Source organism: Rana temporaria, chromosome 4, assembly GCF_905171775.1.
Source record: "Rana temporaria chromosome 4, aRanTem1.1, whole genome shotgun sequence".
NCBI classification, from domain to species: Eukaryota; Metazoa; Chordata; class Amphibia; order Anura; family Ranidae; genus Rana; species Rana temporaria.
The window spans coordinates 385,230,452-385,374,630 of record NC_053492.1 but is presented as its reverse complement, the minus strand read 5'-3'; the positions used below and the strand labels follow the sequence as shown (position 1 = coordinate 385,374,630).

General features: G+C 43.2%; 4 protein-coding genes across 4 annotated transcripts; 1 reads left to right on the top strand and 3 right to left on the bottom strand.

Annotated features, from left to right (window-relative positions):
• Positions 1 to 4,300: 4,300 nt before the first annotated feature.
• LOC120937676 lies at positions 4,301 to 14,088 on the bottom strand. The gene is made up of 2 exons (XM_040351082.1): positions 9,134 to 14,088; positions 4,301 to 4,747 (listed from the first exon to the last, which is right to left on the bottom strand). Exons 1-2 carry the CDS (start codon positions 13,871 to 13,873, stop codon positions 4,556 to 4,558), a joined length of 4,932 nt encoding a protein of 1,643 aa, XP_040207016.1. The 5' UTR covers positions 13,874 to 14,088; the 3' UTR covers positions 4,301 to 4,555.
• Positions 14,089 to 32,197: 18,109 nt separating this feature from the next.
• TTL (tubulin tyrosine ligase) lies at positions 32,198 to 64,577 on the bottom strand. The gene is made up of 7 exons (XM_040351081.1): positions 64,190 to 64,577; positions 53,497 to 53,575; positions 50,327 to 50,568; positions 44,997 to 45,132; positions 43,265 to 43,534; positions 41,255 to 41,398; positions 32,198 to 33,759 (listed from the first exon to the last, which is right to left on the bottom strand). The coding sequence occupies exons 1-7, from the start codon at positions 64,344 to 64,346 to the stop codon at positions 33,645 to 33,647; spliced, it is 1,143 nt and encodes a 380-aa protein (XP_040207015.1). The 5' UTR covers positions 64,347 to 64,577; the 3' UTR covers positions 32,198 to 33,644.
• Positions 64,578 to 80,103: 15,526 nt separating this feature from the next.
• On the bottom strand, positions 80,104 to 89,945 carry LOC120937674 (N-acetylneuraminic acid phosphatase). The gene is made up of 3 exons (XM_040351079.1): positions 89,641 to 89,945; positions 85,984 to 86,108; positions 80,104 to 80,896 (listed from the first exon to the last, which is right to left on the bottom strand). The coding sequence occupies exons 2-3, from the start codon at positions 86,071 to 86,073 to the stop codon at positions 80,261 to 80,263; spliced, it is 726 nt and encodes a 241-aa protein (XP_040207013.1). The 5' UTR covers positions 86,074 to 86,108; positions 89,641 to 89,945; the 3' UTR covers positions 80,104 to 80,260.
• Positions 89,946 to 89,968: 23 nt separating this feature from the next.
• Positions 89,969 to 137,690, top strand: POLR1B (RNA polymerase I subunit B). The gene is made up of 15 exons (XM_040351078.1): positions 89,969 to 90,246; positions 91,778 to 91,945; positions 95,442 to 95,588; positions 95,965 to 96,097; positions 100,388 to 100,524; positions 104,323 to 104,546; positions 106,448 to 106,619; positions 110,884 to 111,055; positions 111,574 to 111,855; positions 113,617 to 113,750; positions 116,746 to 116,916; positions 120,041 to 120,197; positions 132,861 to 133,057; positions 134,259 to 134,512; positions 136,519 to 137,690. Exons 1-15 carry the CDS (start codon positions 90,070 to 90,072, stop codon positions 137,399 to 137,401), a joined length of 3,408 nt encoding a protein of 1,135 aa, XP_040207012.1. The 5' UTR covers positions 89,969 to 90,069; the 3' UTR covers positions 137,402 to 137,690.
• The last annotated feature ends 6,489 nt before the right edge of the window (positions 137,691 to 144,179 follow it).

Here is a 144,179-nt window from a genome sequence, read left to right as displayed (position 1 = left end):
CTCTGCAGAATAATCATCACAGCCCGTAGCAGCCTTCACACTGTTGATCAAAATAAAACAAAAAAACATTATAAATAAATTAACAAAGTCGTTATTATGAAATTATTATTTCTCTCTCCATACCATGATATATCACTGTATTCAGCAGTTTCAGCTCCTGATCAGTCACAAGCACTCCCATTCTGACAAATCTAAAGATGGTCCCATGCTGAGTTTTGCTTTTGAAAGGCTGGGCAGCTTATATATACAGTATATATAGGTGAGTCACACTTGTAGTTCCAAACAATCAAATCGGACTTACAAATCAAGCAGGCGCCATACTTACTGCTTCCATATAATCAATCATGAGATGTGGAGTCCAGATATAGTAAATGCTCACTTTACTTAAATATCCAAGTGCAGAAATGTACATATCACATTACAGCAATGCAATACGTTTTAAGCCTACACCCTTTTGGCTTGAACAGGGTGAGAAGAAAAATCCAAATCAAATCAATATTTGGTGTGTTCCCCCTTTGCCTTTAAAACAGCATAAATTCTTCTAGGTACACTTGCACACACTTATTTAAGGAAATAGCAGGTAGGTTGTTCCAAATACCTTGAAAAACTAACCACAATTCTTCTGTAGATTTAGGCTCCCTCAGATCCTTCATCCTTTCAGTACAGTCTCTTCTTCTCTTCAATCCAGTCTCTTAATTTAATCTCAGACATACTGAATTATCAGGGCTCTGTGGGGGCCAAACCATCACTTCAATGGCTTCCTGTTCTTCTTCACACTGAAGACAGTTCTTAATGACATTGGCTGTGTGTTTGGGGTCATTGTTCTTCTGCAGAATAAATCTGAAGCCAATTGCACGCCTCCCTAATGGTATGGCATGATGGGTAAGTATCTGCCTGTATTTCTCGGCATTGATCCTGTCCAAATCTCCAACTCTGTTTGCAGAAATGCACCCTCAAACTTGCAAGCAACCTCTACCATGCTTTACTGTTGCCTGCAGACACTTATTATTGTACCACTATCCAGCCCTTCGGCAAACAGATTTGAAGCAGCCTACATCCACAGAAGATCTGTGGTTAGTTCTCCAAGATGTTTGGAACAACTTACCTGCCAAGTTCCTTCAAAAACTGTGTGCAAGCATACCTAGGAAGATTGATGCTGGTTTAAAACCAAAGGGTAGTCACACCAAATATTGATTTGATTTAGATTTTTCATCTGATCGCTCATTTTGCATTTTGAAAATTGCTAAAAAAATAAACAATTAAAATGTATATTGTTGAGAGCAATCTTACGTTATAGCATTTTTTCACACCTGCCTAAAACATTTGCACAGTACTATGTACATATACAATATATATAAATATATATATATATATATATATATATATATATATACATACAGTACAGACCAAAAGTTTGGACACACCTTCTCATTCAAAGAGTTTTCTTTATTTTCATGACTATGAAAATTGTAGATTCACACTGAAGGCATTAAAACTATGAATTAACACATGTGGAATTATACATAACAAAAAGGTGTGAAACAACTGAAAATATATTTTATATTCTAGGTTCTTCAAAGTAGCTACCTTTTGCAGCAGACACATCTCTAGAACTGTTAAGAGTAGACTGTGCGAATCAGGCCTTCATGGTAGAATATCTGCTAGGAAACCACTGCTAAAGAAAGGCAACAAGCAGAAGAGACTTGTTTGGGCTAAAGAACACAAGGAATGGACATTAGACCAGTGGAAATCTGTGCTTTGGTCTGATGAGTCCAAACTTGAGATCTTTGGTTCCAACCCCCGTGTCTTTGTGCGACGCAGAAAAGGTGAACGGATGGACTCTACATGCCTGGTTCCCACCGTGAAGCATGGAGGAGGTGGTGTGATGGTGTGGGGGTGCTTTGCTGGTGACACTGTTAGGGATTTAATCAAAATTGAAGGCATACTGAACCAGCATGGCTACCACAGCATCTTGCAGCGGCATGCTATTCCATCCGGTTTGCGATTAGTTGGACCATCATTTATTTTTCAACACGACATTGACCCCAAACACACCTCCAGGCTGTGTAAGGGCTATTTGACCAAGAAGGAGAGTGATGGTGTGCTGCGCCAGGTGACTACCTCTTGAAGCTCATCAAGAGAATGCCAAGAGTGTGCCAAGCAGTAATCAAAGCAAAAGGTGGCTACTTTGAATAACCTAGAATATGAAATATATTTTCAGTTGTTTCACACGTTTTTGTTATGTATAATTCCACATGTGTTAATTCATAGTTTTGATGCCTTCAGTGTGAATCTACAATTTTCATAGTCATGAAAATAAAGAAAACTCTTTGAATGAGAAGGTATGTCCAAACTTTTGGTCTGTACTGTATATATATATATATATATATATATATATATATATATATATATATATACACACACACACACACACACACACACACATACATATATATATATATATATATATATATATATATTTTTTTTTTTTTTTGCAGCTGGGCAGTTTATCACAATGAAATTTTGCTTTGGCAGTTGACAGTACCCAGTGGAGGAATAGTACATTTACTACAAGTGTTGCCATAGTTCAAATACAGCTGCAAGGAAGAGAATGGAGGAGTAAATTCACTCTAGACAATAACAACACGTTGGTACTTTACCTGGAAACAATGCTGAGTTGGTTGCTAATAGTTTGTATCTGTTCCATACCACACAGGAGATCAGATGTATTCCTCTCATCCATACAGTTTTTAGCCATTATTCCAACAAACTTTACAAAGGTCTGACCAAGTGTAGCTATGGATTTAGCAGAGGCAATGAACTGTTCTGGGGTCTACATTGAAAAATAATTACAGCCAATGTGTAGGTCTTAAATATTGAATAGAAAAGTGGTTTGGAAGAAGCACTGCAGGATTTATAACACTTCATGCGCAAAAGAAGGAAAAAGAAATGACATGCTTCAGCTGCACTGAAATAGAAGTCTTGTCATTGGCTTATTCAAATTTTATATAGGACTATATATTGGCTTTTTTTTTGGATGGTGGTACTCTTTATGGCTAGTAACAATGTTTTTTGGGGAACCTGTTTGTTTGTGGTTGGGGAGGACTCTGGATACCAGACCCAGTCTTGATACGTGAACCCCCCAAATTGAGAGTAGGTCTGACGCCATCTTGGATTAGGGCTGGCCTTTAGATTTACCTTCGACTATGTAGTGCAAGGGCCTGCCTGATTGCATACAAATTGAAAGTGTTTAGGTTTGACCTTATATTATATAGTTTTGGTAAATCTAAAGAAAATTGTACAATAAGATTCTATAATGTATGACAAGCCTAAGTCTTCCCCCTGAGGATAGGGTTCAGTGTCCGTAGGGAGGAGATTAAAATCAGTTTGGAGAGAAGTCAGGACCTTCTGCTAGTATTTAGTTTTTTTCAGATATAAAGGAACTGACCTAAAGGTGAGTACAGGGACTTTAATAATGATATCAGATTATACACTTTGGTAGACATGACAGGTCATGTTAGGAGATGTTAAAGAGTAAAGAATTTAGGTCCCTTTCACACTGGAGCGGTTTGCAGGGGGGGCTTTCACACTGGAGAGGTGCACTAGGACCGTTCCAAAAGTCCTGCTAGCCGCATCTTTGAAGCGGTGAAGGAGTGGTATGTTTACCGCTCCTCCACCGTTTCTTCCCATTGAAAGCATTGGGAAACCGCGGCTCTGCAGAGGCGCATTGCCGGCGGCATTAACCCTTTTTCGGCTGCTAAAACCGCACCGCTAGCAGCCGAATACCACCGCAATTTCGACAGTAAAGCGCCACTAAAAATAGCAACGCTTTACCGCCACCGCACCTCCCGCCCCAGTGTGAAAGGGGCCTTATAGAAGAGCATCACCAATATCAATTGTATAAATTTCACATGCAGTTCAAACATATTTCCAGATTTAAGAATTGTATATTAAGAGATTATAATAGTGATATATTTTTACTAATTATTTTATAGCTATATAAGAACCCGTTGTCTCTTTGTATCCCAGTGACTGTCCTAACCCACACTGATTAGAACATATACAATTCTTACTCCAAAGATAGTAGCAGTGCCGACATTCCAAAGAGTTTTTGTCACATTTCAAATACCTTCATCAGCACAATGCTAGTCATACAGTATATTTTCTATTAATAAAGTTTTTGCAATAAAAAAAAAAACACTTATTCACATGACCTGACTCTCAGATGAACGTCTAACCCATAGTGACTACTCCATAGAATCCCTAATACACTCTGTTTACAGGTTTGATGTCTGACCTCCCCATTTCTCCTCTCTTAGGGAAGTGAAAAGAGTTTTAATAGATCCCATCATGAAAAATAAAAATAAGTGCACCAGTTACACGTGAACTAGTAGGGTGAAGGTGGGAGGGTAAGGCTATGTAGTACAAAACTATACATGGTGGATGGTATAAAACAAACACTGTAAGCCATACTTTTGCAAGAGAAATTAAAAAAAAGTATCAAGCAAAAGTTATTTAAAAAGTGACAAATTCTCTTTCCAATGCCAAAGAGTTCTCAGATGGATACCTGTATTGGTCCTTTCCTATTTAGGTACTGTACCATGTAAGACATTTGTGCTGCCATTTCCTTGGTGATTTTTACAATTGTGTTACTCTCACCCTCCCATGTCTCCACTTCTGCAGCTAGAACACATGTCGTCATTTTGCGAGGATGCCAACCAATGTCTTCCAATGATGTATGGCTTGCCTAAAGACATACAAAATTAAAAAATAACAGTAGATTATTTATTAAAGGACTGGTTTATAAAAACTACACATACTTTAGTCTAAATTAGCCCACTCCCCCAACCAGGGGTTTTCTTATCCATTTTTGATGACAGCTGCCTCCTGCATTGTTTACAGCTTCAATGTAGAAAACAGCCAATAGGAATAAAGGCACAGGTCTCTTTGAAACTCGGCTGCCTGCAAAGCTTAGATAAATGATACCTCCAGATTCCACTATGAACCAATATACTTATGAGATAAAATAAAGTAAAAATGTTCCTACTCTACATGTCCTTAATATGTAAATAAGTCCCCCCCCCCCCCAGCAATCATGACAAATATGGATATTATTAATGTATTTTCACTGAAGGACATAAATTAAAGAGAGTTATGTGAATTCCAGCATCTCAGGGATTCCTTCCTGATCCCCCAAGAGGCCACTGGATATTTCCTGGATCAACTTATAAATGTTAGTTTACAGGTGGGTACATGAAGGGTTAATGCGCTGACCATGCAGAACGGCTATATAACCTACGATGCCACGCCGTGAGGTCAAGCCCTCAGAGGAAGTCGTAATGACGAAACGTCAGGGCGTGACCTTACGGCATTAGGAACGACACTGTGCGTTCCATATGCTTTCCGTTAAAGGAAGTACTGTAGTGTGATGTTTGTAGCGGTGGACAAGACCAGTATACACACACTGCCTTATCGGTGCTACGGTTGGCGCGACTTTTTGAAAGTGTATGCTGAATACATTTTATGGTTCTAGTGAACTTATGGATATTACCAAGGACTTTTAAATAAAAAGGAGAAACGGGATTACACTATTATGAGTCTTTCTTCCCTTTTAACCTGAGGATAGTGGGAGAGTGTTTTTGGGATTGAGTACATACAGGATGTGGAGGACGAATGGATGAACCAGTTTGTCAGTGCCTGATAAACTCAACCTTTTGGTGAGTACAAACCCCAAAGGGGTGTGTGACACACGGTGGGAGCAAGTTGCAGTGGAGAGCACATCGCATTCTAGAAGCACCTGTGGGTTTACCTGGACTCTGACACACCTTCTATCCTTCACATACTCCTCTTATGAACTATTTTAAGAAAGATTGGTCATGGTAGAGGAGTGACAATTAGCGCTGCTTTAGTAACTTACAAGACTCACTTAAAGGACTTGTTGTTTTACTATTTTGGTTTTATAAATGTTAGTATCCAGTTATATTATGTATATTTAGGAAAGAATCCAGGCCTTTTTTAAAGTAATCTACTGAGCTGGACAGAACCACCTCTGGAGGGAGTCTAGTCCACATTTTCACAGCTCTTACTGTGAAGAAACCCTTACATATTTGGAGATTACATTTATTTTCCTCCAGAAGTAAAGAGTGCCCCATTGTCCTCTGTGATGACCTTAAAGTGAATAACTTAACATCAAGTTTACTATATGGACCACATGTATTTATACATGTTGATCATATCCCCCATTAATCTCCTCTTCTCCAAAGAGAATAAATTCAGTTCCTCTAATCTTTTCTCATAGCTGAGCTCCTTCGTGCCTCTCATCAGTTTGATTGCCTTTCTCTGCACTTTCTCCAGTTCCCCAATATCCTTTTTGCGAAGTGGTGCCCAAAACTAAACTGCATATTCCAGATGAGGTCTTACTAATAATTTGTACAGTATATGCACGTAAAGCAAATGTCCATCCAAACAAGACAAGATGAAAATGTATATTTAATTAAAAGATAAAAAAAAAGCTTTTCCTACAATATTCACTCTAAAGAAATCCTCAGCTATACAAATTTTTCTGACTTTTAGGCCGGGTACACACGAACAAACATGTATGGTGAAAGCGGTCCGTCGGACCGTTTTCACCATACATGTCTGCCAGAGGGCTTCTGTACGATGGTTGTACACACCATCGTACAGAAGTCCGCGCGTAAACAATACGCGGGGCGTGTCTGCGGTGTCGCCGCGACAATGACGCAGCGACGTGGCCGGCCCGCCTTTAAAATGCTTCCACGCATGCGTCGAAGTCATTCGACGCATGCGAGGGACGGCGGGCGCCTGGACATGTACGGTAGGTCTGTACTGACGACCGTACATGTCCGAGCGGGCAGGATTCCAGCGGACTGTTTTAAAACAAGTCCAGGAATATTTGTCCGCTGGGAAAAGGCCCGGCGGGCAAATGTTTGCTGGAATTCGGCCCGCTCGCGCCCACACACGACCAAACATGTCTGCTGAAACTGGCCTGCGGACCAGTTTCAGCAGACATGTTTGGTCGTGAGTACGGGGCCTAAGGGTTGATTTGCTAAAGGCAAATGAAATGAATGAGGTAAGTTGATGTCTATCATCTAATTGTGTGCAAGCAAAAATAATATTTTTTTTTTCATTGCATGTGACTGGATATTTTTCTAACACAGAATTTTCACCACATTTAGTAAGCTAAGGGAAAAATGCCTTGCAAAGTGAACAGCCCCTCGCAAAACAAAGCCTATTTGCCTTTAGTAAATCAATTTCTTAATGTTGTCAATCTGATAGCCATCATCATTCAACCTATTTCCTCTGTGCCCAGGCCATCCTGGACCCACCCTAAACTGTGACTGAAGAGAAGGTTGAAGCAACACAGTGATGAGCTCATCTCTTGGTCACTCCGCTTTCTCTTCCTATCAGCATGATTCTTTTCAGCAAATGAGCAGATTGGCTCCCTGTGCGTCTACTTCCTTTCACTCCCAACCCTGCTGTACAGAAACTATAAGAGGACAATGCCAGATAAAATGTAGGTTCGTACACTGCTTGCATTAAAAAAAAAAAAATTATGCATTAATGATTATACAACTGCAATAATTAGTATTTTATACCTGCATAGAGTTCAGCTTTTAAACTTTAATTAATTTGCCTTCTACAATCAGATCACATGAATCTACCAGTTCTTTGTCATAACATGCAGCCTAGGACAAGTGATTGCTGCAGATGCTGTAGTGGGTAACATGGCTTGACACTGGGAGAGGATTTCGTCCGCTGAAAGCTCAATACAGTAAAACCTTGGTTTGAGAGTAACTTGGTTTGCAAGACAAGCTAAATTTTAAAATAAATTTTGACTTGATATACAAAAAATGTCTTGATATAAGAGTAGCGTCATGTCACAACTGAGTATAAAATAGAAGAGGGGCACCTCTGAGTGTAGCACTATGGTTACATTTAATGAAGGTACAACATTTAGAAACTCACATGGTTGATGATTAAAGCAGGCACATCGAAGTATGCAGGCATCCAGGGTAAAGCTATCCACATTCTCCTCACCGCCATTGATGTCGTCCCTTCCACGAGCGGTTCAAGCCTCACTTTCAGATCGCTCAACTGGAGGGGAGTCTTCCCATTCATGATTGCAGACTGATAGTGATGAGAGCCGGCGGTGAGGAGGATGGTCTATGTGGATTGCTTTACCCCGGATGCCTGCATACTTAGACGTGCCTTTTTTAATCATCAACAATGTGAGTTGCTAAATGTTGTACCTTCATTAAATGTAACCATATTGCTACACTTAGAGGCGCCTATCTTCTCTTTTATACTCTGTAGCTCCTGCTGGATTTTGCTTCTAATCCCCTTGGGGAGGCTGTCATTTGTGGATGGACATTTTATGGTTACACAACTTATCACATTGCTATAATCTTTTTATATGGACTATAAACTGAAAGACCTCTGAACAAATGGTTGTGGAACAAATCATTTGAGTTTCCATTATTTCTTATGGGAAAATTCGCTTTGGATTATAAGCATGCTTCCGGGAACGAATTATGCTCACAATCCAAGGTTTTACTATTCATGACACTAACACCATGCCATCAATCAACCTCAATAGGCAGAGAGAAGCAGAGAGTTCTGTTGCAGATGGACAATTCCACCTCCAGTGTTCCCTTTGAGTCATTGTAGTATCAGAAGTGCCAGAATTGAAGCACTTTTGATGCAGTGACTGTTGCAACCAAAAGGAATAGTTACTGAGATCTAGGCTGATGTTTAGTGCCTGATATATGAAAAATTCTAACTGCACAGCAACAACTCAAAATGTAACTAATGTTGTAAAATCCTAAAGACCTGTTCCAAAATAAGCTCTTAGCCTGTCAGTGTTACAATTCTGTAGCATCATGTTTGACATGATGCTACAGAATTGATCTGACATCACCAAATCATAGGGAAGGTGGAAACAAATATTCAGCTTATTTCTCATTTGTCTACAAATGTAAAATGAGAAACAAGCTGAATTGATAAGTCAATTGAAATCTGATGTGCATTGAATTATGTGCTTTGCACACAGGCATTACATTTGGCACTGCCTTAATAAATTTGCTTATTTATGTAACCCAAGTAACAATTCTACCTTTTGACGTTCCATAATCACAGATGTCTTCCTTAGATGTTCAGCAGGCGCCAGCAGTAGCTTAGACTTGATTAAACTTTCAGCTTTTGATACTTTTAGTTCTTTATTTAGTGTGTCCTGTGATACTGTAATTGGTGTCATGTGCGTTTGTTGAGTGGTATATTGCCGGTTTGTTGTTTTTGTTTTTCTAAGAGATATTGGGGAATATATTTTCCCACAGGGTGACTCTTTAAAACATTTCTCATTGTGTTCTTCTACAGTATCTACATCCGTTTTCGGACATATTGATACCTGAATGCTTGTTTCCTTCTGCTTGTTCTGCAATTCCTCATGAATCGTTTCAGCGTGTCCTCTATAAAGCACAGTATGAGTTTTTCTGCTCTTTATACTACTCGTTGCTATTTTTGTTTGTATCCCAATAAAGTCTGAAGGACCTTTTAGATTCTTTTGTTCCTGACTTTTTGTTTCCTTTTGCCCGTCAGAAAGTAATAATTGTTGTTGTTCGTGATTCTTTAAACCCTGTTCAACTTTTTCCGTCTGGTTTCCAGGAGTTAATTTATGTGTTCTTTGTTTTAAAGAATCCTGAATATTCACTTGTTTTGGAACATTAGAGCATTCTGAAAGTGCTTTCTGATTCCTTGACCCCTGTTTGATTTCCTCATGCCCTCTATAGACCACTACTTGCATTTTAAGTGGTAGCCCAGTACTATGTGAAGGTCCTTTTTGATCAAATGATCCCTGATTGGACGTATCTATTTGTATTGTGGTGTTTTCAGATTTAGCTCCATGGTTGCTCGGTTCTTCATTAGTTGCTTCCATTTGTATGCTTTTGCTTTCTATACACGTTCTTTGATTTCTTGATTCGTGATTGGATGCGTCTTTTTGTATTGTGATATTTTCAGCATTAGCTCCCTGATTGCTTGATTCCTGATTTGATGATTCTTTCTGTGTTTTTTTGCTTTCAGTAAGTGTTATTTGATTTCTTGATTCATGATTGGACACGTCTATTTGTATTGCTGTGTTTTCAGCATAAACTCCTTGATTGTTTGATTCCTGATTTGTTCCTTGCTTTTGTATTGTTTCACTTTCTGCAAGTGTTTTTTGATTTCTGTATTCCTGATTGAAAGTGTGTTTCCACATTCCAGCACTTTTGGTATATGCCCTCTGAATCTTTGAATGGAGATGAATTCCTTCCTTCTGTACTTCATCAGGCATTGTCTGCCTTTTTATTCTTTTTGATTCTTTTCTGGTTATTTTCTTCAGCACACCTTGTCGTGTCATTATAGCCTGTTCAGATGTTTTATTGTTTACTTTAGATTCCATCTGAGTGGTCATTTCCAAATGTTCTCTATTAATTTTACATGCACTAACCTTTTTTTCACACTTTACATTGGTTGCTTGTTGTAAGGTCACACTAAATATCTTAGATTGTTCTTGTATAAAAGGCTTATCATATTTGGCTTGAGTTACTGTTTCTTGTTCAGAGTTGGATGCTTCTATCATTTTTCTAACAGTGCTCTTTGGGTCCTTATTTAATTTCATCCACTCTCCCTTTACATCTGTACTTTGTTGTTTACATTTTATTTCATTTTCTAAATTACTTTTATTACCGTCGTTAATTTTACTGTTGTCATTGCCACAGGATGCACTTTGCTCATAAATAGCATTACTGCTATGTTCATTAGACTCATCTTGTTCTCTATGACTTGAATATTTTTGCTCAATTTCTTTGCCTGTCCTAGGTGACTTCATATTTTTAGTCACTGTTTGTATTGATGTATCTGATTTGAAATTCTCAAGGACAGTGGGAATGATAGCATTTTGATTATCTAACTCGTCGCACATTTCTAAGCATTCTTTGATAAATATTAAGGTTACTGCATCTATCTCTGCATCACATTGAAGGTGTGAAATTAACTGGTCTGCTTTTGCTAACCAGTTCAAAGACATGGCGTTAACCATGAACATTTCCCAGTTGTTGTGATTGTCTATAAGTAACCTTAATCTAGCTACTAAATCCCCTGTAAGGAAAAAAAGATGGTCAACGAAAAATGCAACGTCGTTTTTCTTTTCTAAGCAAAGATCCATGCTGAGTCTGTCTTTTATTAATGTTATATTACCAACTAACAATTTAGCTTTGTTTTCAAAAGTCTCTCTTATTAAAGATTTGTCTGTGGTTTTAACTAAGACTAAATTTACCATTCTTTGAAGTAAATTATGCTTTCCGTCATACGTGATTTTTAGGTGGTGCATAAGCAATTTTGCCTTAAACATAAGGTGCTTTTGGAGGAGCATGCACTCTATGTTAAGGAACATTTTTGGCTTGGTAGCACATTTAGGTTCACTAAGTTCATCCCTCATTTTCAGAACTGACTCTGTCAGGGCATCCATCTCTTTCTTGAGAAGTTCAACGTTTTTTTGATCTTTGTTTTCTGTAAGCATCGAACCCGAGAGAGCAGATGCTTCCTGTAGCCATAAAGAGGCTTCACATAAAAGAATAAGACTTTTGCACTCAGAAAGATTCAGTTCTGCTATATCCATTGATTCAGAAATGAATAAATTATCAATGCCAATGTAGTCATCTACACATTTTGATAAGTGTTGAACAGCAACTGACCACTGTATACAAATATCTTCCAGTTTTTGAGTATCAGGTTTTATTTTAAAGCATAGTACTTTTGTGAGTAATTGATTTGCAAGAGCCTGGCACTTAGAGAACTTGACATGAATTTTGATGAGAGATTCTTGTTTTTCAGAAAATGTGGGAAAATCCAGACCATCGTGGCCACTAAGTAAATGTTCACTTAAAGACTGGACAATCAATGATAAGTGCTGCATAATTCCATTAAATATCTGGATATTGGTGCTGGCATTCAACTGAGTTGGGGTGCAAAACAATTGGTGAGAAAAGCTATACCAGTAACTTGCAAAGGACACAAGGTGAGTTTTAATCTCTTCAATAAAATGTGAAAGTAAAACTGCTGTTTGAGTAAGTCTGCCCATGCAAACTGAGTCTGTGTCTCCTTCCTTAGTTAGGTGAGCAAGACTTAATATTAGAGATTCAACTTCTTTATACCTATGTATGTCCTTTTCAGATATATTGGCCTGTGGAAGGCACTCTTTGATTTCTTCAAGATAAATGCTTGCAATTTCAATAAGGGTAGAACTGTGCACATTAATCTCCTTCAAGTTTAGCTGATTTACTGCTGATAGAAGATCACCTACAAGTGGTTGAAGGTTTGAAATTTGCTTTGTCTTTCCAGTATTTACAATACTATTTACACATTCTCTTGATATAGTGGGTAAAGGCAGAGGTTTGCTCAGATATCCTTCATATGATAAGCACTTGGTAGGCTCTTGTGAGATTTCATAATGCCCCTCTTTTACTTGATCAAATTCATTTAAATCAATTTTAATAGGTTTATGACCTACTGGAACAGCTTCTGTTCGTAAAGGACTAAGAAGGTCCGGATGATTGCATCCACTAACACCTTCTTTAACACTGTTTATACATTCAAACAACCTTTTCATTTTCTCCAAGAAAGACGTTTGCTTTACCACACAGGAAATAGATTCAACACAATTCATTATAGCTTCCCTTGTTTCAATTACGGATCTTTCCAGTTGTCTGACTAGAACTCTTAGGCCATTCCTGAAAATGGGGTCCTTACTTTGGTCAACATGTCTATTAATAACTTGACACAAACGTTCAGCCAGATCGCATAGGTCAGCACCATGATGCTGAAAGATTTCAGGCTCCTGACTTCTAAGGAGCTTCTCACAGTGTTGCCTGTTAACTTCAATCTCTTTAATAGATAGGTCCAAAAATTGGTGCACAGTAAGCATGCTGTCAAAACTGATCATAAGGCTTTCTGTAGCCTGGATCCATTTCTGATAAATGTACTGTGCCTTTTCAAACATTCTAGTTTCATAGCATGGGTTATTGTCTATAATGAACTCAACAACTTCATCCCTCACTCTGCACAAGAAATCTACTGAGTTTTGTATTTCTTCTACATTTCTTTCTTGAGAACAAAGAGCCAGCACAAGACTAGATATTTTCAGTAGATGTTCTGCATGATTTTGAAATGCTTGAAGAAGCTGTAAAGATTTAGAGGCAATGAGACTTTGTGTGTATAGAGTTGTTTTTTTATTGTTCTTCAGAGCAGTCTTCAGCAACCTCTTTAGTGGATCCTTAACAGTAAAAGCATCTAAGATTTGATAGAATATAATAGAAACCAGGAGTTGGCTTAGATCGCTAAGTTCGACTTTCATAGATGCACATTGTTGTTGTAGTTGACAATGTATGTTTCCAATACCTGAACTTTCCTGTAATTCACTGAGATAGTCACAAAGCTTCTTCCTCTTTTCCAGGAGATGCTGGCAGTGCTTGACCAGCCGCAGCTTTATATTTGGTCTTGAACAATCAGCTACATACATGGAGAAGAACACAACAGCTCCCACGAGTAAGTCCAGATCACTGCAGTTGATCTCGTTCAAATTTGAAGTGGATAAAAGTTTTTGCAATCTGCTCATATCTTGAGAAAATGAGCCTTGCCTTTTGTTTAGTTCTTGTTTGGCTGGTCCATTTTTTAGCAAACATTTTAATTCCTGTAATGTTTTTGAAGCAAGATCAAAAATATACAATTTCGAAGCAATCATTTGCTCATTATGTGGATGTTTTATGTTGCTCTGAGTTGCTGTGTACAACATTGGAACACATTTCCTGAAGGTTTGCATCGTTTCTGATAAATGGTGCTGGTGTAAGGTATCCTTGATGTCTATAATTCTCCTCTCTATCAAACTGTTCACTAAGAGAAGAGCTTCTGAAAATTCGCAGAAGTGAGTTAGGAGGTGTGGTATGCTTTCTGCTTTGTGTAAATAATGTAAGCATTCAAGGAGCCAGTTTACGGCTTCATTAATCTTTCTCACTCCAGCATCATCTTCTAATTGAAGTATCTGTTAAAGAACATATTAATCACACATTATTTAAATAGCTTTTGCAGTGGGATGGAAAGCTTGTATTGCATAAGAATTTAAAGGTGAACTCCAGGAAGATTTAAAAACACAAATAAACACAGCTCTGTATTCATTAATACATCATTACATGTATTTTTAATGAAACCTCTGTAAGTAGATACACAAGGTTACACAAAATTCCGACCGTCAAAAACGCAGTGACATACAACACTACAATGAGCCGAGAAAAATGAAGTTCAATGATTCCAAGCATGCTTCAAATTGATTCCGAGCATGCATGTTTCTTTGCGAGTCGGAATTGCACAGACGATCGGAATTGCACCAGAGCATTCGAACGGACCGAACGTCCACGCGAACATTTAGAACCCCATTGACGTCTATGGGACTCGAACGTTCGAATTCATAAGTGCTAATTTTAAAGCCTAATATGCAAGTTATTGTCTTAAAACGTCTTTGAGAACCCGGGTCTTGCCCCAGGGAACATGTATCAATGGAAAAAAGTTTTAAAAACAGTCGTTTTTTCAGGAGCAGTGATTTTAATGATGCTTAAATAAAAAAAAAAGAAAATGAAAAATTCCTTTAAATATTGTACCTTCTGGGTGTCTATAGTATGCCTGTGAAATTGTCTTTGAGAACCTGGGTCTTGCCCCAGGGAACATGTATCAATGGAAAAAAAGTTTTAAAAACGGTCGTTTTTTCAGGAGCAGTGATTTTAATGATGCTTAAATAAAAAAATTAAAAAAAAAAAATGAAAAATTCCTTTAAATATTGTACCTGCTGGGTGTCTATAGTATGCCTGTGAAAATGTCTTTGAGAACCGGGGTCTTGCCTCAGGGAACATGTATCAATGGAAAAATGTTTTTAAAAATGGTCGTTTTTTTCAGGACTGAAAAAACGACCGTTTTTAAAACTTTTTTTCCATTGAAACATGTTCCCTCAGGCAAGACCCGGGTTCTCAAAGACGTTTTCACAGGCATACTATAGACACCCAACAGGTACAATATTTAAAGGAATTTTTCATTTTTTTTATTTTATTTAAGCATCATTAAAATCACTGCTCCTGAATCTTTAGGTGCAAACTACAGAGCACACGGCCAGTACACACCAAGTAGCTTTAGGTGCAAACTACAGAGGACACAGGCAATAAACCACGTAAGAATACTGCAGCTAGCACAATCACCTGCCTGCCAGTAAATTAGGAAGAACTGATCTAGCTAAACTATACAGTGTATAAATATATGTAAAACACCTGGGATGTATATATATCCTCTACACACTGTAACATTAACTGACTAGCCTGCCTGCCTGCTCTATCTACCTGCAAAAAATGACACTCTCTCTGTCCTCTCAACCACCGCAACACACTACACAAGGCCGACCTGCAGGCGGCCTTTTATATTGTGGGGCGTGTACTAAACCCCCTGAGCCATAATTGGCCAAAGCCACCCTGGCTTTGGCCAATTATGGCTCTACGTTTTGTGCAAGCTGTGATTGGCCAAGCATGTGGGTCATAGTGCATGCTTGGCCAATCATCAGCCAGCGATGCCGCAGTGAATTATGGTCTGTGAAACTTAACTCGAATTTGGGGCGAACGACTCGTTTTGTTCGTATTTTGATGAACGATACGATGTTCGAGTCGAACATGACTTTGACTCGAATACGAAGCTCATCCCTACTCTCCATGCATACATGATTATTCTTCGTGGAACAATGTAAAAAGCTATTTTCTCACCTTCAGAGTTCCTGTTAAGATGTTTTGTGCTGCAGAGATTAGGTCTTCCTGGTGCTTTCGACCAGTAGGTTGAATACAGAGTTTCTGCACTGACAGCAGGATGGATTTTCCAGTTATCAGAAGGTTGTTTGCAGTTTGCTCCATTTCCTTTCTTAGAATACCATCATCACACTCCTCACCCAATCTGTGCAGGGAAGAAACATAGTATTATTCTCTAAAAAGCAAAAACTGGATTTACCATTTTTTTTTCTTTGGGGAATGTTTCTAAAGTGGTGTAAGTAACATTAAAAGCACATTCGCTGCACATTTGGCTTTGTAAAGTCATATTCCTTAGGAAAATTTATCTGCATGTTCATTGCATCAATCACCAAAATTCACCAAGATCTGTCCATCAATAGGAAATATCACCTAGAGTACTATTTAAAACTACAGTACTAGTTATTTACGACATTACTGGGTAAAGACTGTGCTGCAGCAGTTGAACGGAGCAAATACAGTACAGTATGTGCTGCAGGATAGGTTGGTATTAAAGCAAACTCACTACTTTGCCCTGCATATGTAAAGCACATGTTTGCTTTAACATTAAAGGGCTCATTTAGGGTTTGAGTAAGAGTAAATATTCAGAAAACAAAGGAAGGTACCTTATTCTATCAGAATGCATTTTTTTTGCATCAGGTAGCTGCACTATCCTTTTCTTAAACAGGCATATGCATCAAATACTGTGTGAAAGAAGGTCTTATAGGCTGCTTTACCTTTATTTAATCATTTCAGCGCAGGAGTGTTTTCTGAATGCTGTGGGCCTGTGTGCAAGAACATAAGTTGGGCCCCACTGTGGACCTGCAACAAGCTAAGAGCCATGTCACACTGACATCTACACGCCTTATATCAGAATCCCCCACTAAGTTCAGAGTCCCCCTTTAGATCAGGAGTCCCCCCTTGGATCAAGAGTTCTACTTTAGATGAGTCCCCTTTTACATCAGGGTTTCACCTTTAAATCAGAGTCCCTCTTACCTTGTAGGATGGAGCCAGGAGCCAGGAAGCGGGAGCCAGGAGGCAGAGCATCTCCTCACAAAGTAAGTTCCATCCTGCAGTGTGTGTTGGGGAAGCATGTAGGCAGGTGTAATTCAGCCTCCCTACATAGGTGGCACTGTTTGGTAGCTGCCGTGCAGAGATTGGCCGTGGTTAAGGGGAACCCATGTTCCTCTGAGACTTTCCTTAGGTCTGGTTGACCTCTGCAGGTCAACTAGCGCCCTGGTTGACCTCTGCAGCCATCTTAAGGGTGGGCAGTGCTAATAAATACGGTAGCACTGTCCCCCTTCAGTTGACACGCATTTGTGAAGTGGTTAGGCTTGGTGGGAACCTGTGCTAAAGACTGCAGTTTAAGAATCGGAAAGCGCAGACAGCCCCTGCTGACAAGAATCTTCAATTTGTGTAGTTTGTGAGAGCACAGTGGGCCTCATACCTCTTAGGAGCCCTGCTCACATTGAGGATATGCCAATGTTTGAAGACTTAAAATGTAAAAATATATTTTTTTAATTCTTAGGCTAATATGAAATTGTGCAAATGAAGCTTTCATATTTATGACTTTTAGCCTAGGTCCCACTAAGGTTTATGCACAATTCTTGTACTTGGTATTCATTGTGTTTTTTCTGCTTTGTGGCTACAGACCACACATTTTCATTGTATTGTATGTACTTAACTATACCTTTTTTTTCTTAAATGATTTTTGATACCAATAAATATTTACATATACTTGACTTTTGTACATTCCTTGAGCCTTAAAAGTCCCAATCCTCATAGGGGATTATCTTATTTATTAGGGATGTGGTCTTTTTAAGCAGATTCGCATAACCTAGTTTTTCTTATGAAATATAAACAGTATAACATATAAACCATAGATATTAGTAAACTTTACCTTATTGAAGTGTTAGCAAAGTTCTCTGTAGCTTTGGATAATTCTTCTGCCATCTGTTCTAAATCAAAACTTACTCCGGTATATTTGCTGCCATCACACTCCAAAGCAATAACCAAGTGGCAGAGCTGTACCGCCATTGGAGAAATTATCCTGTCTACCGTTTTGGTTATAAATAATGAAGTAATATCACAGTATGATGTGAAATCCATTGAGTCCTGAATAGTAATAAAGAAATAAAATGTCTCTAAATTTACCAAACAAAACTTGGCTACTTTTAACTGAAGCATGCAGTAATTAAAGTGTGCCTAATGCTAAACCATTTTTCTAACTGACTTTCATTGAGGAGGTCCTCTTCTACTTCCAGTCCCAGAGATGCAGTAGATAGTAAGAGGAGGTCTCGCCAAAGCAAGTAGATATCCCCTCCTTATTGTCATCTGGACACATTTCCCTAATGGAGGATTTTCCCTCAATTCCTGTTCCTGTGATAATTAAAACATGTATAAGTTGGTGGTCACCAGCACCAATAGTGAGAGTAAATCTCTCCAGCAGTGACACAATCAGAAATAAAAACCTGACAGAGGTTTTAACCCTTCCCCAGTTATAGCTTTACACAAAAAAACAAAAACTAATGCTGGCCATACACTCCACGAAAAATCGTCCGAACGAACTTTCAAAAAACGAAAGTTCGTTCGTGAGCGCAAACGATAGTGCCACCATGTAATGACCGATAAATCGTTCAGTGGACATAAAAAAAAAAAATGTTGTTTTTATTTTACATATACCTAGTGCAGAAAGTTCGGACGGGAAACTCATTAACCTTCCGATTTATCGTTCGTTCGGCAGAAAATTTCCAAACTTGTCCTTCGTTTTTTGGGCTGAAAAACATCCAAACGATTATCGATTTTGTGCCCATTAACTGGCCGAAAAACGAAAGATCTTTCTTAACGACAGAATGTCGGCCGAATTTTCGTATAGTGTATGGCCAGCATAAGACAGCTTTGTGTGCTGTATAGTAAAGTAGTATACTTTGAGAGAAGGTTAGAGTAAAGCTCACCAGACATGAGGATCCTTGGCATGTTGGATGTTATCCAAATTACTAATGCATATATAGCCAGGTGCTTGGCTAGAGACAGAAAGCAATTTAGGACACTGCGCTACAGTGCTTTCTGTGTCTCCCAAAGGACTTCAGCTGAATGGGTTAACATTACCATGCCTCCATTCACCAGGGGGAGCTGACAAGCAGAAGGAGCTCAGGAGACTTGATGCATGGCAGCATTAAATCATGAGAAATGAAGTTCGGGAAATAAACTTTGCTATGATAGTTAATGTACTATTGGACTCCAGTTGCTTGAATGGCTGAGCCACGATGACATCACACATCCATGGCACACAGCTTTGAAGGAATGGCACGGGTATGCCGTTCCTTCAGCGTGCACGCGCCAGTGACGTCCCCGGCTGCTGCTCACTAGAATATCTCCTAAACGGTGCACGTTTAGGAGATATTCATTTTATCTACAGGAAAGCTTTATTGTAAGCTTACCTGTAGGTAAAAATAAAATAAAGTGTTAATAAACTCTCATCTCCTCTTCTTAAGAGAGAATTCATTTAATCTTTCCTCAAAGCTGAACTCCTCCACTTGCTTCCCTCCGGATGACTATATACGACTATATATAAGCAGCTAGCTACCATAACCCCGATATCCTCTTCAAAAGCCAGTGGTTCTCTTTCAGATAAAAGTGGTCTCTGCGGCGGATTCACTTTTATCGGCGCCCCCCTTCCGCCGCACTCAGATGCCCTCCACCGCTTACCATGGCCGTCAGTAGCGGCGAAGGCCTGTCCCTAGTCTGACATGGAGACGAGTGAGGAGAAGATGGCCCCCACCCGTCTCCAAGTCATTGCAGGGTGGAAGCGACATCAAAACTTTACTTCCGCCCATAGCTCTTAGGCTTAATTTCATTGGACGTTTTTACAGCCACTTTTTTTAGCATTTTTTACAGCTTAAAAACGCCTGTCCATGTTTTTTTTTTTAACTGGAGCTCAAAAACGGCGCGGTAGCGTTTTTGGGCGTTTTTGAGCGTCTTTGAGCGTTTTTTAACGTCTGGCGTTTTTACAGCTCTAACGCTGGAGCTTCAGAACGCACTGGTCCTGTTTTTTTTTTTGCAGCTTAAAAACGGCTCAGCTATCTACAGCTCAAAAACGTCAGGGTGGGCATGAGGCCATAGACTAACATGGAGAGCCGTTTTTAAAAAATAAATAAACGAATTGTCATTTGAAAAAATAAATAAATACAATGGCCCTTAGGCTTCATTTCCATGGACGTTTTTGGACGTTTTCACAGCCACTTTTCTGAGCGTTTTTTACGCTCAGAAAAGTGGCTGTGAAAACGTCCAAAAACGTCCATGGAAATGAAGCCTAAGGGCCATTGTATTTATTTATTTTTTCAAATGACAATTCGTTTATTTATTTTTTTATTGCATTTTAGTGTAAATATGAGATCCGAGGTCTTTTTGACCCCAGATCTCATATTTAAGAGGACCTGTCATGCTTTTTTCTAATAAAATTAAAGATAATAGGTAAAATAAATAATTAAAAAAAATTTAAGCGCGCCCCGTCCTGCCGAGCTCGCGTGCAGATGCGAACGCATACGTGAGTAGTGCCCGCATATGAAAGCGGTGTTCAAACCACACATGTGAGGTATCGCCGCGATCGGTAGAGCGAGAGCAATAATTCTGTAACTCAAAACATGCAACCTGTAGAATTTTTTAAATGTTGCCTATGGAGATTTTAAAGGGTAAAAGTTTGTCGCCATTCCACGAGCGGGCGCAAATTTAAAGTGACATGTTGGGTATCAATTTACTCGGCTTAACATTACCTTTCACAATATTAAAAAAATTGGGATGTTGTCTTATTTTTTTATTAAAAAAGGTGTATTTCTTCCAAAAAAAGTGCACTTGTAAGACAGCTGCGCAAATACGGTGTGACAGAAAGTATTGCAACGACCGCTATTTTATTCTCTAGGGTATTAGAAAAAAATATATATATAGTGTTTAAGGGTTCTAGCAAAAAAAAAATGTTTTTAACTTGTAAACACCAAATCTCAGAAATAGGCTCGGGACTGTAGTGGTAAAGCTTATAAATTTCCAGAACACCCAGATCCTTCTCCACCTTTAATTCCCCCAGTTGTACTCCCCATAATATATACAGTATATGATACATACTGTAAGTAAGTACACAATTTGTTTTGGTATTTTTTTTTTGTTGCAACATTTATCTGTTTTAGTCTCATGTTTTTCTCCTTATCCCTTTGTGCAATTATCGTTTTCTGGACTAACACTGGTGCCACTGCTATTAACCAGCTTTTTCTACTTCCATTGCCTCTCGTCCTCTCCTTGGATTAAGCTAATTGCACCAAACCCACAGTCAGCTGCCTGCTTTCAAGCACCACTGCTGCCTGCTGCAACTCTTGGAGAATTTCCTGTCAGTCTTTGGATTCAATCTACAGCTGGAAGGGCTTATTTACTAAAGACAAATCCACTTTGCACTACAAGTGCAAAGTGCATTACTTACTCCTGACCCCTGCACTCTGTGTAAAACCCACCCCTGACCCCCAACCCTCTGTATGTTACTTTCTCCTAACCCTTGCACTCTGTGGGTTATTTACTCCTGACCCCCTCACTCCGTGTTACTTACACCTAACCCTTGCCATCTGTGTTATTTACTCCTGAACCCTTTACTCTGTGCAATACTTACTCCTAGCCATTGCACGTTGTGTGTTATTTACTTCTGATGCCTGCACTTTGTTACTTACTCAACCTCTGCATGCTGTGTGTTATGCACTCTTTACGCAGAGCAGGCTTGGGTTTTGTTTAACCATACCCTTTTAAGCCCCTCCTATTATTAGGCACAATTTAGCCATACTTACTATTTAGGTTAGCGTGCTATCTGCGCCACTATTAACCCCTTTCCCTACTTTGCCCCTGCCCTACCCCCATTACAAGTGGGCATGATCAGTAGGGTATCTCTGGATTAAATTTTGAAAATCTGGTCACTTTAGCCTCAATATCCCCTGTTGCCCAAGTACTACTACAATGTTGGGATGTAATGGCTGTGAGATAGGAGGGTATCTTCAAATGACCCTCCCTATTTCCCGATACACATTTACAATAGTAACAGGATCACTTTAATAGCTGTTGAGATACGATTTCAGCCAAATAATAGACTTGTACTGTGATAAGGTATAGCCAAGCAGAACTGCATTTAGCATTGCAAAGCCTAAATATGTAATGAGCAAATACAGGGGCCATATGTAAATATATTACAAGTTATACATAGACACAAGGCTTTTTAAAACATAACATATTAAAAACATTTTAAATAAAAAAAAAAATTGCAGAGGAGGTGAATCCCTGGACCATCTTCTCTTTTGGTGTAGCAGAGAAGGTAACAAGAGGCAGTGTTTGAAAAGCCGTAACTCAAGATCCTATTTTTTGTTGTAGGTATGGTCGAACAAGGTAATAGTTACCTGCTGGTGGTCTCAGAGTAAGCTAGGGTATAAAGTGCTGATTCCTTGAATATATAATAACATTTTATCTACCCAATCATAAAGACTATTACCCAGGTAATAAAGAACCATCATAAACCAAATTTTCACAACATGATGGTATTTCCTCTAAACCAAATTTCAGTGTAAAGTGTAAAACTGTAACCCACATTCAGTATCAGAACCCAAACATATTAGTAATCTCTAAAAACTGTCAGACACTGAAATATCTGCAAGAGCAATTCTAGTTTTAACAATATATAGATTGTTGTTCAGTAAAGGGTTGTAAAGCACAAAATGACAAGTCTAATAAAAAGCATTTTCTTACCATTCCATTTACTTGCTGAAGTATTCTGTTTGTTCAGGTGCATGCAGTACATCAATAAATGATGCTAATGTGTCAGCCATTTGAACTGCTATGTGGTCTCATAGCAACTGTCTGATGCCTGATGACATCATCACACTTCTCTTCTAGCACCTGAAAACACACCGTTTTTGTTTTTTTTCTCATTGGGAAGCTCAAGTTATTCTATCCATAGCATAACATGCAAGTATATTAGCTTGTTAGATACACAGCAGATGTCCTATCTTTGTAAAACCTACGAATGTCTATGAAAATGGCCTGTCAGGTATCAGCTTGTGTTTTCAGAAAATGTGCCATATATAATTGATCATAGTAAATTTAGAAGCCCATCTCATGTGTAGATTTGATAAGCAGCCAATAGCCAAGGGAAGAAACAACACAAGGCAGGCTGACAATGCTAATGTTCATTGCAAGGCAGTGGCATAGCATTGTCAACCTGAAAAAATAAGTCCTAATCTGTTTACTGTGTCTGGTTGAAGACATGGCTCCTACTATTGCTGAAAGCACACTAATTGGCCAGGCATACCGCTGCAAATTTCCTGCCTGCAACCACGGGTTGCATGTTTGAGGTTTTAATATTTGGAAACCTCAAATAGGGTTCTTCTCTCATCTGAGGACAAGAAGGTGTTCCAAGGTAGCCAAGTCTTAAAATATAGTTCCTGCTGATGTTGTGCGGAGAGTACCAAGTCTTCAAATCTACTAATCTCTTTTACTTTGCGTAGCCACATCCCAACTTTTGGTGGTAGTGGCGATTCCCACGTCAGGGGGATGCAAGCCTTGGCTGCATCTAAAAGATGACAGATAATAGACTCCTTATTATACTTTCTCTGGTATATGAGACTCATGAAGCAGAAAAAAGGCTGGGTCATCTGGTAACATATTTTGTAAAATTTTAAAGAGTACGTCCAACCTCTGTCCAAAAATGTTTTAGTTTGGGACAGTTCCAAAATATATGTAGGATGGTGCCTTTACTTCCCTGGTGTCAGGTCACCCGTGGCCAGGTGACAAGTGCACCCCGTTGGGGTCAGGGATTCACCACAGGGTAGTGAACCCTATAGCCGACTGCTGCTAGCAGAGAGGAAGCGTGAACCCAAGATCACCCAGGGCGCAGAGTCTAAGACCCAGTTTTGTGTTCACCAGAGCCTCTAGTGGTGAGGATGGCCTTGGCCACAACTGGATCCAGGTCGCGACCCCCAAGATCCTAGGTCACACTCCGCTGGGAGATAGGGGAAGCAGCCAGCAGGACAAATGGTGGTGATGGGTAGGCCGAGGTCAGGGCAACAGGCAGACAAGGGTAACCGTGGGACAGGCAAATGGTCAGGGGCACAGGCAAACAGCAGAAGTCAGGAACAAGCCAAAAACGGTACACAGGAAGATGAACGTAGCACACTGCAAACAGGAACTTAGCAAACTACACTATTGAACAGCACTGCAGACCTGCAGTGCAACAGTTAATATAGACTTCCTGGGATGGCCTGGGTGGGGCCATACAGGAAGAGGAAGTGATAAAAAAGGAAACCAGAACAGGGTGAGGCCTCTAATGAACAGATGGAGATCAGGTAAGCTGCCAGACTTTATTGCAAATCCATGACACCTGGCATCTCCAACACAAATCAGAACATTCAGGGAAGATTCTCTTCAATCGCTATGGTGTTCTATACCAGCGAGTGAAAATCTTGAAATTAGTCTCTTGTGTTTTTGCACAAATTGATGATTTGTGCGTAAGCCTAAAAATACGCTGTCGCTGTAGTGTACTACAAGATTTACCCAAGTCCTGTTCCTATTCCCGAAAAAATTATTGGGGTGGTTTTCCGCAGGCATAATTAGTAGTTCATAATTAGCCGATAATGTGTGGGGAATTGCTTCTACCTCTGAACAATATTTCTCAAAGGTGGTAAGGGGTCTGGTAAACAATCCCTGAGCCGGAAGAGTGTTGAAAAAGTGGGTGATCTGGAGAGCACTCCAAAATCTTAATTTAAACGCACCTGATTGTGCCATCAGCTTCGAGTTTGTCCACCACCTCCCCTCCTTTATATAACAGGACTGTAACGGAAGGGCCTGTGGGACCCAGAAGCTCCCCGATGCCTCTTATGTGTCTCCCTGTGTCTCTAATAGGGGTACAGGGTGAATGAGAACCCCACTATGGTCTGGGCTAGTCAGATTTAATTGTATATATATTGTGTGGTGGCTGTAGTGTACTATAAAGCTTGCTGTGGTAATTAAGTCTGCTACTGTGATGTAAATGAATCTAGGATGGCTTGCGCTAATTGACCCTGTATTGTGTGAAGGTCTATTGATGATAAATGTGTATTGTGAGTTAGCAGACAGCCTGAAGGTCAGGTGTCTGAATTATCAGTTGTAGTTAATGTAAATCATGTCAGAATGTCTGACTAAAAGATTTGTATTGAGGGGGCTCGTTAGGAACCAGTGTATGATGTTGTGGGTGGAGTTGGGTCATTGTTCATTTGGACTGCAGTATCCTAACTGTATATAAGAGCCTGATTTTCTCAACAAAGGGTCTATTTGTGTGGAACCTCAAACAGAGCTGTGTGTCTCATTTGCCTGACTGTGGAGTGTCGATAGCTGTCTTGGGTTCGGGAATGGAATATCTTTAACGGCGTTAACCCCTGTCCCATTTGGGGTTCCGTTACAAGGACACTTGTGTGTAGCCTGCGCTTGGTAAGTGCCGAAAGGCAGCATTTTCGAACCCCGGTGGAAAAAGAGGATTCCCAAGTATCGGGTATAAAGGAGAGGTCTCAGGTGCTATACCCATAGGGGGTAGCAAGTCCGAACAGAGTTTTGCAGTATTCCCTATTAAAGGGTGATTGGTTACCTCTTTTGGAAGGGAAGTATAGCACCAAGGGGCCCAGAGATACCAGGGATTGGGCATGTTCAATCTGCACCCATAATTTAATATCTTAATGTCTATTCCAATCAATTACTCTACTCAAATGTATTGCTTGATAATACTTACGTATATCTGCCACTGCCAATCCTCTGTATTCTTTGGGAAGCATTAGTTGTTTACGTTGTATCCTAGGATGCTTATGCGCCCAAATGCAGTTAAATAATAACTTCTGGCTCTGCTTAAAATAGATTAACGGAATACGGATCGGCAGTGCCTGTAATAGGTAAAGAAATTTAGGAAGAATATTAATTTTGATGATGTTGCACCTCCCCAGCCAAGAATGTAAACCTATATTCCATCTATCCAATAGTATCTTTACTTTTTGCAGCAATAGGGGAAAATTTAGCTCAAAGATTTTAGCTATTTTAGGTGGGAACAAAGTACCAAGGTACGTTAACGCTTTGTCAGTCCATTTGCACTTAAAATTTTTGCATGATTGATTTTTTAGGAAATTTAACCCCCATTGCTTCCGACTAAAATTGATACGAAGGTTAGAAAGTGGGCCATACTTCTCAAATTCTCTCATCATATTTAGAAGCCTAATCAGAGGGTTCGTGAGAGAAACATATCAGCATAGGCCAAAATTTTATGTTGGATATCTCCTATGTGTACACCTGTGATATCCTGATTTGAGCAGACAGTGCAGAGGAGCTGTTCCAATGACAGGGCAAAGAGGAGAGGTAAGAGGGGACACCCCTGTCATGTGCCATTTGTAATTTGAAAAGTGTCTGACAATACTCCTTTGGCCCATACCCGGGCCGTTGGATGGGAGTAAATGGAGGCAATCTACTGTAACATTTTATTGCCAAAACCACCACTCAACGCTAAAAAGCAGAGCTGTGAATTTGCCCTGACTTTTACATGCCTGCTATCTATGGCTTTCTGTTAAATAGATTGAAATCTCATGTAGTGTAGCGTGCTTTTCCATACACATTCAAGCTGGCGACGGACTTTCTCAACTCGCCGTTCTTGGATCTACTGTTCTTTTAGTGCCGCATGTGGACTTTATCTTTATTTGCTTATCAACAAATTGTGCTGGCTGCTTACATAAGGGATTAATTTGTTTAGTAGTGTGGATATCCACCTTTTATTTACCATACAACTTTGGTTAGATTTACCTTCAACTTTGTAGTTCAAGGGTCTGCCTGATTGCATACAAATGGAAAGTGTTTAGGTTTGAACTCATATTATAAGGTTTTGGTAAAGGAAAGAAAATTGTATAGTGTGTATCCAGCTTTAAGCCTGGTACACACGATCAGATTGTTGGCCAACAAAGCGTCAGACTTTTGTCCAAAGGACGTGTCCCAGGAACTTGTCTTGCATACTAACGGTACACAATTGTCTGCCAACAAACACAAACTTAGTTACGTATTACGTGGAATTTCAGCTCTTGAACACCACCCTTTGGGCCCCTTCTAATTTCATGTTTGGTGAACATTGATTTAGAGAATGCGTGTTTATACTTTCAACTTTTTTGTAAACGGACTTGCAGGGATGTCCATCAGGACCACCGGGCCGATGGCTCAGTGGGCCGGTCGGAGGGCCGCAGTGATCTACCCATCAATCGCCGACAGCTGGCGCCTGATGGGTAGATCGAGATTTAGCCACTTAGCCAGCATGCAAAGTAGCGCAGGAAGTGTGTGTAATAAGTTCTCTCTCAAGTCACGCTGTGGCTGCTCCCCACCTTCTGGTGGCCCCTCTTCTCGTCCATCCCCATTTGCTTGTGACATCATCTGGGACAGACGAGAAGAGAGGAGATGCCGCCAGGGGGCGGGGAGTAGCTGCAGCATGACTTGAGAGAACTTATTACACACGCTTCCTGCTCTACTCTGCATGCTGGCTAGTAAATGATGTGCCCCATAATGTGCCATGTGCCCTGATGTGCTATGTTCCCTGATGTGCTATGTGCCCCGTGTCCTGATAAGTTATATGCCCTGATGTGCTATGTGCCCCGATGTGCTGTGCCTCAATGTGGTGTGCCCTGATGTACTGTGATGGGCCCTGATGTGCTGTGCCCTGTAACCTGATGTGTTGTGCCCTGATGTGCTGAGCTCTGTACCATGCCCTGATGTGCACTGTACCCTGATGTGTTGTGCCCTGGGCCGTTCTGGATGAATTCCAGGGCCACATTTTTGTCCCAGTCCATCCTTGCGGACTTGTGTACAGACGATACGAAAATCTGACAACAGACCGTTATCAGCCGAAAATGTATTAGTCTGCCATCCAACATTAGTTGGCCGAAAGTTGAACAATTGTCTGAAAGAGCGTACTAACAGTCAGGTTTTAGGCTAACAGTCTGTCATCAGACAATCCCTGCCAACAATCGGATCGTGTGTCTATTAACATCGACATTATTATAGTCGAAGGCCGTTGTGGACTCTTTAAACAGAGCGTTGTGTCCCCAAGGGCAGCCATAAACTCAAACACCTCATTGTTACAAATTATCAACAGTTGACAGCAGAAGCAATAGAATTAAGCCAGGTTGAGTGATGTACAGTATATACATGCAGTTGAAGGTTGAAACTGGCAGCAAAAGCAGTATATGCCTGCAATAAAAAGTTGAAGCTAGCTCAGGGATAACAGTCATGTCAGATAGAAATACCAGAAGTCCAAATTCAGCATCATATATTACCAACCGAGCACAGTTTAACTCACACTACTCAGGCATCCACACCTTAGCAGTAGGTTCCACACAGTTAATCTCACCACTCATTATTAAGATACAGGATTTATATAGCGCCAACAGTTTGCGCAGCGCTTTACAACGTTAGGGCAAGCAGTACAGTTACAATACACTTCAATACAGGAGGCATAAGGCGGCCCTGCTCGTTGAGTTAGAGGCGTTCAACAAGGAAAAACAGGAGTTCTAAGAGCATCCTCAAATGCTGTGCTGTACCACTATTGGCAATGGGAGGAAGCCGAATGGCATCTGCACTGGTAATAAAAATCTCATAATGGTATGCACATGTACTGTATAGCTCAAGGGTGGCTTTGTGCACACATGCCTGAGCCACTGCCCATGATAACATGAGGGACCTAGTCTAGGAAATCAAAATGTCACCATATTCAAAAATCATAGGGGAAAATGGCATCCAACTTGAGTTAGGACTGTAGTACACTGGGGTGCCTTGATGTGGCCACTGCGACTTACACATATGTTTGCAAATGTGTGCAGCTAAACCTCTTGTTTTTAATGTGAACTGTTCGAAAGGGCAATTTGGTTTTGGTGCAGGTTAGCTGGTAAGTGAGCAGGGAATTTTTGTTCATTTTTGATGTCCATTGCCCTTCCATGTGCTCCTTGCTGCAAAGGCTAGTTATAGATTGGGGTGGTTGCAAATTGTCTGTACGGAAACTGGCATCCAAACCTGCTGCTCCTCTCCTACAGAAGGGCACAAGGCCAAACACCACCACACTGCAGCTGTCCCTCATTTGCAACTTGGAGGACAAGAACAGCACCTGGGGTTTTGTGAAGCACACTTTGTGACGTCTTTGATCACTGAGCTACAGCCCTGCTGAACAAGCTTATTCTTCACCTCCTCCTGGTCAGGCATACCGCTGCAGGGGTCTTTGGGGTTTGAGTTCCATAACCCATTGGTTTAAGAATTAGCCAATCAGTGCAGCCAGCGTTCACAGGGAAAGGAAATGACCACTATTGCCTTCCCAGTTCGAACACACATCACCCATTTGAACCTTAGGACCCCTTTTATACTGAGGCGTTTTTCAGGCGCATTTGGGCTAAAAATAGCGCCTGCAAAATTCCTCAACTGCAGTCCCAAGTGTGAAAGTCCTGCAAACCAGCATCTTAGGGGTGGTAAAGGAGCAGTGTACACATTAAAACAAATGGGCACCGCTGGTGAAGCGCCTAGCGGGGGTTAAAAGCGCTCCGCTAGCGGCCGAATAGCAACGCTAAAACTAGTGGCGTTTTACCATCAACGTCTGCCCGCCCCAGTCTTAAAGCAAGCTTAGGACAATACTTTGAAGGGAACTTGCAATTCCAAATGTGAAGGTTCGCGGTGCCAGATCTGGTTGGCTCAACCCAAAGTCTTCTGGGCCCAGATGCTTCTCCTGTGGTCCCAAATGGGGGCCAGAACTCACTTCTCAGTCACATGACGAGTCCTAGTTGTTGCCCATTCCCAAAGAACAGCTTTCTTCTCCAAATGCCTCAGAAAAACTCTTCCCCATTTCCCAGAAACTGGTGTCCTTTTTTCATACTGAAGGACCATAGTTATACATTATAGTGGGAGAGGAAAGAGGCTAAAATATGATAACCACCTCCTTACAGAGATATTGGACTAAGGGAGTGCTGTCACTGTCAAAAATCAAGTGTCATTAAAATGCATTTAATTAGAATATTGTTTGCCAAGTTACACAATACAATGTGCTAGGGCAAGAGCTGGGACAACCTGCCCTCTTAGCTCTACTACAGATATTCTACGAGATATGCTATCTGTCACACATGCAGACATAGAAGGTACTTGAGCCTGTAAAAATATTGAAACATCCACAATCAATTTAGCAATCCAGTAAATGTTGCAGAGGCCATTACATTACATTTTTATTTAAATAAATAAATATATATATATATACACAAACACACAACATTTTTTTGTTTTCCAATAGCAATAAAACATGTCACTTGAATTGTAGCAGATACACTGCAAAAACAAAAAACCTATGGTGTTGTGGCTGCATTTATGGTAAGCCAAATCCAAAGAAGGCCAATATTTTAACCATTCTACAATACAATTTTAGCAAAAATAAAAAGTGTAAAAATGCAATGAAACCGCTAAGGCACTATACTGGATTTGGAGCATACAGTCTCCTTGCTGAAACCCTTGCGTTAAAAAGGTATAGTTTCCCCCTAGCAGAATGGTGAAAACTCTTTAAGTGACAATTCTAGCTGTTGGAGGCTGCCCTGGCAAGCATCAGCTGTTTGTGTCTCCCCTGAAAAACAGCTCCAAGGCTACAACTGCTTAGCGCTACCTAGACTTTTCTAGTAGAATGTAACTCTGGCCTTTTAAACTCTTTAAAAGCAATTGCTTGCAGGTGGATTTGAGCATTGACTTTGTTCTAGTTCTATTGCTTTCTGGGAGGCGTTCAGATGCAAGCAGCAGCAATTCCTGTTGATCAAAACTACAAGTGAAACAAATAGAAATTACTACCAATTTGCATAGAGGAAGATACCACTTTAAATTGGTTAGTCCACCGAAAATGAACGTTTCAGTATTGTGAAAATCCTAGGAGACTGGATCACCTTTCAGCTTTTTAAAATTTCTAAGGGCTTTGACGGAAAGTTGTTTACACTTGTCTGCCCACTTGAAGCATCCGTTATAAAGAATTTCTGATCTTCCTGGTGGCTTTTATATTTATTTTCAACAGTTCAAATCAGTACCGTGTTTCCCCGAAAGTAAGCCCTACCCCGAAAATAAGCCCTAGTAAATCTCATTAAAAACCCTTTGTAAATATTGGCCAGTGTCTCCATTTGTTGCTGTATTTAAAAGAAACATGTTTACACCCACTGCTGACCCGCCGGAGGTCCTCTTCTTTCCTCCCGGCTGATGTCTGCTGCCCCTTCCTCTTCTTCGCACAAAGCGTGCTGACGTCAACTGGGATCTCGGCTATTCTCCTTCCTCCCACCAGATGTCGTAGGTCCCTCCATCTTCAGCACCCTGACGTCATCGGCGATCTTGGCTCTTCCTTTTTCCTAAATAAGAGGGAGGAGATGATGGACAGCCGCATTCCAATAAAGTGTAAAAAATGGTGCCTTTTATTCCAGTAAAACTACAACAGCAAAAAAAACTGCAAACAGTTTGTAGTTTTCCTTTTACTGGAATAAAAGGCACCATTTTTTACACTTTATTGGAGTGCGGCTGTCCATCATCTCCTCCCTCTTATTTATGCTTTGTGCATTGCCTGCACCCATCGGGTTTTGAACCATACTCACCGCTGAAGTGCATTTGTCTGGAGCGGCGGTTTTCTTTCTCTTCCTTTTTCCTCCTCTCCTCCCGCTGACGTCTGCACCCCCCTCCCTCTTTAGTGCAACGAAGCAGGCTGACGTCACCACAATCTCGGCTATTCTCTTTCCTCATCTCCTCAGAGAAGAGGGAGCTTATAAAAAGGTGTCAAACAGGTACTTTTATACCGTATAAAACTGCACTGAACTCCTGACCTGACAAGGGGGGTGGGAGGGGGTGACTTGAGGGGAAAGACAGAGGACACAGAATTTTTAGAATAAGCCCTACCCTGAAAATAAGCCCTAGCGTATTTTTTGTGACCAAAATTAATATAAGACCCGGTCTTATTTTCAGGGAAACACGGTATATATGACTTCCATTGCCCCTTCATTTTCCAGAACGATTCATATAATAAATACATGGTGATCCTGTCAGTCCACAACACTAATTTTACACACTGAATCATGATACCCTGTGCTGCAGCATCTTGATATAGGCTGAGATAAAAAGCCATCAGAGCAGGACTAATATCTGTCAGGAGGAGGCATCCAGGGGGGAAACCTGCATCTGGAGGTAATAAACACAATCCCTCTACCTGTAGAGTGAAGACCTCAGGGGCCAGGAAAAAGGCAAGTAAAAAAAAAAAGAACACACAATAAAGTAACACTATGAGTGGTAAATATAAAATATGTAAAGTAAATAGAAATGCACACAAAAGAGGGAATTTACAATTGAAGAAAGAATATCTGGAGCAGTTCACAATTATGTCTTATGAAAGGAGAAAACAACACGAAACATGACAATTGTCCTCCTACATACAGAAGGTAAAGTGATTTAGGAAAAGACCAACTTGCAGTCATGAAGATAACACTGTCTAAAGAAGTAGAACACATTAGTCAACTGTGTGCAAGATGAATGAGGACATTTATGATCAGCCTATGCAAAAGGACTGCCTAGCAATTATATGCTAGGGTAGGATAACGTAATCAATGCATAAATGGCAACCTGACCTTTACATATACTCTTTGCAGTTGTGTTTCAACACTTTTATAATGAAAGAAGCAGTGACGTTACAATCCCAGCTGGAAAAGCATAGCAGGTAAATTACTCTACTGCAATCCTAGGTCAATATAACAAAACAGTGAGCAATTTGGTCCACTAGCATCCAGCCATAACTGAATTAAGAGCTTTGGGTAGATTAACTCTTTAAAAGGTTTTTGCAAAAGACATTTAATAGACCATCGGAGTCCCAAATACAGTGAACTGCACTTGGGTGATTTGTGAGATGCATTGTTCTGCACTCAGAACAAAAGTCAACAGCGCACAGAATGACTGCTGCTTGCAGGGTTCAAGGAAGGCTGTAAAAGCTGGTACACATGGGCCAAATATCGGCCAGTTCAACAGAAACTGTCCGACATTCGGACAGTGTGTACAGAAGCCTCTCCGACTTCTGTCAAAGGGCATACTGGAAAACCAACATGCCAACCGGCATCCGATCAGCACTCACAGCCAATGGCAGACCCGTGTCAGAGCACAGTTGGGGAGATCGCTGTACTATCATGTGTTGTACAGTGATCTGTCAAGTTTTTTTTTTCATTCAGCCCAGTGGGTTGAATGAAAAAAATTATATAGTGTGTACCAAGATTAAGCAGGGGCTGACATGGCCATTGACTGTACTGAGTGCCGCCCAATGCAAATCGCAATCCAGTAACCTCACAGCTTGATTACTACCAGCTCCAAGACTGGTACTAAACATACAGTAATTCACTTTCTTTTTGTCTTTACATCTCATGGTCAAGAAAAAAAACTTTCCTAATTTACAGATAGAAACATCAGTGTTCCAGGTTAGGTTTCGGCAACATCCTTAATTTTCTCATTTATAAAAAAACAAACAGACAAAATATATACATATAAATATATAAAAACTGAAAGTTTGGCATTTAAAAGCAAATTATAGTTAAGTCCAGTTCAGCACTTCCTAGAGCCTTCAGAAAGTTCTCTGGTCTCCAAATTCATAATATCTATTTGGCATGATACTGGGCAAAAACATTGGTTTGCATCTTGAACAATAAATATTGTGGCAGCCGAGCATGTCAGTAAATAAATAAGGCAGAGATCTCAAAGCTTGATGAATATGTTGTCCTGGTTCCTCTTCTGCACACAGTCATTCAGCGGAAAGACGGTGGAGATGGCAAGGTCTACGATGCCCTGGCAAAGTTCTGCATACAATTTCCTGTTAATTAAAAAAAAAGTATGTATTAAAAATGTAAAATCCACACTCTCAAATTATATAGCCCAAAAAAAAAAAACTAACAAACAAATAGTTATTACCATTTCTTAATATATCTGAACTGCACTCATCATAGCTCCGGCCTTGCTGGATTCAGTTAAATTCACAGTGAAATTTGTTTGCCAAGGGGTGGCACGTTTGCAAATGGGGTTCTTTCTCAAAGTGGGGGTATTTATATAAGTGGAAGCACTTCTGACTCTGCACTTGTCTGAAGATTTCTTCTGTCTCTTCACAGGTATGTTCGCAGCTGTCTGCCATCCACCCAGAATTGAAAACTAAAAAGTGTTTAATTCCCCATAGTGTAAATTGATATGTTTGCACTGATGCAACGCCAACTTTAATTGCAATAATGAATTTTTTTTCCCTTATGCCTTTGCTTAACAATCTGTAGACTATTCACATAACTTGCTTTTGTTTTTGTTTCCTCCCTATGCTTTACCTCTAAATTATGGCCTTTTCTTATGTCTATTAGCTGTCCACTTGTAAGTCTGTTTCTTAACCACTTAAGCCCCGGACCAAAATGCAGCTAAAGGACCAGGCCAGGTTTTGCGATTCGGAACTGTGTCACTTTAACAGACAATTGCGCGGTCGTGGCTCCCAAACAAAATTTACGTCGTTTTTTTTCCCCACAAATAGAGCTTTCTTTTGGTGGTATTTGATCACCTCCGCAGTTTTTATTTACAACAAGAACAAAAATAGAGCGACAGTTTTGAAAAAAAAAATGCAATATTTTTTACTTTTTTCTATTATAAATATCCTCCAAAAATATATAAAAAAAACGTTTTTTTCCCCTCAGTTTAGGCCGATACGTATTCTTCTACCTATTTTTGGTAAAAAAAAAAAAAAAAAAAAATCGCAATAAGCGTTAATCGGTTGGTTTGCGCAAAATTGATGGCGTTTACAAAATAGGGGATAGTTTTATTGCATTTTTATTAATTATTTTTTTAATACTACTAATGGCGGCGATCAGCGATTTTTTTTGTGACTGCGACATTATGGCGGACACTTCGGACAATTTTGACACATTTTTGGGACCATTGTCATTTTCATAGCAAAAAATGCATCTAAATTGCATTGTTTATTGTGAAAATGACAGTTGCAGTTTGGGAGTTGACCACAGGGGGCGCTGTTGGGGTTATGTGTTCCCTGAAGTGTGTTTACAACTGTAGGGGGGTGTGGCTGTAGGTCTGACGTCATCGATTGTGTCTCCCTATAAAAAGGGATGACACATTCGATGCAGCCGCCACAGTGAAGCACGGCTCTCCCCGTTCTTCAGCTCCGGGGAGCGATCGCGGGGGGGGGGGGGGTGTCTATAAACGAATAGCCGCCCCCTCATCCCGGATCGCTCCCATATGATTTTCGACCGCCGCATGTACCGGGGGGGGGGTCCCGATCGGACCCCCCGACCCACGTCTAGGCAGGGACGTATGGGCACATCCATCAGCCTGTACGTGCCATTCTGCCGACGTATATGTCAATGCGGCGGTCGTTAAGTGGTTAAGTGAGAATTCTGCTCTACACAAATTGCCTTTTTTATTACCTCCCTAATTAGTAATTAGAAGAACACACCCCCCATTCCTAACAGTATATATCTAAGCATCTCTTTGGGAAAGGCACGTTTGCCAATGGGTGACACTTTGCAAATGGGGTTCTTTCTTAAAGTGGGGGTATTTATACAAGTGGAAGCACTTCTGACTCTGACTGACAAAGTCCCAGAAAGATTTCGACCAGTATAAATCTGTCCTCCAAAAATACAATTCCAGCCTCCTCACTGCCAAGCAGACCTATTTTATCACCCTCATTAAAAGATTATCCCGTCCCCGTCAACTCTTCTCTACCTTCAACTCTCTACTTTGTCCCCCACTGCCTCCACCCACTAACTCACTTGCCCAGGAGATCGCTAATCACTTCAAACAGAAGATTGATACAATTTGCGAGAAGATCTCTACTGTTCAGATACCCTCCATGCTATACACCTCATGCCCACAGGTACAATCATTACTTCCCACTTTCAACCCCACCACTATAGACAAGGTTGCTAAATTAATGGCGAATGTCCATCTTACCACTTGCCCTCTGGATCCTGTTGCCTCGCAAATGCTACGTTCACCCTCTGGCTCTACACTCTCTAACCCACATCTTCAATCTTTCCCTCTCTTCTGGCATCTTCCCTAACTCTTTGAAACATGCACTTGTTAGCCCCAGACTTAAAAACCCTCACTGGACCCATTCAATCTTGATAACCTACACCCTATCTCCTTGCTCCCCTTTTTATCCAAACTCCTTGAACAGACGTTCCTACAACCATGCCGATAATACCCTTATTGATCCCCTTCAGTCTGGATTTCGTCCTCAACATTCCACAGAAACTGCTCTCCTAAAACTAACAAACGATATACTAACAGCCAGGGACACTATTCTGTACTCCTACTCCTGGACCTCTCTGCTGCCTTTGATACGGTTGACCACCCCCCTCCTCCTCAAAAAAACTCAACACCTTTGGTCTCTGTGACCGTACTCGTCGCTGGTTCTCTACCTACTTATCCAAAGGCACCTTTAGCGTTACTTATAATTCTACTTATTATTATTATACAGGATTTATATAGCGCCAACAGTTTACACAGCACTTTACAATATAAAAGGGAGACAATACAGTTACAATACAATAAAAATACAAGAGGATTAAGAGGGCCCTGCTCAGAAAAGCTTACAATCTAATAGGGTGGGGCAGGTGGTACAAAAGGTTGTAACTGTGGGGAATGAGCTGATGGAAGTGGTAAAAGATTAGTTGGAGACGTGATAGGCTTCCCTGAAGAGGTGAGTTTTCAGGGATCGCCTGAAGGTAGCAAGAGTAGAGGATAGCCGGTTAGGTTGAGGTAGTGAGTTCCAGAGGATGGGAGAGGCCCTGGAGACGAGCATGGGAGGAAGAGACAAGAGAGCTTGACAGTAGGAAGTCTTGAGAAGAGCGGAGAGGACGGTTTGGGATATGTTTAGAGACAAGATTGGTGATGTAGCTTGGGGAAGAGTTGTGGATGGCTTTGTAGGTTGTGGTTAGTATTTTGAATTTAATTCGCTGGGTGATAGGAAGCCAGTGTAGGGATTGGAGGAGAGGTTTGGCAGATACTGAGCGGTTGGTTGGTAAGGTGGATAATTCTGGCAGCAGCATTCATAATAGACTGAAGAGGGGATAGCCTATAGAGAGGCAGGCCAATAAGAAGGGAGTTGCAATAGTCAAGGCGAGAGATAACAAGGGAGTGAATGAGGAGTTTGGTGGTTTCATTTGTTAGAAAGGGGCGAATTTTAGAGATGTTACAAAGGTGAATTCTACAAACTTTTGACAACGATTGGACTTGAGGCTGAAATGACAAGTCAGAGTCTAGGATTACACCGAGTACCCTGGCCTGAGGGACTGATGGTTGCATTGTTGATTTTGATGGAAAAGTCATGGAGGGTGGCACGGGCAGGGGGGAATATTAGTAACTTAGTTTTAGAGAGATTTAGTTTAAGCAAGTGGTGCGACATCCATGCTGAGATGTCAGTTAGTAATGCGAGAGGAGACTGAAGGAGTTAGGTGAGGAGTAGACAGATAGATTTGGGAGTCATCGGCATATAGGTGGTATTGAAAGCCGTGGGCGGTTATCAAGTGACCAAGGAAGGAGGTGTAGATAGAGAAGAGAAATGGTCCAAGAACAGAGCCTTGAGGGACCCCCACAGAAAGGGGCAATGGAGAGGAGGAGACAGAGTTGTAGGCAACACTGAAGGAGCGCTGTGATAGATAGGCAGAGAACCAGGATAGAGCAGAATCTTGGAGGCCAAGGGAATGGAGTTTATTAAGAAGGAGCGGGTGGTCAACGGTATCAAAGCCTGCAGAGAGGTCAAGTAGAAGGAGTATGGAGTACTGGCTGTTGCATTTAGCAGTTAGTAAATCGTTAGTGATTTTTAGTAAGGCAGTTTCCGTGAAGTGCTGCAAACGGAAGCCAGACTGTAAGGGGTCAAGAAGGTTATTTTCACTGAGGTAGGAGCCAAGACGGTTGTAGACTAGGCGTTCTAGAAATTTAGAGGTGAATGGGAGCAATGAGATGGGCCTTACATTTTTCAGGTTGGTGGGGTCCATTCTACTTCCTCCTCTCCTCTTCCTTTCTCTGCTGGGGTGCCCCAAGGTTCTGTTCTTGGACCCCTCCTATTTTCAATCTACACCTCCTCCCTGGGTCAGCTTATAGTCTCCCACGGCTTCCAATACCATCTCTACGCTGACGACACTCAAATCTATTTCTCTGCCCCTCAACTCGCCCCTTCATTCACCTTACGTATCACTAATTTACTATCAGATATATCAGTTTGGATGTCACACCACTTCCTCAAACTCAATCTATCCAAAACCGAACTTATAATTTTTCCTCCCCCACATGCCTCTTCCCCTGATCTCTCTGTCAAAATTGATGGCACAACCATAAGCCCATCCCCACATGCCAAGGTCCTAGGAGTAGTCCTGGACTCTGAACTGTCCTTCAAGCCCCACGTCCAATCACTGTCCAAATCTTGCCTCCTCAACCTTCGCAACATCTCCAAAATACGCCCCTTTCTAACCAATGACACAACAAAGCTCTTAATTCACTGCCTGGTCATTTCTCGCCTCGATTACTGCAACTCCCTCCTCATTGGCTTTCCCCTGCATACTCTATTCCCCCCCTTCAGTCCATCATGAATGCTGCTGCCAGACTCATCCACCTTACCAATCGTTCTGTCTCTGCTGTTCCTCTCTGTCAATCCCTCCACTTGCTTCCGCTGGCCCAACAAATTAAATTCAAAATACTACCTACAAAGCCATCCACAACTCTGCCCCCAGCTACATCACTGACCTAGTCTCTAAATACCAACTGTTCTTCTCAAGACCTCCTGCTCTCTAGCTCTCTCATCACCTCTCCAGGACCTTTCCAGAGCCTCTCCAAGCCTATGGAACTCCTTACCCCAATCTGTCTGTCTATCTCCTTCTCTATTAGCTTTTAGAGGATCCCTGAAAACCCTCCTCTTCAGAAGAAGAGAAGCCTATCCTACCCACACCCAACAACTGTATTTTAATTTTGTCCATCTGATCACCCCCCCCACATCTACTACCCTTTGTTCCACTTGACCCTCCCTTCTAGACTGTAAGCTCTAACGAGCAGGGCCCTCTGATCCTTCCTGTATTGAATTGTATTGTAACTGTACTGTCTTCCCTGATGTTGTAAAGCGCTGTTGGCACTATATAAATCCTGTATAATAATAATAATAATAATAAAATAAGCTTCAATATAATATATTCTCTAAGACCAGGGAACTTGCAGCCTCTAAAGCATTGCACCCATGATCAGAAGATCGTGAGTGCCATGCAGGACTCCTGCAGACTTGGCAGTGTATCTGTCTGGGGCAGGCAAATACACACTGAAAGAGACAAAAGGCCGGAAAGGGGAAGCTCCGTGCAGCTGCATGTTATTTAATTCTAAATATTGACAGCGAGCAGAAGATCCTTTACTTGCTGTCACTAGAGGCAGCGGAGTGAGTTAATGTTACATTTTCCAACCTAAAAACAGGTGGAACGTGTAACATGTTCCCAAAGGTAAACTTATCCTTAAAAAAAACAAAACACACACACACACACACACACACACACACACACACACACACACACACAAGGTATTTGAAGCTTCATAAAAAGTGAAGGGGCCCATTTATAAAAAAGGTGGAAACTGTCAAATAGTCATTTTTTTTGTCTTTGATAGAGAATAATACACTGCTTTCCTAAAATAATTGGTGAGCTCTCCTGTTTTTCTGAAGCATGCATAGATTTTGGGTGAATTTTCAGTTTGCCTATTAATGAATTGGCTGACAGAGGATCTTGGTGTTTTTCAGGTGGTAAAATGTACATTTTTCCCCCCATTTCTGTAGTGTTGGAGGCTAAAGTAGAAAATAAGGTGTTCTTAGGCCTGTCACACCACTTGAGGTCCATGCACACTAGGAGCAGAAAAAAATGCCAGACCCTCTGGCAGAAAAATGCTCATAAGTAGCTCATATTGCACAAGAGTTTAGGAGAGTTCATGGGCATTTTCTTTTACAAGCGTTTTTTATTCCAAAACATTCCCCTCTGCTCATTTTTCACTGTACACTTGAAAACACTGAATGCTGTAAATGTGTTTAGCGTTTTTTTTCCGCCTAAAAATACCTCTCAAAGACGCACTTGTGATGTGTTTTTTTTTGCCTCTAAACTCTCCTCTTAAAAATATGCTTCGAAGAACCCCAATGCGTATGGACACATAGGATAACATTGAGCTGCTTCTACATGCAGCAGAAGAAAATAAAAATCCAAAAAACTTTTAACTCCTGTAGAAGCAGAGTTTTTTTTTAAGCCCAGTGGACCCTTAATCTGAATGCATTTTCATTTGACCAAACCATGTGCAAATCACATTTTGGGGATAATCATTACAGATGTTTTCCAACTTTGTAGCCCAAAGATAAACTAAAATACATTTTGTGGCCTTTTTTCAGGAGCAGCTTGAGCCCTACACCAGTTCTAACCTTTAAACCTACACTTATAACCCGGTTGATCAAAAAAGGTGGAGAACCCAGGCAATAGAATGCATATATCATTACAAGCTAGATATAGAAACAAGGGGCCAGATTCAGAGAGAATTTAAGACGGCGTATCTATTGATACGCCGCGTAAATTCAAATCTGCGCTGGCGTATCTTCTTTCTGTATTCAGAAAGCAAGATACGCCGAAATTTGCCTAAGATCCGACTGGCGTAAGTCTCTTACGCCGTCGTATCTTAGTTGCACATTTACGCTGGCCGCTAGGTGGCACTTCCGTCGACTTACGCAAGGAATATGCTAATTAGGTAGATACGCCGATTCACAAACGTACGTACGCCCGGCGCATTTTTTTTACGTCATTTACGTTAGGCTTTTTCCGGCGTAAGGTTACTCCTGCTATATGAGGCGTACGCAATGTTAAGTATGGACGTCGTTATCGCGTCGAATTTTGAAATATTTACGTCGTTTGCGCAAGTCGTTCGCGAATAGGGCTGTACGTAAGTTACGTTCACGTCTAAAGCATTGACGATTTGCGGCGTAATTTCGAGCATGCGCACTGGGATTCTTTCACGAATGGCGCATACGTGGGGTCACACTAAATTTGGATAAAACACTCCCACATCATTCAAATTTGAATTAGGCGGGCTTACGCCGGACCACATACATTACGCCGCCGTAACGTAGGGCGCAAGTTCTTTCTGAATACGGAACTTTCGCCCTAATTTACAGCGGCGTAACGTATCGGAGATACGTTACGCCCGCACAACATTACGCAGGGCTATCTGAATCTGGCCCAAGGTTTTTAAAATAACAATATTACTGAGCTATGGACCCACAGACTGAATAGAATAGCAATAAATGAATGACTTACTGTGCACAAGCAGGGGCACCATTGATTTCAATCAACCAGACTTTTAGTTCTTCATCAACCATGAAATCAAAGCCAAACAGCTGGAAACTCTGGTAGGGCAGATGCTTAGTGCAGATTGAGGGTTCTATACATGTCAGACAGACTCTGTAAAAAAAAGTACAAAAACTGAAGTGTTAAAAATGTAGTAAACAGCAAAGAAATAGGACATCTTGTTCCACAAATCAGAGCACCCCTGCTTTCCCAATGCATAATTCAGTCTTTACCGATCCTTTCACGCGTCGGATTCCTCCCCTCCCTCCGATGCCACAATTGGCACCTTTCGGGGGGGGACAGAATACCTGTGACAGGTATCCTTTCCCACTTCCGGCAGTGGCAGTGATGTCACCGCTGGGGATCCCTCCTTAGGCCAGATTCATACTAGCAAACAGGGCCATATGTGATTACCCGCAGGAAACAAAGTCTGGCGCAGGAAACTGGGACATATATAGCATGGGAACCATTTAAAAGTCCCAAAGCTTCATTGAAAGTAATGTGAGCCTGACAGCGCCCATTCGCATATGTTTGTTTATGACCGGCCCAGAACGCAGACAGTCCGACGTGCTGTGTGAATTGGCCCTAAGGGCCGGTTTACGCCATAATTTCTGATTGCGTGTTTTTGATGCATTTCAGTGCATTCCAGTGTTTTTTTTTTCTCTTTTTCTTCATCCTAAATAAGGACAATTTAGGATGTGCTTTCCGGTGCGTTTTTGATGCGCTTTGCCATGTTCCAAATGCATCCCTCACAGAAAAAAATGCAACAGGTCCTACTTTTGTTGACTGGACTGAAACGCAATGCACTGGTGTTAACTAGGGCCACTGGAATCCATTTTAAACACACTCCATGTCTACATGGTCCAAATGCACTGGACTGCATTTGTTGTGAACCAGCCCTAAAAAAATGAATATGTATTACAGATAGCTGCATTGTTCCAATAACATGGAACTCCCAGAACCTCAAAAAAGTAATGAATCAGGAATAAAATGTAGATCTGCGTCGCCAGTGTGCAGAATGGAATAATGTACTGTAGGCTATGATAAACAGTCACAGGACTGCAATGGACTGGGCTGTGATCCAATATCTAGTGATAGAGACAAAATGTTGGAAAGTAGTGGCGTCTAATTTTTAGGCTAGGTTCACACTGTTACGGGTGGTTGCTGGTGCAGGACAGGCTGTAAATCCCACGTTGTCCCGAGCCAGCAAGCACCCGCAGCCAAAGCGCTCTTCTCTTTTGCAGACAAGGGGGTACCAATATTTCTTATTCACAGCATGTTGTCGGGTGCGTGTGTAGCCACCCTGCCTGAAGCAGGAGTATCTAAATGTAATTCTGAATGGATGTAGTCAACCAATGTCAATATGCAACTCTGTTATAGCTAGGCCATGGTTTCTAATTTTTAGAGACTCTTATTGACTGGCATGGTATCACTGGATTGGCGCAAGGACAATGTAGTGCCTATATTTATAAAGGGATCAAGGTCTTCACCAAGTAACTACAGACTGATTAGTTTAACTCCTACAGTCAGGAAGATACTGGAGGAGTTTAATAAAAGAACACAAGAGTTTTTGCTAGAAAGAAATATTTGAAGCAATAATCAGCATGGATTTACGAAAAACGTTGTTGTCAAACAAATCAGATTTCTTTTTTATGAGGAAGGAAGCAAAAACGTAATACCCCACATGTGGATAATCTGTAAATGAAAATCTAAAGGCTTGGAAAATTCAACTATACGGAAGGTCGCTTGGCACAGGACCCGGATATCAAAGCCATTATTTTAGTACAGGCGACTAATATAGCGATTGTCAGCTTCCGGTGGTTGTTCATACTCAGCGTTTTGGAAAAACGAAAGATGTCATTCTGTTACTGCTTAGTACAGGTTTAGATTTGTGATAAGCTGAAATTAATATTTTATTGCCGATATACATGTCACAACCGGCATGAATCATAAACCAATCGCTAAAATGAAAAACTCTACCTTATAATTTCTTTAATCTGCCAGAGGATGCTGTTTTCTAGGTTGATGTTCAGGCTGCTCTCAAGGTACTGATTAAATTCATCAAAGAACATCTCATTGCCATCTTCATATCGCCCGTAGTTTTTTGAATGCTCCTTCTGAATGCAGTGATTGGTCAGGTGGCTGGTCATGTCCTGAAAGTCAGAATCATTATATGGTTCTGAGGACGTTCTCAATACACCCTCTCGATACAGGTGGATGTTGTACTGGTTGTCTACAAGGACCCAGCTTCTACAAGACAAAAAAAAAAACACTCAACACCATGATCAATACAGATGTTGCTATAAACACAAGTTAAAAAAAAAAAAAAAAAAATTATATACAATTACAGAGACACTTCCATTTTCCACCCCTATAACCATTAAGTAAGCACATTTTCTACAACCATGGCACCCTTATTGGGGATATTCAACTTTGAAGGATTTATGTTCAAAGCATCTTGTGGTACAGTTGTCCTTATATATAATGTGCATTAAATATGAACAATCCCTGAAAAGCCTTTTCTTTAACCACTTAAGATCCGGACCATTATGCAGGTAAAGGACCTGGCCCCTTTTTGCGATTCGGCACTGCGTCGCTTTAACTGACAATTGCGCGGTCGTGCGACGTGGCTCCCAAACAAAATTGGCATCCTTTCCCCCCCCCACAAATAGAGCTTTATTTTGGTGGTATTTGATCACCTCTGCGGTTTTTTTTTTTGCGCTATAAACAAAAATAGAGTGACAATTTTGAAAAAAGTGCAATTTTTTTTACTTTTTGCTATAATAAATATCCCCAAAAAATATTAAAAAAAAACGTTTTTTTTTCCCCTCAGTTTAGGCCGATACGTATTCTTCTACATATTTTTGTTAAAAAAATAAATAAATTAATTGGTTTGCGCAAAAGTTATAGCGTTTACAAAATAGGGGATAGTTTACTGGCATTTATTTTTTACGAATAATGTCGGTGATCAGCGTTTTTTTCGTGACTGCGACATTATGGCGGACACATCGGACACTTTACCCATTTTTGGGACCATCGTAATTTTCACAGCAAAAAGTGCTATAAAAATGCACAGATTACTGTGAAAATGACAATGGCAGTGAAGGGGTAAACCACTAGGGGGCGCTAAGGGGTTAAGTGTGCCCTAAGGGAGCGATTCTTGCTGTAGGGGGGCGTGGCTAGACGTGTGACGTCACTGTTAGTCATTCCCTATAACAGGGAACAGGCGATCAGTGACAAGCCACAGAGAAGAACGGGGAAGGAACCGCAGAGGTGATCAAATACCACCAAATGAAAGCTCTATTTGTGGGGGGAAAAAGGGCGTCAATTTTGTTTGGGAGCCATGTCGCACAACCGCGCAATTGTCATTCAAAGTGCGACAGCGCTGAAAACTAAAACTTGGTCTGGGCAGGAAGGGGGTGAAAATGCCCTGTATGGAAGTGGTTAAGGAGTTCAATTTTTGCCTAGAACTTCACTTTAATAGTGCCAATGCATAAAAATAGGATGAAAGTAAAAAGGTGCAACTAATCTGCCTACAACGGTCATCTTGTTCAATTATTAAAGAAGCCAATATTTAATTGATCGCATAAAACGGTGTGATCAAGAAGAGTAAATACAATAGCCAATATGAGTGATGCATAATTATCGATTGCTCACATCTTTTTTTTTCAGAACACACAATTTTTGAGAGAACAGTAAACAGAAATCCTACCTTATATCAAACTTGCGATGTCCTGGTTCTAGTAATAGGGGGCTTTCTAAATACTTTTGAATAACATGGACTTGACCTTGATTATCTATGAAGTCTATGAGTTGTGTTGCATCAGAAGATATAAGAATTCCTTCCCCTGAAAGAGATACAAAATGTTAAATGCCAGATCCAGGACTTTCCATTCAATATAAAAGGTTTGTACTGCTTTCTTAAAGTGCAACTTTATGCATAACAACTTAAAAATGTTCTTTAATTATGCTACAAAAATTAGTATGTGCTGTAAATTGCCCCCTGCATTCCTGCTGGAGGCTGCCATCTGGCCGAGGCCCAGAGCAGCAGTAAATCATTAGGCTGTCAGCAGATCGGCCTCTACATTTTTTGGCACAGTGGCAAAAAATGTACAGCAACTGAGCATGTGCAGAACAGGGTGAGACCATGTGTTACTGGATTTTAAACAGTATTAGCACTTATTTTAAATGTCTAACATAGTTATACCTGCAAAAAGGGCCAGCCTGAAGGGATCTAGCAGGAATTAATTTTACGACTAAACTTCTATTTTAGCATTTGTCAAAAGGAAGAACGGAAAATAAATACACTGACAAGAACCAAAATAAAAAAAAAAAACTAAAAATGCAAAAAAGTTTTAAATAGAGCAGAGAAGGATTAGAAACCCTATCAGGTATTATTGCTATCTGTGCCCCCATTAGGGAGATTCATCCTATTGGTCCGGTTTACAATTATCACTGAAAGAGAAAGTAAAAAGACAATACCAAATTTTGGGTTGTCCCCAGAAAAGTAATAGAGGGGAAATCTTCCAATTGGGACACTAGTTCTGGTGACCTGTGGGTCCCCAAGAGATTCCCTTCATTAGTATTAATCTCCTCTCACTTCCTGTTTTGGCTAAGGAACAGGAAGTAAATCTAAATCTCCCCAACTGGACAAAAATAATCCTTACAGGGGTTGGAATCCTGCCTTACTCTATCCAAAATGAAAAACAAAGTTTAGCCTATAGTTCTACTTTAAGTATAAGTACAGAAAGACTGTGACCCGAGATAAAGCTTGGAATTCTGCTCTAAATTAGAGGAAAGGTTTAATACCCCTGTTCCTCAGAAGTAGGGGTGCCGGCGTTCATGTTCACTCATCCAGCAACATAGTCTATAAACATGAGGATCACCTCACTCCCAACCGGAACATAAGTAAAGATGTTAACCACTTAAGCCCCGGACCAATATGCTGCTAAATGGCCAAAGGCGTTTTTACAATTCGGCACTGCGTCGCTTTAACTGACAATTGCGCGGTCGTGCGACGTGGCTCCCAAACAAAATTGGCGTCCTTTTTTCCCCCACAAATAGAGCTTTCTTTTGGTGGTATTTGATCACCTCTGCGGTTTTTATTTCTTGCGCTATAAACAAAAATAGAGCGACAATTTTGAAAAAAATGCAATGTTTTTTACTTTTTGCTGTAATAAATATCCCCAAAAAACATATATAAAAAAATGTTTTCCTCAGTTTAGGCCGATACGTATTCTTCTACCTAGGTTTGGTAAAAAAAAAAAAAAATTTATAGCGTTTACAAAATAGGGGATAGTTTTATTTTTTTTACTACTAATGGCGGTGATTAGCGATTTTTTCGTGACTACGGCATTATGGCGGACACTTCGGACAATTTTGACACATTTTTGGGACCATTGTCATTTTCACAGCAAAAATGCATTTAAATTGCATTGTTTATTGTGAAAATGACAGTTGCAGTTTGGGAGTTAACCACAGGGGGCGCTGAAGGAGTTATGTTTCACCTAGTGTGTGTTTACAACTGTAGGGGGGGTGTGGCTGTAGGTCTGACGTCATCGATCGAGTCTCCCAATAAAAGGGATCACTCGATCGATGCAGCCGCCACAGTGAAGCCGTGTTTACACGGCTCTCCCCGTTCTTCAGCTCTGGGGAGCGATCGCGAGGGGGCGGCTAGAAACGAATAGCCACGCCCTCGTCCCGGATCGCTCCCCGCGGGTATCCGACCGCCGCATGTAGGGGGGGGGGGGTCCCGATTGGACCCCCGACCCGCGGAAAGGCAGGGACGTACATGTACGCCCATATGCCCGTTTGTGCCATTCTGTGGACGTACATATACATGCGGCGGTCGGCAAGTGGATAAAAGGCCTCAGCCAGCGCTGCCCTACAAACAATGTCCTCTGCCGTGTTTCACCCTGCCCACCTGGGCTTACTCAGAGGCCCCCCCCCCCCCCCGCTTCCAAGACCGAGAAATGAACGATCAAATACCGCTAAATCGCTCAGTTCTCAGTATTCTGTGAGCAGAGTGCTGGTAGTTGTCAGTCACCGCTCTGTGCTCTGCCCTTCCAGTGCTCACTGGAGCGCCGGGCTGTGGAGAGGGCAGGAGCAGCAGGCTCAGTCTCCCAGTGGTGCGCTGGAGCTGCCGGTCAGGCATCTGGGTGGATCCCGACTGTAAAGTCTGGATCTTTCTAGAGCCTGGTGTGACGTCAGCCGACAGTGGACTTTGGCTGAAAATGGATCAAATATAGCAGAACAAAGTGCACTCCTGTGACCCACAGGAGAAGTCGGGCCACAAAAGCTTTGGCCCTACTACTTCTTTAAGAACTTGTATTCTGTGTTACTATTACAGCTTGAGATGCTACACAAATACTCAGTGCTGCCTTTAGTGTTCACACTGTACTTTAAACTGAATATGCAGTATATTAATATTTCAAAGTGTCTATAAATAATACAAAAGAAGTCAAAACCGCATCCATATTTAAACACCTAGCTCAGTTTTTTTTAAAGATTTATGCTTGGTCAGTGGCATACTATACGATAAAATCGAAAGCCTAAAACAGAAATGTAATATATTGAGGTTTAGCAGCCCTTAGATGTGGTAGCTGCACCATTTTTCCTTTGTTCAGCCTTTTTCTTTATTTTCACACACACTTCTTATTCTAAAATGACTATGCTTGCTCACGGTCCTGAGTCTGAAGGAGCAGTGTTGTCGATCTGGGACAGGAAGAGAGTCAAAACTACAAAACACCTCCTCCTAACCATAACATAGATGTTCCATAGTCCACAAAGAGGTTTTCAGATTCTTTAGCGCTAGAAATAGCCTCTGCAAAGCGCCTGAAAACCGCCTCACATTCATTTCAGTGGGTCTTTTCACACCGGTGTGGTGCGCTTGCGGGACGTTCCGCAAAGTCTTGCAAGTAGCATCTTTGGAGCGGGTTGGAAGAGCTGTATTTAGCACTCACAAAACACCCTACTCATTGGAACGAATGTGCAGTGCTTTGAAAGCGCCGCAAAACTGGAGTTTTTAATCCTTTTTTGGGGTTAAACGCACCCCGCTAGCTAAAGCGCCGCTAAAATGAGTGGCGCTTAAATGCGAATGGACCAGCGGCTCAGTGTCAAAGGGGTCTAAGGCCCCGTTTCACACGGTCGGACCATTCAGGTCTGCCTGTCAGTTTTGTTGGCGGACCTGAACGGCCGATCCATCCAAGCCTATGGAGCGTCGGATTTCAGCGGTGACATGTCTGCTGACATCCGACCGATCCGCTAAAATCAGACGTATGGCGATACGTCACCATCCGTCCAGGGCGGATCGGATGAGATCTGATGAAAATGGACATGCTGTCCGTTTTCATGAGATCTCTCCATAGGAGACAGCGGTGCTCGACAAGCCCCTCCCCGCTCAGTGAGCGGAGAGGGACCTGTCATCCGCCAGCTCAGCGGAGAGATCTCTCGCTGAGCTGGCGGACTCTGTAGCGACAGAGTCCGCCTCGTCTGAATGAAGTCTAATAGTGCAGAACAGGCACAAATCACAGGAGATTATCAGCTCACAAGACTGTTGGCAGAAACAGCCTAGTATAGGTCTTCCGGCTCTCTATACTGTCAGTACAGATAGAAAGGTACAATGACCTGCTGGGATTAGAAGAACTTTATCCAAGGATGGCTCACTACTGTGTATTTACCGTACATGTAATTATTTAATCATGAAATGTAGAATTGATGCCGTTTTAAAAAGGCAAAGGATGGACACACCAAAGGTCCATTTACATGGGGCATATTCTGTTTCAATCAGCAGGGAATCTGTGAGCGGATCCCCTGCTGATCATTTGACACATCTGTGTACACTCAGGGCCAGATCCACGAATCGCGGCACTTCTCTCCGTCCGGCGTAGTGTATCTCAGATACACTACGCCGCCGTAATTTAAATTTTTTTTTGTATCCTCAAAGAATTCCCGCCGTAAGTTACGGCGGCGTAGTGTAACTTAGGCGGCGCAAGGGCGCGCAATTCAAATGTATGTAATGGGGCGTGTTTTATGCTAATACGTTGTGACCCGACGTAAACAACGTTTTTTTTTAACGGCGCATGCGCTGTCCGTGGGGGTATCCCAGTGCGCATGCTCGAATTTAAACGGAACAAGCCAATGCTTACGATAGTGACGTCATTCTACGCAAAGCCCTATTCGCAAACGACATAACATTTTCAAAATTCGACGTGGGAACAACGGCTATACTTAACATAGGATACGCTTCATATAGCAGGGGTAACTATACGCCGGAAAAAAAAGAACGCAAACGACGTAAAAAAATGCGCCGGCCGGACGTACGTTCGTGGATCGCCGTATCTAGCTAATTTGCATACTCGACGCGGAATTCTACGGAAACGCCACCTAGCGGCCATCGTAAATATGCACCTTAGATCCGACGGCGTACTAAGACGTACGCCTGTCAGATCGATCCCTCATTCAGTCGTATCTTGTTTTGTGGATACAAAACAAAGATACGACGGGGGAACTTTGAAATTACGCGGCGTATCAATAGATACGCTGGCGTAATTCGTTTGTGGATCTGGCCCTCAGTTTCTACCGACAGAGTCCGCTCTGCTCTATAGGTGGCCAGAAGTAAAAATGGACTCCACTGTCCGTTTACACCCGGCCACCTCCAATCCGCTCTACCTAAAGAGAAGACCACAACTCCATCCTCCTCTTTTTTTAACAGACCCAATCAGACCCAGAGGTAGGCGGGGGTAAAAGGACAAGTCTGATAACCCCCGCCTATTCATAGGAATGCATGGACCTTTTGATCAGGTCCGCCTGAAAAACTGACAGGTGGACTTGATAGGAAGGTCTGTGTGAAAGGAGCCAGTGATTTCATAAAAAAAAATTCTGTTAATGTACGTTTGCAGGCTGTTAAATTATGAACCATTTTTTAAAGCAATCTCATTTTGCATCATATTTTTCACAAGTGCTTAAAAAAATAAAATGTGCCCAGCGGTGCATCTCTCAGAAATCAAATCAATAGACATATGCAAGATCTTATAGGGTCACCTTTAGCGCCTGAAGAGGACTTGGCAATCCACACGTTTCCTTTCCCACTCTCTTTCCTTTCATTGAAGGATTCCAGAAACTCTTCTCGCTCATCCGTACGGGTGCTGTTGATTAGGTCTTGAAGTCCTTTCCTTACCTGCCCCATCGGAAGCTTCTCCGATTTCTCATTGGTTGGGTAAATCACATAGGATTCTGGGAACCACGGACATGATCCTAAAAGCTCAGGACTTGTTTTTAGGAGTCTAGAAAAAAACGAACATAAAGTAAGTGGTCTCAAATTCAACAATCCAGATTCACAAGATGATGAGATGCCTTCGAGACATCACTTTACATTGTTAGAACTTACATTTTGTAAAAAAATAAATAAAAAACATTAAATGATATTGTTGTATTGTTTAACTAGGCGTAAAGTAACTAATTTAAAGTGATTGTAAAGGTTTTCTTTGTTTAAAAAAAAAAAAAAAAAAAAAAAAACTTTATACTTACCTGCCCAGAGCAATGGTTTTGGCCATCCTCCTTTTCTGGGGAAGCAGCTTCCTATGGTGGCACACGTGCAGGCTTGATCCCGAGCCAAGTTGTGTGCGCATCTATTGACACATTGTGGCTTGGCCCTACCCCGTCACAGGAATTGATTGACAGCAGCAAGAGCTAATGGCTCAGACTGCTCTCACCGAGTCCTGTAAGGAGGGAGGGAGTGGGAGAGAGGTGCTCAGTGCTGGATCAAGATTGGGCTCAGGTAGGTATTTTGGAGGGTGGGGGAGATGCACATGAAGTTTTTATCTTAAATGCAGAGAATGCATTTAGCATTTACAACCACTTTAAAAGTAATTGGTACTGCAGACCTCCTTGGGACTTTTCCAGAGACTCCTGGTCTCAACTGCGATTTATCTACACCTACCCCAGCAGCTATAGAATGTCCAGCTATGGTGATGTTCATGCGACCCATGGACTTGCACATTCCCATACAACGCTCCAGTTTAATTTATATAAATATATTAATTTATATACTCAAGAGGCAACACTTATATTCATGTAATTTAAAACATTCCTTTCTGCCCCAACTTTCCCCTTCTAATGTGATTTCCTAACTTTACAGGTCAATGAGGGGGGGGAGACTTCCAGAGGCAGGCCTCTTACCAATGAGGAATGGCAGCAAAGATGATCTCCCTCTGGTACCATACTCCCTTCTTAAGCCTCGTGCACAAGATCAAATTTTCTGCAGACAAAGCGTCAGACTTTTGTTCAAAGGGCGTTGGCAATGAACTTGTCTTGCATACAAACAGCACACAACTGTCGGTCAACAAATACGAACGTAGTGACGTACTACGCAAAATGTCAGCTCTTGAGCGCCACCCTGTGGGCACCTTCTGCTAATGTCGTGTTTGGCGAGCACTGATTTCAAAAATTTATAAGCCTGCCAGCCAACATTTGTTAGCAGAAAGTCTGGCAAATCGACATAGGTATACGTCGGATGCTTTAAAGCCACTAGGGGGTGCGTGCACATCGTGCGGTGACGGAGCCAATGCATGTGCCCTGCAGCCGCGATGTTAGCTGGGCACCCGCAATCGCTCCCGAGAGACACAGAATGGAGATCTGTCAATGTAAACAGACAGATCTCCGTTCTGTCAGGAGAGAGGAGACAGATCTGTTGTTCATAAGAACAGCGATCTCTTTCCTCCTTCAGGCAGTCCCATCCCTCTACAGTTAGAATCACTCCCTAGGACACACAGTTTAACCCCTTCCCTGCCAGGGACATTTATACAGTAATCAGTGGCTATTTTTCGCTTTGATCGCTGTATAAATGTCAGCGGTTTATAATAAATATGCCATAAATATAGCCCCTATTTCGTAGATGCTATAACTTTTGCGCAAACCAATAAATACCGTATATGCTTATTGCGATTTGTTTACCAAAAATATGTTGAAGAATACATATCGGCCAACACCGAGGAAGAAATTCATTTTTTTTTTTTTGGGGGGGGGGGGGGGGGATATTTATTATAGCAAAAAATATTGCCTTTTTCTCAACATTTTTGTTCTTTTTTTTGTTTATAGCGCAAAAAAGAAAACCAGCAGAGGTGATCAAATACCACCAAAAGAAAGCTCTATTTGTGGGGAAAAAAAGGACGCAAATTTTGTTTGTGTACAACGTCGCACGACCGTGCAATTGTCAGTTAAAGCGACGCAGTACCGTATCGCAAAAAATAGTCTGGTCGTTAAGGGGGAAAATCCTTTTGGGGCTAAAGTGCTTAAAGCGGGAGTTCACCCGAAATTTTTTTTGTAACATTAGATTGATGCTCATTTTGTCAAGGGGAATCGGGTATTTTTTTAAAAATCGAAGCAATACTTACCGTTTTAGAGAGAGCGATCTTCTCCGCCGCTTCCGGGTATGGTCTTCGGGACTGGGCGTTCCTATTTGATTGACAGGCTTCCGACGGTCGCATACATCGCGTCACGAGTAGCCGAAAGAAGCCGAACGTCGGTGCGGCTCTATACGGCGCCTGCGCACCGACGTTCGGCTACTTTCGGAAAATCGTGACGCGATGTATGTGACCGTCGGAAGCCTGTCAATCAAGTAGGAACGCCCAGTCTCGCAGCCCATACCCGGAAGCGGCGGAGAAGATGCGTCTCTAAAACGGTAAGTACTGCTTCGATTGTAAAAAAAACACCCGATTCCCCTTGACAAAACGAGCCTCAATCTAATGTTAAAAAAAAAATGTTTTTGGGTGAACCTCCACTTTAATAATTGCTTGCTTAGCTACTAAGGGCCTGTTAACGCTATCTATATTGAACTGTGCTGAACAGCTTTAGCCAGCGTAGTCCCAAAGCAAAGGCAATAATTTTCTATGGCTTCAGTTCTCATCACTGCGTTGTGTTGCTGTGCACTGAAAAAAAAAATACTGCATGCACTTTTTTTTAGCACAGTGTGTTGATATGCAAACTACAGCATCTCAACAGCGCAGTAGTAAATACAACTGAATGAAATATCACTTAAAAAAAAAAAATGTAAACACAAAATAAACAGTGCAATGCGTAGGGGTAGGCATATCGGCACTGCACCTCCCTGCAAACACAGCGGCTTGCTGGTGTAAATGGGTCCTAAAATTGCACCACACAACTGCTTTCATAGGCACAGCCAAAAAATACAAATATCAATTAATGCCACTTACTTTACCAAGGAAGCTTTCCGGCAAAGCTTGTCTGCCCCACGGTAATAATTTACCAGCTGTACTATTCCAGGTTCATGCCCTGTAGGCAAACAAACAAAAAGTAAATACTAAAAATAAGAAACCAACATTGGTAATACATCAGTATAATTTTGTTCAAACATTTGTACAGAAATTGTTCATTAGAAGAGTCAACTAAATTTTATTTGAAACCCCTTAAAGCGCAAATATGGTCAAAATGTACAATCATTTATTTATTCTAGGGATGCACCACTTTAACACCGAGTACGAGTACCGATACTTTACCTCAGGTACTCGTCGATACCAATTACCGATACCTATCGTCTAGGTAGGAGGGTGGTTTGGCAGGGGGTTGCTAGGGAGTTGGGCGAGGGCATGGTGGGAAGTAGAGGGGTAAGTGAGGGCAGCCTGTGTCCCCCCCCTCATCCACAGTGTCCACATGTCACCCCTCATCCAGCCTGTGTGACCCCTCATCCAGCCTGTGTCCCCACTCATCCCCACTGTGTCACCCCCTCATCCAGCATGTGTCCCCCCAATCCAGCCTTCATCCAGCCCGTGTCCCCACTCATCCCCACTGTGTCACCCCCTCATCCAGCATGTGTCCCTCCTCATCCAGCCTGTGTCACCCCCTCATCCAGCCTGTGTCCTCCTGTATTACCTATCGTCCAGCCTCTGTCCCCCCTCATTCACCCTGTGCCCCCCCTAATCCAGCCTGTGTCTCCCTGTGCCACCCCTCATCCAGTCTGTGTCCCTCTGTATCACCCCTCATCCAGCCTGTGTCCCCCTATGTCACACCTCATCCACCCTGTGTCCCCCCCTCATCCAGCCTGTGTCACCCCCTTATCCAGCCTGTGTCACCCCCTCATGCAGCCCGTGTCACCCCCTCATCCAGCCCGTGTCACCCCCTCATCCAGCCCGTGTCACCCCCTCATCCAGCCCGTGTCACCCCCTCATCCAGCCCGTGTCCTCCTGTATTACCTCTCGTCCAGCCTCTGTCCCCCCTAATCCAGCCTGTGTCACCCCTCATCCAGCCTGTGTCACCCCCTCATCCAGCCCGTGTCACCCCCTCATCCAGCCCGTGTCACCCCCTCATCCAGCCCGTGTCACCCCCTCATCCAGCCCGTGTCACCCCCTCATCCAGCCCGTGTCCTCCTGTATTACCTCTCGTCCAGCCTCTGTCCCCCCTAATCCAGCCTGTGTCACCCCTCATCCAGTCTGTGTCCCTCTGTATCACCCCTCATCCACCCTGTGTCCCCCCCTCATCCAGCCTGTGTCCCCCTATGTCACACCTCATCCACCCTGTGTCCTCCCCTCATCCAGCCTGTCACCCCTCATCCAGCCTGTGTCACCCCCTCATCCAGCCTGTGTCACCCCCTCATCCAGCCTGTGTCCTCCTGTATTACCTCTCGTCCAGCCTGTGTCCCCCCTTCTTTACCCTGTGTCCCCCCTAATCCAGCCTGTGTCACCCCTCATCCAGTCTGTGTCCCTCCGTATCACCCCTCATCCAGCCTGTGTCCCCCTATGTCACACCTCATCCACCCTGTGTCCCCCCCCCCTCATCCAGCCTGTGTCACCCCTCATCCAGCCTGTGTCCCCCTGTGTAACCCCTCATCCAGCCTCTGTCCCCCCTCATGCAGCATGTGTCACCCCTCATTCAGGGTGTGTCTCGCCGATACAGCTTGCTGCTGTCCCCTTCTCTCAACCAGCCTGTGTCTCGCCGTGTCCCGCTTGCATCCAGATCCAGCCTGTGTCTTTCAAATCCAGCCAGCCAATCACTCGGCATGTAAGGGGGTTAATTCACCACAGTTGTGTTCGGCTGCAGCAGCACTGTGCTCGGCTTCACGCGGGATACCAATACTGCTACACCGGCCGCCATGCCTGTGCCCCTGCTCGACTTCCTAGCCCTACAGAAGGTGTCCCGCCCCAACTGACATCACTTCCGGTATCGGAGCATTTTCGCGAGTACCGATTCACGTGAAAATACCTAGTATCGGCACCGATACCAGTATCGGTATATCCCTAATTTATTCCATTATTGTATTTCAATTATTTCTAGCGTACTATTGTTCTGACCGAAGTCTGAAAACGTACTTGTGAAAATCCTCACTCATTTACGTTCTTGAATTCTGCGACAGGCATTCACTATGCCCTGTGACTAGGGCAGGGCTCGACAAATCCCGGGCGCCAGGTCGCCATGGCGACTAGAAATGGTGTCCTGGCGACTTGGCTTGGAAGGTGGGAAAAAAAAAGTGTGAGCTGGCGCCATCTGGTGGTGGCGGCCGTTGGTATTACAAGTTAAGCATTAAAAGTTAAACAGCAATTCTAATGTCATTTTTCACTGCCATCTTCTTCCCTCTAATTAGAACCCCCAAACATTATATATATTTTTTATCCTAACACCCTAGAGAATAAAATGGCGATCGTTGCAATACTTTCTGTCACGCCGTATTTGCGCAGCGGTCTTACAAGCGCACTTTTTTGGGAAAAAATTACACTTTTTTAAATTAAAAAATAAGACAACAGTAAAGTTATCCCCATTTTTTTTTATATTATGAAAGATAATGTTACGCCGAGTAAATTCATACCCAACATGTCACGCTTCAAAATTGCGTCCGCTCGTGGAATGCCGACAAACTTTTACCCTTTAAAATCTTCATAGGCGACGTTTAAAAAAATCTACAGGTTGCATGTTTTGAGTGACAGAGGAGGTCTAGGGCTAGAATTATTGCTCTCGCTCTACCAATCGCGGAGATACCTCACATGTGTGGTTTGAACACCGTTTACATATGCGGGCGCTGCTCACGTATGTGTTCGCTTCTGCGCGCAAGCTCGTCGGGACGGGGTGCGTTTTCTGGCTCCTAACTTTTTTAGCTGGCTCCTAGATTCCAAGCAAATTTGTCAAACCCTGGACTAGGGGACTGCTGTGTCACAGAATTCACAGCGCCTGCCTTTTGATCTACAGGGGTGATGAACAGAAGGGGTTTCAGGAGGCAGAGTGAGTACAGGAATCACTGCTTACAGGCAGCAGGGTACCGTGGCATATGTAGTCCTAATCAGGGCTTTTTTTCAGGGGGAACTTGGTGGCACTCAGTTCCACCACCTCTGGCTCAGACCCTTGGTGCCAGCTCACCACAATCAAGTCCGGTTTCTGTATTTACAAGCGATAGCTCTGCACTTTGTATGTAATGCAATCCTGGTATTTAATGCCCCTTTAAGACTCTCCTACTGTTCGTGAAATTTGACTGACCACACCCACTATTTGATGTGATTTGAAAGGTGTGTGTAGGGGGAGGGTATTTTTTATCAGGTCGTGGTTAAGTTCCAGTACCTACTGTTTGAGAAAAGAAGCCCTGGTCCTATGTTAATGAAAGCAAAACGCACAGGAGAAGGTGCAACGCATGCAGGGAATTCAGGAAGTTGTAGAAAGAGTTGGCCAGCACACAGGCAGAACTCACAACATAAAAGGAGATTTTTCAAACAAGCTTATATTGGATTGTCAAATAATTTATTTATATTCCTCTTACAATGCTGATGTTATAAAATTAAAGTGTATGTTGTGACTTCCTTGAAATTTTATGAAAAAAAAAAAAATATTTCATCCAAACCTGCTATTTAAAAAGAAGCATGGCCAAGGCATTTTTGGCTATACTTCTCCTGTGGGTCACAGGAATGCACTTAGTTCTGCCCTTCTGTGACCCATTATCAGCCGGCAGCAGGCTCTGAAAAGATCCCAACTATATGGTTGGGATCCGCCCAAAAGCCTGAACCAACACCTGGCTAAGAGCCTGAGCCAGGCACTCTCAAGGCTCGTACACACGATAGGTTAAACCGATGAAAACGGTCTGATGGACCGTTTTCATCGGTCCAAACCGATCGTCTGTGGGTGCCATTGCTTTTTTTTAACCGAAGGTTAAATAACCTAACTTGCTTTAAAATTTAACCGATGGATTGCTAACCGATAGGTCAAAACCGATCGTTAGTATGCAAAACCATTGGTTAAAAACCTGCGCATGCTCAGAATCAAGTCGACGCATGCTTGGAAGCATCGAACTTCGTTTTTTTCAGCACGTCGTGTTTTACGTCACCGCATTCTGACACGATCGTTTTTTTAACCTATGGTATGTAAGCGCGACGGACCATCAGTCAGCTTCATCAGTTAACCCAAGACAACTGTCCTTCAGACCGTTTTCATCGGTTGGACTGATCGCGTGTACAGCCCAGCGCTCAAGTGGGCAGAGAGCGCGAAGAACGAGAGCTGAGTGATTAGTGGTGTCTGATCGCTCAGTTCTCGATCTTAAAGTGGAGGTTCACCCTAAAAACTAATTTTTAACATTAGACTAAGCATAGTAAGGGCATTTACTTTGGGCAGGTCTTTTTTTTTTTTCTCCGTACATACCTTTATATTCTGATTTGGTCCAGGGCTTCCGCGTTCTGATGACTCCGGGACTGGGCGTTCCTATCCCTGCCTCAGGGTTCCGATGACTGCGGGACTGGGCGTTCCTATCCTTCGGTTTGATCATTGACGGCTTGTTAAACAGGTCCCCTGTCGCACAACGCGCGTCACCAGATTTCCGGAAATAGCGGAGCTGCGAGTCGGCACTATACGGCGCCTGCGTAGTCAGCTCTACACGGCGGGCGCAGGCGCCGTATAGTGCCGACTCGCAGCTCGGCTATTTCCGGAAATCTGATGACGCGTGTTGTGCGACAGGGGACCTGTTTCACAAGCCGTCAATCATCAAACCGAAGGATAGGAACGCCCAGTCCCGCAGTCATCGGAACCTGGAAGCCCTGGACAAAATCAGGATATAAAAAGGTATGTACGGAGGAAAAAAAAAAAAAAAAAGAAGACCTGCCGAAAGTAAATGCCCTTACAATGCTTAGTATGCTAAATGTAATGTTAAAAAAAAAAAAAAAAAAAATTTGGGTGAACCCCCGCTCTAAGAGCGGCAGTGGACAGCTGCAGCTGGGATAAGTTTTATTTGTGTGATTTCCATACTTCTCTTTTCAATGAATTTCCATTATGTATTAAACACGTTTTATTTCTATATGTAGGATTTTTTTTTTTTCACATTTACAGCTAAAATTTTGTTTGAGAAAACAATTTCCATTCTGGTCCTTTAAATTTTGGAATCACTATGATTGAAAAGGAACATCAATTTGACCTCATCATAAAATCAAACAAATGTCCTGAAAACAGATTGTTTTTCAGTTGAATGGCCTAAAAAAAAAAAAAAAAAAAGCAGAATTTTTTTTTTTTTTTTAAAAAGCCAGCAGCTACAAATACTGCAGCTCCTGACTTAATAAATGGACACTTACCTGTCCAGCGCACCCACGATGTCGGCATCAGAAGACGAGCAATCGCTTGTCTCTCTACTGCCCCCACCCCCATCCTCGGTGAGGGAATCAGAAAGTGAAGCCTTGAGGCTTCACTGCCCGGTTTTCTACTGCGCATGCGTGAGTAGCACGGCGCTGTCTCCTGGGACCTGTGTGTTTCCCAGAAGGCAGCGAGGAAGGCGGGAAGTGGGTGAAAATACCTGTATTAGACAGGTATCTGCACACAATTCTCCTCCATGCTAAACGTGGACTGGCACACTGCAGGATTGGCATCAGTAAATTCTTGCATGAGTGGCCCTATTCACAAGCTTAGGTGCGCTGCAAGGGTTGTGTGTATTTTATTACAGGCAATACCACTGAATTTTATATAATGGGGATTTTGCTGAATTAAAAAAGATGCAGTAACCAACGCAATGACCTGAAATGCAAAGATTCAAACAAGGACCTAAAGATTTCCATATAAAGCTCAATAAAAGCAAACAATGTAACGCACTCCAAAATGACTGGGCATTGAGAGGTCACCTAGACAATGGTAATAAGTACTGCAATCTGTGAGGATGGATTTCTCAGGATATGCCATTTATAATGAATGATGTGCCGGTCTATTTCTATGGCAGATATCATAAGTCACTTCACAGAACGTAATGGAAAGACAATTGGTACTTGTGCCAGAAATCTCCTTCCGGAGAAATACTGAAGAGGCAGAAGGCCTGTGTCAGGATACAGAACATAGGAACAAGCATTACGATTGTAATAAGTAACCAACATGTATGGTACAGTCGCAGTATTACACAATCCAAATGCAAAGGATAAGATCACCTTTCATAATATGTTACACCCATATTCAGGGTATTCGCGCCCCCCCCAAGCTGTGAAAGCCGCGTCACTCACTGTCCTCTGTTAATGGAAAACTACCAGTCCCCACAGCCTAAGCGGCTGTCGGTTTGTAGTTCTCAATGAATTACACGGCACTGCAAGCTCTGTGGTAGTTCATTGAGTCTTCAGCGTGTTATTGACTTCCTCATAGGAGGTATGAGCAAGCAGAAACACTGACCTGCATGGAATCAGCAAACTGCTGATTATTGGTGCAATGCTTTACAGGCTCCTGCAACACAAAATTGTAAATGCACATTTTTTTTCCAGTGTGACACAATTTATTTTTATTTTTTTTATTTATAACGCCCACCATTTTATTCTCTAGGGGCTTGGCTAAAAAAAAGTTTTTTATATATTATATATATATATAAAATTATTATTTGTTTGGGGGGGGGTCTAAATATTCATCTAGCAAAACAACATATACTGGATTTTTACGTGAAGGAGAGAAATTCTGAATTGGCCTGGATGGGAACTGGTTAAAGACTGGGAGTTGGCCTTTACATTTTTGAAGTAAAGTGGAGTTCCTCAAATATTTGTGTTTATTAAAAGTCAGCTACAAAAAGTGTATCTGCTGACTTTTAATAAACACACACTCACCTGTCCCATGGTCCAGTGATGCGGCCGCACGAACCCTCATTTCTCTACCTCGCCTCTCCAGCATTGTGTGGGCACCCGGCTGTGACAGCTTGCGGCTTCAGAGCCGGGTGCGAGTTGCGCATCGCCTCCCCATTGGTCGGGCAATCTTCTGGGACCTGTGACATGTCCCAGAAGATTGCAAGGAGGGAGGGGGGAGAGGAGAACTTACGCTTGAGCGGAAGTGGGAGCAGGTACTTGTCAAAACTAGGTACCTGGGGCAGGAGTCCTTAAAGCAGAACTCGGGGGCTTTCACACTGGAGAAATAGCAGCCGCTATTTCAGGTCGGATTGCAGGTCCTATTTTTAGTGCAGTAGCGCCTGCAAACCACTCAAGTGTGAAAGGGGTCTTAAGGTTTTTTTTAGCTTATAAGAGAAGTATGGGATTTTTTTTTTGATCTGAATCATACTTACCTAGGTGGATGCAGTATCGGTCCCCCACTAGCTGTAACATTGTGAACCAAACAATTAGGGGTGCAACGGATCACAGTTGATCCGTGATCCGAACGGGTCACCCCCTTCAGATCGGAACACACTGTGATCCGCGGATTGCCACGGCTCCGGCCTTTCCTAATGTTACAGTGGCGGCTCCGGAGCTAGGCCGAAGCCGCAGCCTTTCCTAATGTTATGGCCGCGGCTTCGGCCTACCTCCGGAGCCACGACCATAACGCTAGGAAAGGCCGCGGCTTTGGCCATCTTGGTACACCCGGCAGCGGCCCTCCTCTGTTTACACCAACAGAGGAGGAGCCCGCACGCGTGGGACACACCGCTTGGGGAGTGTCTGTCGGTACTAGCTTGGGGGGGTCACTGTCCTGAGAGAAGGGGGGGTCACTGTACTGAGAGGAGGGGGGGGTCACTGTACTGAGAGGAGGGGGGGTCACTGTACTGAGAGGAGGGGGTATTATAGTTGGGGGGGGGGGGGGGGGACATGTGGATATTACAGTGGGGGAGATTTGTTTGTTTTTTGCCGATCTGAAAAATGATCCGATCCGTGACTCCTGATCCGAGGAACGATCCGAACCGTGAGTTTTTTGATCCGTTGCACCCCTACGAACAATTAAACACAGCTGATCGCTCAGTTCTCAGGGCTCTGCTTCGCGTCCCCCACACTCACTGGAGCACTGGGCTGTAAAAGGGATGGGAGTGGCTGGCTCAGGCTCTCGCTAAGAGGCCGAGTCGGGTCCCGGTCCTAGTACATGATCTGACACTTCCCAGTCTGGCTCCTGCTGTGATTATATACAGCTGGTTCCTGCGGACACTCGCCGATGACATGGGTAGAATGACAATCTGCCTATGTAAAAAAGTCAGATTGTGGTTCTGTCAGAAGGTAAGGCTTTGATCCTGTGTTTCTGCAGAACCACATACCTTTGCCTTTCCCTAGTCAAAGCACCTCTAAGCATCTCTCCCACAGTGAGTAAGCACAACCTAGGCACACAGTTAACCCTTTCCCAGCTAGGGTCATTAGTACAGTGACAGTGCATATTTTTAGCATTGATCACTGTATTGGTGTCACTGGTCCCCAAAAAGTGTCAGTTAGGTGTCCGATTTTTCTCTGCAATATTGCAGTCCCACTATAAGGTTAAAACACACAAAACCCGCCCTTCCACACATCCACAACCCGCCCTGCAATAGCGAGGCCGAATCGGACAATTACATTCTCTTCTCCCTCAACGCTTAGCAGATCGTCGGATACTGCCTCCGACTATCTGCACATGGGCCATGTTGACGTCACGCCAGCTGATCAACATATCAGCTGGAGTGACATTGCGTACTGCGCATGTGCAGACCCATCGGAGGCATTTCTCAATAGATCACCGGAAGGCAAGTGGTTAAGTTCTGAAATAGAAAAGACACGGCTGGAAAGGAAGAGTGCTGCTCACCCCTATAATAGAAAAATAGAAGGATCCCCCAAATGGGGTTTTTAGGCAGCAAGGTAGAAAAGTATACAGAACAAGGTGTATAATAAAATAATTTTATTGTATAAATTCATTAAACAGATATATATATATATATATATATATATCTCTGATTGAAGTGCTGGCAATCCCCGTTTCCCTATCTGATTGGAGTGCTGTTGATCCTAGTTTCTCTATATGATTGGAGCGCTGGGGATCCCCGTTTTCCTATATGATTGGAGCACTGGTGATCCCCGTTTCCCTGATTGCAGCGCTGGTGATCCCCGTTTCCCTATCTGACTGAAGCGCTAGGCAGGAATAACAAGGATGTATTTCTGGACAGCCGCACTCTCAAACAAAAGTTGCCTTTATTTAAAAAATTGGAACAGCACTACAAGTCACAGCAATGAAACCCCGGACAGCTGATGCGTTTCACACTGTATCTAGTGTTTAGTCATAGCTGATTGAAGCGCTGGTAATCCCCTTTTACCTATCTGATTGAAGCGCTGGGGTTCCCCGTTTTCCTATCTGATTGAAGCGCTGGGGTTCCCCGTTTTCCTATCTGATTGGAGCGCTGGGGATCCCCGTTTCTCCGATTGCAGTATTGGTGATCCCCATTTCCCTATCTGATTGGAGCGCTGGGGATCCCTGTTTGGAGCGCTGGTAATCCCTGTTGCCCTATCGGACTGGAGCGCTGGCAATCCCCGTTTGTCTGATTGGAGCGCTGGGGATCCCCGTTTCTCTGATTGCAGCATTGGTGATCCGCGTTTCCCTATCTGATTGAAGCGCTGAGGATCCCTGTTTCCCTGACTGGAGCGCTGGGAATCCCTGTTTCTCTGATTGCGTGATCCCCATTTCCCTATCTGATTGGAGCGCTGGGGATCCCCGTTTCTCTGATTGCAGCATTGGTGATCCCCATTTCCCTATCGGATTGGAGCACTGGGGATCCCCGTGTCTCCGATTGCAGTATTAGTGATCCCCGTTTCCTTATCTGATTGCCGCATTGGTGATCCCCGTTTCCCCATCTGATTGGAACACTGGGGATCCCCGTTTCTCTGATTGCTGCATTGGTGATCCTCGTTTCCCTATCGGATCGGAGTGCTGGGGATCCCCGTTTCTCTGATTGCAGCATTGGTAATCCCCGTTTCCCTATCTGATTGGAGCGCTGGGGATCCCTGTTTGCCTGATTGGAGCGCTGGGGATCCCCGTTTCTCTGATTGCAGCATTGGTGGTCCCCGTTTCTCTGATTGCGTGATCCCCAATTCCCTATCGGATTGGAGCACTGAGGATCCCCGTTTCTCTCCTGTATAGACACAAGTATGACCTCCTGGTAATTCAGGGGTCCATCCGATTTGGTAAGCGCTCCCGGAGGAGGGACTGTCGCTCATTACACAGAGAGGATTGAAGTCATCCTTCTCATGTATTCTGGGACTTGTAGTTCCTCACGGGATTGGTTGTTTTTATAACCGATGGACACTTTAGACATTGCGCTGCACTTATTTTTAATGTACTCTAGGTGATGCGATTAACCTAAATCCTTCAGCTTGCAATTTTAGCTCATTATTCATTGTCTGCGCTGGTTGCTCTTTAATATATAATGATTTTGCTCGGTCTATGAATAATCATTATATATATAATAATCAGATCCATGGACAGGCTCTGCCTACCCCAGAACATAGACAGCACTCACCCCCTGGGTACCAACAAGTATTCTTCTGCAGCACAGCTGGTGAGAGTGCTGCAGTTGTACTGTCTGAGGTGCCCTCTTGGTGCAGACAACACCCATATGCAGCTCCTTGTACTTCATGCCATGCAGTGGGACGGATCACCATGTAATCCTATAGGGGGGGTCTAGCTGATGGGTTACAAATAAGTGGTTAAAGCAGCGTGACGTCACCGAGGAAGAAGGCATGCGGTCCCTATGACGTTTCTCACCCAGTCTCCCGAATGGCAGTCTGTTCCTCTCTCCCAGCATGAGATTAAAGCGGGGATTGTCCCTCTTCAGTCTCTTCCATTGTCCCGTGGCCAGCAGGATCTTACACACTTCGGCATAGACGGTGCTGTTCTCATCCCTCACCACGAAGGTGTACATGTCTCCTCCTCTCTCCGCCAACTCTTGTGCGCTGCTATTGTGGTGACCGAGCCGTCCAGCCTCGCAGCATCCCGTGCAAGTCCCGCTACACTCCCAGGAGGAGAGCCATGAGAGGCTGGTGGGGTGTGGGTGACGTCACGTGTCCCCGGTCTGCGCAGGTCTGATCCGAAGTGCGGCGGCGGCGATGGATAAAAGGAGGCGGATAGGAAGAGCGGCAGCTGCAGTCCGTCACTCTCCAGCCAGGCGATAACCACGCCCAGGCATTGGAGGCTGGCCTATAGGGTCAGGGAGCAATGGGAGGGGACTAGGCAGAGGGATGGATGGATGGATGGTGGAGAGAGACCCTTCCCTGCCACACCCTGCATTGTCACCAAAGCTCATTCCACCAAGTGACAGAGACAACAAAATCTCACAGCACTCAGCCTTTTCTCAATCACAATGAAAGCCTTGGTGGCTACTGTGGATTTTTACATTTTTTTTGCACATATGTTAAAATGTTTTTTTTTGCTACAAATCACTGTAAACTCCCCCAAAAGTATATAATTTCTGGAAGCAGAGACCATGGAGAATAAAATGATTGCAATTTTGCACAATATTTGCGTATCTATCAAAGGCATATTTCTCTATTGTTCATCGAAGGACATCGATCGAAATCCATCCGTAAGAAAGGATGCGGTGTCCTTCAGTAAACTTTACAGCGAGTACAAAAATCCAATTGTTCAGGAAAAACAAAATTTTTAAGCGGAGTTCCATCCAAAAGTGGAAACACATTTTGGGGCAGATCCTCAAAGAAATTACGCCGGCGTATCTATTGATACGCCGCGTAATTTCAAATTGTGCGCGTCGTATCTTTGTTTTGGTATCCACCAAACAAGATACGACGGCATCTGTGTTAGATCCGACAGGCGTACGCCGTCGGATCTAAGATGCAATTTTCCGGCGGCCGCTTGGTGGCGTTCACGTCGTAATCTGCGTCGAGTATGCAAATGAGCTTTTTCCGACGATCCACGAACGTACGAGCGGCCGTCGCCTTCTTTTACGTCGTTTCCGTTCGGGTTTTTCCGGCGTATAGTTAAAGCTGCTATCTGGTGGCGTACTCAATGTTAAGTATGGTCGTCGTTCCCGCGTATAATTTTGAAAATTTTACGTCGTTTGCGTAAGTCGTCCGTGAATGGGGCTGGACGCCATTTACGTTCACGACGAAAACAATGACGTCCTTGCATTGTCATTTGGAGCAATGCACCCTGGGAGTTTTGACGGACGCCCCCTACTCGCCGCATTTGAATTCCGCGCCCTTACGCTGCGAGAAATACACTACGCCGCCGTAACTTACGGCGCAAATTCTTTCAGGATTCAAACATTTGCAAAGTAAGTTACAGCGGCGTAGCGTATCTCACATACGCTGCACCCATGCAAATGTATGAGGATCTGCCCCAATGCATGTAATCTTTTTTGGGGGGGGGGGGGGGGGAGTGGGCTCTTCCTTTTAAAGGGAACTTCCTGTCCCACTTCCACCTAGGCGACTCCTCCTCTCCCCCTAGGCAGCCCTTCCCTCTTGACGATCTTCTGGGACACATGAAAGGTCCCGGAAGATCGCCTGTCCACTCCGAGAGAGCAGCGTGACTCACGCATGCGCAGTGCGTGCCTGGCGGTGAAGCCACAAGCTGCCACGGATGGGTGACCACAGTTCTAATGACGGTGCCGCAGAGGAGCGGGCCTCCGTGCGGCCGCATCGCTAGACCATGAGACAGGTAAGTGGCTGTTAATTAAAAGTCTTTTAATAAACTAAAAATAGCCTGGAACTCCGCTTTAAGTGATTGTAAAGTCTCGTTTTTTTTTTTTTATATATATAAAAATAACAAACATGTCATACTTACCCGCTCTGTGTAGTTGGTCTTGCCCCCCAATCCTCCTCTTCTCGGGTCTCTCTTCTGTGCTCATGGTCCCCTCTCTCCTGCCCCCACCGTATGCAGCTTGCTATGGGGTCACCCAAGTCGAGCTGCACCTCCATGTGTCCATTTAGACACGGAGCTGCATTTTGGCCCTGCCCCCTCTCTCTCCCAATTGGCTAACTGACTTTGACAGCAGTGGGTGCCAACGGCGCCGCTGCTGTGTCTCAGCCAATGAGGAGGGAGAGTCCCCGGATGACCGAGACACTCATTGCTGGACAGAGATGGGGCTCAGGTAAGTATTAGGGTGGCTGCTGCACTCAGAAGGCTTTTTATGGGATGTTTAGACCCCTGACATCTCACAAAATGCCCCCCCCCCCCAACAGGGTTAAATAAATAAAAAAAGGAAACGTAATAAATAAATATTTTAAAGTGAAATTGTAACAATAATATAATTAAAAAAAAACATACAGACTATACACTCCCCACCCCCCAAAAAAGCATTGTAAAAAATATATAAATATTATATATATATATATATATATATATATATATATATATATAAAATATACTGACACAGTCCATGGCTCATCAGTGCTGCATATTAATGCCACTGTCACATGACATATAAAAAAAAAAAAAAAAAAAAGAAGAAGTATAGGTACTTGTACTCGGCTTTAAAAAAAAGTGGTATCGGTGCAACCCTAGAATTCGTTATTTCGAAAATTCTAAGGAACGAAAATCTAAAAATAAGAACGAAAATTCGAAAGAACAAAAAAAATTCAGATTATTTCTATTATAATCAAAGTATTAAGTTTATTAACCATTATTATAGTTTTTATTATTTTTTAGTAATAAAAACTATAATAATGGTTATAAATTATAGGTATTGGAATTTCCTTTAAAATTTGGCTGTTCGTGAACGCAAGAAATACAAACTTAGGAATTATCCGGAATTCGTTATTTTGGATAATTCGCAACTTCAGATAAATTCATATTCGTTATATTCACTAACAGCTAAATTTGAAGAGAAATTCCAATATCTATTGTTTAATAGTTTATAACTATTCTTATGGTTTTTATTATTATTTAATATTAATAAATAATAATAAAACCTATAATAATGGTTAATAAACGTAATTTTTTTTTTTATATATAGAAATTATTCAAGTGTTTTTTTTCCGGATTTCTGTTTTTAAATCTTTGGATTTTCATTCTTATTTTCGGATTTCTGTTCTTTCAGATTTTCGAAATTGCGATTTTTGTTCTTTCGAATTTTCGGTCTTTTAGAAAATTTGCTTTTGCAAAAAATTTGTGAAATGTTTTTTTCGTTAATTTAGATGTTTCTGAATTAACGAATATGCAGAATTTTGATGAAAAACAAATTCTGAACGAAACGAATTGCACATGTCTAGTTATAAGTTTGAAGGCTACTCACACATGTAAATACTACCATGCTATAATAGTACACAGAAAATAGGCCACAAGCAACTTGATAGTAGATAAAGTTAATACATAACATAAATGCGGGACTCTTGGAAATAACTATGTTAAAAAAAAAATTGTTCCCCAATGCCCTGTACACACGATCGGTTCGTCTGATGAAAACGAACCGATGGATTTTTTCATCAGATATCCGGTGAAGCTGACATTCATCAGTCTTGCCTACACACCATCGGTTAAAAAATCCCCTCGTGTCCAACGCGGTGACGTAAAACACGACGTGCAGAGAAAATGAAGTTCAGAGCATGCGTGGATTTTTGTCCGATGGATTTCCCCACAGACGATCGTTTTTTTTTCTATCGTTTTTTCAACCATACGAAAAATTTAAAACAGGTTCTATTTTTTTTCACCGATGGGAAAAAAAAACTGATGGGGCCCACACACAATTGGTTCCTTCGATGAAAATGGTCCATCGATCCGTTTTCATCAGACGAACCGATTGTGTGTACAGGGCATAAAAGTGGGTGTACACACTACTGAGTGGGGTACCCCTGGGGATGGCTGTTCAGTACTTACGAAGACTGCTGACATTGGGGCCCATCTGTACTGTGGTGTACGTGTTGCTGTCCTTTTACGTGTACGATTGTCAAGAGACAGTCTCTACTGGCATTAAACTGCAGACAGTGATAGGATAAGCACAGATGATTCAACTTACCACTTCTGGTACACAGACCACTTGGTGGTCTGCTGTTTTCAGGTACCCGGGACCTAGTCTATACGAACAGCTTCTCACAAGGCTCAGTCTCTCAGCTCAGGTACCCGTCGGTTCTTCCTTGCTCTAAACCATGGGTGCTCAACCTGTGGCTCTCCAGCTGTTGCGGAACTACAATTCCCATGAGGCATTGCAAGCCGCTGACAGGTACAAGCATGTCTCCCAAAGGCTGAGGCATTATGGGAATTGTAGTTTTGCAACAGCTGGAGAGCCACAGGTTGAGCACCCATGCTCTAAACGCTCAGCCACCTCTCAGTGACTCAGTTCTTCAGCTCTCTGAGCCTGTGAGGAGACCAGGGTGCATGCCCAGTCTCCCTGGTGCTATGCACAACCACCAGAAACGGATCCGTGTAGCTTGGCTTCTTCCTACAAAAAAAGCCTAGACTTTTTTTTCCTGAATTGACCAGGAAAAGGTCTATTCCTCCTCATTTTGCCAGGCTCTCTGGCTCCTGTAGTTTCTTGCTGTATCCCTCTGTGCAGCACTGCACTCCTTGGAAACTACTGTACATGATCCAGTGTCCCCATCTCCTCCAATCACAGAGAACCTTCTCTTTATTGAAAACAATACCAAGCATTTTATGGATAGAGGTGATGAGCAAGCGATCTATAGTGATCAGTGTACTGCAGCCAGAACTAAAGTTCAGTACCTGATGTTCACTGACAATGTGCAAATAGCCAAAAATCATTTTGCCCATACTTCAGCTTTAATAACTACCGTATTTGCCGGCGTATAAGACGACCCCCTATATTTCCAGGAAAAATGTTGGTTTTGGGATATACTCGCCGTATAAGACTACCCCCTTCCTACTAGTACTAGGCAAATTCAAAAGCCACGGAACACCCTTTAAAAGTCTATGGGAGAAATCAAAAGTGATCATTTTAAAGGTTAATATGCAAGTTATAGTCATAAAAAGCGTTAGGGGACCTGGGTCCTGCCCCAGGGGGACATGTATCAATGCAAAAAAAAAAAAAAGTTTTAAAAACGTCCGTAAAGTGAAACAATAAAAATTTCGTACCTGGGGGGTGTCTATAGTATGCCTGTAAAGTAGCGCATGTTTCCCGTGTTTAGAACAGTCCCTGCACAAAATGACATTTCTAAAAGGAAAAAAAGGAATTTAAAACTACTCGTGGCTATAATGAATTGTCGGGTCCTGGCAATACAGATAAAAGGGCCTGGTAATGGACTGGGGAGAAGAAACCCATGCCGTTTTTTTCCAACTACCTTTATCTGTATTGCTGGGACCCGACAATTCATTATAGCCGCGAGTAGTTTTGAATGACTTTTTTTCCTTTAGAAATGTCATTTTGCGCAGGAAAATTCAAGTTAGTCTTACCGGTAACTTGTTTTCCAGAAGTCTTTCAGGACAGCACCTTGAGATATGGTGACTCCTCCCACTCCATCAGGAAACACCTTCTTTCCAATCTTTAAAAGGGAGGTCCCTCCTTGTACCATCAGTTGTAATAGAGAAAAACCTCCGGCCCCGGCTGGAACACATAAACACATACGTTAGTCACAGCATAGTTCATTTAACACTCATAGGGCGGGTCGTTGCTGTCCTGAAAGACTTCTGGAAAACAAGTTACCGGTAAGACTAACTTGAATTTTCCCGAGGCGTCTTTCAGGACAGCACCTTGAGAGGATAACAGAGACTTACTACCTTAGGGCGGGACGACAGCTTGTAAGACCTTCCTGCCAAATGCCTGATCACTGGCCGAGGTGAGGTCCAATCTATAATGTCGCACGAACGTGTGAAAACTTGTCCACGTCGCTGCCCTGCAGATTTGCTCTGGCGTGGCACCAGCTCTTTCTGCCCATGAAGTTGCAAGAGCTCTGGTTGAATGGGCATTAACCCCTTCTGGTGGGGTCAGGTCTGCCTGTAAATAAGCCTCCCGGATAGCCAGCTTCAGCCACCTAGCTAGGGTCCCCTTAGATGCCTGTTGGCCCTTCTTGATACCCCCAAAGAGGACAAATAGAGCATCCGAGCGTCTGAACGGACTTGTTATCTCCAAATAACCTAATAAAGTCTTTCTGACATCCAACATGTGAAAAAATAATTCCTTCTCTCCCGAAGGACTAGAACAAAAGCTGGGAAGGACAATGTCCTGTAAACGATTTGCCTTAGAAGCTACCTTTGGCAAAAATTTAGGGTCAGTTTTAAGCACTACCCTATCCGTAAATAAACATAAATAAGGCTCCTTAATAGACAGGGCCTGTAATTCGCTGATCCTACGTGCCGAGTTAATAGCGATCAAAAACAACGTTTTTAGGGTAACATTCCTAAGCGATGCTTCCCCTAAGGGTTCAAACGGCTTGTTTGCCAGGGATCTAAGTACCACTGAGAGCTCCCACTTCGGGAACCCCTGTAACCGAAGTGGTCTGGATCTCGTGAGAGACCTAAAAAACCTACCCACTAAGGGTTCTGTGGCCACAGGCCTCTCCAAGAACACGCGAGTGCGGATACCTGCACCTTTAGGGTACTGATAGCTAAGCCTTTATCTGCCCCTGCCTGTAAAAACTCCAAGATGGAACTTAAATCTCTAGGGTCCTGGCCCGCTGAGCTACACCATGTGGAAAATACCTTCCAAACCTTGGCATAGATAGCTCGGGTCACTTTTTTCCTACTGTTAAGTAAGGTGGAAACTAGACGGTCAGAAAACCCTTTATTTTTTAAGATTTCTCTCTCAGAAGCCACGCTGCCAAGGAAAGTCGCGCCACTTCCGGGTGAGAGACCGGGCCCTGTGCTAGAAGATCCCGCCTGAGGGGCAGGTGCCAACAAGGTTCGGCTGCCATCGTCAGGAGCGTCGCGAACCATTCTCTTCTGGGCCAAAACGGGGCGATGAGGATGACCGGGACCCTTTCCTTCTGGACCTTTCTCAGAACCAAGGGAATTAGCTGAAACGGGGGGAAGGCAAAGCAAAGGCGAAATTCCCAGGGATTCGCCAGAGCATCCACCCCTAGGGAGCCATCCCCCTGGCTCAGGGAAAAGAACTTTCCTACCTGGGAGTTCTCCTTCGAGGCGAACAAGTCCACCTCTGGTAGACCCCATCTGTCGGTGATCTGTAGAAAACCTCTGGATTCAGGGACCACTCTGATTCCCGAATCTGGTGTCTGCTTAGAAAGTCTGCCACCCGGTTTAGTGATCCTTTCAGATGTAAGGCCGTCAGGGAAAGTAAGTTGCTTTCTACCCAGAGCAGGATTTCTGTGGTAAGGGACTGAAGTATCCGGCTTCTCGTACCCCCCTGTCTGTTTAAGTAGGCTACCACCGTGGAGTTGTCTGTCAAAACCTGAACATGGTGACCCCGTAGGTGTGGAGCAAAGCCCACTAGGGCCAGGGCGACTGCTTTTAGTTCCCTCCAATTTTAGGAACGCAGGGATTCCTCCTTTAGCCAATTTCCCTGAGTGAACCTTTCGTCTAAGTGGGCTCCCCATCCCCAGGCGCTGGCATCCGTGGTAAGCCTCTTTTCCACTGGGAAGAACCATTCCAGACCTTCCACAAGCACTCTCTGATTTTTCCACCAGTATAGGGATCTCTTTACACTGGCTGGAATCTTCACCTGGGAGTCCAGGGAATTGGGCTTGTGATCCCATGCTTTCAACAAAAAAGCCTGCAGGGGTCTGAAATGCAATCTCGCCCACTGGACGGCTGGCATGGTGGAAGTCAAGACTCCCAGAGCTGCCATAACCTGCCTGACTGTTAGTGTCTGGTGGGCCTGCAACAACCGAATGGAATCTAAGACCTTGGTTGTCTTGTCCAAAGGGAGAAATATTCTCCGGCATAGTGAATTCACCTGGAATCCCAGAAAACGAATCTCCTGGGAGGGTACTAGGGCGGACTTCTGAAGATTTAAGATCCAGCCCAGGGATTCCAAGTGACCTCGTGCCCGAGACAGATCTGCCAACAACCTCTCTTTCGAGGGGGCAAAGAAGAGGAGGTCGTCCAGGTAGGGGATGACCTGTATCCCCTGAAGCCGCAAAGGTGCTAAGGCTTCTGCCAGCACCTTGGTGAAGATCCGAGGTGATGATGAGAGCCCGAAGGGGAGGGCCCTGTATTGGAAATGCTGTACTGTGCCCTCCAACTCTACCGCTAGCCTGAGAAACTTCTGCGACTTTGGGGATATAGGAATGTGTAAGTACGCGTCCCTCAGGTCTATCAAAGCCATGAAGCAACCTGGCGTCAGAAGATTCCTGATGGAAAATATCGAATCCATCTTGAATCTTCTGTACTTCACACATCTGTTTAGAGGTTTTAAGTTCAGGATTAGCCTGAATTTTCCTGTGGGCTTTCTTATTAGGAAGACATGAGAGTAAAACCCCCTGCCCTGGTCTACTAGAGGGACCTGGATTAATACTCCCTGCTGTCGAAGCTCCGACAGGGAGGACTTTAAAGCCAATGCCTTCACTGGATCTCTTGGGGTCTGAGTTACCAAAAATCTTGTTGGTGGGGCCTCCGAGAACTCTATAGTGTAACCCTGGGCGATAGTGGTCAGAATGTACCGGTTGTCTGATACTGCCGACCACTGCGGAAGGAAATTCTCCAACCTTCCGCCTACCCGAAGGGCTGAGTCATTGCGGCTTGTTGGTTTGCGCAGGAGGATTGAAAAGGACTCCCTTACCTTTACCCTTCTGCGCTGACCAACCTCTCTTTCCCTGTGGCCCTTTACCCTTATTTTGCTGCTTATGGGCCCGAAAAAAACGCTTAGGGGGAGGATTTTTCGCTTTTACTGGGAAAGCCTTTTTCTTATCTGCCGTCCTGTCCAGAATACTATCTAGTTCAGGGCCGAACAGTAGATCTCCCGAGAACGGGATTCCACATAATTTGCTTTTGGACGCTGCGTCTCCTGGCCAGGTTTTGAGCCAAAGGGCCCTCCTGGCTGAGTTGGCTAAGGCTGCGGACCTGGCAGAAAATTTAATCGCCTCGGCCGAGGCATCTGCCATATAGGCAACTGCTGCAGCTATAGTGGAAAAAGAATCCAAAATATCCTGTTTCGGGGAATCAGCCTCAATATGTGCTTTAAGCTGATCCACCCAATATTCCAGGTTACGAGCCACGCAAGTGGTAGCCATGGCTGGTTTCAGATTGATCAAAATGGACTGCCAGGCTTTCTTAAGGAGAAGATCCATACGCTTATCCATAGGATCTTTGAGCAGACCCATGTCCTCAAAGGACAAGTCCGTGGAACGCGAGACCTGCGAAAAGGCTGCATCCACCTTTGGAACCTCCAGATAGCTGATGGATCCTCTCCAAAAGGAAAGCGTCTCTTGTGGGACTTGGAAAAAAAGGGTTTTTTCTCCGGCTCCTGCCATTCTCGTAGAATAGTCTCGGAAATAACTGAATGTACCGGGAAGGTACGACCCTTGGGTTCGCAGAGACCAGCATACATTCTATCGTGCAAACTTAGGTCCTTCTTCTCCTCACCCAGTCTTAAGGTAGCGTAAATGGCTATAAGGAGATTGTCCACCTCCTCTAAGGAAAGTTTAAACTTTGCGGGAGACCCCGTTTCCTCCTCAGTCTCCGATTCCCCACTAGAGGGGTCCTGAGGTTGCCCTAAAGATACCTCCTCGAAGACTGAGGGCCCAGAAGATAATACTACTACCTCCTGGGAGGACTGAGAGGTGGACGGCTGAGTAGAGGGGGTAGAAGCTAGGGATCCCCTAACTGACTGGAATTGGGCCAGTAACTCGTTTTTAACGGAAGAGACTAACTCCTCTCTAATAGAAGCTGACTCTTCCTGCACTACTGCTGCAATGCATGCTTTGCACCAAGGTTTCTTCCAGTCCTCCCCCAATCTAGTCCTGCACGCAGGACACCTTCTCTTAGTATCCGTTTTGACCTAAGAAAACGGGCGAGAAGAAAAAACAATAAAAGGGGTCCGGAATGAGACCCGGTCTCAGACAAGAAAACGGAAAAAAAAAAACCCCATTCACCAGGTGCGCCAGGAAGGAAAGTGACCACTGCCTGCGTCCTGACAGGCCCCCATGCCACTGGGGGGAAAAAAATAAGGAGACCGAGAGAGAGAAAATAAGACCCCCTCACCCCTAAGGAAGACAGACTCACGTTACTGCTTCCCGCCGAGGTCCTGCTGGTGCCAGTGCCTGCTCCACTCGCTGTGTCTTCTGTGTTGTCCATAGTAGAGACGACAGCGCTACTCATGTGGCATGTGTAGCGCTTCCTGGAATCCTAAAGCGCCGCTGCGCCGGACCAGGAAGCGGAAATAGGCCCCAGCGTCCGCCCTGCCCCTCCTCCCGGCGCGCCGGAAGTGACGCGCGTCTCCGGAGCCTGGCTCCGCCAAAATGAATCGAATGCTAGGCCCCAGATTTGCTGGCTCCACTGAGCACGGAGAAGAGAGGAGCCTGAATACCATCACCGCCGCGCGGGTGGCACAGGAGAGCGGACAGTCTCCGCGACGATCGCCGCAAAAGAAAAAAAGAAAGGTAGGAGTACAAAAAAGAGTCCGACTTTCAGGAGCTCCCTGAGATATCAGACTCCCTCCTAAAAAGATGCCCCCTCCAGAGGAGGAAACACAAAAACTGATGGTACAAGGAGGGACCTCCCTTTTAAAGATTGGAAAGAAGGTGTTTCCTGATGGAGTGGGAGGAGTCACCATATCTCAAGGTGCTGTCCTGAAAGACGCCTCGGGAAACATGCGCTATTTTACAGGCATACTATAAACACTCCCCAGGTATGAAATTTAAAGGAATATTTCACTTTTATTGTTCACTTTAAGCATTAATAAAATCACTGCTCCCGAAAAATCGGGCGTTTTTAAAACTTTTTTTGCATTGACACATTTCCCCTGGGGCAGGACCCGGGTCCCCAAACACTTTATGACAATAACTTGCACATTAACCTTTAAAATGAGCACTTTTGATTTTTCATGTTCATGTCCCATAGACTTTAAGGCCCGATAGGATAGCCAGAGGACAACGGTTTGAAGGACTGTTTTCATCGGTCAAAACCGATCGTGTGTGGCCCCACTAAAACCTTTGGTTAAAAAAATAGGAACTTGCTTTAAAATTTAACCGATGGACGCCTCACCGATAGGTCAAAACCGATCGTTAGTATGCAAAAGCATCGGTTAAAAACCCACGCATGCTCAGAATAAAGTCGATGCATGCTTGGAAGCATTGAACTTCGTTTTTTTCAGCACGTCGTTGTGTTTTACGTCACCGCATTCTGACACAATCGGTTATTTAACCTATGGTGTGTAGGCGTGACGGACCATCAGTCAGCTTCATCGGTTAACCTAAGACAACGGTCCTTCAGACCGTTGTCCTCTGGTTAACCTATCATGTGTACGAGACCTTACGGTGTTCGCCTGTTCGAACAAATTTTTTGCCTGTTCACATGTTCTGCTGTGAACCAAACCGGGGGATGTTTGGCTCATCCCTACCAGACACTAATACAAGTCACAAGACTGCTCTAACTGCTGATGAATAAAAAGGTATTAAACAGTTTATATTTACTAAAAGTAAACTTTAACCACTTCCCGACCGCCGCATGTATATGTACGTCCACAGTATGGCACGTACAGGCAAATGGGCGTACAGGTACGTCCTTGCCTTCTAGCGGGTGGGGGGTCCGATCGCCCCCCCCCCCCGCTACATGCGTCTGTTGGATTCCCGCGGGGAGCGATCCGGGACGACGGTCCGGCTATTCGTTTATAGCCGCTCCGTCGCGATCGCTCCCTGGAGCTGAAGAACGGGGAGAGCCGTATGTAAACACGGCTTCACTGTGGCGGCTGCATCGATCGAGTGATCCCTTATATATTTTTTTACCAAAAATAGGTAGAAGAATACGTATCGGCCTAAACTGAGGAAAAAAAATTGTTATATATGTTTTTGGGGGATATTTATTACAGCAAAAAGTAAAAAATATTGCATTTTTTTCAAAATTGTCGCTGTATTTTTGTTTATAGCGCAAAAAATAAAAACCGCAGAGGTGATCAAATACCACCAAAAGAAAGCTCTATTTGTGGGGAAAAAAGGACGCCAATTTTGTTTGGTAACCACGTCGCACGACTGCGCAATTGTCTGTTAAAGCGATGCAGTGCCGAATTGTAAAAACGCCTTTGGGCATTTAGCAGCATATTGGTCCGGGGCTTAAGTGGTTAAGGGACAGAGTGTATTCAATGTTTTTCCGAATAATTGCTCTGAGTAGGAGATGATAAAGTGTTTTAAATTTGATTGGTTTGGGCTCTTTAGCGCTCTTTTTGTGAAAAATGCCCACTTTAAAACATAATGTTGTACTCAAACATATACATAAAAGACTTTTAATCTTCAGGTTGAATATTCATTTATTAATACACTATATAAAACACTATGATTACAGTCATTTCTAGTAAACGATTCTGTGCATATCGTATTGCTTTAGAACAATAAATGCACATATATTTGAGAGAAAAAAAAAATTTCATTTTATATATTTTTTGTAAATGAGCTTGCAAAAACACTGCAACCACAAACAGTGGGTCCTGTGTGCAAGGCCCCCACAGACTCTCCAGCTCTATGGCCGTACCAAGGTACAGACATTCAGTTAGACCCCTTTCACACTGGGGTGTTTTTCACGCGCTTTGGTGTTAAAAAAAGTGCCTGTAAAGTGCCTGAAAGAAGCCTCATCTGCAATTCCAATGTGAAAGCCCAAGTGCTTTCAGAGCCCTTTCACACTGCCAGCGCCCGAAAAACGCTGGTAACTCTCCGCTAAGACGCCTTTCACACTGGGGCATTTTTCAGGCGCTTTGGCGTTAAAAAAGTGCATTTATGGGAAGCTGCTTGCAGGACTTTTTTTGACGCCCTGCCAGCGCAGTGCCTCAGTGTGAAAGCATTAGGGCTTTCACATTGGGATTGCAGGCGAGGCTTCTTTCAGGCGCTTTTTTTAATGCCAAGACTCCTTTCACACTAGGGCATTTTTCAGGCGCTTTAGTGTAAAAGCACTCAGGCTTTTACATTGGGATTGCAGATGCAGCTTCATTCAGGTGCTTTTTTTAACTCCACATTCATGGAAAAATTATTATAGTATATATTATTGCTACAGAAGCCATATTGTTAATAAAAAATAACATTCCTTTTCAATCTGCTAACAACTGTCATTTTCTAAAAATTCAATGCAAACTGGCAGCCTTAAGGCCCCTTTCACACTGGTGCGGGAGGTGCGCCGACGGTATAGCGGCGCTATTTTTAGCGACGATATACCGTTGGAATTGCGGTGGTATTTGGCCGCTAGCGGTACGGTTTTAACTCCCGCTAGCGGCCGAAAAAGGGTTAATACCGCTGTTTCCCATTGCTTTTAATGGGAAGGAGCTGTAAACACGTCGATCCAAAGATGCTGCTAGCAGGACTTTTGGAGCGGTCCTGCTAGCGCACCACTCGAAGGCCTTCACACAGACTGCAGGGCAGGAGTTTTTCAGGCGGTATTTAGGCGCTATTTTTAGCGCTAAAACGCCTGAAAAACTCCTCAGTGTGAAAGGAGTCTTAGGCGTTCTGTGCACGGCTGGTGTACAAAACATCCCCTGAAATGTAATTTCCTGCTTGTTTGAAGAACTCTTCACTAAAATACAGGTCAGGTTTTAGGTCACTTCTGCAACAAAAAAAGAATTTTTGAGGACATACTTCCTAAGGCCCCTATCACACTGGGGCAGGAGGTGCGGTGGCAGTATAGCGCCGCTATTTTTAGCGGCGATATACCGTCGGAATTGCAGCAGTATTCGGCCGCTAGCGGACAAAAAAGGGTTAATATCGCCTCTCCAGAGGTGCATTGCGGCGGTATAGCTGCGGTTTCCCATTGCTTTCAATGGGAAGGAGCGGTAAACACACCGCTCCTCTCACCGCTCCAAAGATGCTGCTAACAGGACTTTTGGAGCGGGTCCTGCTAGTGCATCGCCTCAGTGTGAAAGCACTTGGGTTTTCACACTGGAGAAACAGCAGCCGTTGTTTAGGGTCGGTTTGCAGGCGCGATTTTTAGCGCAATAGCGCCTGAAAACCGCTGCATTGTGAAAAGGGCCTAAAGGTTAATCACTTCTAAAAATAGATGCCGACACTGCAGTTTTTCTCATCAGAACCCTAAAAGTGCATCAGCTGCTTATAACGGATTAGTCACTCCTATTCTGAGTCAGACAGCTATTCCTTCAAATCAGTTTACTATGTTTCAGTTATGAATAAAGACAGTGGGGCAGATTCATCAAGAGATACGACGGCGGATCTCCTGATCCGCCGTCGTATCTGTGAGAGCCGACGGTCGGATCTGTGAGATCCCACGGTCGGAGCTATGCGACTGATTCATAAGAATCAGTTCCGCATAGATCTCCCTTAGATCCGACTGGTGTAAGTGACTTACACCAGTTGAATCTTAGGCTGTAATCTCCCGCCGGCTGCTAGGTGTCGTCGCTTTTTTTAAAACGTTGCATATGCAAATGAGGAGAACCGCCGATTCACGTCCGTACGCCCGCCCGCCCGTCAATCTTTTTCAACGTCGTTTGCGTTCGGCTTTTTCCGGCGGATAGCTACCCCTGCTAATATGAGGGGTAGCTAATGTTAAGTATGGCCGACGTTCCCGCGCCGAGTTTTAAATTTGTTACGTCGTTTGCGTAAGTACGTCGGGAATACGGATGGCCGTAAGTAACCTAGCCGCCGAAAACAATGACGTCCTAGCGACGTCATTTGGAGCATGCGCACTGGGCTTTTTCGCCGGCGGCGCATGCGCAGTTAAATCGGCGCGGGAACGCGCCTGATTTAAATTGTACACTCCCCCTAGCCGCGGAAATTTGCATTCTGCCGGGGGGAGTTAGGATCCGACGGTGCAATTTGCGAGGTAAGTGCTTTATGAATCATGCACTAGCCTCGCTAAATTGCACCGGCGGATCGTAAAACAGGTAGATCGAGTGGATCTAAAGATCCGCTGATCTACATGAATCTGGCCCAGTGAGTGATCGGTACCAATCATTCTCTAAAGGAAGGGGTTGTGTAATTACATATTTACCAGCCCATTCCCTCGCTCTCCATCCTGAAACATCCCCCCCAAACAGTTGTTGGGAGAGGAGGGAAGCAGGAAATGCTGCGGGGAGAAGGGGGTGGGTGGAGACCAGAGAAGCACACGAATTGCGTTTGTTCATTTAAAGCCTCCGTTTCATAATAAAAAGTATGAAGCTCATCCTCTTGCTAATTTGGAGCAGTGGATGGCTTCCTACTCAAACCCCCACAGATTGCCTGTTTTCATATGTACAAAAACAGCTGTGAGATGGCCAAAGTGCTTTAAAGGGTCACTAAAGGAATTTTTTTTTTTAGCTAAATAGCTCCCTTTACCTTACTGCAGTACTGGTTTCATGTCCTCATTGTTCGTTTTTGCTTTGAAGTAGCTGTAAATCTGCTGTGATCTCCACACTTCCTGCTTGCCTGTTTCCTTATAACCATCGTACTGGGAGATTTTCACAGTGGTCTAAGCTGTCATTACTGTGTGTCTAAAACTCCTCAGAACCAATCAGATTCATTTTAAAAACAAAACACTGCCCTGGATTTGTTGTTTTTGTTCTGTGAGTCTTCCCGACTCACCTCTCACCCAGAACTTCATGTATGTACCTTTAAAAACGAAAGTGAAACTAGAGGCACATTATATGATAGATTAAATTCAATTTTTAATAATTTTTAAAAGGAATCAGTTAACTTGTATGTCTCTATACCCTGTAAATAGTCATTTCAGCAAAAAATTTTTTCCTTTAGTGACCCTTTAAGATGTCAAACCATTTTTTGCCTCGTCTCCATGCTTGGACCACACTCTTGTGCATGAAGGGGATTCCTATATTCTTTATAAAACTGACGACTACTGTAAATTTTGTAAAACCTCAGGTAGTGTATTCATAGAATGTATAGTGTAATGAGGAGTAGGGCTGGGATTGCTGCTTATTTGGGGGTTATTATTTAACCAGATGGTTGCCTTTAATCCAGCATTCAGTCCGCCTTGAATGTCTGTGTCCAGATTGTCTCCCACCATCACGCAGTCTTCCGGTTTTACGGACACTAGATCACAGCAGTGGAGGAAGATGGATGGCGCTGGCTTCTCTTCTGAATGTTCTCCTCCCACCACAATGGCATCAAACAATGCACTGACACCACAAGCTTCAATTTTCTCTCTTTGAACCTGCTTCTCTCCGTTTGTTAACAGAACCAAGCGCACCGATTTGCGCAGTTGGCAAAGCATGTTTTTGGAACTTTCTGCCAAGGTCATGAGTTGTAGACGCTTGGTTTTCCATAATGTATAGGATTCTTGGGCCAAGTCCTTATAATCTCCAGGCTTGACTTCCTGCATGGATTTGTCCCAGTGCAATACCCTGAGATTGTCAATGGTCATTTCAGAGGGATCAAATGTTTCATGAAGCAATTTTGCTTGAAAACTTTTACATATAATATGTATTTCGTCTTCGTTGAATTGGCTTTTGTCTTTAAGTAATTTAATCACCTGTGCAAATAAGAAAATCCATTTTATAAATAGAAGTAACATTTCTGCATGCTTGAAAACTTAAAGTGGTTCTAAAGGCAGATTTTTTAACCTTAAAGGGGTGGTTCACCCTAAAAACTACTTTTTTTTATTACACTGGCCCCCCACATTACAATACGATTAAGGCTATTATTATTTTTTTGAAGCTGTACATACCTTTGTACAGCATATTTACCCGTTGCGAGTCCCGCGGGAGTGGGCGTTCCTCACGTGTCTGTGATTGACATTTTGACCAAAAACGAGCTCCCCCCCGTCGCGTAAGCCGCGTCACAATTGGCGAAAGGAGCCGAACGGCGATGCGCAGTATAGCGCCGACTCGCCGTTCTCGCCGTGACGCGGCTTACGCGACGGGGGGAGCTCGTTTTTGGTCAAAATGTCAATCACAGACATGTGAGGAACGCCCACTCCCGCGGGACTCGCAACGGGTGAATATGCTGTACAAAGGTATGTACAGCTTCAAAAAAATAATAATAGCCTTAATCGTATTGTAATGTGGGGGGCCATTGTAATAAAAAAAAGTCGTTTTTAGGGTGAACCACCCCTTTAAGGCATTCTATGCATTAAGGTAAAAAACCTTCTGGGTGCAGCTCCTCCCCAGCCCCCCTTATACTTACCTGAGCCCCATTTCGATCCAGTGATGTGCATGAGAGCAGCAGCTCTTCCGGGTCCCTCTCTCCTCACACAGCAGCAGGAGCCATTGGCTTCTACTGCTGTCAATCAAAGCCAGTGAGCCAATGAGGAGAGAGCAGGGCTGAGCTTTGCTCTGTATGTGAATAGACAACGTCCATTTACAGGAGCGTGGCTCAGAAGCGAGCCTGCTCAAGTGCCCCCATAGCAAGCAAAAATTGATGAGGAAGACTAGGACAGCCGCACTCTAAAAAAACGTTCCTTTTTAATAAAAATTGGTCACAAAAATGACATATCACAGCAGAAGTTAGAAAAAACAGCTGACGCGTTTTTACACTGTCCTACAGTGCTTAATCATGAGCTATGATTAAGCACTGTAGGACAGTGTGAAACACGTCAGCTGGTTTTTCTAACTTCTGCTGTGATATGTCAGTTTTGTGACCAATTTTTATTAAAAAGGAACGTTTTTTTAGAGTGCGGCTGTCCTAGTCTTCCTCATCAATTTTTGCTTGCTATAGGGGCACTTGAGCATGCCGGCACCCAGGGTTTTGGATTTGGTGAGAGAGTTCTTTGGTCTATCTGAGCGGTCATCCTTCTTCCCATTTTATTTTGGACTTTGCCCCCATAGCAAGAGTGTTGCTATTGGGGACACTACTTAGGAGGGAGGAGCCATCACTGACAGGTGACCCAAAAATAAGAGGATCTGGGCCTCTCTGTGCAAAACTATTGCACAGAGCAGGTAAGTATAACATGTTTTTTTTTTAACCACTTAAGACCCGGACCAAAATGCAGGTAAAGGACCCGGACAGTTTTTGCGATTCGGCACTGCGTTGCTTTAACTGATAATTGCGCGACGTGGCTCCCAAACAAAATTGGCGTCCTTTTTTTCCCCACAAATAGAGCTTTCTTTTGGTGGTATTTGATCACCTCTATGTTTTTTTATTTTTTGCGCTATAAACAAAAATAGTGACAATTTTGAAAAAAATTCAATATTTTTTCCTTTTTGCTATAATAAATATCCCCAAAAAATATATAAAAAAAATAATTTTTTCTCACTTTAGGCCGATACGTATTCTTCTACCTATTTTTGGTAAAAAAAAAAAAAAAAAAAAAAATCGCAATAAGCATTTATCGATTGGTTTGCGCAAAATTTATAGTGTTTACAAAATAGGGGATAGTTTTATTGCATTTTTATTAATATTTTTTTACTACTAATGGCGGCGATCAGCGATTTTTTTCGTGACCGCGACATTATGGCGGACACATCGGACAATTCTGACACATTTTTGGGACAATTGTCATTTTCACAGCAAAAAATGCTATAAAAATGCATTGTTTACTGTGAAAATAACAACTGCAGTTTGGGAGTTAACCACTAGGGGGCGCTGAATGGGTTAAGTGTGACCTCATATGTGTTTCTAACTGTACGGGGCAGGGCTGGATGTGTGACGTCATTGATCATGCTTTCCTATATCAGGGAACACACGATCAATGACAGAGCCACAGTGAAGAACGGGAAAGCTGTGTTTACACACGGCTCTACTTGTTCTTCAGCTCCGGGGACCGATCGCGGGACTTCAGCGGCGATCGGGTCTGTGGGTCCCGCGGTCACGGAGCTTTGGACCGGGTCTCGGGCGCGCACGCCCGCGACCCATGGCTGGGCACTTAAAGAGGACGTACAGGTACGCGCTTGTGCCCAGCCGTGCCATTCTGCTGACGTAAATGTGCAGGAGGCGGTCCTTAACCACTTCCAGACCTGCGCACGACGATGTACGTCCATTTTTTAAAGATTGATATCTCGGTAACGGCAGCAGCTGCTGCCACAACCGAGGTATCAATCTTTAGTGTGCGCGGTCTGGTAAACGATAACGGCGGTCTCCGCGGCGGATTCGCCGCGAGATCGCCGTTATCGGTGGCGGGAGAGGGCCCCCTCCCGCGCCCTCCGCCGCTTAGCGGAGCCGTCGGTAGCGGCGGAAGCGATCGGGACCGTTCGGCAGCTGAGCGGGGACGAGACTGAAGGAAAATTCTCCTTCGCCCGTCCCCATAGCTCTGCTGGGCGGAAGTGACGTCAAAACGTCAGTCCCGCCCAGCCTCTTAAAGAGACAATTTTTTTTTTTGTCATTTGAAAAAATGACATTTCCAATTTTTTTTTTTTTTTGCATTTAAGCCCAAATATGAGATGTGAGGTCTTTTTGACCCCAGATCTCATATTTAAGAGGACCTGTCATGCTTTTTTCTATTACAAGGGATGTTTACATTCCTTGTAATAGGAATAAAAGTTATCAATTTTTTTTTTTTTCAGTGTAAAAAGTAATAAAATAAATAAAAATAAATAAGAAAACAAAAAAAATAATTTTTAAAGCGCCCCGTCCCGACGAGCTCGTGCGCAGAAGCGAACGCATACGCGAGTAGCGCCCGCATATGAAAACGGTGTTCAAATCACACAAGTGAGGTATCGCCGCGATCGTTAGAGCGAGAGCAATAATTCTAGCCCTAGAGCTACTCTGTAGCTCAAAAAATGCAACCTCTAGAATTTTTTAAACATCGCCTATCGAGATTTTTAAGGGTAAAAGTTTGACGCCATGCCACGAGCGGGCGCAATTTTTAAGCGTGACATGTTGGGTATCATTTTACTCGGCGTAACATTATCTTTCACAATATATAAAAAAATTGGGCCAAATTTATTGTTGTCTTATTTTTTAATTAAAAAAAGTGATTTTTTTCCAAAAAAAGTGCGCTTGTAAGACCGCTGCGCAAATACGGTGTGACAAAAAGTATTGCAATGACCAGTATTTTATTCTCTAGGGTGTTAGAAAAAAAAAAATATATATATATATATATATATATATATATATATATATATATATATATATATATATATATATATATATGATGTTTGGGGGGTTTAAGTAATTTTCTAGCAGAAAAAACTGTTTTAGTCTTGCAAACACCAAATCTGAAAAACACCTAAGGTCTGGAAGTGGTTAAGTGGTTAATTAGTACCTTTAGAATTACTTTCAAAAAATAATTCCAGGCATAAGCGTGTTATACATACTGTACTTACACTAGTCCAGCTTGGATGTATACGACATACCTGCCTAATGCCATTGGAAGCTGAAAATCACTAAATTAGACAACGCTACTTCATTGATCTCCTCTTGCTTCCTAGTCCAACCGGAAGCATTGCAAAACACAGGCAGTCAACCACCGAGCATGGGCTCAGAATGAATATATAACGCTCTCCGATTGGATGAGTTGGAGAGTGTAATGTCACTGCCCATTCTCTCGTCCAATGAGAGAATACCTTCTATTAATTCAGAAAATGCAAAGCAGTCTATGAATGGCACCCATGCTGAGTGACCTCCTGTATTTACAATGCAGGAGGGCAGCTAATCATCATGGGATCTAGAAGTAAATGGGGATCACTGAAATAACTTCCAGCAGCATCAGCCAGGTATGGTATATACATAGTCCAAGCTGGACCAATGTATGCATGAATAACATGCTGATGCCTGGAATTATTCTTAAAAGCGGAGTTCCGCCCTCGCAGGAAAAAATGTACAGTACACATACTGTAGCTGCTGACTTTTAATAACAGGACACTTGCCTGTCCTAGAATCCAGCGATGTTGGCACCCCAGACAATATTTCCATTGGCTCTCGGGTGCTGCTGCTGTCATAGCCTGTAAGGGAAACCAGAAGTGAAGATTCACAGCCCGTTCCCTACTGCGCATGTCCGAAGCATGCTGCGCTCTCTAACTGGCCGGGCGGCAGGGGAAGGAGGAGGAGGAGACGGGCCGGACTTCTGACCTCGTCGTGGTGAGGTCCGACAGAAGTGGGGATAGGTTCCTGTTTTTGAACCCGCTCCCCCCGAAAGGTGCCAAATATGGCAACGTCATCAGACAGAAAAGCGGAGCTTCCACTTTTGGGTGGAACTCCGCTTTAAATCTGAGTTTCAGGTAAGCCTCTAAACAACCAGTTGAAATATATGGAAACCCTTTTATCGAAAAAAAAATGGTGGCGCCAGCACCCGTTAAGAGGGACGGATCGGCATCGGGCGGCCGACATCGCGGGCAGCCTGGACAGGCAAGTGTCCTTATTAAAAGTCAGCAGCTACAGCGTTTGTAGCTGCTGACTTTTTTTTTTTTTTTACGTTTTTTTTTTTAACCCCAGTATGCCCTCTGTCTTTGAGGTTAAAGATGCCCAGCATCACTCAACCAAAGACTGAGGAAATCTGGCATAAAAGACTTCAGAGACAGCGCCAAAGGAGGCAGCCTGAGCTGCATTTCCTCTTTATTGACAAGCTGGAGGTTCAATTTTAAAAAAATGCAGAAGCTGGGCTTTAACATTTACTTATTAATGCACAGAATGTAGATATATATTCATTTATAGGAACAGAGGATTTCATAAACTAGAACTTACCTCTTCTATTGCTTTTTTGTTGGCTCCAGAAGTGTCAATCAATGTGTTATCCAAATCAAAAAATATGGCTTTAATTCCATTTAACACCATTTCAGAAAAGGTGTGGGCACAGGCTTAGGAAGTATCTGACAATAAATAAAAGTAAATATGCATTACATGAACTGAGACATATAGAATACACAAGTGAATATGTATTGCTTATGAGATGCTCACTGTTGACGTTTGATACATGGACATGAAGGATAAAGTCCATTTTTAATGAGGTATGGCTTTATCTCCCACACATAAAGTGGATCCTTACCCTAAATAAAAACATTTTTCTCTGCCTTGTCCCCCCTTTCTCATTCACATCAGCAAAGTAAAAAAAACACTTAAAAGGGAAATCGAAGGAAAAGGTAAGTGAACCAACAATGCACTAGCTTAACCACTTAAGGACCGCTCACTGTATACATACGTCATTTTTTTAAAGATGGATATCTCAGTAACGGCAGCAGCTCCCGCCGCTCTCTGCTGCTTACCGGAGCCATCGGCAGCGGCAGGGGCGATCGGGTCCTTCCTCCTGCTCGGCTGGGATACGAGTGAGGGCAAGATGGCCCCCACCCGTCTCCATAGCATAGCAGGGCGGAAGCAACGCCAAAACGTCACTTCCGCCAATGCTTCTTAAAGGCACATTTTCTTGTTGTCATTTTTTCAAATGACAAATTTTTTTTCTTTTTTTGCATTTTAGTGTAAATATGGGATCTGAGGTCTTTTTGACCCCAGATCTCATATTTAAAGCGGTTGTAAACCGCATAAACTTTTTTTTTTAAACCTGCAAGGCAAAAGGCATAATCGGCTAGTATGCACCGCATACTAGCCGATTCTGAAATACTTACCTCGGAACGAGGTGAACACCACTTACCTGGTCCACGCCGAGCAGGATGTCATCTTGCTCCGGCGTGTCTTCCGGGTATCGCCGATCCAGCGCTGTGATTGGCTGGAGCGGCGATGACGTCACTCCCGCGCGTGCGCGCGGGAGATTTAAAATTGGCAGGGTCCGGCGGATGCCGGTCCTTTCGCTGTGGATTCCCCCCTGCGCATGCGCCGCCCGCATTGCGAGGGGAATATCTCCTAAACTGTGCAGGTTTAGGAGATATTCTCCTTACCTACAGGTAAGCCTTGTTATAGGCTTACCTGTAGGTAAAAGTCAAAAAAGTGGGTTTACAACCACTTTAAGAGGACCTGTCATGCTTCTTTCTATTACAAGGGATGTTTACATTCCTTGTAATAGGAATAAAAGTGACCCATTTTTTTCTGTGTAAAAAAATAAATAAAATAAATAAATAAGAAAACAAAAGCAAAAAATGTTTTAAAGCGCCCCGTCGAGCTTGTGCGCAGAAGCGAACGCATACGTGAGTAGCGCCCGCATATGAAAACGGTGTTCAAACCACACATGTGAGGTGTCACCTCGATCATTAGAGCGAGAGCAATAATTCTAGCCTTAGACCTCCTCTGTAACTCAAAAGATGCAACCTATAGACTTTTTTTAAACGTCACCTATGGAGATTTTTAAGGGTAAAAGTTTGACGCCATTCCACGAGCAGGCGCAATTTTGAAGCGTGAAATGTTGGGTATTATTTTACTTGGCGTAACATTATCTTTTACAATAAAAAAAAAAAATTGGGCTAACTTTACTGGTGTCTTAATTTTTTATTAAAAAAAGTAATTTTTTTCCAAAAAAAGTGCGCTTGTAAGACCGCTGCGCAAATACGGTGTGACAAAAAGTATTGTAATGACCGCCATTTTATTCTCTAGGGTGTTAGAAAAAAATATATATAATGTTTGGGGGTTTTAAGTAATTTTCTAGCAAAAAAAAATAAATGTTTTAATCTTGTAAACACCAAATCTGAAAAACAGGCAAGGTCCTTAACCACTCAACTACCGGCCGCCATCAATGGACGGCGGCACAGTAGCTCAATTGTTCTGACAGGACTTCATATATGACATCCTCCTCTTTTAAAGCCGCTATGGGGCGCGCACACACCCGCTGCGTTACTGGGAACACGATGTGCGCGCCCGTGATGGTCGCCGGGCGCCCGCAATTGCCCAGTAACTGAGCAGGACTGTGGATCTCTGTGTGTAAACACAGAGATCCATGTCCTGTCAGGGAGAGGAGACCGACGCTGTGTCCCTTGTACATAGGGACACAGATCGGTCACCTCCCCCAGTCACCCCCCTCCCCTACAGTTACAATCACTCACTAGGCTACACATTTAACCCCTTCCTCGCCCCCTAGTGTTAACCCCTTCCCTGCCAGTCACATTTATACCGTAATCAGTGCATATTTATAGCACTGTTCACTGTATAAATGTAAATGGTCCCAAAAATGTGTCAAAAGTGTCCGCCATAATATCACAGTCCCAATAAAAATTGCAGATCGCCGCCATTACTAGTAAAAAAAAAAAAAAACATGAAAAAATCATAATTATGTCCCCTATTTTGTAGGCGCTATAACTTTTGCGCAAACCAGTCACTATACGCTTATTGCGATTTTTTATTTTTTACCAAAAATATGTAGAAGAATACGTATTGGCCTAAACTGAGAATTTTTTTATTTATTTTTTTTTTAAATGGGATATTTATTATAGCAAAAAGTAAAAAATAGTGTTTTTTTTTAAAAAATTACGCACTTTTTGGTTTATAGCACAAAAAATAAAAACCGCACAGGCAATCAAATACCACCAAAAGAAAGCTCTATTTGTTGGAAAAAAAAGGACATCAATTTTGTTTGGGAGCCACGTCGCACGACCGTGCAATTGTCAGTTAAAGTGACGCAGTGCCGGAAGCTGAAAGGGGTTGTAAAGGTAAAAAAAAAAATCCCTAAATAGATTCCTTTACCTTAGTGCAGTCCTCCTTCACTTACCTCATCCTTCCATTTTGCTTTTAAATGTCCTTATTTCTTCTGAGAAATTCTCACTTCTTGTTCTTCTGTCTGTAACTACACACAGTAATGCCACACTTTCTCCCTGGTGTGGAGAAAGCCTCTTGAGGGGGGGAGGGGGTGAGCAGGAGTGTCAGGTCCAACTGTCAGTCGGTACGCTGCATGTACCTCTATGGAACGACGGATATCATCGGTGACATGTCCGCCGACATCCGATCCGCTAAATCCAGATGGGTGGAAGCCTTATTTTCCACCCGTCTGGTGGATCGGATGAAAACGGCAGGCGGTTCGGTTTTCCTCCGATTCCCCGATAGAAGAGAGCGGGGCTCTGACAGGTCCATCCCTCCACATTGAGCCGAGACGGACCTGTCATCCGCCGGCTCAGCGGAGATCTTCGCATCGATCCCTGCTGAGCAAAGCGGAGTCCGTGAAAATTTACATCAATGTGTGAAAGTACCTTAAAAGAAGAGTTTTGCCGTTAGATATATTTATAAATTGCTTTAACCAGGAAAACAAAAACAGAGAAATCACAATGCAAAAAAATCGATGATAGTGCACAGTAGAATTAGTAAGTCACCACTAGATGGCACTGTACAATAAAAAGAAACGCTTTCTTGGTCTTTACTTATGACAGCTCACGTAAGATTACTAGAAGCAAAGCATGTCCGCCTACCCTGCAGAGCAGAGCCAAGGTAACGTTACAAATGTGCCTCACAGAAAGACACATAATACTTTACCACGGTGTTATGGAATGAAGTGCCACAAGTCACTGCCAGCAGGTAGGTAGGCGGGGTGTCAATTTTAGAATGACTGGAAAATTAGCTTCCTGTTTCTTGAGAGAGGCACAGTCTAGTCTCTAGAGATCTGGTCTACAACAAAATGGCGGCGTCCTTTCTCCTCACGCCTGAATAGACGGTTATTTTCTCTAGTTCATAATGAGACGCCGTTGCCTTAACACACACACACGGTTGAAGACATAATTGAGAGCCGAAGCTGGCAATGGTACTAGACGCCTGACAGCTATTCGTCCTGGAAGTGTGGAGACTGGCGGAAGTACGTCACGGGCAACATGTGTGCAGTGACCACACCCCCTCTGCCCGCACATGTGCCGCTGAGTACTAGGCTGTGTGTGTCTCAGGAGTGGACTGTGTGTTCTTCCTGTTATCATGGACTGGACTCAGAAGTGGGATAAACTGCCCAGGGAGCCCAGTCTGAAGAAGCTGACAGACCCCGACTATGGCAAGCCTGGGAAGAAGCAGCACCCTCCTCTACAGGACATCACCAGAGCTCACATTGAGTCCTTCAACCAGGCCATGACAGAGGGGCTCTTCCAGGCAGTGCAGGTGAGGAGGGGGGAACAGAGGAGTTTATACTTTTCCTGTGTGATTTCTCTTCATAGATTCTAACAGCAACTCATTCTTTAAAGTTCAACTTCAAAAAAAGTTTCCCTATGCAGTTGGGCCTTTTTGGACAAAACGTCAAACCTGTCAGATTATCGAACCCGCGTCACTTCCTGTGACGTAGCATCAGCTGTTCTTTAAATCTGTGCGCACTGATGATGACGACGACGCTGTACGGCATGTCATGGCACTGTACGGCATGCAAGATCAGGAAGGGGATGACAGACAGAAGATGTTGTTTACATTCTCCAACCTCAGTCTGCAGGCACAAAAGCCTGAGCTATGTTGCTAGGAGTGACATCACCCCCGTGGGGCTCCCCTTATCTACATCTGCTGGAACTCATCCTCTGACAGAGCCTGCACCATATTCCTGCCTGACGCCGGAACTGCACCCACACTGCTCTGCTCAATGGTATCCTCATAGTCCTGGGTCCCCTTAACGTGCTCCCCAAGTTTGGTCACTTATGGTTCGGGAGCAGTGCCAAGTCAAGCTGACCAAGATTTCAAAACAATGTGAATTGCGCAGTAGCTAGTGTGTTTACGTGTGCATGCGCTGTATGGTCGATAATCTGACAGGTTCGACATTTTGTCCAAATACCTGCACAGGTCAGCTGTTCCCCCCCCCCCCCCCCCCCTTTTTTTTATCTAGACCACTGGTATCAAACTGATGGCCCAACCACTGTTGCGGATCCACAAGTCCCATGAGGCATTGCAAGGCTGAAATTTACAAGCATGGCTCCAACAGGCAAAGGCATGATGGGGCTTGTAGTTCTGGAACAGCTGGAGGGCCACCCTTGGTCTAGAGCAGGGATATGCAATTAGCGGACCTCCAGCTGTTGCAAAACTACAAGTCCCATCATGCCTCTACCTCTGGGTGTCATGCTTGTGGCTGTCAGTCCTTGCTATGCCTCATGGGACTTGTAGTTTTGCAACAGCTGGAGGTCCGCTGATTGCATATTCCTGGTCTAGAGGATTGGAGAAAGCTTCTACTCACCCGATCATCTGCAAACAGCGCTTCCCCCCCCCCCCCCCCCCACAATCCAAAGATGGACTGTTCCTGATGTTTTCACATCCAGAGCAGGTCAGTGGGTGTAAGTCAGCGTCGTGCTCGCCCCCTCCCTTAGGACTACATCCTTGCAGGGAGACGCTGTGAATGTTCACAGCGTCTCCTTGCAGGGATGTAGTCCCAAGGGAGGGGGCGAGCACGCGGGCTAACCCCCAGCCAGCACAGCTCGGATGATGGGGGCAAGCTTACTGAGGAGGAACAGGAAGTGAGAAATTCAGACAAAGGGAAAAAAAAACATTTAGAAAGGAAATCGAAGGAAAAGGTAAGTGAACCAACAATGCACTAGCTTAAAGGAACCTACGATATTTAGAAGAAAAAAAATGAACCTTTACAACCCCTTAAACTTGGAGTGTAATACCTGCTACAACCTTTCCTATTATACTCTTTCCTTTCTCCTCTGTCTTTTAGGCCATAAAACCAATGGAATTTCGTTTTAAAGATGCTCGTGTATCATTTAAAATTGTGGATGCCGTTATCAGCCAACCCATAGTACCCAAGGGAAGCCTCTGTAAGGATCCAAAGATTTACCCGGCTGAATGTAGAGGGCGAAGGTGCACCTACCATGGAAGGCTGACTGTGAGTAAACATAAGTGGGGTTCTTCACATGCCACTAAAATTATTTGTGAATGTCTTTTGGGGGAAGCAACAGGTAATAGAGGCAAGTATTGACAATAAAACGTGTAAGCGTTCCCCCTAGAGAGACTCTCCAATGGGGTGACACACAAGTGATACTCCAAAAATTCTAATATCGTGCAAAAGTTCATTTATTTCACAAATGTAACTTAAAAGGTGAAACTAATTCATGAGATAGACTCATTACATGCAAAGCAAGATAGTTCAAGCCATGATTTGTCATAATTGTGATGATTATGGCTTACAGCTCATGAAAACCCCAAATCCACAATCTCAGAAAATTAGAATATTGTGAAAAGGTGCAATATCCCAGGCTCAAAGTGTCCCACTCTAATCAGCTAATTAACCTCTTAACCTCCTCGGCTTTGTGCGGTGATATCTAGAGGTCGGCCGATATTTAGAGAAATCGGCATCGGCCGATTTTCATCCAAATTAGGTCGATATTTAACATGGCCGTTAGCGGTGCCTCGGATCTGGAGCTAGGCCGAAGCCGCGGCCTTTCCTGATGCTGTGACCGCGGCGGCAATCCACGGATTGCCGCCGCGGTCACAGCATCGGGAAAGGCCGCGGCTTCGGCCTAGCTCCGGAGCTGTGGCCATCTTGGTACACCCAGCGCGGCGGCCTGTAACAGCCAATTGGCGGCCGCCGCTGCCGACATCCTCCACTCTGGAAAAAAAACGTGGGATGCACTGGTGTATTAGTGGGCACTGATGGGCTGCACTGGTGGGCACTGATAGACACCAATGAGGTGGCACTGATGGACACTGATAGGCTGCACTGGTGGGCACTAATGAGGTGGCACCGATAGGCTGCACTGGTGGGCACTAATGAGGTGGCACCGATGGGCTGCACTGGTGGGCACTGATGTGGCACTGACAGGCTGCACCCCACCTCTCCACCCTAAACAATTATCTCCTCCCCACCTTTCCACCATAGGTTTTTTGAGATGAGGGAGAAAAAAAAATCGGCCAAAAATATCTGCCGCAAAAATCGGCAACACATATCGGCCATCGGCCGCCCCGATTTCCAAATATCGGCATCGGCCAGAGAAAAACACATATCGGTCGACCACTAGGATATCTGAATGATGCCTGCAGCTACAGGCATCATTCAGATATCACCGTCTTCAGCCGCCGATTCTGTGCATGATAAGAATGATCAAAGCGGCAGTTCCGCCGCTTGATCGTCCTCATAGGCAGCGGGAGGGGACGTCCTCCCGCCGCCATCCAGTGCTTCTCCGCGCTCTCCCGTGCCATCGGGGGCCCGGAGAGCGAATCGGCCGGCGCTCGCTGGGAAAGCATAGAGATGACTAGTGACCAGATGGTCACCAGTCATCTCTATGACCGTCGGAGGTTCGGGCGCAACGTTATGATGTCACGCCCGGTACCCGGAAGTAAACAAACCCGCAATCGCGGCTGTCGGCATTAGATCAGTGAATTGTTTTCACCGATCTAATGCTTGTAAGCCTGGAGGAGAAAAGGTAAAATAATAAAAAAAATTTTTAAAACGCCCCTGTTCCCGGTAGCTCGCGCTTAGAAGCGAACACGCATGCAAGTCCCGCCCACATATGTAAACGCCGTTCAAACCCCCACATGTGAGGTATCGTCGCGTGCGTTAGAGCGTGTGCAACAATTCTAGCACTAGACCTCCTCTGTAACTCGAAAATAGTAACCTGTAAAAAAAAAAATCAAGCGTTGCCTATGGAGATTTTTTAAGTACCGAAGTTTGGTGCCATTCCATGAGTGTGCGCAATTTTAAAGCGTGACATGTTAGGTATCTATTTACTCGGCGTAACATCTTTCACATTATACAAAAAAATTGGGCTAACTTTACTGTTTTGTTGTTTTTTTAATCCATGAAATAGTTTTTTTTTTTTTTTTTCTAAAAAGGCGTTTGAAAAATGATTGCGCAAATACCGTACTAGAAAAAAAAGTTGCAATGACCGCCATTTTATTCCCTATGGTGTCTTCTAAAAAAATATATATAATGTTTGGGGGTTCTGATTAATTTTCTAGCAAAAAATTGTGATTTTTACATGAAGGAGAAAAGTGCCAAAAAAGGCCCGGTGGTTAAGCCATAACACCTGTAAAGGGTTCCTGAGCCTTTAAATGGTCTCCCAGTCTGGTTCAGTAGGAATCACGATCATGGGAAAGACTGCTGACCTGACAGTTGTGCAGAAAACCATCATTGACACCCTCCATAAGGAAGGAAAGCCTCAAAAGGTAATTGCCAAAGAAGTTGGATGTTCCCAAAGTGCTGTATCAAAGCACATTAATAGAAAGTTATGTGGAAGGGAAAAGTGTGGAAGAAAAATGTGCACAAGCAGCAGGGATGACCGGAGCCTGGAGAGGATTGTCAGGAAAAGGCCATTCAAAAGTGTTGGACTTTCACAAGGAGTGGACTGAGGCTGGAGTCGGGGGAATCAAGAGCCACCACACACAGACGGATCCTGGCCATGGGCTTCAAATGTCGTATTCCTCTTGTCAACAAACAATGTCAGAAGCGACTTACCTGGGCTAAAAGACAGACCTGGTCTGTTGCTCAGTGGTCCAAAGTCCTCTTTTCTGATGAGTACAAATTTTTGCATCTCATTTGGAAACCAAGGAGCCAGAGTATGGAGGAAGAATGGAGAGGCACACACTGCAAGATGCTTGAAGTCCAGTGTGAAGTTTCCACAGTCTGTGTTGATTTGGGGAGCCATGTCATCTGCTGGTGTTGATCCTCTGTGCTTCATTAAGTCCAGGGTCACCGCAGCCGTCTACCAGGAGATTTTGGAGCACTTCATGCTTCCTTCCACAGACAAGCTCTATGGGGATGCTGACTTCATTCTCCAGCAGGTCTTGGCACCTGCCCACGCTGCCAAAAGCACCAAAACCTGGTTCAATGACCGTGGGATTACTGTGCTTGATTGGCCAGCAAACTCGCCTGACCTGAACCCCATAAAGAATCTATTGGGCATTGCCAAGAGAAAGTTGAGAGACATGAGACCCAACAATGCAGAAGAGCTGAAGGCCGCTATTGAAGCATCCTGGTCTTCCATAACACCTCAGCAGTGCCACAGGCTGATACCTTCCATGTCACACCGCATTGAGGCAGAAGGAAGGGAATGCATGCATGTATTCTTTTGAAAAGTGATGGTCTGGCTGATACTGTGTACTGACAGCCAGAATGCATAAAGAAAAAGTGTGTGTATAATGTAGAAACATATTAACACTTGGATGCTGCTGCAAAGATTGTAAAGCTGGTACATGATAAACGGCTCCTCTGTTCCCTGCTATAGATAAATATTGTGGGCAGCTGCAGGCACAACTCTGTATGTAGCTTGAGCTCAACAGAGAAAATACTTTATTGCCTTTTTTCTCTTGCAAGATATTTCAACAAATGACAACATAAAATATTCTAATGCGATGGTTGTTTACAATTTATTTTGCTATTACAGGTGGATATAAGTTGGTATGTGAATGATGTTCCCAACGGTGTCATCAAGCAATCCCTTGGCTATGTTCCTATCATGGTAAAATCCAAGCTTTGTAACTTACATGGGCTTTCACCAAAGCAGCTTGTGCAGCATCATGAGGAGGAGCAGGTAAGGATATAATCTTGGCGGGGGGGGGGGGGGTACAGAGCCAAAATATCTTGTAAATGCTGCACCACAACCTTGTGTATTACACATGATTGTGGCCACAGCATGTGTACACCGCCATCTAACTGCCTTTGCAGCTGAGGATGATAAAAACAGGCTCACCTGCCTGTTTTATTTCGAAATCTGCAACTGTAAACCTAAAAGGCATGTTCCAAAGTAGCAATCAATCAGATGTTAGCTGGTAACGTAACAAAATGTTGTAAGAAAGTCATAACAGATATGAGGTTCTACACCTGTTTTCTTGTATTTATATACATTACGTACATCAAAGGTAATTCTTTATGCAGTGTGAATTGAATTGCCTTCTCTATTTTCATAGGAAATGGGTGGCTATTTTATAATCAATGGTATAGAAAAGGTGATTCGGATGCTAATTATGCCAAGAAGGAATTTTCCTATTGCAATGATTCGCCCCAAGTGGAAAGGTAGAGGTCCAGGTTATACCCAATATGGTAATTATTTTTCTTTAATTTTTCACTGTGTGTGTTTTTTTTATTATATATATATATATATATATATATATATATATATATATATATATATATATATATATATATATATATATATATATATATAAAAAAATTTTATTTAATTAATCTGAATAGATTGCTAGCATCATTTTATTATCATGACAATGCAACACGAGCTGCAATGCACATGGAGGGAATTATTAAAAGGTGGTTGAAACTTTGGCCTCATGCATGCTGGGCATCAAAGGCACCATTTTTAGTGCTTGGGTGTTCAGAAGAGGAGTGTTTTGCAGCAAAAAAATATCGCCCAACGCATTTAAACCCGATTATGTGTGAATGTTTGTTTATTCCAGTGGCCACAATAAATTGATGCAATAATTAAATGCTTGAACACTTAAGGCACCTAAACAAATTTTCAAAATTCTGCTAAAGCTACGTTTTTAATTCTGTGCCCAGGAGAGGAAAACAAATTCTGTGTGCATGAGGCCTTTGTCTCGGCTAGACCAGTTGCCTAGAGTATAAAATCTGCTTTTAAATCTTTCTAAGCTATGTGAAAAAATTTGGATGTTGGAAGCTGATTTTTTGAGACAGCTCTTTTCTCAGATACATTTTATAAATCCACCCAATTGTGTGTTGGGGTGCCAATCAAAATAAAAGCACTTTACCAGAGTGGCCTGGTTTGAGTGCACCCCTAAAGTGTAGTCCTTTAGTAGACTACTCCTTTGTTATCTACAGAGCTAGACAAACTAATCTATATATATAAAACTCAAGTGTGTGTATGCATGTATGTTCCAGCATCACGTCCAAACGGCTAAAGATATTAACATAAAACTTGGCACACATGTTACTTATATGTCAGCAACACACATAGGATAGGTGGTTTAACCCTTACCCACCCCCATTTGCCATGGTCGGGGTTTTTCTTTAAAGTCCCATTCAACTCTATGGGAAATACATGTTACTTCATAACTTCCAAACGGCTGTACATATTTCCATAACACTTGGTCACATGTTACTTATATGTCCACTTAAACTATAGGATTGTTAATTTATCCCTTAACTACTCCCATTTGTGAGGGTCGGGGTTTTTGTTTAAAGTCCCATGCAAATCAATGGGAAATGTATGTTCCCACATAACTTCTGTACGCCTGGAGATATTTCAATAATACCTGGTACACATATTACTTATATGCCAAATAAAAATATATGACAGTTAAATTAACCCTTACCTACACCCTTATATAAAAGATGGGTATATTTATATTACTATGATTTTCCTCCCCAAAAGGTTAAGATAGGAAGACCGGGCAACGCCAGGTATTCAGCTAGTAGAATGAATAAATGCCAGGAAGTTCAGTTCATAAAGTACTATATGAGCATGCTAGAAAGTATTCACATGGGGTGGAATCCAGCTGTATTATTGCATGTTATAACTGATCCGCACATCAGTTAGATAAAGTTAACTAAACTCTAAAGAATCTTTTAATCTGTTTTATATCGGGAACTTTTCCCTAACCATCTCCCAGGACTGTACATGAGGGGAATAAGGCTCCGCCTACCTATAACAGGACACTCATTATCCACATTTAATAAAAAGAGCATAGTTATTTGCTCTGACCCAACAGGAACAGGGTTTATTTTCCCTCCGGGTTCTTTTATATTAGTTGCATGGACTCTAAGTATACCCCATGATTTCAGGTACAGTGGACCTAGAGGTGTTGCATGTCTGGTCTTTCCTTGGCTAGGATTTACTTTTGTTAGCATCCTAGTTGTGGGACCTTCTTATTTCCCAAAGGCCTCATCTCTGCCTGAGGAGACGCAACTATCCTCGTTGGTGCAGAGGCTCTAGTGAAGCCTTTCTTTTTATTTGGTCAGGCTCGGAGTCCTCTACTGCGTTGCATAAGGAAGTGTGGGGTTAGTAGCATCCCTGGGTGCTTTGGAGGGAGTTCACAGGGCTGAAGCAGGTCATGCTCATTCTCCCTAGATGTCAGTGAGGTTGGGGTAGAGAAGTCTGGTGACGCTTGTCCATCAGGTCAGGTGATGCGCTTTCAGTGCGTGGGCTTGGTCAGAATGCGTCATAATACACTAGGTCTTCCTGAATGGAAAGCAATATATTGGGTGAATGGGAACACCCTGACACCGAAAGAAACAAGGGAGAGCTCAAGCTGGTGGTGGATGGACCAGTAGGCGGACCTGGACATTCCCAGCAGACTTCCTCTGATCAGTCTTATTCTGTCATGCAAGCTGCTACAAATCTGGCATATGTGGGCACCAGGGGTTGTTTGTGTTATAGCTCTCACTATACGATAGTGTGGGGCAGTGTGTGATTTACCCTTCGGAGAATGTCCTCCCATTGGCGCTGTTTGCTATTGTTAGGATTTCTGGCGTGCCTCCTACAAGAGAAGGAATTGAATGCAGTGTGTTTTCTGGTCCACCATGGGCATGGCGCACTAGATATATTCTAGGTATGGGTATTTTTACATAGTTATATTGGACAAATGTAACTGCATATACCTGGCTGATCCCCCTGAAAGCTGGAAATCACTGTAGTAGTGGTGTCTCTTGTAGTGATCTCCATTAGCTTCTGGGTCCCTATGGCTGTCTGCTGTAATTGAGGACTATTTCTGCTAGCTTTTAGGAAATTGCCCACCTTATGAGCTTGGTAGGCTTTGACCATCTCTCACCTGATTGTGGGCTAGATAGTTACTCATGTACTGCAGTGTATTGGATAGAATCGCTATGTATCAATATGTCTTATTAATGTGGCTCTTATTTGCTTGTATTCCAGCTGCTACATTTTGGCTATGTTCAGGTCTAGGGACTAAAGCTTTACCTATTATGGGCCACCAGTAACTAATATTTACCCCAGTTATAAAGTGTATGTAAAGCTTGTTTTTAATTTTATTCAAACAGCAAACGTGTCATGCTTAGTTTTGCACAGAGAAGCCCTTATCCTCCTTCTGGGGGGCCTTATCCTCCCAACCTGCCTTCCTGGCTCCACATCCCCCTGGCCGAGTGCCTGCCCCCAAGCCAAGCTGCTTGCTATGGGGGCACTCATGCATGCTCGTTTCCAAGCTCCTCTGTTCATAAAACACACCGAGCGGGGCTTGGCTTTGCATAGAATGTAGTAAGAAAAAAAACCTACTGCCTCTACAACCATTTTAACCTTGGAGCCTTATCTCCTGGAGCCTCCTGAGTTCCTCCTCTGGAAAGACGCATAACGGATTGGTAGCCAGAGACTAGTTTTATATCAATATGTGATAATGCTATTTTTCTGTCTTGTGGCGTAGACCTCATTTACATACATTTTGCAGATTGTTGGGTATGTATTAGATGTACACACGACAAGTCTGATCAAATGCTTCTGCAGTACGCTAGGCCTCTGTATATTTAAATGTGGCTCATATATTCACCCTTTTGTACACTGTTGGACAAAGACTGTGCTGCTGGTAGTTTTTGGCCACATCAAGAATTTGAATAGAAATTATGGTTTGGCTATCACAGAGGTTTGGGGTAATTTTGCAGGTATTTGATTTGCACAGACCGAGAAACAGCGGGTTGCCTAAACAACTCTACAGAGCTGCCACCTGGTCCAATTTTCATACAGTGGCTCGACACATCCAGATTGCCCTACTCCTCTGTCAGGACTAAGTCTTGTAGGTCCTGCAAGCAGTAGCCCCACCTGAAGACTCCATTGACACCTGTGTGTTTAGCAAACACACTTACAAAATGCTAAAACTGCATGCCATGTATGTGGTTCTATTCAATAGAACCCCAAACGTGTCAAATGGATGCTCGTTTTGCTGCACTCAAATACTCACAATAAACTGACTAAAACACACAACCCGGAATAAAAAAAAAAAAGCTCTATAAATTGCTTTGCTATCCATACAGCAGCCCATTGAAATCCGTGGGGGGGGCACAAAATAAGCGTGTTTAAAATATGCTGATGATAAATGCAGCCTCATAGGTTTATGTCTTGCTTGTTTGGTCTTGCGTTCCTGGAAGTTGATTGGGGGAAAACCGAGTTGGTAACTCCATTTTCATAAATCTTTTGTGTTGCATTGTTATGATCCATTAATTGCTGTTGATTCTTGATCAATACTGAGGTGACTGTGCTTTTTATTGGTGATGTAATGCCTATATAAGTTGGCAGAGCTTCTCATGATGTCCTTGAAGATTCCTGAAATGAAGTTACCAAGTTATGAACCTCCCCCCCCCCCCCCCCCCCCCCCCCCCCCCTTTTTTTTTTTTTTTTTTTTCTTTCCTTAGGTATAACAATGCGTTGTGTCAGAGATGAACACACAGCTGTGAATATGAACCTACATTATTTAGAGAATGGCTCTATAATGGTGAATTTCATCTATCAAAAAGAACTCTTCTTCATTCCTCTTGGCTTTGCGCTGAAGGTCAGTTTTTCTGAAACTAAATTGTTTACTTTTTATAATAATACTTTTTTATAATAATACTATCTCAGTTTACTTATAGTGTGAAGAGAGATGTGTGGCTGAACTCTTTGAACAAGGCCCCATTCACACTTGATCTCAGCATCTTTCGTTTTTCATGCATGTTTAGCCAATTGAAATCTAATTTCTAGCCAAAAATTTGCATTATGTGTGTGTTGCAGCAATCTTATGGAAGTCTATTGGGTCAGAAAGGCGTAATTCTGTTCCATAAGAAGCTTATGTACTTTTGATCGACAAGACTCAAATGACAGGGCACCATTGATTTATAATGTAGACAGGGAAGGGGGAACACAGTGCAAATACGGCAAAGTGTAGTACGTAATAAAAGCGTGAATATGTATTAGAATGATAAAATACACTTGCATAGATGATATGCAATGGGTAGGTAGATCAGGCTATGATGGAAACAAGAGATCAGCAACCTCAGATGGTGCACATCGAGCCTTGGGCGTGGAGAAAGTGAAGGTGTGATGCTGGATGGTGACACCACTGTGGGATCCCATTTGCAGTGTACAGAACTTTGAAGTGCAGCCACGAACACCGGGACCGCCTTTTGCCTGATGTCACTTCTCAGGCATGCAAAGTCAGGTTTTCAGGCATACGTGCCTCTTCCACAGCTTGACTGCATGAGGTTATCTACTAAGCTTATAAGACGGCATTACATGAAACAACATGGTAAGCGGGCCTGGGGATGGACCTCCCAATACTAAAGCTGGGCTAGAAGAAACTGGACAAAGACCACAGAAGGCAAGCACAGATACCCAATAAATTGTAAATAATGAATATAGAAACTTGTAAGAATCAATAACACACACACTCGACAAAAATATGACCCGTTTACATGGATACTCAGGTAAATATGTCTACCGCTGGAACACAGAGGTAGAATAAAGTCCCAGAACAATCATTGAATGGTGTGTTACATCAAGCTGATTATTCAGACTGCCAGGGGCCAAAGTGTCAACTTTAAAGATCCAAAATGTCTCTCTGACACACAGGGTCTTGAACTGTTCACCCTCGGGCAGGGACGCAAAGATGAATACAATGGTCAATACCTGAAGTACATTTGGATCTTTTGCCATGGTGGACGAGGTAATGTCTGGACTCGCCAAACTTGGGGGAAGCATTTTCCCACACTTCGCTTATGTTCCCTGAAATGGTTATGGAGAGGCCTGATGGTCGTACCCACTTATTGTAAGCCAAGAGCAACTAATGCAGTAAATTGCATATGAGGAGGAATTCACTAATTTCATAACTTTTACCCTCATAGTCCTTTAAAGAAGATGAAATCGCATGTCAAACAACTGTATTTTTTGCAATGAAACATTCCATTGACGGGTAAAAAGGTGGGTATGTGGGTTCTTGAAACAGCTGTGTGCTCTGTCAGCATGCAAGGAGCATTAATATTCTTGATGCTTCTGGATCTCCTAAAGACCACCCTGGGATGGCCAGCAGCCATGGATCTAATTCCACTGGCCCGGCTTCACTATTGGGAGGTCCACCTCCAGCTCGCTTGCCATGTATTTCATGTACTGTGGTCTTAGGGGCAGCATCAGGGCCAATCAGTTGTGCTATGAATGCACATGCTAATAGGAGAGGGGCAAGTGAACAAATGATTGAGCTTATTACTAGGGTTGTCCCGATACCACTTTTTTAGGACTGAGTACAAGTACCGATAATTTTTTTTATGTACTCGCCGATACCGAATACCGATACTTTTTTTTAAATGTGTCCCCAAATGCAGCCATGTTCCCAGTATAGCAGCCATGGTCCCCCTTACAGCAGCCATGGTCCCCCTTACAGCAGCCATGGTCCCCCTTACAGCAGCCATTGTCCCCCTTACAGCAGCCATTGTCCCCCGTACAGCAGCCATTGTCCCCCGTACAGCAGCCATTGTCCCCCGTACAGCAGCCATTGTCCCCCGTACAGCAGCCATTGTCCCCCGTACAGCAGCCATTGTCCCCCGTACCTACTGTTATCACCGCGGCGGGGAACATTACAGACAGCGTTCGTTTGAACAGCTGTTTTCCCCGCTGCGCATAGACACTCCCCCTTGGACGGATCTGTCCAATCGCAAGCAAGGGGGAGTGTCTATGTGACTCCCCCTTGCTCGCGATTGGACAGATCCGTCCAAGGGGGAGTGTCTATGCGCGGCGGGGAAAACAGCTGTTCAAACGAACGCTGTCTGTAATGTTCCCCCCGCTGCAGTGATTAACGTGGCAGCGGCGGCGGTTTCGGCGGGGGGGGGGGGAAGTATTCTATTTTAGTATCGGGGGTATTAGCGGGAGTACGAGTACTCCCGCTAATACTCGGTATCGGTACCGATACCGATACTGGTATCGGTATCGGGACAACCCTACTTATTACTATGCTGTTTTTCCTTTTATTGTCTTATCAAGCTTGTATTTGAGTAACATTGGAAGTCCATCCTGGCAGGGATGTGTACATTTTAGAACAAAAGTAAAATCGTTCATGTGTATGTTCAAACTTGATTGAAGACCGTTAAAGAGAGCACAGTGGTTTTGTCTAAATCATGTGAAAAATCGGTTGGATAGAGAGTTCTAAAGGTTTTCACATTATTGGCTCATAAATGATCAGTCCCATAAATCAGGGCTCAAAATTTGAAGTCCTGAGCCACTAGCCAGGCCTTAAGAGTTACTATCCACTAGTTGCACCACCCAACCCCCTCCCCTGCCCCACCCCTAAACACGCCCTTGTAAATTATCTCATGAAATGACACTGTTAAATGTTTTAAGCAGAATTAAGTTCCAAAAATAAATATTAACAACAAACGTTAACAATATTAACGTAAAACATATCAGTGCAGCCTCGCTGTGCCCCATGAAATGCAGCCTCGCTGTGCCCCATGAAATGCAGCCTCGCTGTGCCCCATGAAATGCAGCCTCGCTGTGCCCCATGAAATGCAGCCTCGCTGTGCCCCATGAAATGCAGCCTCGCTGTGCCCCATGAAATGCAGCCTCGCTGTGCCCCATGAAATGCAGCCTCGCTGTGCCCCATGAAATGCAGCCTCGCTGTGCCCCATCACTCCAGACTCACCATTGTCTTGATGAGCCTGGTTCACACACACACAGCGGACATCTCCCACTTGCTGTGTGTTACTGAGCTGGGTCTGTGTTCGGCGGCTCTGTGTATAAAGATCCCGCCCCCCTAGACCGGCTCGTGTGATAGGCGGATCACTGAATCAATCTACTATCGCACAAGCCGGTCTAGGGGGGCGGGATCTTGTTACACGGAGCCGCCCAACACACACCCAGCTCTGTACGTGACACACAGTGGGAGATGCCCGCTGTGTGCGTGTGAGGAGGAGACGGCGGTTTCAGTCCAGCCATGTCGCTCAGTGTCTCCCAGCTGACAGTTTCCTGGATGGTCGCTTCAGCCTGGAAGTTGTCAGCCTGCTCTGTCCCTGCACCTCACTCGCCCTACACTAAATTCCATTCGCAAAATGCGAGCATGCGAGTGGAATTTTTGAGGGCTGCCATAAATGATCTTTTATTTCGTAATTTTTTTCATTGAAAATGATATGGCACATCAACAAAACAAGTGTGTTTGTGTGTGTGTGTGTGTGTGTGTGTGTGTGTTTATATAAGTAACTTTAGCAATTGACATCATTGTATAATGAATTGCAATTTACAGTTTCCTCATAATGAACAATAAGTGTAAGAAGGGGATCTCAGAGTTAAAGCTGAATTTTAACATTGTTCGTTTTTTTTTTTTTCCCAGGCACTTGTTAACTTCTCAGATTATCAGATATTCTCAGAGTTGATTAAAGGCAAGGAGGAAAACTCCTTTTACAGAGAATGTGTCACCCAGATGCTCAGGGGCGTGATGGAGGAAGGTTGTCACAGTCAGCAACAAGTTCTCAAGTATCTTGGAGAGCGATTCCGTGTCAAGTTCTACCTCCCAGACTGGTATACTGATGAGCAAGCGGCAGAGTTCCTTCTAGAGTAAGATACTTGTGACTTAAAGTGATATTATGGGTTCACGTATTTATTTTTTTAAATAACAAACATGTCATACTTGCCTCCACTGTGCAGTTCGTTTTGCACAGAGTGGCCCCTATGCTCCTGTTCTGGGATACCACAGCGGCTCCTCCCCGCAATAGATAACCCCTTCTGGTAAGCTCTATCCCGAGGGGGTTACCTTGCGGGTGCGCTCCTGTGTCATACATTCGGCGTCCATAGCTGCCAAGTGTATGACTCGACCCCGGCGGCCGTGTCGTTGGATTTGATTGACAGCAGCGGGAGCCAATGGCTGCACTGCTATCAATCTATCCAATGAAGAGCCGAGAAGCTGTGGGGAGAGCGCCCATGGAAATTCGGGGGTCAGGTAAGTTAGATGGGGGGCCAGGCACAGCAAGCTTTTTTTTTTTTATTATTTCCACCTTGATGCATAGGATGCATTAAGGTGAAAAAACACAAGGGTTTACAACCCCTTTTTAAAGGCGTGATTGCCATGAACATGTATAGTTATGGTTTAGGTTCTATTTTCATATTTGTACATTTAGCACTGCCAAAATAAAGATCTATATATAAAATGTAAATTTGGGATCAGCATGTATTTTAGAATACATGTAAGTACTGTATGTCAAGGTTTACCTGTCAACTTTATAGTTTTGACACCACTGTGATCTGTGAGACAGTCCTAATGTGGAGCGAAGGACAAAGATATGAAGTAACGGCTATCGGGGATTTAGTCTGCCTACAGTTGGTTGCTTTTTACATTAATGGGGAAAACACATTTTGGGTGAGCACATACAGTGTTTTGAGATTTCTCTAGGTATTCCCTTTTGTAAATACAAACTTCACTGCAACCTTTATCAAATTCCAATAAGATTTGTTGAATAAGCAAGTTAATCGCATGATCTCTTGGATTGGAGTTCAAATATAGCTGATTCTTACTCTTACCTTTTTGAGACGGGTCATGTGACCAAAGAATTGTGTTCATTTGACCAGCACTGTTTTTTTGTTTGGTTTTCTTTCAGTAAAAGGAAAATATTGTAGCCTTTCTATTGGGCCCCTTTCACACTGGGGCGGGGTCGGCGGTAAAGCGTCGCTTTTAGCTGTGTTTTACCGTCAATTTAGTGGTGCTATTCAGCTGCTAGCGGGATGATTTTACCCCCTGCTAGCGGCCAAGAAATGGTATAGCCGCGGTGCCCTATTGATTTCAATGGGCAGGAGCGGTATACACACCGCTCCAAAGATGCTGCTAGCATGGACTTTTTTTATTGTCCTGCTAGTGCACCGCCCTCTGGGCTTTCACACTGGAGAAACAGCAGCGGCTGTTTCAGGTTGCTTTGTAGGCGCTGTTTTTAGCGTTCTAGCGCCAGCAAAGCGACCTAGTGTGAAAGGGGTCTTAATAAAAGTATAAGGATTAAACCGCATCTTGCTTTACAGGGATCCAGTGCTAGCCTTACCTGACCAGTTCTTTGCCAGCCTTTGGGTCCCCGATGCTGCCATGCTAACTGAGAAGCAGGTTGTGGCTTCACAGCCGGCTTCCTCCTGCTGCTCATGCCCAGGCCACGCTGCTTTGTTTAAATGGTCTGGGGCCTGTGACATGGAGGCTGCTGGGTAAAGGGGGGCTGAACTTTCAAACTAGTATCCGCCCCTCCCCCAAAAAAGAGGGGAACTTTCTCTTTAGTTAAAGTTCCATTTTAATATTTGATTTATCTTTTATGTCAAGACCACAGTATCCCTTTTTTTTTTTTTTTTTTCTTAAAGCTTATATTGGAATTGTATGGGTACACATTGTAATCGATCAGGAACAGCATTTTGCGTTGTGATATATTTTCCGATTTGAACTGTGCTAAACATTATTTTTCCCCCTTTTTTTTTTTTTCCTCCCCCAGAGAGTGTATTTGCATACACCTTAAATCCAACTTTGAAAAATTCCACATGCTGTGCTACATGACTCGAAAGCTTTTCACTTTTGCTAAGGAAGAGTGTATGGAGGAGAATCCTGACAGCTTAATGACCCATGAGGTTTTGACCGCAGGACAACTGTTGCTCATGTTTTTAAAGGTTTGTTTAGTAGCTTTTAAAATGGGAACACTGTCAATGTTCAAAGGATTGTTAAAATATAACCTCTATCACTCTTTGCCTTGGCACTGTCCTGTGTCTATACAGGGAAAAGCAAGGCAGCATCTGACACCTAACTGTCCTTTGTTCCCCCATCAGTCTGTTTTATAAGAGGAAAGGGGGCTCTGTATTGGCACATTGTTCATTTTAATTGTGCCTTCCACTGAGCTGAGGACTCATTATATCCATGCAATGGCACCTGAGTCTAAATACAAAATATACCCAGCACATAATCTACGCTTTCTGAAACGCTGCCGTTTTAGGGAAAGCAGTTGGGGTGCAGTACAACATGTGGCTCAGTTGCGTGTTTTCCTCCGCCTCCAACCACAATTATAAACTAAGCCTAAAAGCCCGTACACACGATCGGATTTTCCGACGGGAGTTGGGCTGGGTGTAACAAGATCTCCGCTGCTGACTTACTGTAGGCGGTGCAGGGTGTACCAAGATGAGCGTAAGGATGTTCCGCCACTGACGGCAAACAAACGTGACCGCACCAATCCTGATGCGGCTGCACCCTACAACCCTGCCAGCTTACCAAGTTCCACTGCAGGTCTCGCGCTTCGTCCGCCCTCTCCGTCCACAGGATCCGCCCGCAAACCAGGTATCGTGTAAGTACAAGTACTCGCGCAAATGCTCGGTATCGGTCCCTATGCTAGTATCGGTATCGGGACAACCCTAGTACAAACATGCATGCTCAAAAGCAATGCTAACCATAACGCAACATTGGTGCCACCTTTTGGGCAACTTCTGCTAAAGGGCAAAAAACACAAAGTTTCTGTCTGTTTGGACGACAATTCTTTGCCGTTTTGTACAGTGGGGCAAAAAAGTATTTAGTCAGCCACCAATTGTGCAAGTTCTCCCACTTAAAAAGATGAGAGGCCTGTAATTGTCATCATAGGTATACCTCAACTATGAGAGACAAAATGTGGAAACAAATCCAGACAATCACATTGTCTGATTTGGAAAGAGTTTATTTGCAAATTATGGTGGAAAATAAGTATTTGGTCAATATCAAAAGTTCATCTCAATACTTGGTTATATATCCTTTGTTGGCAATGACAGAGGTCAAGCGTTTTCTGTAAGGCCCCATACACACGATAGAATCCATCCGCTGAAAAATCCCAGCGAATGGGTTTCAGCGGATAGATCCTATGGTGTGTACACTCCAGCGGATCTGTTTCCGCGGATATTTATCCCCTGGGATGGATTTCCAGCGGATAAATATTTGATGACATGCTATCAAATCTATCCGCTGGAATCCATCCCAACGGATGGATCCGCTGGTCTGTACAGACTCACCGGATCCATCCGTCCGAAGGGATCCCCCGCATGCGTCGTAATGATTCGACGCATGCGTGGAATTCCTTATATGACAGCGTCGCGCACGTCGCCGCGTCATAATCGCGGCGACGGCGCGACACGTCATCGCCAGAGGATTTCGGCGCGGATTTCGATTCGATGGTGAGTACACTCCGTCGCATGGAAATCCGCGCAAATCCTCGAGAGGATTTATCCGCGGATACGGTCCGCTGGACCGTATCCGCAGATAAATCCTCTCGTGTGTATGGGGCCTAAGTCTTCACAAGGTTGTCACACACTGTTGCTGGTATGTTGGCCCATTCCTCCATGCAGATCTCCTCTAGAGCAGTGTTGTTTTGGGGCTGTCGCTGGGCAACACAGACTTTCAACTCCCTCTAAAGGTTTTCTATTGGGTCGAGATCTGGAGACTGGCTAGGCCATTCCAGGACCTTGAAATGCTTCTTACGAAGCCACTCCTTCGTTGCCCGGGGTGTGTGTTTTGGATCATTGTCATGCTGAAAGACCCAGCCACGTTTCATCTTCAATGCCCTTGCTGACTTTGGACCGAGTACAAGTACCAATACCTTATATATATATATATATATATAAGGTATTGGTACTTGTACTCGGTCCAAAGTCAGCAAGGGCATTGAAGATGAAACGTGGCTGGGTCTTTCAGCATGACAATGATCCAAAACACACACCCCGGGCAACGAAGGAGTGGCTTCGTAAGAAGCATTTCAAGGTCCTGGAATGGCCTAGCCAGTCTCCAGATCTCGACCCAATAGAAAACCTTTAGAGGGAGTTGAAAGTCTGTGTTGCCCAGCGACAGCCCCAAAACAACACTGCTCTAGAGGAGATCTGCATGGAGGAATGGGCCAACATACCAGCAACAGTGTGTGACAACCTTGTGAAGACTTAGGCCCCATACATATATATATATATATATATATATATATATATTTTTTTTTTTTTTTCAGCCCTGTTGGGGGGGCTTTGGTGAGATATCAGGGGTCTTAACAGACCTCCTGACATCTCCCCTCTAAGACAGAGAAAGGGACTAGGAACACATGTTCCCCTGTCCCTTTCTCAGCAGCATCAGCTACGCAGCGTCTTCTCTTCATTCATAAACTGAAACATTTGTAAACACAGGTTACAATGTTTCAGTTATGTGAATGGACAGACTCCGTGATCACTGACTCTGTCTATTCGGAGCAGTAAGGAGCCGGATTTACCGGCTCCTAACCCGCTCTTCATCCTGACAATTCCAGGGGGTGGAGGAGCACGGAGGGGGAGAGAAACACGGCGACATACATGGAGGGAGGGAGAGAGACTGCAGCAAAACGGAGGGGGACGACACGGGACAGTCAGCGGTGATTGTGTGTGGAAGAGTTACAAGCACAGATCACTGCTGATTTTAAAGCAGCTGAAAGCCGCGCGGGGGGAGGGGTGTAGAGAGAAGCGGAGAAATTAATTTTAAATCTATACAGCGGTGATCGGTGCTTGTAACGTCCCCACGCACTGATCAATGCCAACAGTACAAGTAGCGGGTCAAGCATCGGGAGCATTTGCCTGAGTACAAGTACTTGGGCAAATGCTTGGTATCAGTCCCAATACCGATTACTAGTATCGGGACAACCCTAGTTTACACTCAAAATCTCACAATACATGGCCCCATTCATTCTTTCATGTACACGGATCAGTCGTCCTGTTCCCTTTGCAGAGAAACGGCCCCAAAGCATTTTGTCTCTCATAGTTGAGGTATACCTATGATTAGAGGTCGGCCGATATTTGGCCGTTTTGGACTAGCGGTGGCCGCGGCTCCGGAGCTAGGCCGAAGCCGCAGCCTTTTCTGATGCTGTGGCGGATTGCCGCCGCGGTCACAGCATCAAGAAAGGCCGCGGCTTCGGCCTAGCTCCGGAGCCGCGGCCATCTTGGTACACCCAGCGCGGCGGCCCTCCTCTCTGTTTACACCCACAGAGGAGGAGAGGCCCGCGCTCATGGGACAGACACCGCTCTCTGGTGTCTGTACTACGGTGGGGGGGGGTCTGTACTGAGGAGGGGGGTGGGTGTCTATCCTGAAGGGAGAGGGGGTCTGTACTGAGGGTGGTGACACTATATACTGCCAGTGCCAAGAAGTGCCACTTGCCGTCCAGTGCCACCTTCTATCCAGTGCCACCTTCTATCCAGTGCCACCTTCTATCCAGTGCCAATACCAGTGCCACCTTCTATCCAGTGCCACCATCCAGTGCCAATACCAGTGCCACCATCCATCCAGTGCCACCTAAAGCCATCAGTGCCACCTGCCAATGCCAACCAGTGCCATCTGCCAGTGCTAACTATTGCCATCCAGTGCCAATTAGTGCCACCTGCCAGTCAGTGCCACTTGCCAGTGTCACCTGTTAGTGCCATCTGCCAGTGCCAACCAATGCCATCTGCCAGTGTCAATTAGTGCCACCTGCCAATCAGTGCCATCTGCTAGTACCATCTTTCAGTGCAACCTGCCAGTGCCAATAAGTGCCACCTGCCAATCAGTGCCTTTTGCTGGTGCCATCTTCCAGTACCAATTAGTGGCATCCAGTGCCACGAGCCAGTGCCACCAAAAAAAAAATAATCTGTCTAAAATATCGGCATCATATATCGGCCGCCCCGATTTCTAAATATTGTCATCGGCCAGAGAAAAACCCATATCGGTCGACCTCTACCTATGATGAAAGTTCACGGCCAACGTCCTTCGGACAAAAGTCTTAAGCTTTGTCCGATGGCAATCCGATCGTGTGTACCAGGCTTTAGGCTTGTAACACCTTTTTGTGATAATCTTGGAATGTATTTAGGCGATTTTAAACTGAATGTTCAGTTGGGTTTTACTTAAAGCTGGTGTAATGCGATTTTATTTATCTAAATGTAGGAAAAAATGGAAGGTTGGCTTGTTAATGCCAAACTCAACTTGGACAAGAGAGCTCAGAAACCCAATCTAGTGCTAAACACAGAGTCCATCATGAAAATATTCGGTAGAACAACTGATCTCACACGAAACTGCGAATATTTGCTGGCTACTGGAAATCTTCGTTCTAAAACTGGTAAGCTGAGGCAAAGCCTGTAGAAAGAAGGCTGGTTGAAAACTACAGTGCTGTGATGGGTTTATTTAACGTTGTTTACTTTATTTCCATGGGGGGGCAAATTTCCAAAAAGTGTTTCTACATGCTATTGCATGTATCATGATGGCACTAAAGAAACCTGCCAGAATAATAGTGTTGGACTTTTATGTAATACCTCTGGCTGTTTTTAAAATGTTGTCCAAGGGCTAAATAGGGGTACTTTCTCTAGGATTTTTACTAGGGAGATGTTAATCTGGGGGGGTTGCACATTGTGCAGACTGTTATCCATAGGAATTGTGTTATTCTGAAGTCTAGATACTTGGAATACAGGCCTTTATTTGTTTTCTTGTATCTTTTCCTGGACAAACAAGCCACATGGTTCTGTTTTTTTTTTTTTTTTTTGTTTGTTTTTTGCTAGATAAATTCTTTATAATTCGGTTAAATGAAAAATGATGAATTTGTCCATTTTCTATATGTTTATCTATTTCTTTCTTCCTAAGGTCTTGGTATGCTCCAGGCTTCTGGTCTGGCAGTAGTTGCAGACAAGTTGAACTTCATTCGATATCTCTCGCACTTCCGCTGTGTGCACAGAGGTGCTGCATTTGCGAAGATGAGAACCACAACTGTCCGTCGTCTTCTACCAGAATCTTGGGGTTTTCTATGTCCGGTACACACACCTGATGGCGAGCCCTGTGGACTAATGAATCACATGACTGTGACATGTGAAATTGTGACGCAGACCTCCATCAATACTCACGTGCAGGTTTTGCTATGCACATTAGGCGAGTATCTGATTTATTTTTAAATTTGCTATCCTGTGTTTTTTTTTTTTTTTTTTTTGTGGCGGTATCTGCTTTTATTTTATGATTGCATACAAAGCTTTCTCTGAATAGCTGAGCAACATGTAGCCCTACTCTATTTTGTAAGGGAAGGGAAGCACCCTGCTGTCGTAACCCAGTTGGATATACTGTATGTTGTTGAGGCTACATTTTAACCACTTCAGCCCCAAAAGGATTTACCCCCTTAATAGCCAGGCCATTTTTTGTGATTGCACGGTCGTGTGACGCTGTAACCAAACAAAAGTGACGTCCCCCCCCCCCCACACAAATAGAGCTTTCTTTTGGTGCCATTTGATCACCAGTGCGGTTTAATTTTTTTACGCTATAAACAAAAAAAGAGCAACAATTTTGAAAAAAAAAAGTTTTACTTTTTGCTATAAAAACCTTTCCAAAAAAATAAATGTATTCATCAATTTAGGCCAATTTGTATTCTGCTACATATTTTTGGTAAAAAAAAAAAATCAAACGTGCATATATTGATTGGTTGGTGCAAAAGTTACTGCATCTACAAAATGGATAGATTTATGTCTTTTTTATTTCTTTTTTTAGTGGGGTTGCGGCGGACTGATCAGACACCTAATGGACATTTTTGACTTTTTTTTTTTTTTTTGGAAACCAGTGACACTATTGCAGTAATCAGTGTTAAAAATATTCACTGTTTTAATACTAATGACACTGTGTTCTAACAGTATTGGGGAAGGGCTCAGTGGGACAAGACACAGATCCGTCTTCCTGCATAGCAGAAAGACCGGATCTGTGTGATCTCCCCTGTCAGAATGGAGAGCTTCCTTGTTTAGCTGTCTAAACAAGGAAGCTCTCCATTCGGACAGGGGAGATCACACGGATCCTGTCTTTCTGCTATGCAGGATGACGGATCTGTGTGTTGTCCCAGTGAGCCCTTCCCCCAATACAGTTAGAACAGTGTCATTAGTATTAAAACGGTGAAGATTCCCCATTCTGCCAGTGCGGGGAATGATCGTGGGTGGCTGGCGAACATAGAGTCCACCTCACCTGCTGGCCAATGGGAGCGCGTGTGCCCACAAATCACCGTATATGAGCCCGACTTGCACCTACGGTGATTTGTGCAGCCGAGCCAACCTGCCACAGTATAACTGCGGCGGCTGGTTGGCAAGAGGTTAAAGAGTGCACACAGCCACCTCAACTTTTATTGAAGTAAATTGTTTGGGCCAGCTTGGTCCAAGTAAACTGTTTAAAGTAGAACTGTAGGCAAAACTTTTATTATTATTTATTTTCCCTTCTGAATAGAGCAAGGGAAGGTTATAAACGGTTAAAAAAAAAAAAGGTTATAAAATTTATTATTCAACATTTGTGTCCCATTGCAGAGATTTCCCTTCACTTCCTATCACATAGCCAAACAGAAAGTGAGAGGAAATCCCTGCAAATTAGGGGAATTCTTTGGGGACCACCCCGGTCACCAGAACCAGTGTCCCTGTTGGAAGATTTCCCCGGTATTACACTTCTGGGGACAACCCCAAATTTTAGGATTTTCTTTTTACTTTCAATGATCATGGTAAACGGGGCAAATAGAGATGGTGTATCTCCTTAACGGGGGCACAGACCCCAATAAAAACTGACAAACCACCTAATCCCTCTGCTCTGCAAAATAAAAATTAAAAAAAGTTTTTTGTGTTTAATTATACTTTACATGAAACGTGGAGATCAGCTTTAATCTTTCTTCTTTAGGTGTCACTCCAGTGGATGGAATTGCAGGAAAGTCTTTAGCAGATTGCTATCAGGTTATGCTGGATGGTGCCATGGTGGGCTGGATAGATAAAGACTTGGCTCCAAATCTTGTCAATACTCTAAGAACCTTTAAGGTATTTTTACCCTCTTGTCCTTTGCACTCGGTGTGCCTGTTTTTTGACCTGCGAATTTTAGAATGGTGTGGGTTGTTTTTTTTTTTTGTTTTTTTTTTTATTATTATTTTCTTATGGGCGGTGTTATTTAGGTAGTATTTTATATTCCGACTGTACTGCCAAAATTCTTGGTAATGCCCCTTTATAACTGGGCGAATAGTGTTCCGAACGGCAGGGGTTCAGCTCGCAGATCCCCCTTCTGATCGGAGCAGAGTGGACTGATGGCTTATTAGGGTCTGCTCAGTTTCTGCAGAGCGGACAAGGACCGAGCCTGCTCTACTCTGTGGGCAGCTGCAAATAAACCGACTGCTGTCCATTTACACCTGACTACCTTTGATCTGCTCTGCCTAAATGGAAGAGGATGGAGTACCCTTCTATATTTCTTTTTTATAACAACTTTATTGCTAGGGATGAACAACATTCATTGTAATACCATGGGCTGCGACATTTCATTATTTTTTTTATTTTTTTTTATGGACAGCTCTGGGGTATGTTAGACCCCCAAATCTCTCTCCTGGCCTGCAGAGCATCTGATTAAACAAAGATTTGGTTTGATCAGAGGCTGCACAAACTGGAAACTGCTTGTACGTAAACCAAAATAGTAAGTGGCAAAATCCTCGTTGCTTAGTTTCTGACGTCACACAGTGGTAAGAACAGTGTTGGTTGCCCTCACTGTGTGCAGGAAAGATGATGCCAACTGTAGCCTGCTCCTTGAGGCTGGGTTCATACTTGTGCAAATTGAATACCGGTACATCCATTTCGCATGACAGAGTGTGACCGGCTCTCAATGGCTATCCAGGGTGGCTGTGGAGCGCACAGCAGAAGCGTTCTATGCATCTGTCTCTGTTTCCGGACCAAATTCATGGCGAAAATTCTGCCCTGATTCGCCCCTGAAATGGAGAACAGGCACGCACCGGACCCACTGCTGCAAGCCGCTCTGTACATGGTGTGAACCCAACCTGAGGGTGTAATGCTGACTGTGTCCAAGAACCCTCCAGTACTGCTAATGGGAAATGCTCATATGCTTACATTTTTTTTAAAAAGATGTTAAAAAAATAAAAATAATTCTATGTATTTTTTTTTAAAGATTAAAAATAATCAACAGGGTTTCTCTTAAAAGAGAAGTTCACTTTTAGGAAAAAAAATAATAAATGCACATTTTTTTTTTTTTTAAAACCTGTAAAGCTTTGCACCAGCGATCAGCAGATGGCTGGTGCCATGCAGATCTGCCAGTGTATCTGCTTTCCCGTACGGGTAAACAGATACAATCTGACATGAAGCATGAATGAACCACCGCAGCGCTGTAGTAGTTCATTGAAATCTACAAGCCGACAGCTGCAAAACCTTGTTGTTTTTCATACACCGAGCTCTGTCAATCCGTGACGTGGCCAGGCATCACAATTTTTTTTAATTGCTAGCGATGTGACCGCTAGCGGGGAGGGAGAAGAACCCTGCTAGCTGTCACATCAGAGAGGTGCGGGGGCTGGTCCATTCATAGTATGTTGCATGTTATACCCTGAATATGGGTGTAACGTTCTGAAAGATGAACTTATCCTTTAAGGGAAGCTCTTCATGCCTTTTTTATAGTCCTAAACTTCAAGTTTGTGTTTGTTTTTTTGTACAGGTTAAAGCTGATCTCCAAGTTTCCTGTCACTTTAAATTGTTTTGTGTGAACCAAGCTGGTCCAAACAAACTATTTCCTTTACTAAAAGCTGCACTTGCTCTTTGCACTGAATGCTTCAGCTACATACAGTACACAGCGCCGGATTCCTGCTGTGAGACGGCTTTGCATCTCAAACCTGGGAAAAAATAAGAGCCAGTCTGTGCAGCGCTCAGCCATTCATGAGCAGCTTTGTATTCTGTGAATCCTCAGCCAATCAGCGAAATCATTGTATTTGTTCACCGAATACAAAGCTGCCCATGAATAGCTTAGACCAACAATTTTTTTCCAATTGTGAATGAGGAATTCTCTGTCCCTCTGCTGAAACCCAGGGCTGTGTACTGTATGTAGCTTAAGCTACATACAATTCATACAGTGCTTGGAGCCAATGCAGCATTTGGTGAAGGGAATGGTTAGTTTGGACCACCTTGGTCCAAACAAACTCCTTAAAGGGACAGGAAACACGGAGATCATCTTTAAAGAGACACTAAAGGTTCCCTTTAAAAAAAATAAAATAAATAACAAACATTTTACACTTGCCTCCACTGTGCAACTCGCTTTGCACATGGTGGCCCCGAGCCTGGTCTTCTAGGGTCCCTCGACAGCTCTCGGCTCCTCCCCGCAAGAACTAACCCCCTTTACGGGAGCTCTCTCCCATGGGGGTTAGTTCTTGTGGGCATGCTCCCATGAATCAGCTGGCGGCTATAGCTGCTGACTATGACTAGGCCGCGCCTCCGGCACGCCGCGTCATTGGATGTGATTGACAACGGTGCGAGCCAATGGCTGCGCTGCTATCAATCCAACCAACGGCCAGACTGAGTGGAGAAGTGGACGTCGGGGGCGAGCGCAGCAGGTTAACGTGCTCAGGTAAGTAAAACGGGGGGGGGGGGGGGGGGGACTGGGGGTAGGCCGTCATTGCCATAGGATGCATTAAGGTGAAAAAAACAAACCTTTTACAACCCCTTTAACATAAGGCAAACCACTACTGATCTTTCCTTCTGAAAATCGTATTTATACTGATGCCCGGAGTCGCAGACCTGGAACAAGTTCAAATGTAAAATTCTGACTGCAGGCTTGTTCTGTCATAAATAAACATGGAAGCCAGACAGCTCACACATGTACAACGAGTGGGATGCATTGGCAGGCCACAAATGTTTCTCTTGACAGATGTACCTAAGAAAGATATGAAGAGTTACCGTAATTACCCAAGAGGCAAATAACCTTTTTTTTTATATACTTGTTTAATGAAAGATGTCTCATTGTTTATCATAGCTTTGCTTCATTGTGTTTCAATAGGTAACGCAGGAAAAAAAGATTCCACCCTGGACAGAAATAGTGTTGGTTCCAATGACTGGGAAGGCCAGTCTGTATCCTGGACTTTTTATCTTCACCACTCCTTGTAGAATGGTTCGTCCCGTCAGGAATCTAGCTGTTGGGAAAGAAGAGCTTATAGGAACATTAGAGCAGGTATGCTGGTTTTAGTCCCTCCAAGGTTTCAGGCACTGCAATTTCCCTGGATATAGCAAAGCAAACGTGTTCACACATGTGATGGAAAACGCTACTACAAGCGTACTTTGCAATAGTTATATTTTTCATGTATTATGCATTTTATGTGATGTGTAACCCAGGGGTTGACAAATTTGCTTGGAATCTAGGAGCCAGCTAAAAAAGTTAGGAGCCAGAAAACGCACCCCGTCCCGACGAGCTTGCGCGCAGAAGCGAACACATACGTGAGCAGCGCCCGCATATGTAAACGGTGTTCAAACCACACATGTGAGGTATCGCCGCGATTGGTAGAGCAAGAGCAATAATTCTAGCACTAGTCCTCCTCTAACTCAAAACATGCAGCCTGTAGATTTTTTTAAACGTCGCCTATGAAGATTTTAAAGGGTAAAAGTTTGTCGGCATTCCACGAGCGGACGCAATTTTGAAGCGTGACATGTTGGGTATGAATTTACTCGGCGTAACATTATCTTTCATAATATTAAAAAAAATGGGGATAACTTTACTGTTGTCTTACTTTTTAATTTAAAAAAGTGTAATTTTTTTCCCCAAAAAAGTGCGCTTGTAAGACCGCTGCGCAAATACGGCATGACAAAGTATTGCAACGATCGCCATTTTATTCTCTAGGGTGTTAGGATAAAAAATATATATATTGTTTGGGGGTTCTAGTTAGAGGGAATAAGATGGCAGTGAAAAATGACATTAGAATTGCTGTTTAACTTGTAATGCTTAAAGCGGAAGTAAACCCGTCCATAAAACAGTTACCTTTCCAGCATGTGCCGGAAATGTAACACTCCCATTGGTTATGCTCTCAAGCAAACTGTCAAACCATCCAATGGCTGGTGTCATAACTGATCACATGTGCAGCATCATGGCAGTTGTAGATTAAACAGAGACCAAGATGGCAGCTTCCTTGGCTGAAAATGATAGGAGGGTTTACTTCCACTTTAACTTGTAATACCAACGACCACCACCAGATGGCGCCAGCTCACACATCTGGTGGTAATAACTTGTAATACCAACGGCTCCCCACCAGATGGCGCCAGCTCACACATCTGGTGGCAATAACTTGTAATACCAACGGCTCACCACCATATGGCGCCAGCTTTCCAAGCCAAGTCGCCAGGACACCATTTCTAGTCGCCATGGCGACCTGGCGCCCGGGATTTGTCGAGCCCTGGTGTAACCTTTGCAGGGATTTGTTACAGTACTCCTCATGACCGTGCATTCATTTTCTTTTCTTGCTATTTAAGTGCTGACTTTGTTTAAACATCGCCGAGGCTCAGTTATACTTCATGGGCCAAGTCTCAGCATCTGTGCTAAAGCTTTTATATTGGATATGTATATGATTGCATATCTAAGCACTGTATTCTTTAACTAACAAGCCAGTTATAAAGTCTATTGCACTCTCCCCACCAGTCCCTCTGCTGCCACAAACTGACATGCCAATGTAAACATCTATTGCGCTCTCACACAGCTCATCCCACTGCTCTTGCCTATTGCTCTACTACCTACCAGAACAAACGCAGCACTGATCAGATTGATCACTTGGAGAGGGAGAACATATTTCTATAGCAGTCACGATGGTATTGCATACAAGAGTCATTAAGAGACTGCGTACAGAATAAGTATGGCTAGTGTTCTGCTTTAAGACCCATCCTGCTAAACTGCATTTTACATGAATTCTTTGTGAATGCTGAAATAACAAATGTTACTTGCCTTCTCTTTACCTTTTTAGGTTAGAAGTTCTTATTTTAAAAAAAAATACAGTAAATCAGGGAAATACTGCATTGTGGCCACTAGATGGCGCAGATGATCATAGTAAGTATTTTATTTCCTATGATCATTGGCTCTATTAAGTGCTATAATGTTCCATTTTCCTGAGAAGTTAACGCAGTAATTCCTTGATTCACACTACTTTTTATGAATGAAGAACATCTGACCTGGAAATAAAAATAGCCTCATAAAATTCACTTTTGCCTTCGGGAGAGAAAATTTATTTACATGGGGCTTTTGAAAGATTGTTTGTTTATTACATTTTTTTGTCTTTATGTAGAAATGCATAAACTGCTCTATTTGTTTTTTGGTGTTAATTCAATTAAAGCAGTGTTTAACCAAAAATATAATGCAGCTTAAAGTGGAGTTCAACCCAAAAATGGAACTTCTGCTTTAAGTACTGGTGACCCCCCTGACAATTTTGGCACGTCTTTTTTATTTTTTTGGTGGGGGAGCGGGTACCCAGTTTTTACAGGCACCCAGCTTCCTCCTCTCCTGGCGCTGGAAGGAAGTTTGCCCCCCCCCCCACACATCGCAGGTCCCAGAAGACTGCCTGGCCATTCACAGCGCGCCGCATGGAATGCGCAGTGCACACCAACAGTTAGAATGCCAGTACCTCGGAGGGGGAGAGGAGCGAGGCTTCGTGCGCCCGCATCATTGGACCGTGGGACAGGTGAGTGTCTGATTATTAAAAGTTGGCAGGTACTTTTTCATAGCTGCTGACTTTTAAATGGGTGGAACTCCCACTTTAAGAATCTTAAAGCGGAGGTCCGCCTAAAACGAAACAAAAAAAAATAATTAAAAGCCAGCCAAGCTACAAATACTGCAGCTGCTGACTTTCAATATATGGACACTTTCCTGTCCTGGGCGCTCGCAATGTCGGTAGCCGATCTGTCAGTCTGCTGCCGCCGCCATCCTCGGTAAGGGAATCGGGAAGTGAAGCATTGGGGGGGGGGGCACCTTTTTGAACAGGAAAATTGTCAGTTTGGGGAGAGGGTAGTGTTGGATGGATTAGCAAATTTAAATACACTAACAAATTGAAGCCAAACTCCAGCTTACACTTTTGGGATAAATATTTTACATAACATAAAGCTGGCCATTGTAAGCAACCCTGTCAGTAGTAAATGTTTTTTCTAACTGCTACATCTGCAGTAGAGCTTGTTCTGTTGAACTATAACACTTACTGACCAGATCAGAGTTGCTGATTGGTAATCTGCAAATTAATAAATGTTTGCTTTGGAGTCCCATAAAACTGCTTTAATCTCAACTTGACATGTGTGGTAATTAAATTTTATTTTTTTATTTTTTTCAGGTCTTTTTGAATATAGCGATATATGAAAGCGAAATTGTCCCTGGTGTCACCACTCATCAGGAGCTCTTTCCACACAGTCTGATGAGTGTGGTAGCTAACTTCATTCCCTTCTCTGACCACAACCAGAGCCCCAGGAACATGTACCAGTGCCAGATGGGTAGGGTTATTTTTGCCTGTATGTAGATTAGATAATAAAATTGTACGTCGTCTGCAACCCTATAAGCACAAAGTGTGTTTGATATGCAGTTTCACTTCTCTTTTCCAAATACATTTAGTACAATCATTGATTCATTTAAAGCGGAGTTCCAACCACAATTAGCATTTTTTAAATGTATGTCCTTTCATCATGCGTTTTTATAATATAAATCCGGTCACTTACTATTTTACAATCCGCCACTGCTCCGCATAGTTATTCAAAAAAGATAGTTTATAAAACTATGTCTACACCGTTGTCATTTTGCTTGTGGGCATTGTGAAGCCTACAGGCACTTACTTCCTGGAAGTCTTGGATGGGGAGTGATAATTGGACAGCGCACTGCATCCTGGGAAATGATGACACACATTTCCCAGGAGCATTAGAGGAAGATCTCAGAATCCTAGGTGCTTTCAAAGGCACATTTTGTGGGACCGCATAGCAACAGGCATTTCCAGATGAGTACAAAAAATATATATATATATATATATATATATATATATTTTTTTTTTTTTACTTTTTTAGGTCTAATGAGCACAATAATGAAAAAAAAAAAATTGGGGATGGAAACTCCACTTTAACCACTTAAGCCCCGGACCAATACGCTGTCTAAAGACCCAAGGTGTTTTTACAATTTGGCAATGCGCTGCTTTAACTGGTAATTGCACGGTCATGCAATGTTGTACCGAAACGAAACTTGCGTCCTTTTCTTCCCACAAATAGAGCTTTATTTTGATGGTATTTGATCGCCTCTGCGATTTTTATTTTTTGCGATATAAACGCAAAAAGACCGTAAATTTTGAAAAAAAATGATTTTTCTTATAACAAAAAGTAAAAAATATCGAATAAACTAAATTTTAGTCAAACATTTAGGCCAAAATGTATTCAGCCACATGTCTTTAGTAAAAAAAATCGCAATAAGCGTATATTTATTGGTTTTCGCAAAAGTTATAGCGTCTACAAACTAGGGTACATTTTCTGGAATTTACACAGCTTTTATTTTATGACTGCCTATCTCATTTCTTGAGGTGCTAAAATGGCAGGGCAGTACAAAACCCCCCCAAATGACCCCATTTTGGAAAGTAGACACCCCAAGGAAACTGCTGAGAGGCATGTTGAGTCCATTGAATATTTAATTTTTTTGTCCCAAGTGATTGAATAATGACGGAAAAAAAAAAAAAAAAAAAATGTTTACAAAAAGTTGTCACTAAATGATATATTTCTCACACATGCCATGGTTATATGTGGAATTGCACCCCAAAATACATTCTGCTGCTTCTCCTGAGTACGGGGATACCACGTGTGGGACTTTTTGGGAGCCTAGCCGCATACGGGGCCCCAAAACCCAAGCACCGCCTTCAGCATTTCTAAGGGCACAAATTTTTGATTTCACTCCTCACTACCTATCAAGGTTTCGAAGGCCATAAAATGCCAAAATAGCAAAAAAAAAAACCAAATGACCCCATTTTGGAAAGTAGACACCCTAAGCTATTTGCTGAGAGGCATGTCGAGTTCATGGAATATTTTATATTTTGACACAAGTTGCGGGAATATGACAAACTGATTTTTTTTTGCACAAAGTTGTCACTAAATGATATATTGCTCACACATGCCATAGTTATATGTGGAATTGCACCCCAAAATACATTCTGCTGCTTCTCCCGAGTACGGGGATACCACATATGTGGGACTTTTTTGAGCCTAGCCGCATACGGGGCCCCGAAAACAAAGCACCGCCTTCAAGATTTCTAAGGGCATACATTTTTGATTTCACTCCTCACTACCTATCACTACCTATCACAGTTTTGAAGGCCATAAAATGCCAAGATGTCACACAACCCCCCCAAATGACCCCATTTTGGAAAGAAGACACCCCAAGCTATTTGCTGAGAGGCATGTTGAGTCCATGGAATATTTAATTTTATGGCCCCAAGTGATTGAATAATGACCAAAAAAAAAAATTTTACAAAACGTTGTCACTAAATGATATATTTCTCACATATGCCATGGGCATATGTGGAATTGCACCCCAAAATACATTCTGCTGCTTCTCCTGAGTACGGGGATACCACATGTGTGGGACTTTTTGGGAGCCTAGCCGCGTACGGGACCCCGAAAACCAATCACCGCCTTCAGGATTTCTAAGGGCATAAATTTTTGATTTCACTCCTCACTACCTATCACAGTTTCGAAGGCAATAAAATGCCAAAACAGCACAAAACCCCCCCAAATGACCCCATTTTGGAAAGTAGACACCCCAAGCTATTTGCTGAGAGGGATGTTGAGTCCATGGAATATTTAATTTTTTTGCCCCAAGTCACTGAATAATGACCATAAAAAAAAAATTACAAAACGTTGTCACTAAATGATATATTTCTCACACATGCCACGGTTATATGTGGAATTGCACCCCAAAATACATTCTGCTGCTTCTCCTGAGTACGGGGATACCACATGTGTGGGACTTTTTGGGAGCCTAGCCGCGTACGGGGCCCCGAAAACCAAGCACTGCCTTCAAGATTTGTGTGAGTGAAATCAAAAATTTATGTCCTTAGAAATCTTGAAGGCGGTGCTTGGTTTTCGGGGTCTCATACGCGGCTAGGCTCCCAAAAAGTCCCACACATGTGGTATCCCCGTACTCGGGAGAAGCAGCAGAATGTATTTTGGGGTGCAATTCCACATATAACCATGGCATGTGTGAGAAATATATCATTTAGTGACAATGTTTTGTACATTTTTTTATTTTAATTTTTTTTGGTCATGATTCAATCACTTGGGGCAAAAAAATTAAATATTCCATGGACTCAACATGCCTCTCAGCAAATAGCTTGGGGTGTCTACTTTCCAAAATGGGGTCATTTGGGGGGTTTTTGTGCTATTTTGGCATTTTATGGCCTTCGAAACTGTGATAGGTAGTGAGGAGTGAAATCAAAAATTTGCGCCCTTAGAAATGCTAAAGGCGGTGCTTGGTTTTCGGGGTCCCGTACGCGGCTAGGCTCCCAAAAAGTCCCAAACATGTGGTATCCCCGTACTCAGGAGAAGCTGCAGAATGTATTTTAGGGTGCAACTCCACATATAACCATGGCATGTGTGAGCAATATATCATTTAGTGACAAATTTTTTTTTTTTTTTTTTTTTTTTCTCATTATTCAATCACTTTGGACAAAAAAAAAAAAAATCAATGGACTCAACATGCCTCTCAGCAGTTTCCTTGGGGTGTCTTCTTTCCAAAATGGGGTCATTTGGGTTTTTTTTGTGCTATTTTGGCATTTTATGGCCTTCGAAACTGTGATAGGTAGTGAGGAGTGAAATCAAAAATTTACACCCTTAGAAAGCCTGAAGGCAGTGATTGGTTTTTGGGGTCCCGTACGCGGCTAGGCTCCCAAAAAGTCTCACACATGTGGTATCCCCGTACTCAGGAGAAGCAGCAGAATGCATTTTGGGGTGTAATTCCACATATGCCCATGGCATCTTTGAGCAATATATCATTTAGTGACAACTTTGCGCAAAAAAAAAAATATATATATATATATATTTATATTTCCCGCAACTTGGGTCAAAATCTAAAATATTCCATGGACTTAAGATGCCTCTCAGCAAATAGCTTGGGGTGTCTACTTTCCAAAATGGGGTAATTTGGGGGGGTTTTGAATTGTCCTGGCATTTTATACACAACAATTAGAAGCTTATGTCACACATCACCCACTCTTCTAACCACTTGAAGAAAAAGCCCTTTCTGACACTGTTTGTTTACATAAAAACATATTATTTTTGTTGCAAGAAAGTTAAGTTGAACCCCCAAACATTATATATTTTTTTAAAGCTAAGGCCCTACAGATTAAAATGGTGGGTGTTGCAAATTTTTTTTCCACACAGTATTTGCGCAGCGTTTTTTCAAACGCATTTTTTGGGGAAAAAATACACTTTTTTTTTTATTTTAAAGCACTAAAACACACTATATTGCCCAAATTATTGATGAAATAAAAATTATGATCTTAGGCCGAGTACATGGATACCAAACACGACATACTTTAAAATTGCGCACAAACGCGCAGTGGCGACAAACTACATACATTTTTAAAAGCCTTTAAAAGCCTTTACAGGTTACCACATTAGATTTACAGAGTAGGTCTACTGCTAAAATGACTGCCCTCGATCTGCCCTTCGCGGTGATACCTCACATGCATGGTGCAATTGCTGTTTACATATGACTCCAGACCGACGCTTGCGTTCGCCTTTGCGCAAGAGCAGGGGGGGACAGGGATGCTTTTTTTTATTTTTTTATTTTTTTATATATTTCGCTTTTTTTATTTTATTTGTTAACTGTTCCTTCCATTTATTTATTTTTTTACCATTTTTATTGTTATCTCAGGGAATGTAAATATCCCTTATGATAGCAATAGTTAGTGACAGGTACTCTTTTTTTTTAAATGGGGTCTATTAGACCCTAGATCTTTCCTCTGCCCTCAAAGCATCTGACCACACCAAGATCGGTGTGATAAAATGCTTTCCCATATTCTCAATGGCGCCGTTTATATCTGGGGGGGGGGACATTCCCTCCCACTGAATGTAAAAGCAGTCTAGAGGCTAATTAGCCGCTAGGACTGCTTTTACATGAAAGCCGACCGCTGGCTGAAAAGAATGATACCAAGATGATGCCTAAACCCGCAGGCATCATTCTGGTATAACCATTCAAAGTCCAGCAACATACCAGTACGTTGATGGTTCTTGTTGGACATGTATTGTAATCTTTTTTTTTTTTCATGCAGCCTGTTGGCTGAACAAAAAAAAGATTGATCGGTGGGTATGCCCACCATTAGAATACCTCCCTTCATCCACCCACTTCTAATGATGGGCATACATGCACCATTTATATATGCCGAAGCATGGGGGCATCCTCCCGCAAAAAAGTTATGCCGCGTACGGTCGGACTTTTCTATGCCGTGTACACACGGTCGGACTTTTCTATGCCGTGTACACATGGTCAGACTTTTCCACAGGAAAGCCTCCGTAGGAATGTCAACCGTATGTACGCGGCATTAGGAGCAAAATCGCTCCTCCGCCCCTAATGCCCCCATGCTCCGGCATATATGCTCTTTTTTGAACTGTAGTGGTGAAATCACCTCCTACAGCATTGGAGTCGCGGCTTTATATATCGTGGGAGCAAACACTGTTGCTGTCACGCTAAATAAATCCGCACTGCAACTGAATGGCGTACCTGCTAAGCAAATGATGGTTAACATTAAAACAAAGTAACATTCCAGTATAACAGTAAGATCATACCATACCTGCAAAGCAAATACCTATAAAAAAAACATAGTAAAAAATAAAACATTTTTTAACGCAACCTGTGCCTAAAATATATATATGCCGAAGCATAGGGGCATCCTCCCGCAAAAAAGTTATGCCGCGTACGGTCGGACTTTTCTATGCCGCGTACACACGGTCGGACTTTTCTATGCCGTGTACACATGGTCAGACTTTTCCACGGGAAAGCCTCCGTAGGAATGTCAACCGTATGTACGCGGCATTAGGAGCAAAATCGCTCCTCCGCCCCTGCTGCCCCCATGCTTCGGCATATATGCTCTTTTTTTTAACTGTGGTGGTGAAATCGCCTCCTACAGCACTGGAGTCGCGGCTTTATATATCGTGGGAGCAAACGCTGTTGCTGTCAAGATAAATAAGTCCGCGCAACAGCTGAATGGCATACCTGAAAACAGTAAAGTAAATTACATACCTGAAAAGCAAGCATGAAAAAACACAACAACAATAAAACTTTGCAGAATAGAATACAGTAAAAAAGAGAAGAACAATAGAGGGAGAATAGAGAGGGAGAGAACAATAAAACGACAACTATTTTTTTATTTTATTTTTTTCCTTTTTTTTTTAACACTTTTTTTTGTAACTGTTCAACTTTTCGGTTCCAGGTTTGGGTCTCTCAAAATGCGATGGCATCTTGGGAGACCCTCTGTAAGTGAGCCTAGCCTGTGTAATGTTTTGCCCTACGCTAATACTTCACTAGTGTGTGGAAGCGTTCAAAACATTCCCCAATACAAAGACCAGGATCGGCAGGACATTTGGGACAAAAATAACGGGTGTCACGCCTAAATCCGCGCTTGGTACAGACACGACATCTTCTTTGGGGGGTTCGTTGGGTAGGGGTACTCTCGATGGCATACAAAAAATGCCTCTCATGCAGTCGGCTTACTGCATTTGGTAGGGGCTGGTGAGGTACAGTACCGCCTGGATACAGGAGTTCTGTGATGATATCCTTCTGGAATTGAAGGAAGGATTCATTCCGTCCTGAAGCTCTGTATACGACATGAGCATTCAGTAGAGCCAATTGGAATAAATGTAGAGACACTTTTTTGTACCAGCGTCTCGTCTTGCGGGCAATATGATACGGCGCCATCAACTGGTCGTTGAGGTCCACCCCTCCCATGTTTTGGTTATATTCGTGGACACAGAGGGGTTTCTCCACAACACCAGTCGCCGTACGAATTTGTACTGTCGTGTCTGCGTGAAGGGTGGTAAGAACGAAAACATTCCTATTGTCCCGCCACTTCACAGCGAGCAAATTTTTACATCTGAAGCAGGCTCTCGCCCCCAGGCTAAGACGGGCATCTACAAGCCTCTGGGGGAAGCCCCGGCGATTAGGTCGCACGGTGCCACATGCTCCAATCTGATGATCAAACAAGTGGCTAAAAAGTGGCACGCTGCTGTAAAAATTGTCCACGTATAAGTGGTACCCCTTTCCGAATAAGGGTGACACCAAGTCCCAAACGATCTTGCCAGCGCTCCCCATGTAATCTGGGCATCCTTCCGGCTCTACCTCACTATCTTTGCCCTCGTAAACCCTAAAGCTCCATGTGTAGCCTGTGGCCCTGTCACAGAGCTTATAGAGCTTGACCCCGTATCTGGCACGCTTGCTGGGAAGGTACTGTTTGAAAGACAAGCGGCCAGCAAATTTAATGAGGGACTCATCAACGCAAACAACCTGCTGGGGATTAAACAAGGCTGCAAAACGTTCGTTGAAATGGTTTACGAGGGACCGAATTTTGTAGAGCCGGTCAAATTCAGGGTCTCCACGTGGACGACAAAGTGCATTGTCACTGAAATGCATAAACCGCAGGATCGCCTCGTATCGTTTCCTGGCCATGTGAGCAGAGAACACGGGCATATGGTCAATGGGATGTGTGGACCAATACATCCGCAATGACGGAAATGGGTGTATGCCCATGTTGAGGGTAAGGCCCAGAAATGTCTTAAATTCGGAAACCTCAAGAGGTTTCCATTCTTTGGCAAGGAGAGACTGGGGGTTAGCGGCGATGTAGGTACCAGCATATAAATTAGTCTGGTCCACAATAGATCTATAGAGATCTTCCGTGAAAAACAGCGAATAAAAATCAAGTGACGTAAAGTTCGCTGTATCCACCTGAATACCGGGTTGGCCAGTGAATGGGGGAAGTACGGGTTCTGCAGAAGTGGTGGGGACCCAATCAGGATAGGCAAATTCTGCAGGAAGGGCACTATGGGCACGACGGGCCTGTCTTTGTCTTCTTCTTGGTGGCAGCGGGACACTACTTGTGCTTGCCACCTCGCCAGCTTGAACTGCACTTATGGGACTCGCCACGTCGCCACGTCTTACTGCAGTGCTGGATGAACGACCAGGGTGTACTAGGCCGCTGGTGCTTGCCAATCCACCAGAAGGAATAGCGGCGCTAGTACTGGCTCTCTGCTCCATACAAGGGTCCTGCGGTTCTTGCTGCTCAACAACATCAGAATGGGGTCGGGTACGCCTGGCCTTAGCAGGGACCACTACTCCGTCGTCCGAGCTATCTGACATGGAGCCGCTGTCGTAAACAGGATCGTATTCTGAGCCAGATTCTGTCAGATGCGTGACCTCCTCTTCTTCACTATCTGACATGCACAGAATCCTGACGGCCTCTTCACCACTGTACATTCGCTTTGCCATTTTGGGTTTTAAATTTAGTGGTACACTGGTGATGATTCACAGGTAAAAAAAGCACCTGACTATACAAAGGAAAATGTAGAAAACGCTTCCAAAAAAACTGTTAGCGATCGCAGGGATCAGGCCTGTCTCTACGAACGCTGCAGTTGTGTGTTGTGTTTTTGAAGTGACAGTGATCGATCGATACTGCACTTGGGTGGGTTGGGCTGGGCAGAGGGGGAAAACGCAGGTGCTAGCGGGTATCTGGGCTGATTCCGCTAACAATGCGTTTTTGGGTACCCTAAACTGCTGGGTACGCTAGTATAGATCTGATCAGATCAGGTATCGATCCGTTCAGATACTATACCACTAAGGGGGGTGTATGCTTTGCGAGTGGGTGTAAGCGGTACTGGCACTAACCTAACGCTACCTGGGGCGATGCAGACCCTGACTGACGCTAAAATTTAATTTATATCACCCGCCGGGCGATCAGGGGGTTAAACCTTTATTGGGTTATATACGGCGGGTGCCCTGATGCTATAAACAGCAAACTAACCAACCAGCGTCAACCGTAACACTTATACGGTGATCACTGGTGAAGGGGTTACCTAGGGGGCAATCAGGGGTTAAAAACTTTATTTATGGGGGTACCTAATGCTATAGAACCTGGCGGCGAACCTCAAAAAAAACTAACTGCCTAGCGGCAACAGTGACACTAATACAGCGATCAGAAAGTCGATCGCTTAGTGACACTGGCAATAGGGGGTGAAAAGGTTAACTAGGGGGCAATCAGGGGTTAAAAACTTTATTTATGGGGGTTCCTAACGCTATAGAACCTGGCGGCGAACCTCAAAAAAAACTAACTGCCTGGCGGCAACAGTGACACTAATACAGCGATCAGAAAATCGATCGCTTAGTGACACTGGCAATAGGGGGTGAAAAGGTTAACTAGGGGGCAATCAGGGGTTAAAAACTTTATTTATGGGGGTTCCTAACGCTATAGAACCTGGCGGCGAACCTCAAAAAAAACTAACTGCCTGGCGGCAACAGTGACACTAATACAGCGATCAGAAAATCGATCGCTTAGTGACACTGGCAATAGGGGGTGAAAGGGTTAACTAGGGCGGTGATCAAGGGGTTAAACCTTTATTAGGGGGGGTAGGGGGCTACCCTGGACCTAAAGGGGGCTAAAACTAACTGCCCTAACACTTTTTTCTGTAACACTGACACTAAATGCAGTAATCAAAAAAAAAATGACACTGCATTCAGTGACACTGTTACAGGAGACTGGGGGGGGCGATCGGCGGTGACTGAAGGGGTTAAATGTGCCTGTGTGTGCTGGTGTTAGAGTAGTGTTGGGGTGCAACTTACTTGTGTGATGTCTCCTCTCCTCAGCGGTGGTCGATATGACCACCACGAGGAGAGATCACACACTTCCTCCTTCCTGTTGTTTACACTAAACACAGGAAGGAGGAGGGGGGAGTGCAGGGGAGCGCTGGCATTGGCTGAGAGCAATCGCAAGGGGATGGCTGAAAACGGACAGCCATCCCCTCATCCCGGATCGCTTCTGCAGCCGACGGAACCGCCGCATGTACCGGGGGGGGGTCCAATCGGACCCCCGACCCACGTCAAGCAGAGCACGTATATATACGTGCATGTGCCTGCCTGTGCCATTCTGCTGACGTATATGTACATGCGGCGGTCCTTAAGTGGTTAAACAATCCAAAATGTGACATTTCATGGACTAGATGTCTGTCTTGTAGCTCTAATCAGAAAGCTGAGGAATACAAACTGACCACTCCGGCATGGATCTGCTCCTGTGCTAAGCGTGGCACGTTGGTTTTGTGTGTATTGCATTGCGTTAAAATGCTGCATGTATGCATTTTAACACAATGCGCCTAAATGCATGTAAATACACATCAATTTAGGGGGAAAGTTTGTTTTGGCCCTTACAGTAGCCATAGCAATTGAGCACACAAATGGAAGGCAATGCACATCAACTTTTAAGTATTTTCATCCATTTTAATGCAGATTTGAGTGTGAACGGGGGCCTTATGGGTTGCATAGACTTTAAAGTGACATTAACCACTTCAGCCCCCAGACCATTTTGTTGCTAAAGGACCAGGCCCCTTTTTGCGATTCGGCACTGCGTCGCTTTAACTGACAATTGTGCGACGTGGTTCCCAAACAAAATTGACGTCTTTTTTTTTTTTCACAAATAGAGCTTTCTTTTGGTGATATTTGATCACCTCTGCGTTTTTATTTTTTGCGCTATAAACAAAAATAGAGCGATTAATTCTGAAAACAATTCAATATTTTTAACTTTTTGCTATAATAAATATCCCCCAAAAATTCCCTCAGTTTGCGCAAAAGTTATAGCATCTACAAAATAGGGGATAGTTTTATGGCATTTTTATAATGTTTTTTTTTTTTTACTAGTAATGGCGGCGAACAGCGATTTTAATTTTTTTTATTCGTGACTGCAACATTATGGTGGACACTTGACCAATTTTTGGGACCATTGTCATTTTTACAGCGATCGGCGCTATAAAAATGCACTGATTACTGTGAAAATTACACTGGCAGTGAAGGGGTTAACCAGTAGGTGAAGCTGTAGGTGGTTAAGTGTTTCCTAGGGAGTGCTTCTTACTGTAGGGGGGATGGGCTGTGTGTCACATGACACTGATTTCCGCTCCGACTACACGGAACGGAAAACAGTGTCATTGTCTCTAGGCAGAGCAGGGAGATGCTTGTTTACACAAGCATCTCCCCGCTCTATCTCTCCGTGAGACGATCGCGGGTGTCTCCACGGCGATCGAGTCCGCGGGACCCACGGTCGGGCTCACGGAGAAAGCGGCAGGGTCGCGAGCACGCCCACACAGCGGCATCTTAAAGGGGACGTGTATATATGTCCTCCTGCCTGTTCGTGCCACTCTGCCGATGTAAATATACAGGAGGCGGTCCTTAAGCGGTTAAAGAGGAAGTAAATCCTGATGGGTTTTATGTCCCCTTTTTTCCCCTGCAAAGTAAAAGCATAATGGGGTAGCATGCATCGCATAGTAGCCCATTATGTGTCACTTGCCTGCAAACAGAGCCCATGTTATCCCCGCTGGTGGCCGCTTCCACTTTTGCCCATTTTCCTTCTGGGGCTGTGAACTCTGGCTCTGTGACTGGCCAGAGTCATGTGATGACAGTCACGGCACTTGCTAGTGAAGAAACGGAGGACCGTTTCTCAGCACAAGCATATATGGTAAATATCTCCTAATCGGTGCAGGTTTAGAAGATATTTAAAGTATCTACAGGTAAGCCTTATTATAGGCTTACCTGTAGGTACAAGTGGTGTGGTGCACACTGGTCATAAAAAAATGCTGTCCATATGTTCCGTATTGGACAAGAGATTGTTGGAATATATGCACCGTTCTTTGTGAAAACGTGTTCCGAACAAAAAATTATAGCTCCATTGGAATGGTATACTTATCACGTTTCACTGCCTGTGAAATAAGCAAGTAGGTCATCCAACATGGAGTTCTCCCATCTCTGCATAAGGTCAAGGATTGGACGTGGAGAAGTATGATCCGTGCCTGACCGGTTTTGCTTTCTGAAAAAGTTAAAATAGCCCCATCTTATTAATATTTTCCACAGAAACAACTAGAAACATATTTTAATATAATAAGTTGAAGCAGATTTGCCATAATATACATTGGAACATTGATTAGTATTCGTAAAATGGGAACATTTTTAATCGTTTTTTTCTTTATTTTATTTTTTATTTTTTCGCAATTCAAATTATGACTTTACTCAAAGTCCCCATTCACATCTAGGCGTTTTGTCGCCTGTAGTGCGACGCCGCTGCCGCCAGAGGGATGAAAAGACATTGCCCTCTATGGAGATGGTTCACATCTCCACGCCGAACGCCTGCCGCCTGAAAAAAGGTCCCGGACCTTTTTTTCAGGCGGCTTTCGGCCTTCGGGAACCATCTCCATAGAGGGGCAAATCTAGGCGGACAATCCGCAAATCGCGGTACAAAACGCAGCGAATTTGTCTGCCTAGATGTGAATGGAGCTTAACTGTGGAGTTGTTGCTATACAGCTGAACAAACAAGTTCCTGCATTATTTGTGTAACAGCCCTTTAGTTATTTACATTCTTTTCCAAAGTAGTTCAGAGATGTTCTTGTAGCCACATGTAAATAAACACTGGAATGACTGATTCACCACAAACCCAAATGTGTTGCTGCTTGCTGCTGTTGGTGTACTTTTGTCTATGAGCCAAACCACATAATTCATATACTTCATACAGAATGGCAATGAGACACATCTATGCTGATGTTTTTAGACGTATGCAGCCCAACTGCTTTACAAGGGCCTGGCATTTGCTTGCATCATTAGATTGTGCCCTAAACCATGGGAACACACACTAATACATACATACACATATATATATATATATATATATATATATGTATGTATGTATGTATGTATGTATGTATGTATGTATGTATGTATGTGTGTGTGTGTATATATGTATATATATGTATGTGTGTATATATATATATATATATATATATATATATATATATATAATGTGTATATATACTCACACACTCACTCTGTTAACCGGTTCTCTTTGGGATGCCCAGTACTTCAGTTATGTTTTATTTGTATTTTATTTTTTTCAGGTAAACAGACTATGGGCTTTCCGCTCATGACCTACCAGGATCGCTCTGACAATAAATTATATCGTCTCCAAACCCCACAGAGTCCACTAGTGCGTCCCTCTATGTATGATTACTTTGACATGGATAATTATCCTGTTGGCACCAATGCTATTGTGGCCGTCATTTCATACACTGGATACGATATGGAAGATGCTATGGTATGTTATATTTATATGCATAAGTCACCTAGAACTCTAGTCCGTGCCTTAAGAGTAGCATACGTATATTGGTAAATTGTTTTTTGAATGAGGACCGTTATTAGGTCTCATGCACACTGCAGCTAAAAAAATAAATAGTTTACAGGTGTTAAATGTGTTTTTTTTTTTTTTTTTTTTTTCCTCTTCTCTCCGGCCTCTAAATGCCCCTTTGTTGGCTCATGTGTCCATCCACACATTGGTATTTACAGGCCTTCAGGGACAGAAATCTGAGCGCAAGAGTGGAGTGTTTGGGCAGAAAAAAATGCCAGACGCACCTAAACTGTAGGCGCTTTCAGTAGTGTGTGGCAGTAATGGCACATCCATACATTCTGCTAACATGCACGCATAGCCGTGGGCACAGGGTGTGCCCAGGCACACCCTAATCAGCTTGTGGAGAACAGATCCCCCCCAATTCCACCCACCTCATGAATGTTGCATGCAGACCTCACATAACTGTTTTGTTGGTCTTTCGAAGATTCTGTGCAACGTAAGCTTACAATTTTATATGAGCTCGTAGCCCATGATATGAACGATCAGAATATTTTGGTCTTTATTAGAGATAAAATATATTCCCTCTGAGGTTGCAGTAGACAGCCTTTTGCCTTCCATCTGAGATAACACTGCAACCTGCTGGGCTGTAGTTAAAAGCTCTGGTAAGGTGACAATCGTCCAACATTTGTACTCCAACCTGTTCAGAACATATTGGCAGTTAGGCGCTAATTTCTTCAGTTTCTAGGCTTGAGAGTAAAATGTAACCATGGGGCTTATTTACTAAAGCTGGGGAGTGCAAGATCAAGCTCACTTCTGCATAGAAAACCAATTTGCTTCCAGGTTTTATTGCCAAAGCTTAATTGAACAAGCTGAGCTTAGAAACTGAGTAATGAGATTTGAGAGTGAAGAAGTGTGGACAGCTAAAGTCTGCTCCGCAAAAACTGTAGAAAAGAAAACGACCATCGTCATCAATGGCAGCCAGTCAGATTTCACTATTTGTTTTATGTAGAAATTAAGAATTCAGGCTGATCCCTGCACTCTATCAGTGAAAAAGCTCAAGTCCCAGAGCAATGTGTATTTTGGCAGCTGCACCTTTTACTAGATATGTTCAGATTTAGGCGTCTCTGTGAAATTATTTGAGTTGGCTTCAAGGGTATTTTGTCTTTTTCAGATTTTAAACAAGTCATCTTGGGAGAGAGGATTTGCCCATGGCAGTGTGTACAAAACAGAATTTATAGATCTTTCACAAAAAGTTAAAAGTAACGAGGACAATTTAGTGTTTGGCATCAAACCAGAAGATGAGCGGGTGATGGGAAAACTGGATGAAGATGGCCTACCTCCAGTGGGAGCTATACTGAAATTCGGAGATCCATTCTATAGTTATGTCAATCAAAGTACTGGAGAGAACTCCATTATGTATTACAAGTAAGTAATTCTTCTATTCTATACCCTATTGTAAAATTTAAACTGGGAGCAGTTGCCACTATCCGCTGCACACCAGTTTTACTGCATGCAGCGGCCTGCACTTTACATGGCATTCACGAAATGCAGGTTGCAGTGTGGATCCTGTGATATCTTGCATAGATCTCGCTACCCCTAACAATAGGTTCTCCTAATTGGCTTTCTTTTGATCTGTTAATATTATCATTGAAAGTGTCTGGTTATATCTATTTTGTATGTTTAGTACAAGAGATCTCAAACTCTTCAGGTGTTGCGAAACTACAAGTCCCATCATGCCTCTGAATGTGGTAGTCATGCTTGTACCTGTCAGCCTTGCAATGCCTCATGGGACTTGTAGTTTCGCAACACCTGGAGGATCGCCAGTTTGAGACGCCCTGGTTTAGTAGGTGCCAAAAAAATACCTGTCAAATTCAGAGCTGTCCTGTAGTTTGTGCACTCAAGAAGTGTCATCAGCCCTCCCAGTTTTTCCTTTGTGATGCAATGCACCTCCCCATACAGGAGAGAGGTAGGTGATCTGTAGTTTGGTAGATTACAATTGGGTGGACACCATTGTATGTGATCTCAGTTTAGTAAAGGCTCTGTGGTGTCGGCCCAAAACAGAAAATTAGAAGCGGAGTGCATTTCTTCCAGGATCAGCTAATTTTTCTGTACTTGCGGTGTCTTTAAACACTTCAGCCCGGAAGGATTTAACCCCTTAATGACCAGGCCATTATTTTCTGATACGGCACTGAGTTGTTTTTACTGAAAATTGCGCAGTCATGCGGCATTGCACCCAAACCAAAAATTGATGTCAGGTTTTTTTTTTTTTAAATAGAGCTTTCTTTTGGTGGTATTTGATCACCTCTGTTTTTGTTTTTTGCACTATAAATAAAACCGAACCGACAATTTTGAGAACTTTTTTACTTTCTGCTATAATACATATCCCCAAAAAAAAAATCGATAAACAAGTTTAGGTCAATATCTCTTTGGTAAAAAAAAACTTGAAAACTGTATATTGATTGGTTATAGCGTCTACAAAATAGGGGATAGATTTATGGACTTTTGTTTTTTATATATTTTTTTGTTTTTACTGGTAATGGTGGCGATCTACACTTTTTTTAATGGTACTTCAACATTGCGATGGACAAATCTGACCCCAAGTGACACTTTTTGGGGACCAGTAACATTGATCAGTGCTAAAAAAAATGCACTGATAACTGCATAAATGACACTGGCAGGGAAGGGGTTAACACTAGGGGCGATCAAGGGGCTAACTGTGTTCCCTGGGTGTGTTCTAACTGTGTGGGGGATGTGTTCACTGGGACAACAGAGATCGCTGTTCCTAATCACTGGGAACAGCAGATCTCCATGTTGTCCCCTGTCAGAACGGAGATCCACCTTGTTTACATAGGTAGATTCCCGTTCTGCCTCTGTACCACGATCGTGGGTGGTCGCGGACTTTGAGTCCGCGGGGCGCGCAAGCGTCCACAGTATCTATTGCATGTAAGGACATACAGGTACGTCTTGTGCAGTAGAGCCGACCTGCCGCAGTATATGTATTGTGGCTGGTCGGCAAGTGGTTAAAGGGTAAACCATGGGTGATGTACTGAATGTTGTGGTTTTGGAGTTCAAATGACAGGCAGCTCGGGGGGTGGGCAATATGTCTCATGTGGATGCCGGTTTTTAACCATTGAAAGCCTGCAGAACATACTGCTGCATAGTGGCTCCATGAACTTGAATGAGTTATAGAATTTTCATAACGCCACAATGGCAGTGTGTGCTAACATGGTTTCTGGCCATGTTAACTTGTGGTTTGAGGGGCAGAAAAATCACTGCTCAACTTTTTTTTTTTTTTCTCCCTCAGCGGCCCATGTAAATGAGGCCTTGGTATCCAAGTTTAACTTTTTGGTCCAAGTCATGTTTTTTGTATTGTAAGGTTGTTTGCTCTGTCTTGCTAGCTGATTTAAATTGTGTTTTGTGTCGTGTTTCAGGAGTAAAGAGGACTGTGTTGTGGACAACATCAAAGTTTGCAGCAATGACTTGGGCATTGGAAAGTTTAAATCTGTTTGCATCACCATGAGGGTGCCACGAAACCCAACCATCGGAGATAAATTTGCGAGCCGGCATGGCCAGAAGGGCATCCTCAGTAGACTCTGGCCATCGGAAGATATGCCATTCACTGAAAGTGGAATGGTTCCAGACATTCTGTTCAACCCACATGGTTTCCCATCAAGAATGACCATTGGAATGTTGATAGAGAGCATGGCTGGTAAATCGGCGGCCTTGCATGGTTTGTGCCATGATGCCACACCTTTTACCTTCTCTGAAGAGAATTCGGCTCTGGAATATTTTGGTGAGATGCTGAAGGGAGCTGGCTATAACTACTATGGCACAGAGAAACTATACAGTGGTATTAGTGGGGAGGAGCTAGAGGCAGACATTTTCATTGGAGTGGTCTACTACCAGCGACTGCGTCACATGGTTTCTGACAAGTTCCAAGTAAGGACAACAGGAGCTCGAGACAAGGTGACCAACCAGCCTGTGGGTGGCAGGAACATACAGGGAGGTATACGCTTTGGAGAGATGGAACGTGATGCTTTGTTGGCTCATGGTACATCCTTCTTGCTCCACGATAGACTTTTTAACTGTTCTGATAGGTCTGAGGCCCATGTGTGTTTAGAATGTGGCAGCCTTCTGTCCCCTTTACTAGAGAAGCCTCCTCCATCCTGGTCATCAATGCGGAACAGGATGCACTATTGTTCGATCTGCAATCGTTCTGATACAATTGACACTGTGTCTGTGCCTTACGTGTTTCGATATTTTGTGGCAGAGTTGGCAGCAATGAACATCAATGTTAAACTAAATGTGAGTTAAAGACGGATGTTATGCAAAGTGCCTTGTTTTATAGTCGGAAGCATTCTGTGCCTTGTGGACAAACTGGTGAAGAACAACTCGGACTTACGAACTGTCTAATTATATAAATTTCCTATTGAAGTATGTCTGCCTGTGGAAAATGAATTATTTCTGTTCTGTGAAAATGGAAAAACAAAATTACTGCATTTTATTAAGTGTTTTCCTATTTGCTCATTTCTTATTGGGACATGGCAAGGGGGCAGTCATATTAAATGCTGAAAAAGTAAAAATAAAGATGTGTTGTATTATACATCAGTAAAATCTTTTTTTCTAGACTACTTGGAGGTATACTGTGGTTGAAGTGTAAAGGTGGCCACACGTTACAATCCGATTTTATATATAATTTTTTTTTTTATTATGTCTTGTGAAGCATAGGATGCATTAAGGTGAAAAAACACAAAGCTTTACAACCCCTTGAAGCCTCGTATACAGGAGAATGTGGGAAGAATGATAGTCATTTTTTTTCCCTCAAATTCTCATACGATAGAATACAACTTTGGAAGTGATGTAATTTGTAATGTATTGTTTCTGAGCATGCGTGGTCTTTGTTTTCCGACTTTTTTCCAACTAATACTGTACTGATTAACCACTTAAGGACCCGCTCATGTACATATACGTCGGTACTTTAAAGATGGATATCTCGGTAACGGTAGCAGCTGCTGCCACAACTGAGATGTCCATCTATTCTTTGAGCTGTCCTGTAAATGATAACGGTGGTCTCCGCGGCGGATTTGCCGCAAGATCACCGTTATCGGCAGCGGGAGAGGGGGCCCCTCCCGCCGCTCTTACCGAAGGCCGTTGGCGGAGGCGATCGGGTCCTTTCCTCTCCTCAGCTGGGATATGAGTGAGGGCAAGATGGCCCCCACCCATCCCCATAGCAGGGCGGAAGTGACGTCAAAACGTCACTTCCGCCCATGCTTCTTAAAGCAATATTTTCTAATTGTAATTTTTTCAAATGGCAAACATTTTCCTTTTTTTTTGCATTTAAGTCTAAATATGGGATCTGAGGTCTTTTTGACCCCAGATCTCATATTTAAGAGGACCTGTCATGCTTTTTTCTATTACAAGGGACGTTTACATTCCTTGTAATAGGAATAAAAGTGATCCATTTTATTTTTTGTGTAAAAATTTATAAAATATCAATAAGAAAACAAAAAAAAAATGTTTTTTAAAGCGCCCTGTCCCGACGAGTTTGCGCCCCGTCCCGACGAGTTTGCGCGCAGAAGCGAACGCATACGTGAGTAGCGCCCACATATGAAAGCGGTGTTCAAACCACACGAGTGAGGTATCACCGCGATCGTTGGAGCAAGAGCAATAATCCTAGCACTAGACCTCCTCTGTAACTCAAAAGATGCAACCTATAGATTTTTTTTAAACGTCGCCTATGGAGATTTTTAAGGTTAAAAGTTTGACGCCATTCCACGAGCGGGCGCAATTTTGAAGCGTGACATGTTGGGTATCATTTTACTCGGCGTAACAGTATCTTTCAAAATATTAAAAAAATTGGGCTAACTTTACTGTTTGTTTTTCCAAAAAAAGTGGGCTTGTAAGACCGCTGCGCAAATAGGGTGTGCCTAAAAGTATTGCAATGACCGCAATTTTATTCTCTAGGGCATGGGTGCTCAACCTGTGGCTCTCCAGCTGTTTCAGAACTACAATTCCCATGAGGCATTGCAAGCTACTGACTGTTACAAGCATGACTCCCAAAGGCAGAGGCATGATGGGACTTGAAGTTCTGCAACAGCTGGAGAGCCACAGGTTGAGCACCCATGCTCTAGGGTGTTAGAAAAATATATATATATAAAATGTTTGGGGGGTTTTAAGTAATTTTCTAGCAAAAAAAACTATTTTAATCTTGTAAACACCAAATCTGAAAAACAGCCAAGGTCCTTAAGTGGTTAAACAACATCATAAGTTCTGGCATCGTACGAGAACATTTTTAAAGTTTAGATAATTTTGCATGAACTGTTGTGTTCGGCTCTCGAAAGCTGTGTACAAATGATCAGATTATCGTACGATTGCTTCAAAAGTGGTATTTTTGATTGTGTGTGCTAGGCTTTAGAGTGCTGTCACATGAATAGTTGCCCCAAATCTAGGATTTTGCCATCGCTTTTGCTGTGATGACATCCTATAATTTTTCCATCAGTTATCTGATGAAGCTGACTGATGATCAGTCGTGCCTACACACCATCAGTTAAAAAAAACAAAAAAAACGATCGTGTCAGAACGCGATAACGTAAAACACAACAACATGCTAAAAAAAAATGAAGTTCAATGCTTCCAAGCATGCGTCGACTTGATTCTGAGCATTCGTTGATTTTTAACCGATGGACGTACCCACAGATCATTTTTTTTTTTTTTCTATAGTTTTTTTTATCCATCAGATAATTTTAAAACAAGTTCCTATTTTTTTTAACCTATGGATAAATAACCGATGGGGCCCACGCACGATCGGTTTGGTCTGAGGAAAATGGTCCATCAGACCGATTTTCATCAGACTAACCTATCGTATGTATGCAGGCTAAGTTGTGTCAATGGGAAGTATCGATTGTTTCAAAAGACTCCTTGGATGTCCATCTTGGCGAACACAATATACAGGGCTATTGGAAATGATTATCTACACAAAAACACCAACACAGGTTGAACTGGATGGACTAGTGTCTTTATTCAACCTTACCAACAATGTAGGAATTGTTGGTTTATTTGAGAAAAAAAAAAACGTTTTCTTGGAGTACATCACAGGACACAGGGATTCCTTCCTTTTTTTTGTCTCTTTAGTGCTTGTTACAAAACTGATGCTTCGCTGAGATGGAGAGTTTATGTCTGGGTGGGAATTTCCTGACTTTTTTTTTTGCCCAGTATCCATTCACTTTAACCTTCCAGCATAACCCAAGTAGTCATGAATACAAAGTACCTTGTGCCCTGTGATATATATTCCAAGAAGGATTTTTACAGTTAAACCAAACATTTTTCATTGGTAACAGAATTACAGAACAATAGTATGGATTAAAATTATACTTAATTATTTTTTTTTGCATTAACTATATACAGTTGTATGCAAAGGTTTAGGAACCCCTGAACATTTCCATGATTGTCATTTATAACTGTTTGGATCAGAAATTTCATTTTGATCTATCAAATAACTGAAGGACACAGTAATATTTCAGTAGCGAAATGAGGTTTTTCTGGATTAACAGAAAATGCGCAATATGCATTAAAACAAAATTAGACAGGTGCATAAATGTGGGCACCCTTGTCATTTTGTTGATTTGAATACCTGTAACTACTTGGCACTGATTAATTGGAACACGCAATTGGTCATTAAGCCTTGAACTTCATAGACGGGTGCATCCAATCATGAGAAAAGGTATTTAAGGTGGCCAATTGCAAGTTGTTGTTCTCTTTGACTCTCCTCTGAATAGTGGCAACATGGGGGCCTCAAAACAACACTCAAATGACCTGAAAACAAAGATTGTTCTACATTATGGTTTTGGGGAAGGCTACAAAAAGTTATCGCAGAGATATAAGCTGTCAGTGTCCACTGTGAGGAACATAGTAAGGAAATGAAAGACCACAGGCCAGAGGTGGTAGGCCATATAAAATATTGGAGGCGAAGGATGGTGAGAACGGTCAAAAACGGCCCACGGACCACCTCCAAAGACCTACAACATTAACTTGCTGCAGATGGTGTCACTGTGCATCCTTCAACAATTCAGTGCACTTTGCACAGGGAGAAGCTGTATGGGAGAGTGATGCCAAAGAAACCTTTTCTGCACACACGCCACAAACTGAGTCGCTTGAGGTATGCAAACGCACATTTGGACAAGCCAACTTCATTTTGGAATAAGGTGCTGTGGACGGATGAAACAAAGATTGAGTTATTTGGTCAAAACAAGGGGTGTTATGCATGGCGGCAAAAGAACACAAGAAAAACACTTGCTACCCACAGTAAAAATTGGTGGAGGTTCCATCATGCTGTGGGGCTGTGTGGCCAGTGCCGGTACTGGGAATCTGGTTAAAGTTGAGGCTTCCAATATCAGCAGATTCTTGAGAATAATGTTGAGGAATCAGTCACAAAGTTGAAGTTACACCGTGGCTGGATATTTCAACAAGACAACGACCTAAAACACTGCTCAAAATCTATTCAGGCATTTATGCAGATTAACAAGTACCATGTTCTGGAATGGCCATCCCAGTCCCCAGACCTGAATATCCGTGAACATCTGTGGGGTGATTTGAAGCGGACTGTCCATGCTTGGCATCCATGAAACCTAACTGAACTGTGAGATGTTTTGTAAGGAGGAATGGTCCAAAATACATTCATGCAGAATCCAGACACTCATTACAGCCTATAGGAAGCCTCTAGAGGCTGTTTTTTTTTTTTTTTTTTGCTAAAGGAGGCTCTACTAAATATTGATGTGATTTTTTTTCTGTTGGGGTGCCCAAATTTATGCACCTGTCTAATTTAGTTTTGATGCATATTGCACACTTTCTGTTAATCCAATAAGCCTCATCTCACTACTGAAATATTACTGTGTCCTTCACTTATTTGATAGATCAAAATGAAATTGCTGATCCAAACACCCAAATAGTTATAAATGACAATCATGGAAATTGTTCCTAAACTTTTTCTAACAGGATATACCATTTATTTGTTATGATGCCCTTGAAGTTCATTGTTTTGCCTTATTTGTCCCTTAACTTCTATGAAGTTTAAACCGCTTTCCTTTGTGAATATTGTATAATCTTGTTGCTTTTGGAATGAGTAATTGCATGGCACAGGGACTTTAGGAGATCTTTGGAACACATGAACTGACATTCCTGAGGAAGGATAACACTATCTCAGAGAAATTTGTGAAATGGTGATACCAGACATATATATATATATATATATATATATATATATTACACACACACACCTTGTTTTCTCAGGAAATAGGTGCAGGAACTCAACCACGACCCCGTTCAGATTTCAAAAACAGTACAAGGGTCTTAAAGGGGCATTAAATACCAGGATTGCATTACATACAGAGTGCAGAGTTCAGGTGGTTACACACAGAGTGCAGAGCTGTCACTTGTAAACGCAGAAACCAGACTTCTGTGTTGTACAAGTGATTGTGGTGAGCAGGCGCTAAAGGGTCTGACCCAGAGGTTGTGGAACTGAGTTCCCCCTGAAAAAAAGATATATATATAATAAAAAAAGCTTCATAGTCTTCCCCCTATGTATGCTAAGCTCTGCTGCTTGTTCTCTGTAGACAGATGAGCAAAGTGCAAGCATTGGGCATTCCAAAGCACTGCAAGTTATTTCTATTCCAAGGGCAAGTGAAAGTGTGCCAACCAGCTATGTGTGCCCAGTCACTTCAAATAGTAAGTGCCTTTATACATGCATGTATTTGGAAAAAAAAACTTTGGTGTTTTTATAATCAGGATTTGCATCACTTACTTTTCTGATCACAATATGGAGACTACCATTGCTGATTTCTCATTCTGGAAATGCTAACTGCCTTGCTGTCACACTAATAGTCTGACTTCAGTAATTCAACTATTACAGTACTGGACACGTTTACACCCTCCCTGCCCAGGCCAGTTTTAACCACTTCCAGACCTTAGGTGTTTGCAAGACTAAAACAGTTTTTTCTGCTGGAAAATTACTTAAAACCCCCAAACATATATTTTGTTTTCTAACACCCTAGAGAATAAAATAGTGGTCATTCCAATACTTTTTGTCACACCGTATTTGCGCAGCGGTCTTACAAGCGCACTTTTTTTTCCAAAAAATTCACTTTTTTGAATTAAAAAATAAGACGACAATAAATTTGGCCTAATTTTTTTATATATTGTGAAAGATAATGTTACACCGAGTAAAATGATACCCAACATGTCACGCTTAAAAATTGCGCCCGTTCGTGGCATGGCGTCAAACTTTTACCCTTAAAAATCTCGATAGGGGATGTTTAAAAAATTCTAGAGATTGCATTTTTTGAGCTACAGAGTAGGCCTAGGGCTAGAATTATTGCTCTCGCTCTAACGATCGCGGCGATACCTCACTTGTGTGATTTTGAACACCGTTTTCATATGCGGGCGCTACTCACGTATGCGTTCGCTTCTGCGTGCGAGCTCGTCGGGACGGGGCGCTTTAAAAAATTTTTTTGGGGGTTTTCTTATTTATTTTTATTTATTTTATTACTTTTTACACTGAAAAAAAAAATTGATCACTTTTATTCCTATTATAAGGAATGTAAACATCCCTTGTAATAGAAAAAAGCATGACAGGTCCTCTTAACCACTTGACCACTGGGCACTTAAACACCCTTCCTAACCAGACCAATTTTCAGCTTTCGGTGCTCTCACATTTTGAATGACAATAACTCAGTCATACAACACTGTAACTATTTCCCACAAATAGAGCTTTCTTTTGGTGGTGTTTGATCACCTCTGCGGTTTTTATTTTTTTCGCTATTAATGAAAAAAGAACGAAAATTTTGTAAAAAAATGAATTCTTCTTCATTTCTATCATAACATTTTGCAAAAAAGTAATTTTTCCTCATAAATTTGGCCTAAAATGAATACTGCTACATATTTTTGGTAAAAAAAAAAAAAAATTGGGAAATTATTTAGTCTGGGTGAAAGTTATAGGGTCTACAAGCTATGGTACCAATTTCTGAAAATTGAACAATTTGATCACACCTGAATACTGACAGCTTCTCTCATTTCTTGAGACCCTAACAAGCCAGTAAAG

What these genes read in the sequence shown, in the direction of transcription:
- LOC120937676 (XM_040351082.1), bottom strand. Translation starts at nt 13,873, where the DNA reads ATGCAAACCTTCAGGAAATGTGTTCCAATGTTGTACACAGCAACTCAG. An exon ending in TGATTATGGAACGTCAAAAG is followed by an intron (nt 4,748 to 9,133) that starts GTAGAATTGTTA and finishes GTATGTCTTTAG; the next exon opens with GCAAGCCATACATCATTGGA.
- TTL (XM_040351081.1), bottom strand. Translation starts at nt 64,346, where the DNA reads ATGTACACCTTCGTGGTGAGGGATGAGAACAGCACCGTCTATGCCGAA. An exon ending in ACTGCCATTCGGGAGACTGG is followed by an intron (nt 53,576 to 64,189) that starts GTGAGAAACGTC and finishes GTTTGCCTACAG; the next exon opens with GGCATGAACCTGGAATAGTA. An exon ending in CGGAAAGCTTCCTTGGTAAA is followed by an intron (nt 50,569 to 53,496) that starts GTAAGTGGCATT and finishes GTTTTTTTCTAG; the next exon opens with ACTCCTAAAAACAAGTCCTG.
- LOC120937674 (XM_040351079.1), bottom strand. Translation starts at nt 86,073, where the DNA reads ATGGTGTTAAATGGAATTAAAGCCATATTTTTTGATTTGGATAACACA. An exon ending in ACAAAAAAGCAATAGAAGAG is followed by an intron (nt 80,897 to 85,983) that starts GTAAGTTCTAGT and finishes TTATTTGCACAG; the next exon opens with GTGATTAAATTACTTAAAGA.
- POLR1B (XM_040351078.1), top strand. Translation starts at nt 90,070, where the DNA reads ATGGACTGGACTCAGAAGTGGGATAAACTGCCCAGGGAGCCCAGTCTG. An exon ending in AGCATCATGAGGAGGAGCAG is followed by an intron (nt 95,589 to 95,964) that starts GTAAGGATATAA and finishes CTATTTTCATAG; the next exon opens with GAAATGGGTGGCTATTTTAT. An exon ending in AACTCCATTATGTATTACAA is followed by an intron (nt 134,513 to 136,518) that starts GTAAGTAATTCT and finishes GTCGTGTTTCAG; the next exon opens with GAGTAAAGAGGACTGTGTTG.